Consider the following 144,179-nt stretch of genomic DNA (forward strand, 5'->3'; position numbering starts at 1 on the left):
ACAACACGCCCCTCAGGGAGAATCCCCTCGGGGTCAGTGGAGGCTACTGAAGAACTGAAGAGACGAGATAAAGCATCAGGCTTGGTGTTCTTAGAGCCCGGACGATAAGAAATCACGAACTCGAAACGAGCGAAAAACAGCGCCCAGCGCGCCTGACGCGCATTAAGTCGTTTGGCAGAACGGATGTACTCAAGGTTCCTATGGTCAGTCCAAACGACAAAAGGAACGGTCGCCCCCTCCAACCACTGTCGCCATTCGCCTAGGGCTAAGCGGATGGCGAGCAGTTCGCGGTTTCCCACATCATAGTTACGTTCCGACGGCGACAGGCGATGAGAAAAATACGCGCAAGGGTGGACCTTGTCGTCAGAGAGGGAGCGCTGAGAAAGAATGGCTCCCACGCCCACCTCTGACGCGTCAACCTCGACAACGAACTGTCTAGTGACGTCAGGTGTAACAAGGATAGGTGCGGATGTAAAACGATTCTTGAGGAGATCAAAAGCTCCCTGGGCGGAAACGGACCACTTAAAGCACGTCTTGACAGAAGTAAGGGCTGTGAGAGGAGCTGCCACCTGACCGAAATTACGGATGAAACGACGATAGAAGTTCGCGAAGCCGAGAAAGCGCTGCAGCTCGACGCGTGACTTAGGGACGGGCCAATCAATGACAGCTTGGACCTTAGCGGGATCCATCTTAATGCCTTCAGCGGAAATAACAGAACCGAGAAATGTGACGGAGGAGGCATGAAAAGAGCACTTCTCAGCCTTCACAAAAAGACAATTCTCTAAAAGGCGCTGGAGGACACGTCGAACGTGCTGAACATGAATCTGGAGTGACGGTGAAAAAATCAGGATATCGTCAAGGTAAACGAAAACAAAGATGTTCAGCATGTCTCTCAGGACATCATTGACTAATGCCTGAAAGACAGCTGGAGCGTTAGCGAGGCCGAAAGGAAGAACCCGGTATTCAAAGTGCCCTAACGGAGTGTTAAACGCCGTCTTCCACTCGTCCCCCTCCCTGATGCGCACGAGATGGTAAGCGTTACGAAGGTCCAACTTAGTGAAAAACCTGGCTCCCTGCAGGATCTCGAAGGCTGAAGACATAAGAGGAAGCGGATAACGATTCTTCACTGTTATGTCATTCAGCCCTCGATAATCTATGCAGGGGCGCAGGGACCCGTCCTTCTTCTTAACAAAAAAAAAACCCCGCTCCGGCGGGAGAGGAGGAGGGGACTATGGTACCGGCGGCAAGAGCTACAGACAAATAATCTTCGAGAGCCTTACGTTCGGGAGCCGACAGAGAGTATAGTCTACCCCGGGGGGGAGTGGTTCCCGGAAGGAGATCAATACTACAATCATACGACCGGTGTGGAGGAAGAGAGGTGGCCCTGGACCGACTGAACACCGTGCGCAGATCGTGATATTCCTCCGGCACCCCTGTCAAATCACCAGGCTCCTCCTGTGAAGAAGAGACAGAGGAAACAGGAGGGATAGCAGACATTAAACATTTCACATGACAAGAGACGTTCCAGGAGAGGATAGAATTACTAGACCAATTAATGGAAGGATTATGACAAACTAGCCAGGGATGGCCCAAAACAACAGGTGTAAAAGGTGAACGAAAAATTAAAAAAGAAATGGTTTCGCTATGATTACCAGAAACAGTGAGGGTTAAAGGTAGCGTCTCACGCTGAATCCTGGGGAGAGGACTACCATCCAGGGCGAACAAGGCCGTGGACTCCCTTAACTGTCTGAGAGGAATGTCATGTTCCCGAGCCCAGGTCTCGTCCATAAAACAGCCCTCCGCCCCAGAGTCTATTAAGGCACTGCAGGAGGCTGACGAACCGGTCCAGCGTAGATGGACCGACAAGGTAGTGCAGGATCTTGAAGGAGAGACAGGAGTAGTAGCGCTCACCAGTAGCCCTCCGCTTACTGATGAGCTCTGGCTTTTACTGGACATGAAGTGACAAAATGACCAGCAGAACCGCAATAGAGACAGAGGCGGTTGGTGATTCTCCGTTCCCTCTCCTTAGTCGAGATGCGGATACCTCCCAGCTGCATAGGCTCAGCACCCGAGCCGGCAGAGGAAGATGGTAGTGATGCGGAGAGGGGGGCAACGGAGAACGCGAGCTCCTTTCCACGAGCTCGGTGACGAAGATCAACCCGTCGCTCAATGCGAATAGCGAGTTCAATCAAGGAATCCACGCTGGAAGGAACCTCCCGGGAGAGAATCTCATCCTTTACCTCTGCGCGGAGACCCTCCAGAAAACAAGCGAGCAAAGCCGGCTCGTTCCAGCCACTGGAGGCAGCAAGAGTGCGAAACTCAATAGAGTAGTCTGTTATGGATCGATTACCTTGACATAGGGAAGACAGGACCCTGGAAGCCTCCTCCCCAAAAACAGATCGATCAAAAACCCGTATCATCTCCTCCTTAAAGTCCTGATACTGGTTAGTACACTCAGCCCTTGCCTCCCAGATTGCCGTGCCCCACTCACGAGCCCGTCCAGTAAGGAGAGATATGACGTAGGCGACACGAGCAGTGCTCCTGGAGTAAGTGTTGGGCTGGAGAGAAAACACAATATCACACTGGGTGAGGAACGAGCGGCATTCAGTGGGCTCCCCAGAGTAACACGGCGGGTTATTGATTCTGGGCTCCGGAGATTCGAAAGCCCTGGAAGTGGCCGGTGGATCGAGGCGGAGATGGTGAACCTGTTCTGTGAGGTTGGAGACTTGGGTGGCCAGGGTCTCAACGGCATGTCGAGCAGCAGACAATTCCTGCTTGTGTCTGCCTAGCATCGCTCCCTGGATCTCGACGGCTGAGTGGAGAGGATCCGAAGTCGCTGGGTCCATTCTTGGTCGGATTCTTCTGTTACGGTGCGTGAATGAGGACCCAAAAGCGAATTAACGTAAACAGAGCTTCTTTAATAACAAAACAAACGTAGGCTCAGATGGACCGGCAGATTCCGACAGGACAGGACAAGGTTGCAGCAAACATGACGATAGTCTGGTTCAGGCATGAATAACACAAACAAGAATCCGACAAAGACAGAAACAAAAACAGAGAGAGATATAGAGGACTAATCAGAGGGAAAAAGGGAACAGGTGGGAAAAGGGGTGACGAGGTAGTTAGGAGGAGACAAGGAACAGCTGGGGGAAAGAGGGGGAGAAAAGGTAACCTAATAACGACCAGCAGAGGGAGACAGGGTGAAGGGAAAGGACAGAAACAAGACACAACATGACAATACATGACAAACATAGTCTAATATGCATTGTACCCTACAAGCAAACGTCATTATAACATTCTTCACCATTTTACTGCATTGCTTTAATCACCCTTTAATATCTCCTACTGTATATTTACTAATCACCCTTTAATATCTCCTACTGTATATTTACTAATCACCCTTTAATATCTCCTACTGTATATTTACTAATCACCCTTTAATATCTCCTACTGTATATTTACTAATCACCCTTTAATATCTCCTACTGTATATTTACTAATCACCCTTTAATATCTCCTACTGTATATTTACTAATCACCCTTTACTATCTCCTACTGTATATTTACCCATGTTTTCTAACATTTAACATATTTAACCTTTACATTATTATTTTACTAAATTCTAGTCCCAATTAGTTTCTTTTCTTTTCTTTAATCAATGTCAATTCCCTCTCAATGTTCATTCTTCATTGTGCTCTGTGTGTAAGTGAAAGTTAAACTTCTTTGTGTGTGTGTGTGTGTGTATGTGTGTGTGGTTGTATGCAAGTGGATCCTTCCTACCCATGCCCTCTGTCACTAAAATGCCTACTACTCTTGACAACACGATGTGATTGGCTGATACTTAAAATACCTATCCAGAAAATAGAATGTGTGCATAGCACAGTAATATGGCTATTGCTAATATTTTATATCACCACGGGTTCAGTGGAGGCTCCTCAGAGGGCCATCCTCCTCAGTGAATTTTTTTTTTTTTTAAATAGTGAAACATTAAAGAAGTTATCCTTTTTACATAAAACTATACTGAATATATTCACGTCACTAAATAATTGATTAATACACACTGTTTTGCAATGAAGATCTACAGTAGCCCAAACAGCACTCTGTTGGGTATTACCGGGGTGTAGCCGGAGGACAGCTAGTTTCCGTCCACCTCTGGGTACATTGACTTCAATACAAAACCTAGGAGGCTCATCGTTTTCACCCCCTTCCATAGACTTACACAGTATTATGACAACTTCCGGAGGATGTCCTCCAACCTATCACAGCTCTTACTGCATGAACTGACATGCTGTTCACCCAATCAAAAGATCAGAGAATCTAGTACTGAAAGCATAAGGTACAGCTAGCTAGCACTACAATGCATAAAATGTGGTGAATAGTTGACTCAAAGAGAGAGAAAGATAATAGTTGAACAGTTTTAAACTCATTTATTTATTTTAAAATTAAGTAGAAGCGAGAGGAAGAGAGCTAGCTATATTTAGTTGTATTCTTTTCACTAAGCTAGCGAATGCAGCTAGCTAGTTTAGCCTACTCAAACACCCATCTCAAACAGAGAGGGATGATATGATAGCTAGCTGGCTATGGCTATCCAACAGAGAGGGATGCTATGTTAGCTAGCTGGCTATGGCTATCCAACAGAGAGGGATGCTATGTTAGCTAGCTGGCTATGGCTATCCAACAGAGAGGGATGCTATGTTAGCTAGCTGGCTATGGCTATCCAACAGAGAGGGATGCTATGTTAGCTAGCTGGCTATGGTTATCCAACACCGGAGCCCTTCCAAGTCAAGGTAAGCTTTTGGTTTTATTAATTTATTGCCACCGGGGCCGCCGGTGTAACTGCTAAACGGCTTGCCGACTGTAAACTGTACTGCATGATTGTAAAGCGTTTACTAACGTGTTAGTTCCAGTAGCTATGTTGACTATGATGTTATTAGCTAATATGGTGACAACGATGTAGGCTGTGTGTAGCTGTTAGCGGTTATGATATGAAGGTTTGGCTTAGAACGTTTTTTTCCACCTGGTCACAGACAGCTGATGTTTTGTGCACTGAAGTCCACAAGCGAACTGAAAAGGTGAGAGGAGGACAGCATGTAGATGTGAAAAGGAATTATGCCAAAAACAAAATGTTCATGCTTAACATAGCCTTGCAGTCCACCTTTTTGGTATTTTGTACCAGTTTCCATCACTGTGGTAAAGCGGCCTTTACTGGTTCTAACAGTGTACCTTTCTTGCTGCCAGCTCTTTGCAAACTGTTGGGGGAAAAAATGTATTTGACCAAATACATTGCTATTTCTCTGTAAACAAATTAACAACAGACTTTCAGCATGCTTATAGAGAAGGGCACTCAACATGTACTGCACTGACACAAATGACTGATGATTGGTTGAATGAAATTTATAATAAGATTGTGGGAGATTACAGTTTTTTTTAACCTTTATTTAACTAGGCAAGTCAGTTAAGAACAAATTCTTATTTACAATGACGGCCTAGGAACAGTGGGTTAGCTGCCTTGTTCAGAGGCAGAATGACAGATTTTTACCTTGTCAGCTCGGGGATTCAATCTAGCAACTTTTCGGTTACTGTCCCAATGCTCTAACCACTAGGCTACCTGCCGTAGGCTACCTGCCGCCCCCACCATAACCTGTTGTTGAGAAAACGTATGTGGCGTTTCAACATCTGCCATATCGTGGATTTAGAGCTATGTCTAATATAACTCGGTGGGCTTTCTTTAATGGAAGCTTCACTCAGGTCAAACAGGTAAAGTGTGGTGTACCACAGGGCAGCTCTGTAGGCCTTCTACTCTTTTATATTTTTACCAATGACCTGCCACTGGCATTAAACAAAGCATGTGTCCATGAAGGCTGATAATTCAACCTAATAAGCATTAGCAACTACAGTCTTGCTCTTCATTGTAATCAAAGGGCTAATATAAATTATATGCATGCCAGTCTCTCTTGGCTATGAGTTGTGGAAAGACTGACTATGTCACTTCTTGTTTTTATAAGAAAAATTGTAAATACCAAATTGTTTGCATTGTCAACTTACACACAGCACTGACACACACACTTACCCCACCAGACATGCCACCAGGGGTCTTTTCACAGTCCCCAGGTCCAGAACAAATTCAAGGAAACGTCCAGTATTATACAGAGCCATGAGTGCATGGAACTCCCTTCCATCTTATAGTGCAAGTGAACAGCAAACCTGGTTTCAAAAAACAAATAAAGCAACACATCACGGCACAATGCCTCTCCCCCATGTGACCTACTTGATGTGTGTATGTTATGACATGAACTGTATGTGTAGCTGATAGATGCGTACACACACACATTCATGTTTTTAAATATATGTAAATTGTAAAGTATTTTGTCTGTATTTTTCGTTATGTTTTGGACCCCAGTTAGAATAGCTGTCGCCAATCAAACGATATAAAGGCAGGGTCTTCAAGCTATTGAAGATTATTTTTTTTTACATTGAATTTATTTTGGGTAACAGACATATACAACTAAATGTACAACGTGGACCCAGAGGATATCACTTGAAAGTATTCCTTAAAACGCTTGTTTCCAAAGTGGTCTTCGATGGTAAAAACAATTACACATGCAATGATTAAAAGGCAAGACACAATTGCAAACCACCATAAATACATGAATTTATATTGACATACTAAAAAGTGTCACTCTTCACTGCACTTTTCCTAAACCTTAAAAACCAACCATATTAATTTCACATTAAAACAATCTATTCATTACACATCATTCAAATGAATACACCTGACCAGCAGTAGGGGGCACAAGGGGCAGTGGAGTGGTTTCTCTTACTTAGACAACCTTCTCCAAATGAAAACCTTTTGCCTGCTTTTTAATGCTATTTCTACTTTTTCTTTGCTTGATCTCTAAGGGGAGGCTATTCCATAGACAAATGTCTGTATAGAGAAACGTGCTCCTCGCAGTACTGTTTACTCTTGGGATTTTACAAGACATAACACTAGCTCTGGTATTGTAACTGTGGTGGTTATAGACCATATCAATGTGGTTTTTCATATAACCTGGGGCACGATCATTTACGATGTCAAACATATGATTAAGTTGGCAAAACATTTAATAATTGATTGGATTTAAATGGCACTTTTCTAGACCCCCCAAAGGTCTTTATAGTGTAAGGAAAAACTCACCACCCTTACCCCACTTATATACTATTTAAAAAATATACAATTATTGGCCCATCCACCCCCCTCTTCAGAGGACAAAAGTAACTTTGTTTGAAATGTTTGTTTTTACAGATATTGTTACAAATACATTATTCATACACGGTTCTTGTATAGACAGTATTACATGATAGGAATAGTTTGATCTACACATTAAATTATACTCATCATGACATACGCTTTCAATACGGGCCACGGGATCTTTAGTGATCAGAGTTAGAACACCCGTTTCAAAGTCTCATCTTCAATACGGGCCACGGGGTCTTTATTGATCAGAGTTAGAACACCCGTTTCAAAGTCTCATCTTCAATACGGGCCACGGGGTCTTTAGTGATCAGAGTTAGAACACCCGTTTCAAAGTCTCATCTTCAATACGGGCCACGGGGTCTTTAGTGATCAGAGTTAGAACACCCGTTTCAAAGTCTCATCTTCAATACGGGCCACGGGGTTTTTAGTGACCACAGAGTTAGAACACCCGTTTCAAAGTCTCATCTTCAATACGGGCCACGGGATCTTTAGTGATCAGAGTTAGAACACCCGTTTCAAAGTCTCATCTTTCAATACGGGCCACGGGGTCTTTAGTGATCAGAGTTAGAACACCCGTTTCAAAGTCTCATCTTCAATACGGGCCACGGGGTCTTTAGTGATCAGAGTTAGAACACCCGTATCAAAGTCTCATCTTCAATACGGGCCACGGGGTCTTTAGTGATCAGAGTTAGAACACCCGTTTCAAAGTCTCATCTTCAATACGGGCCACGGGGTCTTTAGTGATCAGAGTTAGAACACCCGTTTCAAAGTCTCATCTTCAATACGGGCCACGGGGTCTTTAGTGATCAGAGTTAGAACACCCGTTTCAAAGTCTCATCTTCAATACGGGCCACGGGGTTTTTAGTGACCACAGAGTTAGAACACCCGTTTCAAAGTCTCATCTTCAATACGGGCCACGGGATCTTTAGTGATCAGAGTTAGAACACCCGTTTCAAAGTCTCATCTTTCAATACGGGCCACGGGGTCTTTAGTGATCAGAGTTAGAACACCCGTTTCAAAGTCTCATCTTCAATACGGGCCACGGGGTCTTTAGTGATCAGAGTTAGAACACCCGTATCAAAGTCTCATCTTCAATACGGGCCACGGGGTCTTTAGTGATCAGAGTTAGAACACCCGTTTCAAAGTCTCATCTTCAATACGGGCCACGGGGTCTTTAGTGATCAGAGTTAGAACACCCGTTTCAAAGTCTCATCTTCAATACGGGCCACGGGGTCTTTAGTGATCAGAGTTAGAACACCCGTTTCAAAGTCTCATCTTCAATACGGGCCACGGGGTCTTTAGTGATCAGAGTTAGAACACCCGTTTCAAAGTCTCATCTTCAATACGGGCCACGGGGTCTTTAGTGATCAGAGTTAGAACACCCGTTTCAAAGTCTCATCTTCAATACGGGCCACGGGGTCTTTAGTGATCAGAGTTAGAACACCCGTTTCTAAGTCTCATCTTCAATACGGGCCACGGGATCTTTAGTGATCAGAGTTAGAACACCCGTTTCAAAGTCTCATCTTCAATAAGGGCCACGGGGTCTTTAGTGATCAGAGTTAGAACACCCGTTTCAAAGTCTCATCTTCAATACGGGCCACGGGGTCTTTAGTGATCAGAGTTAGAACACCCGTTTCAAAGTCTCATCTTCAATACGGGCCACGGGGTCTTTAGTGATCAGAGTTAGAACACCCGTTTCAAAGTCTCATCTTCAATACGGGCCACGGGATCTTTAGTGATCAGAGTTAGAACACCCGTTTCAAAGTCTCATCTTCAATAAGGGCCACGGGGTCTTTAGTGATCACAGAGTTAGAACACCCGTTTCTAAGTCTCATCTTCAATACGGGCCACGGGGTCTTTAGTGATCAGAGTTAGAACACCCGTTTCAAAGTCTCATCTTCAATACGGGCCACGGGGTCTTTAGTGACCACAGAGTTAGAACACCCGTTTCAAAGTCTCATCTTCAATAAGGGCCACGGGGTCTTTAGTGACCACAGAGTTAGAACACCCGTTTCAAAGTCTCATCTTCAATACGGGCCACGGGATCTTTAGTGATCAGAGTTAGAACACCCGTTTCAAAGTCTCATCTTCAATACGGGCCACGGGGTCTTTAGTGATCAGAGTTAGAACACCCGTTTCAAAGTCTCATCTTCAATACGGGCCACGGGGTCTTTAGTGACCACAGAGTTAGAACACCCGTTTCAAAGTCTCATCTTCAATAAGGGCCACGGGATCTTTAGTGATCAGAGTTAGAACACCCGTTTCAAAGTCTCATCTTCAATACGGGCCACGGGGTCTTTAGTGACCACAGAGTTAGAACAACCGTTTCAAAGTCTCATCTTCAATACGGGCCATGGGGTCTTTAGTGATCAGAGTTAGAACACCCGTTTCAAAGTCTCATCTTCAATACGGGCCACGGGGTCTTTAGTGATCAGAGTTAGAACACCCGTTTCAAAGTCTCATCTTCAATACGGGCCACGGGGTCTTTAGTGATCAGAGTTAGAACACCCGTTTCAAAGTCTCATCTTCAATAAGGGTCACGGGTCTTAGTGACCACAGAGTTAGAACACACGTTTCTAAGTCTCATCTTCAATACGGGCCACGGGGTCTTTAGTGATCAGAGTTAGAACACACGTTTCAAAGTCTCATCTTCAATACGGGCCACGGGGTCTTTAGTGATCAGAGAGTTAGAACACCCGTTTCAAAGTCTCATCTTCAATACGGGCCACGGGGTCTTTAGTGACCACAGAGTTAGAACACCCGTTTCAAAGTCTCATCTTCAATACGGGCCACGGGGTCTTTAGTGATCAGAGTTAGAACACCCGTTTCAAAGTCTCATCTTCAATACGGGCCACGGGGTCTTTAGTGATCAGAGTTAGAACACCCGTTTCAAAGTCTCATCTTCAATACGGGCCACGGGGTCTTTAGTGATCAGAGTTAGAACACCCGTTTCAAAGTCTCATCTTCAATACGGGCCACGGGGTCTTTAGTGATCAGAGTTAGAACACCCGTTTCAAAGTCTCATCTTCAATACGGGCCACGGGGTCTTTAGTGATCAGAGTTAGAACACCCGTTTCAAAGTCTCATCTTCAATACGGGCCACGGGGTCTTTAGTGATCAGAGTTAGAACACCCGTTTCAAAGTCTCATCTTCAATACGGGCCACGGGGTCTTTAGTGATCAGAGTTAGAACACCCGTTTCAAAGTCTCATCTTCAATACGGGCCACGGGGTCTTTAGTGATCAGAGTTAGAACACCCGTTTCAAAGTCTCATCTTCAATACGGGCCACGGGGTCTTTAGTGATCAGAGTTAGAACACCCGTTTCAAAGTCTCATCTTCAATACGGGCCACGGGGTCTTTAGTGATCAGAGTTAGAACACCCGTTTCAAAGTCTCATCTTCAATACGGGCCACGGGGTCTTTAGTGATCAGAGTTAGAACACCCGTTTCAAAGTCTCATCTTCAATAAGGGCCACGGGTCTTAGTGACCACAGAGTTAGAACACCCGTTTCAAAGTCTCATCTTCAATACGGGCCACGGGGTCTTTAGTGATCAGAGTTAGAACACCCGTTTCAAAGTCTCATCTTCAATACGGGCCACGGGGTCTTTAGTGATCAGAGTTAGAACACCCGTTTCAAAGTCTCATCTTCAATAAGGGTCACGGGTCTTAGTGACCACAGAGTTAGAACACCCGTTTCAAAGTCTCATCTTCAATAAGGGTCACGGGTCTTAGTGACCACAGAGTTAGAACACCCGTTTCTAGGTCTCATCTTCAATAAGGGTCACGGGTCTTAGTGACCACAGAGTTAGAACACCCGTTTCTAAGTCTCATCTTCAATAAGGGCCACGGGTCTTAGTGACCACAGAGTTAGAACACACGTTTCTAAGTCTCATCTTCAATAAGGGTCACGGGTCTTAGTGACCACAGAGTTAGAACACCCGTTTCTAAGTCTCATCTTCAATAAGGGCCACGGGTCTTAGTGACCACAGAGTTAGAACACACGTTTCAAAGTCTCATCTTCAGTTTTATTGAGGAACATTCCATTGTTAGTGTAGTATTTCAACGTTATTAAAATGAAATGAATGTTGTAAAAGTGTATGGTATAAATTAGTGCTCTTTCTTTGAACTTACTGCCTTGTTCATTTCAGCAACATACCTCTCTTTGGCTTTTGTCTTTCCCCTGGTGACATTCATACATCTTTGTGCAACTTACCTACCCATTTGCCCAAAACTTTTATCCTTTCTCAATGTTATGCATTTTAGTGACATTGCCAATTCGTGTTGCCGAATGTCTTTTAGTCATTTAGTTCAAACTTGAACACAATATATCCCATTTCGAAAACGAGGCGGTTCCCGTGAACCGGAATACGCGTCATCACACTCCCTTATCTGATTGGTCGGGTAAGCGAGTCTTCTGAGCCGGCATACTCGTAATCACACTCCCTCAAATGATTGGTTGTGACTGTGGTAACTAGTGACGACCATAAAAAAACGGGAGGCAACGCGGGTGTCCAGAGAATACAGCCATTGGTCTAGACTAGACTAGAGAAAGAGAGTGTACGTCCGGGCACGTTATTGTTGCATCAGAAATTGCAGACTGTTGACATGTCAAGCTCGGGAGAGTTAGGTAAGTACTGAAATCGATGCATGTTTTTCATGTTTCCAAATATCAGCAGCGTCTCTTCAAGGTAAATGCGTGTTCTCAGAATATAAATTATTGCAGGATATTGGATGTTGGCTACGGTAAGGCTAGCTATGTATATAGTCAATGAAATGAATGCCATTCTACACATCTATAGCGTCATTGTGCAAAATGGTACGCAGCATCATCTGGAGATGTGTGTAACAAAAGTTAAACATTCACCTTCTGCTACCATTTCTGTCAAGCCGTCTACGCATCCAATGTGATGCATACGTGATGCAACAGCCAATCTGCTGGACACTGTCGGTGTGATCAATCGTCACGAATGTATTTAAATCAAAGTGCCGTCCAGCTAGTAGTATTATTAATGGTTATATTGCCGTATTACTGGAAAGGGCTGAATCAAGCTTTCGCTTTCACAGTGAATGTCCAGAACATGAGTCATGAGAGTGACGGTAGATATGGGTATTCTGTGAAAATAGTCCTGACCGGAGGTGTACTGGTGGCTGCGTGATGCTCGGTACACCGGTCACGACTATTTTAGTAGAATAACGTTACTCATAGCGTACTGTCACTGTCTCCAGCGCTTGACGTTGGTCGTGAAGAAAATGTTCTGTATTGTCACGTACACCGAATAGGAAAATTCAATTCAACCTTTTCCAGGAAATCTGTAGAATAACAATCAAATGTACAAGCTAGCTAGATGGCTTGTGAAAATATCTGATGCTACTGCTAGCTAGTGGTCTACAAACAGTCTCTCGACATTGGGATCTCTCCATTGGTAACCCCCCCGCTGTGTTCCGGTCGAATTGGACCGATTTACAAGGTTTTGTTTCTCTGAAAAATGTTGTTAATTTAATCTGATTGTCATTAGGTTCCATAACTTTGTCCACACAGGGCATCTGAACACATCAAATACATTTAGATGATTTTCACAACATTTTGGGTGTTTTGTTTAACTTTTGTACACCTGTGGTGTTCCTGGTCAAAAATGACAGGTCATTAGAAATGAATGGATGAGACTACAATTAGTGTATACAATTTTGTTCAGGCACACGTCCATTCCTCAGATGGACACACTTCCATCTCCCAGACCCCCGCATCCATGTGTATTTGAGCACACATACACCCCACACCCCTGGTTTCCATGGCAGCCCCCACAGGGAACCTTTCCCCAATAGAATCTTTCCCCCAAGGGATCCACACCTGTTGGTATTTTCACAAACAATCGCAATATTGTTTCAATAATATATAGAGCTTTTCTCACAGCTCTGGTATATAAAGCTTTTTTGAGGCCTTGCTCACAATTAATTCTGTGGCAGCACAATGACCAAACGATATACTGTATGTGGGGCTCTTGATCATATATTTGATCATGACACTGGTGAGGAGGAGAGAGTCCTCGTTAAACTTTGACACAAAGTAGTCTGTGATAAATAGCACAATATGTTTCATCTGAGTATTTGTTATAGTCAAAATAATCTATACATTATGCTTTTTTTTTTTAAACTCAAAAACGAGTTGTATGAGCTCAGGTCAATGAGGCCTACAGGCCATAAGTATCAAATAGAAAGAAGTTCAACACTTGTAATGTTCACAATAACTTATGTTGATTAAAAGATCTAACACAATATTAGGTGATAATATATGTATTAATATGGACTCATAATCAGCTATAATGGGGGCGGTCATTTTGGACCGGGAACACAGAATGAATTAACAATGAAAGGAACAACAACAGGAGGGTTAACGGGATACGTTCAGATTTCCTCCAGCGCTGTTATGATCTTAGTACGGCTGTGTCCTAACATAACCAATGATGTGGTCAAAACACCAGAATGGAAGGTTAATGCAGCATTGTTTATATTGTCATTTGAGTATTTGTAAATAAACCATGAATATACTGTGTACATAAGGCACATCTCATTGCATCCTGTAACTCTGAACAGGTTAGACTCCCATCCCCCAGTTCACCAAACAAAGTGGCAGGGTCAGGTTGTTGAAATGATAGCTTGGGCCTTTAAGTTAATACACCAAATCAGATGAAATAGCCAAAGCTCTTAGCCAGTTGTCAACTTTCAGATTGCATTGATCAGCAAGCGGGTTGATTAACATATACAGCAGCACAAGGTTCTTGGGCATCAAATTCTTTGCCTTGTCTAGAGACGAAACCAATACAAAATTAGTTTTGGTTTTTCAATGGTGTCTTGTCTGTGGGTGAATGTGTGCCGTCTTGTTTTCCACAGCCTTTGATTATGGCTTCTTGCTGCACACAAGTGAGGAGGCCACAGCCACCGTGGCTCTGAATGAGTACCTGAGCTCCCGCAGCTACCTGGCTGGGTTCAGCCCCTCTCGGGTGGACCAGGAGGTCTTTGAGCTCCTGCACAGGCCCCCGGCCCCGCAGCACGTGCACGCTCTGCGCTGGTACAGGCACATAGCAGCCCTGCAGCGGGAGACCCCCAGCCCAGATAGCAGCAGTGAGTAGAGTCCAGGGCCCATGGACAGGATAGGGATGCTCCCCTTAGACTAGAGTAGTCCACTGCACAAGGGCAGTCATGCCCCCCCCCCCTCCCCAATAGACTAGACCGATAGTGCATGGTCACTTTGGAATGTCAGTAAGGCTAGCTATTTAAATAGTCAATTAAATTAATGGCATTCTTCTACCTATGATCAGGCATCCCGAATGTATTTAAATCAGGGATGGGCACCTTTGAGGGGGTGGGGGCGGGGGCCACACAAAAACACATCTCATCATGAGGGGCTGGAGTGGTTTGCGGGTAAAGGTTGAATTTCGCTTTCACAATGAATGTCACCTTTCACTGCACCTATCTGGTGTATGTGACAATACAACATTTGTTATTTTTTTTCCCAGAACATGAGTTATGACAAGTCCTGGAGACGGTGACCGTAGCTAAGAGTATTCTGTGAGAGTAGTCCTGACCGCTGTACTGTTGGCTTCGTGATGCTTGGTATACCAGTCACAACTATTTTCACAGAATACTCATAGCTACTGTCTCCAGCACTTGTTTTACATTTTTTTTTTTATTGTCAAATACACCGGATGGGTACAGTGAAAGGGGACATTCATTGTGAAAGCGAAAGCGCAAGTCAACCTTTTCCAGTAATATGGTAGTGTAACCATAAATGGTACTAGCTGGTCACATTAGATTCAGGATTCTGGCAATACTCTTGTGTTCTGCTGACAGACCCTCTAAAATGAGATGCTACATTTAAAGCTGGTGGGCCTATCCTTCATTATTTCAGGAGCAGTACATTGGGCAAGAGCTTCATAGAAGCTTAATAGTGTCAGATATTTCCCAAGCCCCTGTTCAATATGGACTCATATTATCAGATATAGCCCAAGCCCCTGTTCAATATGGACTCGTAGTGTCAGATATTTCCCACGCCCCTGTTCAACATGGACTCATATTATCAGATATAGCCCACGCCCCTTTTCAATATGGATTTATAGTGTCAGATATTTCCCACGCCCCTGTTCAACATGGACTCATATTATCAGATATAGCCCACGCCCCTTTTCAATATGGATTTATAGTGTCAGATATAGCCCAAGCCCCTGTTCAATATGGACTCAGTGTCAGATATTGTCCAAGCCCCTGTTCAATATGGACTCGGTGTCAGATATTGTCCAATCCCCTGTTAAAAATGGATTCATAGTGTCAGATATTGTCCAAGCCCCTGTTCAATATGGACTCATAGTGTCAGATATTGTCCAATCCCCTGTTAAAAATGGATTCATAGTGTCAGATATTGTCCAAGCCCCTGTTCAATATGGACTCATAGTGTCAGATATTGTCCAATCCCCTGTTAAAAATGGATTCATAGTGTCAGATATTGTCCAAGCCCCTGTTCAATATGGACTCATAGTGTCAGATATAGGCCAAGCCCCTGTTCAATATGGACTCATAGTGTCAGATATTGTCCAATCCCCTGTTAAAAATGGATTCATAGTGTCAGATATAGGCCAAGCCCCTGTTCAATATGGACTCATAGTGTCAGATATTGTCCAATCCCCTGTTAAAAATGGATTCATAGTGTCAGATATTGTCCAAGCCCCTGTTCAATATAGACTCATAGTGTCAGATATTGTCCAATCCCCTGTTAAAAATGGATTCATAGTGTCAGATATTGTCCAAGCCCCTGTTCAATATGGACTCATAGTGTCAGATATTGTCCAATCCCCTGTTAAAAATGGATTCATAGTGTCAGATATTGTCCAAGCCCCTGTTCAATATGGACTCATAGTGTCAGATATTGTCCAATCCCCTGTTAAAAATGGCTTCATAGTGTCAGATATTGTCCAAGCCCCTGTTCAATATGGACTCATAGTGTCAGATATTGTCCAATCCCCTGTTAAAAATGGATTCATAGTGTCAGATATAGCCCAAGCCCCTGTTCAATATAGACTCATAGTGTCAGATATTGTCCAATCCCCTGTTAAAAATGGATTCATTGTGTCAGATATTGTCCAAGCCCCTGTTCAATATGGACCCATAATAACATTTGCATGATTAGCATTTTGCAATCATCGAAGTCTAACTTTCTTTTAGTCCTGTATTGATTTGTCAACAGTGTTAACAGCTAGTGGCAGGAGGACCACCGTTTGGTTGTTTCACTGGACTCTTTCCCATCCCTGAATTGTTTCATTGTTTCATCACACTTGTGTTCCTTCCTGTGTGGGTTTTGTGTTTGTTTTTGACACGCACTTTGAGGGCTAGCTAGTGTGTTGCTTTCCACACCTCACCCCACGCAAACTAAGTCTACTGGTAGCAGACCTGTATCTTTGATGAAGGCCCACAGACTGCATGGTGTTGCTGTGCTCTGGAGACCAGGGGTGGTTGTCATCAGACTGCATTGTGTTCCTGTGCTCTGGAGACCAGGGGTGGTTGTCATCAGACTGCATTGTGTTCCTGTCTGGAGACCAGGGGTGGTTGTCATCAGACTGCATTGTGTTCCTGTCTGGAGACCAGGGGTGGTTGTCATCAGACTGCATTGTGTTCCTGTGCTCTGGAGACCAGGGGTGGTTGTCATCAGACTGCATGGTGTTCCTGTCTGGAGACCAGGGGTGGTTGTCATCAGACTGCATGGTGTTCCTGTCTGGAGACCAGGGGTGGTTGTCATCAGACTGCATGGTGTTCCTGTCTGGAGACCAGGGGTGGTTGTCATCAGACTGCATGGTGTTCCTGTCTGGAGACCAGGGGTGGTTGTCATCAGACTGCATGGTGTTCCTGTCTGGAGACCAGGGGTGGTTGTCATCAGACTGCATGGTGTTCCTGTCTGGAGACCAGGGGTGGTTGTCATCAGACTGCATGGTGTTCCTGTCTGGAGACCAGGGGTGGTTGTCATCAGACTGCATTGTGTTCCTGTCTGGAGACCAGGGGTGGTTGTCATCAGACTGCATTGTGTTCCTGTGCTCTGGAGACCAGGGGTGGTTGTCATCAGACTGCATGGTGTTCCTGTCTGGAGACCAGGGGTGGTTGTCATCAGACTGCATTGTGTTCCTGTCTGGAGACCAGGGGTGGTTGTCATCAGACTGCATGGTGTTCCTGTCTGGAGACCAGGGGTGGTTGTCATCAGACTGCATGGTGTTCCTGTCTGGAGACCAGGGGTGGTTGTCATCAGACTGCATTGTGTTCCTGTGCTCTGGAGACCAGGGGTGGTTGTCATCAGACTGCATTGTGTTCCTGTCTGGAGACCAGGGGTGGTTGTCATCAGAATAGAGTGGTGGCTTGCATACCCTCAGACAGTTGCCCACTCAAATCACACAAATTAATCCAGAGATTTGAGGGAATTCAATTCTATAATTTGCCTGACCTTCAATGAGACACCATTTAACAGCATGCCCTCTTCAGAGAGAAGTTTACCTAATGGTCTTATAAAATGTGTCCTCTGTGTTTTTTTTAGTAAAGGGAAAGAGGGTCCAGCACCCCTGGGCTGCCCCAGCCGGGTCCAACCTGCCAAAGCTGCGACTCTACAACAGCCTCACACGCACCAAGGTGACATGTTGACCTTCTTTTGTTTTGCTCGTTTGAGAGCCATTTTGGATGGCTGATTCCTTATGATCAAATAGGAAAGAAGGACACTGGATGTCAATGTACAACATAAAGGTTTACGTTTAGATCCCATCTCTGTAGCTCAGTTGGTAGAGCATGGCACTTGTGACGCCAGGGTAGTGGGTTCGATTCCAAAGACCATACATGGAATGTATGCATGACTGTCGCTTTGGATACAAGTGTCTGCTAAATGTACTATTATTAATATCAGACTGGTATTATTGGATAAAAGTGTCTGCTAAATGTACTGTTATTAATATCAGACTGGTATTATTGGATAAAAGTGTCTGCTAAATGTACTGTTATTAATATCAGACTGGTAGTATTGGATAAAAGTGTCTGCTAAATGTACTGTTATTAATATCAGACTGGTATTATTGGATAAAAGTGTCTGCTAAATGTACTGTTATTAATACCAGACTGGTATTATTGGATAAAAGTGTCTGCTAAATGTACTGTTATTAATATCAGACTGGTATTATTGCAGGAGCTGTTTGTTCCCCAGAATGGAAACAAGGTGTCGTGGTACTGCTGCGGACCCACTGTCTATGATGCCTCTCACATGGGACATGCCAGGTAAAGTTCACTTCAGGAAATAACAGGACGAGCAATTTGTGACAGCCACACCTCGCAGCAAAGAGCTGTTTACTCCAATAGGTTTAGTTCAATAGGTGTAGTCTATAGTCCAATAGGTGTAGTCTATAGTCCAATAGTCTATAGTCCAATAGGTATAGTCCAATAGGTATAGTCCAATAGGTATAGTCTATAGTCCAATAGGTGTAGTCCAATAGGTGTAGTCCAATAGGTATAGTCTATAGTCCAATAGGTTTAGTCTATAGTCCAATAGTCTATAGTCCAATAGGTATAGTCTATAGTCCAATAGGTGTAGTCCAATAGGTATAGTCTATAGTCCAATAGTCTATAGTCCAATAGTCTATAGTCCAATAGGTATAGTCCAATAGGTATAGTCTATAGTCCAATAGGTGTAGTCCAATAGGTATAGTCCAATAGTCTATAGTCCAATAGTCTATAGTCCAATAGGTATAGTCTATAGTCCAATAGGGATAGTCTATAGTCCAATAGGTTTAGTCCAATAGGTATAATCTATAGTCTAATAGGTATAGTCCAATAGGTATAGTCCAATAGGTATAGTCCAATAGGTATAGTCTATAGTCCAATAGGTATAGTCTATAGTCCAATAGGTATAGTCTATAGTCCAATAGGTTTAGTCTATAGTCCAATAGGTATAGTCTATAGTCCAATAGGTATAGTCTATAGTCCAATAGGTATAGTCCAATAGGTATAGTCGATAGTCCAATAGGTATAGTCTATAGTCCAATAGGTTTAGTCTATAGTCCAATAGGTATAGTCCAATAGGTATAGTCTATAGTCCAATAGTCTATAGTCCAAAAGGTATAGTCCAATAGGTATAGTCTATAGTCCAATAGGTTTAGTCTATAGTTCAATAGGTATAGTCTATAGTCCAATAGGTATAGTCCAATAGGTATAGTCTATAGTCCAATAGGTTTAGTCTATAGTTCAATAGGTTTAGTCTATAGTCCAATAGGTATAGTCTATAGTCCAATAGGTATAGTCCAATAGGTATAGTCTATAGTCCAATAGGTATAGTCCAATAGGTATAGTCTATAGTCCAATAGTCTATAGTCCAAAAGGTATAGTCCAATAGGTATAGTCTATAGTCCAATAGGTTTAGTCTATAGTTCAATAGGTATAGTCTATAGTCCAATAGGTATAGTCCAATAGGTATAGTCTATAGTCCAATAAGTATAGTCCAATAGGTTTAGTCTATAGTCCAATAGGTGTAGTCCAATAGGTGTAGTCCAATAGGTATAGTCTATAGTCCAATAGGTATAGTCTATAGTCCAATAGGTTTAGTCTATAGTCCAATAGTCTATAGTCCAATAGTCTATAGTCCAATAGTCTATAGTCCAATAGTCTATAGTCCAATAGTCTATAGTCCAATAGGTATAGTCCAATAGGTATAGTATAATAGGTATAGTCTATAGTCCAATAGGTATAGTCTATAGTCCAATAGGTGTAGTCCAATAGGTATAGTCTATAGTCCAATAGTCTATAGTCCAATAGTCTATAGTCCAATAGGTATAGTCCAATAGGTATAGTCTATAGTCCAATAGGTGTAGTCCAATAGGTATAGTCCAATAGTCTATAGTCCAATAGTCTATAGTCCAATAGGTATAGTCTATAGTCCAATAGGGATAGTCTATAGTCCAATAGGTTTAGTCCAATAGGTATAATCTATAGTCTAATAGGTATAGTCCAATAGGTATAGTCTATAGTCCAATAGGTATAGTCTATAGTCCAATAGGTATAGTCTATAGTCCAATAGGTATAGTCTATAGTCCAATAGGTATAGTCTATAGTCCAATAGGTTTAGTCTATAGTCCAATAGGTATAGTCTATAGTCCAATAGGTATAGTCTATAGTCCAATAGGTATAGTCCAATAGGTATAGTCGATAGTCCAATAGGTATAGTCTATAGTCCAATAGGTTTAGTCTATAGTCCAATAGGTATAGTCCAATAGGTATAGTCTATAGTCCAATAGTCTATAGTCCAAAAGGTATAGTCCAATAGGTATAGTCTATAGTCCAATAGGTTTAGTCTATAGTTCAATAGGTATAGTCTATAGTCCAATAGGTATAGTCCAATAGGTATAGTCTATAGTCCAATAGGTTTAGTCTATAGTTCAATAGGTTTAGTCTATAGTCCAATAGGTATAGTCTATAGTCCAATAGGTGTAGTCCAATAGGTATAGTCTATAGTCCAATAGGTATAGTCCAATAGGTATAGTCTATAGTCCAATAGTCTATAGTCCAAAAGGTATAGTCCAATAGGTATAGTCTATAGTCCAATAGGTTTAGTCTATAGTTCAATAGGTATAGTCTATAGTCCAATAGGTATAGTCCAATAGGTATAGTCTATTGTCCAATAGGTATAGTCTATTGTCCAATAGGTTTAGTCTATATTCCAATAGGTTTAGTCCAATAGGTTTAGTCCAATAGGTATAGTCTATAGTCCAATAGGTTTAGTCCAATAGGTATAGTCCAGTAGGTATAGTCTATTGTCCAATAGGTATAGTCTATTGTCCAATAGGTTTAGTCTATAGTCCAATAGGTATAGTCCAATAGGTTTAGTCCAATAGGTATAGTCCAATAGGTATAGTCTATAGTCCAATAGGTATTGTCCAATAGGTATAGTCTATTGTCCAATAGGTATAGTCTATTGTCCAATAGGTATAGTCTATTGTCCAATAGGTTTAGTCTATAGTCCAATAGGTTTAGTCTATAGTCCAATAGGTATAGTCCAATAGGTTTAGTCTATAGTCCAATAGGTATAGTCCAATAGGTATAGTCTATAGTCCAATAGGTATAGTCTATAGTCCAATAGGTATAGTCTATAGTCCAATAGGTATAGTCCAATAGGTATAGTCTATAGTCCAATAGGTATAGTCTATTGTCCAATAGGTATAGTCTATTGTCCAATAGGTATAGCCTATAGCCCAATAGAAAATATTCCTGACCGTTGCCCTTGGCTTCGTGATGCTCGGTACAACAAGGTAATTACTATTTTCACAGAATACTCCTAGCTACTGTCTCCATCGCTTGTCATGACTCATGTTCTGAAGATTATAGTAATGATAGATGTATTGTCACATACACCGGATGGGTACAGTGAAAGGGGACATTCATTGTGAAAGCGAAAGCGCAAGTCAACCTTTTCCAGGAATACGGTAGTATAACCATAAATGGTACTAGCTGGTCACATTAGATTCAGGATTCTGGCTATAGTCCAATAGGTTTAGTCCAATAGGTATAGTCCAATAGGTTTAGTCTATAGTCCAGTGGGTTTAGTCTATAGTCCAATGGGTATAGTCTATAGTCCAATGGGTATACTCTATAGTCCAATAGGTATAGTCTATAGTCCAATAGGTATAGTCCAATAGGTATAGTCCAATAGGTATATTCTATAGTCCAATAGGTATAGTCCAATAGGTTTTGTCTATAGTCCAATAGGTATAGTCCAATAGGTTTAGTCTATAGTCCAATAGGTATTGTCCAATAGGTTTAGTCTATAGTCCAATAGGTATAGTCCAATAGGTATAGTCCAATAGGTATATTCTATAGTCCAATAGGTATAGTCCAATAGGTTTTGTCTATAGTCCAATAGGTATAGTCCAATAGGTTTTGTCTATAGTCCAATAGGTATAGTCCAATAGGTTTAGTCTATAGTCCAATAGGTATTGTCCAATAGGTTTAGTCTATAGTCCAATAGGTTTAGTCCAGTAGGTTTAGTCTATAGTCCAATAGGTTTAGTCTATAGTCCAATAGGTTTAGTCCAGTAGGTTTAGTCTATAGTCCAATAGGTATAGTCCAATAGGTTTAGTCTATAGTCCAATAGGTATAGTCTATAGTCCAATAGGTTTAGTCTATAGTCCAATAGGTTTAGTCTATAGTCCAATAGGTTTAGTCCAGTAGGTTTAGTCTATAGTCCAATAGGTTTAGTCTATAGTCCAATAGGTATAGTCCAATAGGTTTAGTCTATAGTCCAATAGGTTTAGTCTATAGTCCAATAGGTTTAGTCTATAGTCCAATAGGTATAGTCCAATAGGTTTAGTCTATAGTCCAATAGGTATAGTCTATAGTCCAATAGGTTTAGTATATAGTCCAATAGGTATAGTCCAATAGGTTTAGTCTATAGTCCAATAGGTATAGTCCAATAGGTTTAGTCTATAGTCCAGTAGGTTTAGTCTATAGTATATAGTCCAATAGGTTTAGTCCAGTAGTCCAATAGGTTTAGTCTATAGTCCAATAGGTATAGTCTATAGTCCAATAGGTATAGTCCAATAGGTTTAGTCTATAGTCCAGTAGGTTTAGTCTATAGTATATAGTCCAATAGGTTTAGTCCAGTAGTCCAATAGGTTTAGTCCAGTAGTCCAATAGGTTTAGTCTATAGTCCAATAGGTTTAGTCTATAGTCCAATAGGTTTAGTCTATAGTCCAATAGGTTTAGTCTATAGTCCAATAGGTATAGTCTATAGTCCAATAGGTATAGTCTATAGTCCAATAGGTATAGTCTATAGTCCAATAGGTATAGTCTATAGTCCAATAGGTTTAGTCTATAGTCCAATAGGTTTAGTCTATAGTCCTATAGGTTTAGTCTATCGTCCAATAGGTATAGTCTATAGTCCAATAGGTATAGTCTATAGTCCAATAGGTATAGTCTATAGTCCAATAGGTATAGTCTATAGTCCAATAGGTTTAGTCTATAGTCCAATAGTCACAAATAGAAGAAGAAACCAGAAATATGTCATGAAAATGCAGGTGAGGTGGAAAACCTGATAAGGGCTCACAACTCACCTAACTGGCATTTAAAATGATTTTAAAGGTGCAGTATGTACCTGACCGACCCGACCAAATTCACATAGAACAGATCTACAGCTTCTTAGACCATTGTTCTTTCTATGTGTGGTATTTCTATGCTTCCTGTTCTTAAGTTTTGTTTTTGCATCTTTTACTTTGGGTTTTGTACAGCAGCTTCAAACAGCTGAAAATACAACAGTTTGTGGTCATGGGGAATATATTTCAGTGGTTTAGATGGTACGATGAGTCGCTACACTACACTTGTTTGTTTTGTCACAGAAACTGAAATTAGGCGAGCTATTTTGAATTTTAGCAACCAGTAAATGGGGGGGAGTGATTTCTGCATCGTGCATCTTTTAATGATTACATTTTGATAATGACATTTTAATGGAACAAAGGTCATACTTTCCTGACTCATAACTGGTTCTGGAAAATAATAGTCTAGAACGAAGACTATTTCCTGCTGTAGAACCTTTTAGATCAGTTTCAGTGTTTGAATGTTAAGATGTGTGTCCAAATCAAATGATTTGATTCCTCTTTGTTTTTCAGATCGTACATATCTTTTGATATCCTCCGGAGGATTCTGATGAACTATTTCAAATATGACGTGTTCTACTGCATGAACATTACGGACATAGATGACAAGGTAACCAGCAGTGGTACAAAACAACATCGTCTCGCCCTTCTGTTGTGAAAACTGAACCGTTGGCTGAATGGTTAGCGATCATTTTGTCTGTGTGTCAGATCATCAGGCGGGCCAGACAGAACTACCTTCTGGAACAGTACAGAGAGAAGAAGCCAGCGGCTGCCCAGGTACTGCAGGATGTCCTTAGTGCCAGAGGGGTAAGACATTAAACTTTTTATAGTGTCTAGAAAGTTAATGACATATGAATCCGTCATTATTTACAGGTGTGGCTACGTGATTGGTCATCTGTGGAACAGTAGCAATGTCCTGGGCATACTCTCAGGTTCTAAAGTTCACCCCTGTAATGGGGGGGTGAGAATGAACCGTCCCATATATATAGAGAGAGTGGTGAACTTGGGCGCTGGATGCCACATTACCACCTCTAACATCCCATTCACTCCATATCATTTGCAGCCCTTCCAGGCCAAGCTGGCCGAGGCCACAGACCCAGACAAGAAACAGATGCTGGAGAGGCTGGACTCTGCCGTCGCTGCTGCTCTGGGACCCCTGCAGGGGGCGGTGGAGAGCAAGGCTGGGGAGGCTGACATACAACGCCTGGCTCAGGTAAGATCTCCTCCCTGCTGTACAACATGGCTCTCTACGGTTCCTGACAAGTCTAATACACGTCCAGAGGTTTGGACTGAGATACCTAGTCAAGTCACATTTGATTGTCTCGACACAGTCGAGGGGAGGACGGCTCATAAGGATGGCCCGGAACGGAGCACGTGGAATGGCATCAAACACCTGGAAACCATGGAAACACCTTGAAACCATGTGTTTGATACCATTCCACTGATTCCGCTCCAGTCATTATCACGAGCCTGTCCTCCCTGATTAAGGTGACACCAACCTCCCGTGCGACGCACTTTATGAAAAAGAACACCAGAGACAACCGAAGTCAAATGTGTTCTTTTGGTTCTTTTTGGAGGTGTTACTGGAGAAGGCCAAAGACCTGCTGTCTGATTGGTTGGATGCTCAATTTGGCAGTCAGGTGACCGAGAACTCCATCTTCTCTCTTCTTCCAAAGTTCTGGGAAGGGGAGTACCACAACGACATGGACGCCTTGAATGTAGGTGGAAGCACACACAACCCATATTTTATCATTCATATAACATTTATATTTATAATAAATTGTTAATTGTATTTGACTATGAACTTTTCTAGTGTCAATGCTCATTATCAGATGAGTCATCTTGAATGTAGGTGGAAGCACACAACTATTATGTCACTATATGTCACACAACTATGTCACTATATGTCACTATTATGTCACATGACCTGAATTTTTACCTTTTTATTTTATTTAAGGTGTTTTTATCAAACTGTCCTCTTCTTTTTATGTCAGATTGTTCAGCACCATCCTCAGATAACGTCTAATCATTTCTGGATAAGAGTTAAAACACAGGATCAAATCTAATGTCACACGATTATGCAACAACACAGGGCCCTATCACATAAACCATACAGTATTTTAGCAGGAATATAACATGAATATTTCTAATTGTTAATCCTATTTTACTATTAAAATGACTACATTTCTAGTGCCAATCTGATGATGGTTGTTAAAATGACTGATTCCCCCACCTCTTCTGTGTGCAACCCCCCCCCCCCCCCCCCCAGGTCCTTCCCCCAGACGTACTCACCCGCGTCAGCGAGTACTGCCCAGAAATCGTGGACTTTGTGAAGAAGATCCTAGACAATGGCTTCGGGTAAGGGAGAGCTGGTCTCTGTTATCATTCAGGCCCCCCGTCCTCTAATTAGTTTTAAAACAACTCTCAGTTTATCCTTCTGTCTCTGTCGTGTTCTTTTGATTTTCCCGTGGGCAGGTACGAGTCCAACGGCTCCGTTTATCCCTCTGTCTCTGTCGTGTTCTTTTCATTTTCCCGTGGGCAGGTACGAGTCCAACGGCTCAGTTCATCCCTCTGTCTCTGTCGTGTTCTTTTGATTTTCCCGTGGGCAGGTACGAGTCCAACGGCTCAGTTTATTTTGACACAGCCAAGTTTGCCACCAGCCAGAAACACGCGTACGGCAAGCTGGTACCTGAGGCGGTCGGCGACATGAAAGCTCTGCAGGAGGGAGAGGGTAACAATATCAATCATTTATAAAGAGCTTTTTAAAAAAAAACACCAAGTGCCACAATGTATGTGAGTTATTGGTCGTCCTCTGTGTCCTGCAGGAGATCTGAGTGTCTCAGCAGACCAGCTCAGTGAGAAGAGGTCGCAGAATGACTTTGCCCTGTGGAAGGCCTCTAAGCCGGGGGAGCCGTCCTGGGACTCACCCTGGGGAAAGGGTCGGCCTGGCTGGCATATCGAATGTTCCGCTATGGCTGGTTCCATCTTGGGAGAGTCCATGGACATCCACGGGGGAGGGTTTGACCTCCGATTCCCCCATCACGATAATGAGTTGGCTCAGTCCGAGGTAAGGGTTTCGTCTCGAGTGATCTGTTTCTATGACATGGACAGTGGTCTGTTTGTGCACTCTAAGTGTGCACTTGTTCACTCCCCCTCTAGGATTTGAAAGCATTGGCCTATAGTAGCAGCAAAGTCCACAAGGGCGAGTGAATGAGTGTACACTTCAGGGGAGAAGGGTAGGGAATTGGAATGTAACCGTAGTATTCAAGTTGAACAACAAGCAGAATACCTGTCCACGCAGGCTTACTTTGAGAACGACCACTGGGTTCGCTACTTCCTGCACACTGGTCACCTGACCATCGCAGGCTGCAAGATGTCCAAATCTCTCAAGAACTTCATCACCATCAAGGACGCCCTGGCGAAGAACACAGGTGAAGAAACTTCTCAGTAGCCATTAAAACAATAGCATTATGTTATGTTAATGTGGGTGTCAGGAGTGTGTGTGTGTGTGCAAGCTAACAGCTGTTCTCTGTGTGTTCCCCTCAGCTCGGCAGCTCCGTCTAGCCTTCCTGATGCATTCCTGGAAGGACACCCTGGATTACTCCTCCAACACCATGGAATCGGCTGTCCACTACGAGAAATTCCTGAATGTAAGTGATAATATGGCCCAGAGGTGCTTCTCTATAGTCTTAAACGGGTAGGTCAACATGTTGGTCCTTTTTGTCTCTTGTGTGTAGTTTAAAGGTAGTTTCTGGAGCCCAGGGCCTGCGTTATGGGCAGGTCTTAGGGGGCTTGGCCCACACTACCGGACTACCGAAAATATTTCAATATTAATTATTTATTTGAGCATCTGAGCGAAACAGCGGCCCCCTGTCTCAGTATCTGTGGCCCATGTTATCATTTTTTGGGGCCAGACTGCATCAGATACCTGGGCTACATATAAGAAGGAGCTGCTTTGCCTGCTGGGATGTTTTCTCCGGTGAGATAGTTTCAGACATATAAGCTGCTTTGCCTGCTGGGATGTTTTCTCCGGTGAGATAGTTTCAGACATATAAGCTGCTTTGCCTGCTGGGATGTTTTCTCCGGTGAGATAGTTTGACACTTGTGAATTGAAGGAAAGTTGTGCACTGTTCGAATGCTGTAATTATTATTTTACCTTTATTTTACCAGGCAAGTCAGTTAAGAACAAATTCATATTTTCAATGACGAACAGTGTGTTAACTGCCTGTTCAGGGGGCAGAACGACAGAACGACAGATTTGTACCTTGTCAGCTCAGGGGTTTGAACTTGCAACCTTCCAACTAGCCCAACGCTCTAACCACTAGGCTACCCTGCCACCCCGAATAATTATTTGGGACAAATGTACAAAGGTAACTTACTTTTTTTTAAAGTGATTTGTTTAACAATCGGATGAAAACATCGACTGGTTGTATTCATGCCACATTTACTACTATACTATAAAACCCAGAAAATAAAATTATGACATGCAATACTCTTTCTGGCCAGATAGCATCAGATACATGGGTTAAACATACTGAGACAGAGGGGCGCTGTCTCACTGCTTGTTGGAGCGCGTCTCTGTCAATTGTGGAAGTCAAAGGCCTGTCCAACTGATTCATTCTGGCGCCGGCTCTGATCGGGCCATCGCCAACTCCTCCAAATGCCTGTCCAACTGATTCATTCTGGCGCCGGCTCTCATAGGGCCATCGCCAACTCCTCCAAATGCCTGTCCAACTGATTCATTCTGGCGCCGGCTCTGATGGGGCCATCACCAACTCCTCCATTGTCCCTGTCTGCAGACTGGAAGTGTACAGGAGCAGCTAGCGTGTTAGCGTGTTAGCGTAGGAGTGTTTATTTTCATGAAATTGTTTTCGTTTTTCTTCTACTCTCCGGCTCGGAGGACTCAAAGTGCACCTGTTAAGAGTCCGCTGACCACAAGGGGACTTTCTTTTTCAGTTAGTCTTCTTCCTCTGCTCAACAGGAGTTTTTCCTCAACGTCAAAGACATTCTCCGAGCTCCCTGTGACATCACCGGACAGTTTGAGAAGTGGGAGGCAGCAGAGATGGAGCTCAACGAGAGGTGAGAGGTCACAAGCCTGGTGTTAATAATCGATACGACTTCGTTTTGAAGGTTTGGTAATAATGCCTTCGTTATGGGGTTGTTAAAGTCCCTTGGAGCTTGTGGCCTGGAAGGACCTTTTAAAAAAAATAAAAAATAAAAACTGTCTTATGAGGCATGGCACACAAAAATCGAAACATCTGAAGGCTTCAATAAGGTTTCAGTGTTTGAAGCTTCATAACAGGATTTTGGTCAAGAGTTCTGACATGACCTTAGTAGTCATTAGTCATTCCATGTAATGTCGTGTTTTATGACAAACCTGTGTTGCAGGTGTGAGGGAGTACTCACACAATGTACCACTTAATCATCTGTTCTGAATGACTGCCCCCTGGTGGCAGCTCCATGTGTAGACTAGAGAGGAAACCCCCACTAGCATAGGGCTGGTCTGTCTAGTTTCTATGAGAGTAAACCCCGCCCACTCCTCCACTGTCCCTGTCTGTAGTTTCTATGAGAGTAAACTCCGCCCACTCCTCCATTGTCCCTGTCTGTAGTTTCTATGAGAGTAAACCCCACCCACTCCTCCATTGTCCCTGTCTGTAGTTTCTATGAGAGTAAACCCCACCCACTCCTCCATTGTCCCTGTCTGTAGTTTCTATGAGAGTAAACCCCGCCCACTCCTCCATTGTCCCTGTCTGTAGTTTCTATGAGAGTAAACCCCGCCCACTCCTCCACTGTCCCTGTCTGTAGTTTCTATGAGAGTAAACCCCGCCCACTCCTCCATTGTCCCTGTCTGTAGTTTCTATGAGAGTAAACCCCGCCCACTCCTCCATTGTCCCTGTCTGTAGTTTCTATGAGAGTAAACCCCACCCACTCCTCCATTGTCCCTGTCTGTAGTTTCTATGAGAGTAAACCCCGCCCACTCCTCCATTGTCCCTGTCTGTAGTTTCTATGAGAGTAAACCCCACCCACTCCTCCATTGTCCCTGTCTGTAGTTTCTATGAGAGTAAACCCCGCCCACTCCTCCATTGTCCCTGTCTGTAGTTTCTATGAGAGTAAACCCCGCCCACTCCTCCACTGTCCCTGTCTGTAGTTTCTATGAGAGTAAACCCCGCCCACTCCTCCATTGTCCCTGTCTGTAGTTTCTATGAGAGTAAACCCCGCCCACTCCTCCATTGTCCCTGTCTGTAGTTTCTATGAGAGTAAACCCCGCCCACTCCTCCATTGTCCCTGTCTGTAGTTTCTATGAGAGTAAACCCCGCCCACTCCTCCACTGTCCCTGTCTGTAGTTTCTATGAGAGTAAACCCCGCCCACTCCTCCACTGTCCCTGTCTGTAGTTTCTATGAGAGTAAACCCCGCCCACTCCTCCACTGTCCCTGTCTGTAGTTTCTATGAGAGTAAACCCCGCCCACTCCTCCATTGTCCCTGTCTGTAGTTTCTATGAGAGTAAACCCCACCCACTCCTCCATTGTCCCTGTCTGTAGTTTCTATGAGAGTAAACCCCGCCCACTCCTCCACTGTCCCTGTCTGTAGTTTCTATGAGAGTAAACCCCGCCCACTCCTCCACTGTCCCTGTCTGTAGTTTCTATGAGAGTAAACCCCACCCACTCCTCCATTGTCCCTGTCTGTAGTTTCTATGAGAGTAAACCCCGCCCACTCCTCCACTGTCCCTGTCTGTAGTTTCTATGAGAGTAAACCCCGCCCACTCCTCCATTGTCCCTGTCTGTAGTTTCTATGAGAGTAAACCCCGCCCACTCCTCCATTGTCCCTGTCTGTAGTTTCTATGAGAGTAAACCCCACCCACTCCTCCACTGTCCCTGTCTGTAGTTTCTATGAGAGTAAACTCCGCCCACTCCTCCATTGTCCCTGTCTGTAGTTTCTATGAGAGGAAGGCAGCAGTCCACGTGGCGCTGTGTGACAACGTGGACACGCGCAGCACCATGGAGGAGATGAGGGCGCTGGTAACTCAGAGCAACACCTACATAGCCAGTAGGAAGAGCTCCAAGCTACAGCCCAACCGCATGCTGATGAAGAGCATCGCTCTCTACCTGACTGACATGCTCAAGGTGAGGGAGAGCTTGTGCAGCATACCAGGGGGTGTATTCATTCATTGCACACTGTTGCAAAATGTTGTTGCCACCAAAATGAGTTTCTATTGGACAAATTCAGTTCCTCCCTGTTTTGTTACATTCGGTTCCATTTGGTTCCTAGTGAATACACCCCAGTATTACACTCACAGGACCAGAGCTGAAGTCGGCTGTTCCAGATAAACCCATTTTGAAGGGCACGACTAAACAACGGTGCCATCACATAAATCTCGTGAACACATCCAGTATTAAAAATGAGAAGCGGCGATGTAGAAAGTGAAAACCGGGTCACGTGATATTTACACCACTATAGCCAAGATAGAAACCTATTCAGTCCTTTTACTTATCAGGAGACCACGTCCCTTTTGTTCTGATGAAGTTCTCTCACCCTGTCTGTGCTGTAGACCTTTGGGGCCATTGAAGGGAGCGAGCCTATTGGATTCCCAGTGGGAGGAGATGGTCACCATGTGGATGTAAGTATTGCCCTGGAGATACCAGGCTGCTTCTCTGCAGTCGAGGTGCGTTCAACATGATATACTGTTGGGATTGGCCACCACCATCTCTCCTCAGTTGGTAGTGGTCCTCTGTTGCTCAGTTGGTAGTGGTCCTCTGTTGCTCAGTTGGTAGTGGTCCTCTGTTGCTCAGTTGGTAGTGTATGGTGTTTGCGACACCAGGATAGAGGGTTTGATTCCCGGGATCACCCGTATGCATGTATGTATGACTAAGTCACTTTGGATTTTAAAATGAATCATATTGTTATCATTATATCCGTGTTCTCGTAGACGTTGTGATTCTGTGGACGTTTCTAGTCAAGCTAACTGAGGCTGTTTGCAGATGGAGACCACAGTGATGCCCTATCTGAAGGTGCTGTCAGACTTCAGAGAATCTGTTCGCAAAATTGCCAGAGAACAGAATGGTAAATACTTCCTCCCTCCCAAGTTACTCAACAAAAATACTAATAATTGAACACAGTTGGCTGCTGCTAGAAATGTGAGGCTTGTAGACGTGTTCTCTCTGTCTCTGTCTGTGTTCTCTCTGTCTCTGTCTGTGTTCTCTCTGTCTCTGTGTTCTGACTGTCTGTGTTCTGACTGTCTGTGTTCTCTCTGTCTGTGTTCTCACTGTCTGTGTTCTCAGTGACAGAGGTTCTACAGCTCTGTGACGTGGTCCGTAATGACACCTTACCTGAGCTGGGGGTGCGTCTAGAAGACCATGAAGGTAAATACACTGACCACAATATGTACACACACACACACACACACACACTCCATAGATCAGCGAAAACCTGTAGCAGCCACAGTGATGACTGGCTGTGTTGTCTTGTTATTGTCAGGCCTTCCCACTGTGGTGAAGCTGGTGGATAAAGAGACCCTGCTGAGGGAGAGGAATGAGAAAAAGAAGATGGAGGACGAGAAGAAGAACAAGAAAGAGGAGGCTGCCAAGAAGAAGCAGGAGCAAGAGGTTAGTAGGACCATAGAGATGGATAGAGGAGGACTCCTCTCTGGTGGAAGTCCCTCAATGGGAGAGTCCTTTATCTATGGCAGGACCATAGAGATGGATAGAGGAGGACTCCTCTCTGGTGGAAGTACCTCAATGGGAGAGTCCTTTATCTATGGCAGGACCATAGAGATGGATAGAGGAGGACTCATCTCTGGTGGAAGTCCCTCAATGGGAGAGTCCTTTATCTATGGCAGGACCATAGAGATGGATAGAGGAGGACTCATCTCTGGTGGAAGTCCCTCAATGGGAGAGTCCTTTATCTATGGCAGGACCATAGAGATGGATAGAGGAGGACTCATCTCTGGTGGAAGTCCCTCAATGGGAGAGTCCTTTATCTATGGCAGGACCATAGAGATGGATAGAGGAGGACTCATCTCTGGTGGAAGTCCCTCAATGGGAGAGTCCTTTATCTATGGCAGGACCATAGAGATGGATAGAGGAGGACTCATCTCTGGTGGAAGTACCTCAATGGGAGAGTCCTTTATCTATGGCAGGACCATAGAGATGGATAGAGGAGGACTCATCTCTGGTGGAAGTCCCTCAATGGGAGAGTCCTTTATCTATGGCAGGACCATAGAGATGGATAGAGGAGGACTCATCTCTGGTGGAAGTCCCTCAATGGGAGAGTCCTTTATCTATGGCAGGACCATAGAGATGGATAGAGGAGGACTCATCTCTGGTGGAAGTCCCTCAATGGGAGAGTCCTTTATCTATGGCAGGACCACTGTCTTCTGAGTCCTCCACTAACTGATCTGAGAGCAGTAATACTGATGTTACCAGCCTCATGTCTAGATGCAGGTATATTGATGTGAATCCTCTGCTAACTGATCTGAGAACAGTAACGCTGATGTTACCAGCCTCATGTCTAGATGCAGGTATATTGATGTGTCCCCTCTGCTAACTGATCTGAGAACAGTAATACTGATGTTACCAGCCTCATGTCTAGATGCAGGTATATTGATGTGTCCCCTCTGCTAACTGATCTGAGAGCAGTAATAATGTTACCAGCCTCATGTCTAGATGCAGGTATATTGATGCGTCCCCTCTGCTAACTGATCTGAGAGCAGTAATACTGATGTTACCAGCCTCATGTCTAGATGCAGGTATATTGATGTGTCCCCTCTGCTAACTGATCTGAGAGCAGTAATACTGATGTTACCAGCCTCATGTCCAGATGCAGGTATATTGATGCGTCCCCTCTGCTAACTGATCTGAGAGCAGTAATACTGATGTTACCAGCCTCATGTCTAGATGCAGGTATATTGTTTTGTCTCCTCTGCTAACTGATCTGAGAACAGTAATACTGATGTTACCAGCCTCATGTCTAGATGCAGGTATATTGTTTTGTCTCCTCTGCTAACTGATCTGAGAACAGTAATACTGATGTTACCAGCCTCATGTCTAGATGCAGGTATATTGATGTGTCCCCTCTGCTAACTGATCTGAGAGCAGTAATACTGATGTTACCAGCCTCATGTCTAGATGCAGGTATATTGATGTGTCTCTGTTCATGGTTGGTTTCATCACAGTTGGCCAAACTTGCGAAGATGAAAATCTCCCCGTGCGATATGTTCCGCTCTGAAACCGACAAGTATTCCAGCTTTGATGAGATGGTAAATATCCAACAACTGTAAACCTCCTTGATATCTGGAGTGGCTACAGGGCTTTATTGAACATGGAGTGTTTTAACAGACCTGTACTGCTCCTCCAACAGGGTTTCCCCACGCATGACGTGGAGGGGAAGGATCTCAGTAAAGGACAGACCAAGAAGCTGCGGAAACTCCACGAGGCCCAGGAGAAACTGCACCAAGAGTATCTCCAGACCAATCAAAATGGCTGCTGAGAGTCCTGGGCCACGTTCAGTTGTCAAACGTTCTGGAATGTCGCAGATGGTTACGCCACTATTGTAGTCGACATGATTCCTAAATCTACATGTCAGAGAGAAGCATGTTTGTTCTACGTGGCATATTTCTATCTGAACGTTCCCGAAACGTTGCGTCCTGCTGAACACGCCCCCTGGAGGACGCTGCTCCGCCCCATCCCGCGCTCCGCCCATAGCGATAGTTCTGTCCTCATTTGTCGTTATTCAGTTCCTCCAATCATTTTTTTTTTTTTTTGCTAAATCAACAAATTCCCTGCATATTATGTGAGGGCTTGCAAATTTGACCAATCACCGCACCATCTCCGAATAAAGCAGTCAAATCGTCGCAATATTATCGCATAAAATGTACCCATCACCGCAGTACAAAAGGAGAGCTTGCAATTTCAACCAATCACCTCACATTTACCGCGTAATATAGTTCTTTCAAGCCACACGACAAAACTTTTCCCTCATCAGTGTATTTTCCAGACCAATTGGATAAAATCATCGTATATCGCTATGCAGAATTGCAGCAGCAAAATAAAGCTTCTTTTTTCTCTCAGAAAATTCCACAAAAAAAAATCACTGTGAATTCCTGGAGGGCCTGACTATTGGTGAGGCTGAGGCCAGAGAGACCCTGGGTGTGTTTCAATAGTCTAAAGAATGATCTCCTCGTCTCCTCTTCTCCTGAGTGGACAGGTCAGGACGGCGAAGGGTTCTTTTCTTTCTCCTCTCCACCTCTTTTAGAGCAGGTGAAAGGTGAGGAGATGAAACCACATTCGACTATTGAGGTGCCTCCACTCTCCCAGTGTTTTTAAGACCTTGAGACACAACCTGGGCTCCTTTGCACTGCACTCCATGGGGTCACTTTTAAAGGGTTGGTTCAATCAAAATCTGTGATTGATCAATTTTTTTTGTTTTGTTTTTGTGATTGACTGCAACTACAGTTCGGATTCGGTTACTTTCCTACAGCTAAGATTGGTATTGATAACCTCAGTTTCACTCGTTATAGCTTTAACTAAATTGCGTGCCAAAATGAACTCTGTGTAAAACCACGCCTCGGGGGGGTAGTCGATAGCGACGCTAAAGTGTGTCTGTGGTTGCTTTGGCAACGTAATAATAACCTACTATTTGTAGTTGTAGACACTCCCTGGCCCGACGACAACCTTGCAAGCTGAAGAAAATGATGACATTCAGGTGAACTCTCCCTGTAGACAACAGTCTGTTGAAAGGGAAAATGAGTCCTCTGAAACCCTTTGTTGGCCCAGGCTTCCATGTGCTGTAGATGGACTCGTCACACAGTGATCGTTTTAGCTCTACTACAAACTGCTATTCAGGGCTGTTATTGGTTGGCAGCGTGTCCTACAACCGTCCAGTGAGGTTTCATTTCCCCCTCTCTCCACCATGACTGCATATCATTCCTTTTTTAAATTCTGATATTATGACTGAGAGGACAGTGAAGTTGATACACAGTGAAGTTGAATTAATGGACGATTGCAATGCAGAGATGATCACAGAAACATTTGTTCCAGAGGCTTCCTTGGGGGTTTTGGTCTTTCACATGACAAAATAACATGCTTTGGTGCAGGTGTTAGTTAGGCATGTTGCAACGGTAGCAGAGGGATGAGAAATCTTTTATAGGAATATGGAATTTGTGAGACGTTGAAATAAACATTTAAAATAAAGATTTTTAACCAAACATTATTTTGTTTCTTCAGTTTTTGAAATGGTTGAGCAAATACTACATTGAGATTCTGTATAGCTAACACAACTACAGCAGTGACCATCTACTAGTTACTAATAGATTGGGTTTATTGCCCCCCCCCCCACACACACACACACCACCTTCTGGTCACATCTGCAGAATCAACAAAGGATTTTATATGTAAGTGGCATCTCCAGTAAACAACTGGTCTTCTGAACGTTCCTGATCCCAGAGATCATCCCAGATCGCACAAAGAGCTTATTTCTCAAACGTTGTGCACAGATGTGTTTTACGTCCCTGTTATTGAGCATTTCTCCTTTGCCAAGATAATCCATCCACCTGACAGGTGTGACATATCATGAAGCTGATTAAACAGCATGATCATTACACAGGACAATAAAAGGCCAGTCAAATGTGCAGTTTTTTTTTTTTCCTAAGAAAATACTACAGATGTCTCAAGTTTTGAAGAAGTGTGCAAATGGCATGTGACTGCAGGAATGTCCACCAGAGCTGTTGCCAGAGAATTTAATGTTTATTTCTCTACCATAAGCCGCCTCAATATCGTTTTAGAGAATTTGTCAGTACATCCAACCGCCCTCACAACTGCAGACCACGTGTATGGCGGCGTGTGTGCGAGCGGTTTGCTGACGTGAACAGAGTGCCCCGTGGTGTTATGGTATGGGCAGGCATAAGTTACGGACAATGAACACAATTGCATTTTATCGATGGCAATTTGAATGCACAAAGATCCCTGTAGCGAGATCCTGAGGCACATTGTCGTGCCATTCATTCAGCGTCATCACCTCATGATTCATGCACAGCCCCATGTTGCAAGGATCTGTACACAATTCCTGGAAGCTGAAATTGTCCCAGTTCTTCCATGGCCTGCATACTCACCAGACATGTCACCCACTGAGCATGTTTGGGATGCTCTGGATCGACGTGTACGAAAGCGTGTTCCAGTTCCCAGCCAATATCCAGCAACTTCACACAGCCGTTGAAGAGGAGTGGGACAAAATTCCACAGGCCACAATCAACATGAGGCAAATAGTGGTCACACCAGATACTCAGTGGTTTTCTGATCCACGTCCCTACCTTTTTTTTTAAGGCATCTTTGAACAAGAGATTCATATCTGTATTCCCAGTCATGTGAAATCCATTGATTAGGGCCTAATGAATATATTTCAATCAACTGGTTTCCTCATATGAACTGTAACTCAGTCAAATCTAGGAAATTGTTGTATGTTGCATTTTATATTTTTGTCCATTATAGAAATATAATTACATTCTCTGATAATATAAAATTATATTTAGGTCACTTTTTTAAAATGCCCTATGTATTTAAGTCTGTGGAATGTCATTCTCTGCGCTCGTCTTTGCTGTTGACCATATTTCTAAGCATAAACACAAACACGACCATGTTCACGGCAAACTGGATGAACCCAAAAGAGGCCACTCCGTAGTTGTGATACAAGAAGCCTCCAATAGTGGGGCCGATGGTGCGGAGCAGAGACTGCACAGAGGCACACAGGCCCAGCATCGTGCCTGCAGAAGAGTGAATGGAACCAATCAGAAAAATGTCCAGAGCAAAACAGACAGAAGTTGCACTTCAATGCTCAACTGTTTCTTTCAGAATGTTACGGCACCAAGTGGGATTTTTATTTAACGTTGTTGTTGTTAGGTTAGCCAATGATTTACTGTTTAACTGATGCCCCCCTTTCACATTTCTCAACATATGTGTTTGAAACGCTTAATTGTCTCACCGGTATCGGAGGAAGGCACAGTCTTTGTCAGCATGCTGTCAGTGATGACGTTGAACACGCTGAGAGAGAACATCATGGGGAGGACGATGAAGCAGAACTGGAACACGTTGGCCATGAAGACCTGCCAAGGAGAGAACCAAACGTTAGCCATGAAGACCTGCCAAGGAGAGAACCAAACGTTAGCCATGAAGACCTGCCAAGGAGAGAACAAAACATTAGCCATGAAGACCTGCCAAGGAGGGAACCAAACGTTAGCCATGAAGACCTGCCAAGGAGAGAACGACACGTTAGCCATGAAGACCTGCCAAGGAGTGAACGACACGTTAACCATGAAGACCTGCCAAGGAGAGAACCAAACGTTAGCCATGAAGACCTGCCAAGGAGAGAACCAAACGTCAGCCATGAAGACCTGCCAAGGAGAGAACGAAACGTTAGCCATGAAGACCTGCCAAGGAGGGAACGAAACGTTAGCCATGAAGACCTGCCAAGGAGAGAACCAAACGTTAGCCATGAAGACCTGCCAAGGAGAGAACCAAACGTTAGCCATGAAGACCTGCCAAGGAGAGAACCAAACGTCAGCCATGAAGACCTGCCAAGGAGAGAACGAAACGTTAGCCATGAAGACCTGCCAAGGAGGGAACGAAACGTTAGCCATGAAGACCTGCCAAGGAGAGAACCAAACGTTAGCCATGAAGACCTGCCAAGGAGAGAACCAAACGTTAGCCATGAAGACCTGCCAAGGAGAGAACCAAACGTCAGACATGAAGACCTGCCAAGGAGAGAACGAAACATTAGCCATGAAGACCTGCCAAGGAGGGAACGAAACGTTAGCCATGAAGACCTGCCAAGGAGAGAACCAAACGTCAGCCATGAAGACCTGCCAAGGAGAGAACCAAACGTTAGCCATGAAGACCTGCCAAGGAGAGAACCAAACGTTAGCCATGAAGACCTGCCAAGGAGAGAACCAAACGTTAGCCATGAAGACCTGCCAAGGAGAGAACCAAACGTTAGCCATGAAGACCTGCCAAGGAGAGAACCAAACGTTAGCCATGAAGACCTGCCAAGGAGAGAACCAAACGTTAGCCATGAAGACCTGCCAAGGAGAGAACGAAACGTTAGCCATGAAGACCTGCCAAGGAGGGAACGAAACGTTAGCCATGAAGACCTGCCAAGGAGAGAACCAAACGTTAGCCATGAAGACCTGCCAAGGAGAGAACCAAACGTTAGCCATGAAGACCTGCCAAGGAGAGAACCAAACGTTAGCCATGAAGACCTGCCAAGGAGAGAACCAAACGTTAGCCATGAAGACCTGCCAAGGAGAGAACCAAACGTTAGCCATGAAGACCTGCCAAGGAGAGAACCAAACGTTAGCCATGAAGACCTGCCAAGGAGAGAACCAAACGTTAACCTTTTAAGATCAAAGGTTTTTACAAAAGAGTCATATTCATTAGGAACCAAACGGAAATAAAACGACTGAAATGGGGAGAGACTGTGAAACTCCCCCCCCACCCCCCACCCCCCTTTTGTTGTTGTTGCTACGGTGAATACATACAACCCTGCATTTATCACAAGATGAAATGAATCCTCTGTACCTGAGCCAGGCCCACCAGACTTGACATGCCGATGGAGAGGAGAAGCAGTGAGTTCTCAGAGTACTTTGAGGTCAGCCGGCCAATCACTCCTCCTTGGATTACCTGGAAAAATTGGACCAAAAAAGTTTATTTCTCACCAGAGTTGCTCTATTAAATCCTGTTCCCACAAGGGAGGGGATTTGATATCCTGGAGATTTCAGGAGAATTTAGCCATCTAAACTTTTTATTACTGTAAATACATCGTGTTGTCCTAACCAGGTACGTAGTGGTCGAATAACGTGGTGAACACTGATCTCCAGTCGAGCTGACGCACAAACAACGTCATCGCTAATTTAGCAGCACAGGTGCAAAACACCACAAAATAAAAAGAGGCTAGGGCCACAATGAGAGTGTAAAATAAACTAACACTTTTCCTACTAACACTGACTTAGCTGATTAACTACTTCACTGAGGAAAAATGTACCTACTATGACTGAGCTAGCTATATTAAGATGACGGCACTAACTGTAAGTCAATCTAGATAACAGTGTCTGCTAAATGACTAAATATAATGTGTCTCTGGATAACAGTGTCTGCTAAATGACTAAATATAATGGAAGTGTCTCTGGATAACAGTCTCTGCTAAATGCCTAAATATAATGGAAGTGTCTCTGGATAAGAGTGTCTGCTAAATGACTAAATATAATGTGTCTCTGGATAAGAGTGTCTGCTAAATGACTAAATAGAATGTGTCTCTGGATAAGAGTGTCTGCTAAATGACTAAATGTATAGGTCGTGCGCATCCTTGCTCCATACCATTGACACGATCCCAAAGTAGGCCATAAGGTAGCCATTCTGCTCTGGCGCCAGCTGGAAGAAGTTCATGGCGATAACAGAGAACATGACCTGAAAGATACCTGAGACAGAATCCCTTGAGGTTGTTAAAAAGGACTCCATGCAAACAGACAGACACACTAAAAAGACAATAATGTGTAAATAAAAATATATATACAGTGCCTTGCGAAAGTATTCGGCCCCCTTGAACTTTGCGACCTTTTGCCACATTTCAGGCTTCAAACATAAAGATATAAAACTGTATTTTTTTGTGAAGAATCAACAACAAGTGGGACACAATCATGAAGTGGAATGACATTTATTGGATATTTCAAACTTTTTTAACAAATCAAAAACTGAAAAATTGGGCGTGCAAAATTATTCAGCCCCTTTACTTTCAGTGCAGCAAACTCTCTCCAGAAGTTCAGTGAGGATCTCTGAATGATCCAATGTTGACCTAAATGACTAATGATGATAAATACAATCCACCTGTGTGTAATCAAGTCTCCGTATAAATGCACCTGCACTGTGATAGTCTCAGAGGTCCGTTAAAAGCGCAGAGAGCATCATGAAGAACAAGGAACACACCAGGCAGGTCCGAGATACTGTTGTGAAGAAGTTTAAAGCCGGATTTGGATACAAAAATATTTCCCAAGCTTTAAACATCCCAAGGAGCACTGTGCAAGCGATAATATTGAAATGGAAGGAGTATCAGACCACTGCAAATCTACCAAGACCTGGCCGTCCCTCTAAACTTTCAGCTCATACAAGGAGAAGACTGATCAGAGATGCAGCCAAGAGGCCCATGATCACTCTGGATGAACTGCAGAGATCTACAGCTGAGGTGGGAGACTCTGTCCATAGGACAACAATTAGTCGTATATTGCACAAATCTGGCCTTTATGGAAGAGTGGCAAGAAGAAAGCCATTTCTTAAAGATATCCATAAAAAGTGTCGTTTAAAGTTTGCCACAAGCCACCTGGGAGACACACCAAACATGTGGAAGAAGGTGCTCTGGTCAGATGAAACCAAAATTGAACTTTTTGGCAACAATGCAAAATGTTATGTTTGACGTAAAAGCAACACAGCTGAACACACCATCCCCACTGTCAAACATGGTGGTGGCAGCATCATGGTTTGGGCCTGCTTTTCTTCAGCAGGGACAGGGGAGATGGTTAAAATTGATGGGAAGATGGATGGAGCCAAATACAGGACCATTCTGGAAGAAAACCTGATGGAGTCTGCAAAAGACCTGAGACATAGACGGAGATTTGTCTTCCAACAAGACAATGATCCAAAACATAAAGCAAAATCTACAATGGAATGGTTCAAAAATAAACATATCCAGGTGTTAGAATGGCCAAGTCAAAGTCCAGACCTGAATCCAATCGAGAATCTGTGGAAAGAACTGAAAACTGCTGTTCACAAATGCTCTCCATCCAATCTCACTGAGCTCGAGCTGTTTTGCAAGGAGGAATGGGAAAAAATGTCAGTCTCTCGATGTGCAAAACTGATAGAGACATACCCCAATCGACTTACAGCTGTAATCGCAGCAAAAGGTGGCGCTACAAAGTATTAACTTAAGGGGGCTGAATAATTTTGCACGCCCAATTTTTCAGTTTTTGATTTGTTAAAAAAGTTTGAAATATCCAATAAATGTCGTTCCACTTCATGATTGTGTCCCACTTGTTGTCGATTCTTCACAAAAAAATACAGTTTTATATCTTCATGTTTGAAGCCTGAAATGTGGCAAAAGGTCGCAAAGTTCAAGGGGGCCGAATACTTTCGCAAGGCACTGTATATATAAAGGTCATTAAACACTGAACATTGGTTGAGATGGGGTGTTGTAGTTTTTATTAAGCTTTTTTATTTTATTAAGTTTTTATTAAACGCTGAACATTGGTTTGCGTTAAGTGTGCATAAATGCTATTCTCCAAATAAAATCTGTAGGTGAACTGTGTTTCCTGCTTTTACCCTTTCACTACATCACTGGTTCCAGCTCTACAGCAACACATTCCTGCTAAGTGACTAGTTCTCCCTCTGATGAGTCTAAACTAAGACATCCTCACAGGTGGAGAAAAAAACAACTCTTATAGGTAACAGTGAAGGACACCCACCTGATGGCAGACCTGAGATGATCTTGACCATGAAGGTTTTGGCCACACCAGGGTACTTCATCAGTCTGGTGATCTCACCCAGGTCAAAGACTGACTTGGCATTGCTCTTCCCTGCAGGACCAGGAAAATATGTCACAAGCAACTCGCATATGAAGTCACGTGTCAAATACCACACATTATGGATGTCCCCACGTCACACAGGCCACAATGAGTGTCAGATAAAGCCGAAATTAGATTTTTTTGCACCCCACCCACCCACACACACACACACACACACACACAAACCCTTTAGAGTGAATAGTGTGTTGTGAGGTAGGTGTAGAGTCTTACTGTCTGTGTTGTCCTGTGGAGCTTGTATCTTAGTGTGTTTCGGGATAAACATCCAAACCAACAGGAAGCTGATGAAGCTCCCTCCAGCAGCTACACAAGCAGCAAATGTCTCCCTGGAAAAGCCAGAGCAGGGATGTCACACGGATAAATTACAGCACTCCGATTGGACTAGAATCGGATTCCAGCTCTTGGATTGGACTAGAATCGGTGAGCATTGAGGTGCTTCACTCACCCATAGCGTGTGCTGAGTGTACCGCCCAAGGTGGAGCCGGCAACCATGCCAATGCCAAAACATAGGCCCAGCTTGCCAAGGGCCTCTGCCCGCTTGTCAGGTTCTGTCAGGTCAGTCACTACCATCTGGGCTCCTGGTGAGAGGCAGAGATGGGAGCACAACAAGTCAGACTTATATGGATCTGTTAGAGGGCTGTCTAGTACAGTAGGTCCTATAGGATCTATTAGAGGGCTGTCTAGTACAGTAGATCCTAGTACAGGAGATCCTATAGGATCTGTTAAAGGGCTGTTTAGTACAGTAGATCCTAAAGGATATGTTAGAGGGCTGTCTAGTACAGTAGATCATTTAGGATCTGTTAAAGGGCTGTCTAGTACAGTAGGTTCTATAGGATCTGTTAGAGAGCTGTCTAGTACAGTAGGTCCTAGGCACGGTACATACACTGGGGACTTATCTGGGAGTTTGAGTATGAAGGGAACAACAGTTAGTATATTTGTCTCTAACTGTGATTGTGTAATTGCTGCTGATCATGTCATGCAGGGCTCCCTTCAAAAAGAGACATTGGTCTCAATGGGACTCCCTGTTAAAATAAAGGTTAAATAAACAACAGGCAGTGTAGCACTTACCAGGCAAGCCATGCATCAAGACAGCGGGGAGTTTGTGGATGAAGAGCATGAGAGGACTGTCCGCTATCGCTAGTAACCCATAGTAGACTACAGAGGCAGTGCAGGATAGACACATTGCTGCTCGGGCACCAAAAAGGTCTGCAAACCTACCGACAACAGAAAAAATAAACACTGATCTATATTGACACCTGCCAACATAAGGCCACCAACACATAACAGCTGTGATCTTGTGTCTGGATTCAGGTCTGATAAGCCCTCTCTCTCTGTGTGGTTCGTTGCCCCCAAGTCATTGAACCATAACTCAATTAGATTTAAGTGACAGCACTTTAAAGCTCAATTTGCCAGCAGCAAATGTTGTGCGTCTTTTTGACCAGGGTTGGAGATTAAAGATACAGACTGTGGTTATGTAACAGATGATGTATTTCATTCAACAGAGTTGTGCTCACCTGCCAAATATCGGGCCTCCCAACAATTGGACGACACCAACCATGGTTTGTAAATAGCCAATCCATAGGGTGTCAAATCCCAGCTTCTTCGCCAAATACTGAATGGTGAGAGGTCAAACTTAAATACATATACAATGTTTTATTATAATAATAATTAATCAGTGGTGACCTGTCATTCAGGACTGTTTTGAGCCTCACATCTTTTGCAAAATATAATAATTATTATTTTTTTTATTTTTTGGGGCCTTGCCTGTTTTGCATGTTATTTTGACATTAATACGTGTAACATATCAGTTTGCAAACAATGTAAAAAAATATATATATATTATTGAGTTAATAAAGCCGCATACAAACATGGTCTCTTTTTTTGTTTTCTTGAGTAAGGCAGCTCCAAAATGCAGATGTTTCAGCCTAGCTCAGGGCTTTCTGTGGTGGTGGGGCAGCTAGCTCAGTGCTTTCTGTGGTGGTGGGGCAGCCAGCTCAGTGCTTTCTGTGGTGGTGGGGCAGCTAGCTCAGTGCTTTCTGTGGTGGTGGGGCAGCTAGCTCAGTGCTTTCTGTGGTAGTGGGGCAGCCAGCTCAGTGCTTTCTGTGGTGGTGGGGCAGCTAGCTCAGTGCTTTCTGTGGTGGTGGTGCAGCCAGCTCAGTGCTTTCTGTGGTGGTGGGGCAGCTAGCTCAGTGCTTTCTGTGGTGGTGGGGCAGCCAGCTCAGTGCTTTCTGTGGTGGTGGGGCAGCTAGCTCAGTGCTTTCTGTGGTGGTGGGGCAGCCAGCTCAGTGCTTTCTGTGGTAGTGGGGCAAGCCAGCTCAGTGCTTTCTGTGGTAGTGGGGCAAGCCAGCTCAGTGCTTTCTGTGGTGGTGGGGCAGCCAGCTCAGTGCTTTCTGTGGTGGTGGGGCAGCTAGCTCAGTGCTTTCTGTGGTGGTGGGGCAGCTAGCTCAGTGCTTTCTGTGGTGTTGGGGCAGCTAGCTCAGTGCTTTCTGTGGTGGTGGGGCAGCTAGCTCAGTGCTTTCTGTGGTGGTGGGGCAGCTAGCTCAGTGCTTTCTGTGGTGGTTGGGCAGCTAGCTCAGTGCTTTCTGTGGTGGTGGGGCAGCTAGCTCAGTGCTTTCTGTGGTGGTGGGGCAGCTAGCTCAGTGCTTTCTGTGGTGGTGGGGCAGCCAGCTCAGTGCTTTCTGTGGTGGTGGGGCAGCTAGCTCAGTGCTTTCTGTGGTGGTGGGGCAGCTAGCTCAGTGCTTTCTGTGGTGGTGGGGCAGCTAGCTCAGTGCTTTCTGTGGTGGTGGGGCAGCTAGCTCAGTGCTTTCTGTGGTGGTGGGGCAGCCAGCTCAGTGCTTTCTGTGGTAGTGGGGCAAGTCAGCTCAGTGCTTTCTGTGGTAGTGGGGCAAGCCAGCTCAGTGCTTTCTGTGGTAGTGGGGCAAGCCAGCTCAGTGCTTTCTGTGGTGGTGGGGCGAGCCAGCGGAAAATATGGAGCGTTGAGCCGTGATTGCCGCAAATTCAACAATGACTTGTTTGGAAGCAATCAGTGGCAACTGCAAGCATTGCAAAGCAATCATTAGCCTGCTATTCAGTGGAGTGGCTGTGTGGTCTCAAGTCTAAGATTAAAGGTCTCTTTTCCTAGTTTAAAATGATAAACATTCAACATTGGCCATGCTGTCAATGAAGCATGATTTGTGCTGCGCTCCAAACAACTGTTAAAAATCTGAAAAAAGTTCAAGACAACTGGGAACTGAGGATAAAAAAAGGGTATGATTGAACAGGCAGTTAACCCACTGTTCCTAGGCCATCATTGAAAACAAGAATTTGTTCTTAACTGACTTGACTAGTTAAATAAAGGTAAAATAAATATTAGATATACTGCTTACAATGCGCATAGTCACAATCCTCTATCAAAAACGATGGTGCCCTCAAGAAGGCCCAGGTAAGGCCATTTTTCTATATACAGTATTTTTAGATGTAGGCCTATGTCAAATATGTCAACAATCCCAAGGCCATTTATAACTGTTCAAACCTACTAGCAAAATGGCAAATATCTACAATACATTTGAATAACAGCGAATGAATGCATAGCACACGTAGCCAACGTTTGTAGCCATTCTGATATCGAAAGTATTGAAATAAACTGCATTGTTTTCTTTCTCATCTCTATCCATATAGGCTAATCATACAACAACAAAAACAACCACTTTTGTAACGTGGGTAATAGAATAGACATTAAAACACATACTTACAGGAGTGATGGAAAACTGTAAAAACATCCATGTGATATCCAGGACAGCTATGAGGTAAGTCACGTATATTACTCTCTGCATCTTTGAGCCTGTATGTACATCGGTAACCGCGGTGGGTGACTCTGATTTATTAACTCGTGACATTCTTACTGTAACGTTAAGCCTAAACCCAATTCGGTCCACCCTCTTGCATACAGTAGCCTCCTGGAAAACCTTGAACAAGGATACATAAATGATGAAATAACAATCAACGGCACAAGACAATATAGTGCCGACACTGTGGCTGTCAAGTATTGAGATTAAAAACACTTACCTTAGTTTATCTGAAGACGGAGTTCTTATAGATGCATAATACATCCGTCAAAAGTGTTCCTGCCGTTACTACCGATGCAGATGTTGATTTCACACTATGAGCGCCCCACCGGAAAAGAAAGGTGACGCTCAAACATAATCCTCCATTCAATAAAGCAATTCGTAAGGATTCATTTTAGGAATGATTTCTCACGCATAATATTTCCCTATGTTCTTGTACTTTGATCTTTAGAGGATGTAGTATGTTTGCCGGCAGCACAAAAACGGAACTTCCTGTTTTCAAGCTTCAAAATAAAAGCTCTCATGAACTCATGCTGTTGTGCCCTTGAGCAAGGCACTTAACCTCTTAAATGCTCCAGGGGCGCTGACTCCGTGTTATTCCTCCAAACTCCGTGTGTGTGTGTGTGTGTGTGTGTGTGTAACGGATGTGAAACGGCTAGCTAGTTAGCGGTGGTGCGCGCTAAATAGCTTTTCAATCGGTGACGTCACTTGCTCTGAGACCTTGAAGTAGTAGTTCCCCTTACTCTGCAAGGGGCCCCGGCTTTTGTAGAGCGATGGGTAACGATGCTTTGTTGGTGACTGTTGTTGATGTGTGCATCCCCGGTTCGCGCCCGGGTATGGTTTACAGTGTGAGAGGGGGTCAGGATATAGGATAATATACCTTCCTATTCATGATGAACTCATTGTAGTTGAATTAATTGCCATATTGTTCAAATATATTAAATTCTTAATAAAAAAATCAAATAACACATTTTTTCAGTTGGGGACCTCCCTCTTTATTTTTTATTAATTTGTTAATTTTCCTCTAGGGTCAGTAGTGGACTTTTATTCTGACTTCTCAACCAGAAGTTCATTGGCGAAACACAGCTAACTCCACATGAGAGTCCTCCCACTTTACACAACCACAAGTGGCGTGACTACCAGATTTCAGTTTCCTATTAGGTCGTAGGCCTACATGTGACAAGTGTTGAGTTGGTTAAAGTTCATCATTGTTGAGAATGACTATGTTCATATTCAATGACCACTCGTCATTCAGGACAGGTGGGGAGCCTTACCTGTTTTGAGCCCCACATTTTTAGCAAAAAATATATATTTGTTATTGTTATGTTATTTTGGCATTAATACGTGGCACATATCAGTTTGCAAACAACGTAAAAATAATATTTATATAATTGAGTTAATAAAGACGCATACAAACATAGTCTCTTTTTAGTTTTCTTGAGTAAGGGAGCGCCAAAATGTAGGTGTTTCAGCCTAGCTCAGTGCTTTCTGTGGTGGTGGTGCAAGCCAGCGGAAAATAGCTGGTGTTGCACCGTGATTGGCTCAGTGCTCTGTCACCCATGGGGACAATACGTCACCACCAAGTCTAAGGGTAGAGCTCAGAAATTCAAGCCCCTTGGGTACTGTCATAGAGTTACATTAGAAGTGCCCATCCAAGAAGCCTCAAGGTCATTGGCCACAGATAAAATGTCAAATTACATTATATCAGGGCCTCCCGGGTGGCGCAGTGGTTAAGGGCGCTGTACTGCAGCGCCAGCTGTGCCATCAGAGTCCTGGGTTCGCGCCCAGGCTCTGTCGTAACCGGCCGCGACCGGGAGGTCCGTGGGGCGACGCACAATTGGCCTAGCGTCGCCCAGGTTAGGGAGGGCTTGGTCGGTAGGGGTGTCCTTGTCTCATCGCGCACCAGCGACTCCTGTGGCGGGCTGGGCGCTGTGTTAAAGAAGCAGCGGCTTGGTTGGTTGTGTATCGGAGGACGCATAACTTTCAACCTTCGTCTCTCCCGAGCCCGTACGGGAGTTGTAGCGATGAGACAAGATAGTAGCTACTACAACACGAAATTGGGGAGAAAAAGGGGTAAAATTCAAAAAAATAAATAAATAAAAAAATAAAAAATTACATTATATCTACAGTAGCTTTGATTCAATCTTGGCAATCTTGGCATCTACTGACAATCTACTGGCAAATCCTTTTTAATCCTTGTCATATGAAGAGAAATAATGAAGAGAAATTATAGATAAAACATATCGGTGCTCATTGGCCATTGGACATAAACATTACACGACAAGTTGGATATCGCAAATTCAACAATGAGTTATTTGGAAGGAATCAGTGGCTAACTGCAAGCATTGCAAAGCAATTCAGTGGAGTGGCTGTGTGGTCCCAAGTCTAAGATTAAGAGTCTATTTTCCTAGTTTAAAATTATTAACATTCAACATTGGCCATGCTGTCAATTAAGTATTACTTGTGCCATGCTCAAAACAACTGTTAACTCGGAACTGCAAAATCTGACTTCAGTGAGTTCAAGACACCGGGGACCTCGGGGAAACGAGCTACGGGAAAATACGTTTTGAACTGTCATCCAACTCGGAGTTGTAAATCGGGAACTCGGGACTCTTTCTAGAGCTACGACCAGAAGGTCACTGATCATTTCTTGAGGTTCCAGTTGTTTTGAAAGCACCATAAATCCAGAGAATGCCAGACTTTGCTGACAAAGTTTGAAGACAAAATGTGCCCTCAGAGGACAGCCGTGCCACCTTTCTGTTCAAGTGCCAGGGAGATACAGTTGAAGTCGGAGGTTTACATACACTTAAGTTGGAGTCATTAAAACTTGTTTTTCAACCACCCCACAAATGTCTTGTTCACAAACTATTGTTTTGGCAAGTCGGTTAGGACATCTACTGTGTGCATGACACAAGTCATTTTTCCAACAATTGTTTACAGACAGATTATTTCACTTATCATTCACTGTATCACAATTCCAGTGGGTCAGAAGTTTACATACCGTACACTAAAATGACTGTACCTTTAAACAGCTTGGAAAATTCCAGAAAATGATGTCATGGCTTTAGAAGCTTCTGATAGGCTAATTGACATAATTTGAGTCAATTTGAGGTGTACCTGTTGATGTATTTCAAAGCCTACCTTCAAACTCAGTGCCTCTTTGCTTGACATCATGGGAAAATCAAAAGAAATCAGCCAAGACCTCAGAAAAAAAGATTGTAGACCTCCACAAGTCTGATTCATCCTTGGGAGCTATTTCCAAATGCCTGAAGGTACCATGTTCATCTGTACAAACAATAGTACTCAAGTATAAACACCATGGGAGCACGCAGCCGTCATACTGCTCAGGAACGAGACGCGTTCTGTCTCCTTGTGATGAACGTACTTTGGTGCGAAAAGTGCAAATCAATCCCAGAACAACAGCAAAGGACCTTGTGAAGATGCTGGAGGAAACAGCTACAAAGGTATCTATATCCACAGTAAAATGAGTCCTATATCGACATAACCTGAAGGGCTGCTCAGCAAGGAAGAAGCCACTGCTCCAAAACAACCATAAAAAAGCTAGACTACAGTTTACAACTGCACATGGGGACAAAGATTGTACTTTTTGGAGAAATGTCCTCTGGTCTGATGAAACTAATATAGAACTGTTTGGCCATAATGACCATCGTTATGTTTGGAGAAAAAAGGGGAGGCTTGCAAGCTGAAGAACACCATCCTGACCGTGAAGCACAGGGGTGGCAATATCATGTTGTGGGGGTGCTTTGCTGCAGGAGGGACTGGTGCACTTCACAAAATAGATGGCATCATGAGGTAGGAGAATTATGTGGATATATTGAAGCAACATCTCAAGACATCTGTCAGGATGTTAAAGCTTGGTCGCAAATGGGTCTTCCAAATGGACAATGACCCCAAGCATACTTCCAAAGTTGTGGCAAAATGGCTTAAAGACAACAAAGTCAAGGTATTGGAGTGGCCATCACAAAGCCCTGACCTCAATCCTATACAAAATTTGTGGACAGAACTGAGAGACCGTGTGCGAGCAAGGAGGCCTACAAACCTGATTCAGTTACACCAGCTCTGTCAGGAGGAATGGGCCAAAATTCACCCAACTTATTGTGGGAAGTTTGTGGAAGGCTACCCGAAACATTTGACCCAAGTTAAACAATTTAAAGACAATGCTACCAAATACTAATTGAGTGTATGTAAACTTCTGACCCACTGGGAATGTGATGAAAGAAATAAAAGCTGAAATATATTATTCTGACATTTCACATTCTTAAAATGAAGTGGTGATCCTAACTGACCTAAGACAGGGAATTTTTACTTGGATTAAATGTCAGGAATTGTGAAAAACTGAGATAAAATGTATGTGGCTAAGGTGTATGTAACCTCCGACTTCAAATGCATGTATACTGTAGCTAAGAATGTAATACTAAGTATATTATTACACCTTTATTTCCTTAAGCAACACAGACTGAGACCAAGGTCTCTATTACAGCTGGGCCTTGCTGTCACGCCCTGACCTTAGAAAGCCTTTTTATTTCTATATTTGGTTAGGTCAGGGTGTGATTTGAGTGGGCATTCTAGTTTGTCTATTTCTTTGTTGGCCGGGTATGGTTCCCAATCAGAGGCAGCTGTCTATCGTTGTCTCTGATTGGGGATCATACTTAGGCAGCCTTTTTCCCCACCTTAGTTTGTGGGATCTTGTTTTTGTACAGTTACTGTGTAGCCTGCAGAAAGTTACGTTCATTTATCTTTTGTTGTTTTTTGGTGTTCATCCAAATAAAGAAAGATGTACGCTCACCACGCTGCGCCTTGGTCTCATTCCAACAACGTACGTAACACCTGTGTATACATGTTTACACATACAGTTTAGGTACAATGATTTAAAAAACAGTTACAAGCAATACACAAATAAAAATGCTCCAATAAATATTTAAAATGAGCAACAGGGGGACAAAAGTCTCCAGTTTAAGTTTAGTCTGCAGGCTATTCCATAGGCAAGGAGTGTAAACAGGAAAAGGCAGCCATACCCAACTCTGTGGAAACCGCATGGGCCTCAAGTGTAATCCATGCTTGAGAACTGGTTTTAGGAATTATAATTCTAATATTGATGAGTGATGATAAATGAGAAGGTAGCTTATTCAGAAGTACTTTATAGACAAACACGAGAGCATGTTGTTCTAGTCTCACGGACAGCGAAGTCCAACCCACATTATGATATAAAACACAGTGGTGAGTTCTGGAGCTAGCACCCGTAATAAACCTAAGTGCGCAGTGATAAATAGCATCCAGCGATTTAAGTGTTGATGCCGTAACATGCATGTAAATAATATCCCCATAATCTGTAACAGACATAAAAGTAGCTTGCACAATTTGTCTTCTATTTGTAGAGGACAAGCATGTCCTGTTTCTATAGAGGAAGCCTAGCTTGATTTTTCGCCGTTTACAAAGTTCATCAATGTGCATTTTAAAAGACAGTTCATCATCCAACCATATCCCTAAGTATTTATATGCAGAGACCTGGTTAATTCGAGAACCATCTAAACTCGTAAGTGCAAGTGTATTTTCAACCAACTTTTTGAACCTATTAAAAATCATAAAATGTGTTGTCTTTGCATTTAAAACAAGTTTCAGCTGTATAAAAGACCTTTGTAATATCTTAAAATCTGTCTCCAATAGTGATAATGCTTGGTCAGCTGTTGAAGCGATAGAGTACATGACAGTGTCATCAGCATATAAAGGAATTTGACACTTTCTTATCTCATCACCGATATTGTTTATGTAGAGAGTGAACAGTAATGGACCAAGTATAGAACCTTGTGGGACCCCTTTAACCAACTCCAATGGCTTTGACTGGATGCCGTCGACTCTAACAGCCTGACTTCTATCCTTTAGATAGTCATGAAACCAACGACAGGCATCCAATCCTATTGACGACAGCATACCCAAAAGTATTGCATGGTCTACAGTGTCAAAAGCTTTAGATAAATCTATGAACAAGGCGGCACAGTACTTTCTATTATCTAGGGCATTAGTAATATCATTTACAACACGTACAGTGGCCGTAATAGTACCGTGTTTAGGTCTAAAGCCAGATTGATTTACTAGAAAGAGTATTGGTAACAGTTAAAGAAGATTGTAGTTGCCTATTCACCAGTGACTCTAGAATTTTAGCCAAACAGGAGAGCTTAGAGATGGGCTGGTAATTATCCAACTCACTACCATCACCTCCCTTGAGGAGTGGTAAAACAAAACCTGTTTTCCAAGATTTAGGAATCTTTCCTACGACAAATGTTTGATTAAAGATATGCGTCACTACACCACCAATAATAGGTGCCACACACTTGAGTAAATATGGATCCAGATTGTCAGCGCCTAACGATTTCTTAGAATCTATAGCAGATAGTGCAGATAAGACCTCATCTTCTGTGACTTTTTCGAAATTAAAAACCGACTTAGTGTTCTCCACATCAGCTAAAGGCCGAGGGGCTGAAACAATAGACCGGTCAGGATCATGTTGGCCATTTTTTCTTTCAAAAAGAAAACCAGCAGAAATAAAAATGCTTATTAAAAACACCACAAATTTCAGTTCGGTCCCTGATGATTCCAGATTCAGATGTAATTTGCTTCGGCAGGGAAGTCAAGGAGTTTCCTGGTTTAAGTGAGTTAACAGTTTTCCAGAATTTAGAGGAATCACCAGACTCTGTCAGAGCATCAAGGAAATACCTAGATTTAGCCTTTTTTATTCCTCCGGTCCATTTATTTCTCAATTGCCTAAAAACCAGCCAATCAGCTGTTTCACCAGTTTTCCTCGCCAAGGCCCATGCTTGATTCTTTTGCAGAAAAAGGATTTTCAAATCACAGGAGAACCAAGGATTAGTTTGATTTTTTACCCTAAGTCAGCCATGAAGGTAAAAATTGATGAAAAGAAAGAGATTGCTAAAACTGGGTCCATTATGCAGTTTACGGATAAAAGCTCTGAATATTAAAGGTCATGGATAAAGGCTTGCTCTGAGAAGTGTTTATAATTTCTCTTTAGAAGTATATGTGGGTCAGGGTTTTTTAGCCTAGTATCTCTGATACTTGCAATAGGGCAGTGGTCACTGATGTCATTAGCAAATAACCCACTAGCTATATATTTGTGAGGTGTATTTGTTCAGATTAGGTCTATTAATGTAGATTTTTGGGGATCTTTTGGATTAGGACAGGTAGGTATAGTTATTAGTTGAGTAAGATTTAGTTTGTTACAAATGTCTTTTCATTTAAACAATGCTGGCATCAGCCAGTCCAGATTGAGATCTCCGATAATCAATAATTCAGAGTTTACATAATTACACATTAACTCAAACAATTTGCTTAGTGCAGATACCGGATCTGAGGGTGGGCGATAAACTCCCGCTAGCGTTAATAGTGCATTATGACCAAGGACCACATTTAGAACTAAGCATTCATACTGTTTCGGAACAGAAGTTGAAATGGACACAGTGACATCTAGGTTGCATTTAACATATATGGCAATACCTCCTCCTCTACCCACTGTGTAGACATTATACCCAGCTAACAGAACATCTGAGTCTGGAACAGAGACACACAGCCAGGATTCAGATATAATCATTATGTCAGCATGTGATGTATGTTGTGTAGTAAGCTGTTAGTAGCCTATGTGCCTCACCCTAATAATTTGGTCTATTTTCACCTTTTCATTTCTCCTACTGTTCTGACTTGGTGGTGCACATGTAGCCTATAACCTGTTTTTTAGAACTGTAATCATTGAATATTGTAAGAGCTTTCATTGTCTGCTTATATGCCCCCTTTATTTATCATACGATTCTGACTTGGTGTGCAGGGAGAACACTGTAAGAATGGCCCATGTTCTGAATTCTGTTGCTGTACATTTCAAAAGTACTGAACAAATTGTTATATTGACTACGTCCGTCCTAGCTCGCTCATTACTGTCCTATTCTAAATTACGGATTGCCTCTGATCCGCTTGTCGTTCCTTTATGACATAGTTTGTACATCTCAATTGTCATTAGAAACCACATTTGTTTAAGCAAGTCAGCCATATCAGCTATGTTTTCTTTAAAGGCAGTAAATGAGACTGAATGAACTGTTTCGCTGCCAGACAAGGCTCTGCTGATAGCCAGGTGTAGCAGTGGTAAGGTGTTGAGACAGATTTATGTAGGCCCTAACAGTTGCACCTTTTGCCACCGTTATAGTGCAGTTAATGTATTGTTTGTGTTGTTAATGTATTGTTGTGTTGTGTAGTGGCTTTGGCGGTATGCATCCCACTTTTTTTTTTGCCAAAATTTGACCAAATTGCAACTACATGTGGACTGCATTAACTTTACAAAAATCATGTGATCAATGGTCATGTCGTTTTTATTGATGAAGTCGCTTCTCAACAACTGCACCATGCAGTCACCTGCATTGTGGGAGGCACTATGTGCAAACCAATAATTTTGTGTTTGGTTTGACCCACGCGACGTTGCCAAAGACTTGAAAGAAACAGGAAAAATCTTTATTGCGATTCTAAAGCTACAGGGAATAGAAAATACAGTTATATTTGAGACTTCTCTCTAACCAAACGGTTATAAACAATAGTAGCTATGTTGACACTACCATGTTGATCTGAGCCCCGCTGTTGGAAAACCACTGGTGTCCGACTGTTGGCTGTCGGAGATGCACCTCCCTGACCTCACTCGCCGACTTTAGTCGACAGTCGACTTCGCCTTGCTTACTGCTCGAACACACTCAAAACCTTTGCCTTCGGCGCCCTGTGCAGTCAGTTTTCTCCTTGTCACAAGAAGGGACATACTATTTTCACGCTCCTTCGATAAAGCTACGACCGGAAGTGATTATCGTAGCAGGTTATTAGACTATTTTCGCCAACCCTAACCACAGATATAACAATCTTATTCAGATATGTGCCCTAACCGTTTTCCAAACATTAACCATAGTGTCAATAACCTGCTACGTTTATTCTAACATAATACTAAAAAGTTACTTCCGGTGTTTTTCGTCACAGGAAGCAGACTTCAGTTGAAGTATAATGTATCAGTACATGTTTTGATTTAGTAGTTTAGTGCAATGTCTAAACTGTACACCGAGAAACTGACCCGGCTCTACGAGCGGTATCGGGAGTACGTTACGAAGAACCCTGCAGCGACTGGACAACTGGAGAGCACCGTAAGAACGCTGTCGTACCTCATTTCAGGTGAGTTTAAAAGTGAGAGCCAGAGCGAGTGGCTTGCTGCGTTCAGAAACATCTGGGAACTCGGAAAAATACGAGGTCAAATCATGACGTCAGTGGTATTTTTTGTCGGAAAATCGGAGCTACAGAAAGAGGCCTGATTTCCCCGGTTTGGATGACCGTTCAAAAATGTTTTTCAAGTCGGAAGTAGTTTTTTTTCTTCCCGAGGTCCCATTTGTTTTTGAACGCACTGAAGTCGAAGTGGGATATTTCTGAGTTCCCATCTGTTCTAAGCGCAGCATAAAGTGTTTTCAAGTTGCCAAGCTAATTGCCTACACCTCTTCCCAAAATATTGCCCATGCATCGCCTGATGTGCCTCTCAACACTACCATCTCGTGTTTGATCATGAAAACCAAGGAATGTTATTCTCTAATTCAGCATATGAAAAACAGTCACAGCCAAGCATCTGATGCATGATTCAGAGTGCAAACTTTAAATATAACTATTTGTCATAGTGTTGTCAGTAGTCCTGTGTAGAGTCTGGCATGGCCCATGGGCAGGTGTAACTCTACCTTATGAAATGTAATTATAATCTGAAATATCTAGCCAAGTTCTTTGATTGGTTCTCTGTTGAAACAACATTACAACAGTTTGACATACCATCAGTCCTCAAGTGTTTTTGTGTCTATTTCACAGGGCGTTTCACTGACTCCCATGAAATCTCTGAATTGGGTAGGTTAGCACCTCACCTCACAGTTAATGTTTTATTGACCGCAGTAGAACCATGAACCAGAAGCATTCAGGAACCTCAACTGTTGGATCAGTTTGTTGTTGTGTGTGTTTTTGCAGTGTACTCTGCCTCCAACCTGCTGGTGCTGCTTAATGATGGCATTCTGCGCAAAGGGCTGTGTCGAACCCTTCCCATGGTGAGGTCAATCACATTAGTCTAACCTTACCCATGGTGAGGTCAATCACAATAGTCTAACCTTACCCATGGTGAGGTCAATCACAATAGTCTAACCTTACCCATGGTGAGGTCAATCACAATAGTCTAACCTTACCCATGGTGAGGTCAATCACAATAGTCTAACCTTACCCATGGTGAGGTCAATCACAATAGTCTAACCTTACCCATGGTGAGGTCCACATTAGTCTAACCTTACCCATGGTGAGGTCCACAATAGTCTTACCTACCCATGGTGAGGTCCACCTCCACCTGGTCAATCACATTAGTCTAAATATGTGCTGGGTTGTGTTCATTAGGCACAACATGGAAGAAAACACTCTGAAACAGGGAAGTGCTATCGGAACTGACTGTGCGATCCCTGACCGTGTGTGTGTGCGGTTGTTTGTTCAGTCTCTCTCTCAGCAGAGGCTTCTCACCTGGCTTTCAGTGGTGGAGTACATGGAGGTGTTCCTGGAGATGGGGGCCACCAAGCTGTGGGGGGAGGGAGGTCGCTGGCTGGTCATAGTGCTCATCCAGATCACTAAGTAAGTAAGGAATGAAGGAGCCCCTCGTGGAGCGATATCTAACCAACACTTTAACTTCGTCCCTTTTGATCGATCTACAACATGCTGTATAGTGCACAAAGTAAAACAAATATGCAGGGATGAGTTAAGACACTGAGATATGCAGGGATACATGGATTAGTAAAGACACTGAGATATGCAGGGATACATGGATTAGTAAAGACACTGAGATATGCAGGGATACATGGATTAGTAAAGACACTGAGATATGCAGGGATACATGGATTAGTAAAGACACTGAGATATGCAGGGATACATGGATGAGTTAAGACACTGAGATATGCAGGGATACATGGATGAGTTAAGACACTGAGATATGCAGGGATACATGGATGAGTTAAGACACTGAGATATGCAGGGATACATGGATTAGTTAAGACACTGAGATATGCAGGGATACATGGATGAGTTAAGACACTGAGATATGCAGGGATACATGGATGAGTTAAGACACTGAGATATGCAGGGATACATGGATTAGTAAAGACAATGTCAGCCTGTAGGTCTAATATTATAACCTGTGCTTTTCTTTAGATTGTCTCTGATTGTTGAAAAACGTCATGGTTACTGGGATGTTATGTTGCATGGTGTTACATTCCATTTCTCTCCTTCCACCTCACTCCCCTCTGTTCTTTTTCTCTCTGCCCAACATTTCTCCAGAGCCGTCTTGCGCTTCCTACTGCTCTTCTGGTACAAATCTGGCATGCAGACTTCCCCTCCTATTACCCCACTGGACAGGGAGGCACAGCTCGGCAACGGTAACACAAGTCAAGAGTTTGCACGTCAGACATATTTTATGTTTACCTCATTTTTTTTGGTTTAAAATGCAGGGTGTCTGGCAGATACAGCTATATCCAAACAATATGACTTAAACATGACTCTCTTTGTTCATTTGATTCAAAAACAACTTTGGGACAGTTTTGTGTCCGCTTCTTGTTCTGTTACCTCATTGGCTATAACCAATGTGCCAATGTCCTGGGTCGCACGAGGACCGGACCATATACTTCAGAGTTTACAATCCAGACAACCTGGAACTACTACTTGGACATTTCTGTACCTCCTCCCTCCTTACAGATGAGGAACATGATGACCACCAGGATGACAGCTCCTTTGTAGGCCAGCGGTCAGGGAGGGTGATGAGGCCGTTGGGCAATGGTAAGACTACACACGTTCCAGTACAATGTTTGTATTCAGGACAGTGCCAATACTATTTATCAGGAATGTACTATCTGTCCCTTACCTCTTTCTCTCTGTCTGTCTCTCTCTGTGTGTCTCTGTCTGTTTCTCTCTCTGTGTCTCTCTCCTCTCTGTATCTCTCCTTCTCTGTCTCTCTCTCTCTCTCTCTCTCTTTCTCTCTTTCTGTCTCTCTCTTTGTCTTTCTCTCTGTCTCTCTCTGTTTCTCTCTCCTCTCTCTCTCCTCTCTCTCCTCTCAGCTCCCTCTGTGCAGGCCCGTCTGTGGGCAGCCCCCAGTAGGGAGAAGAGGTGTGCTGTGGAGGAGGATCTGACCTCTAGTCCCACTGCCCTGGGGGTCCAGGAGACCATAGCAGAGTCCATGTACATCGGACGCCCGCTGGTACACTGTATCCTTCCTACTCTGGGACTCTGCCACAGGGACACTAGAGAATTAAACGTGCACAATGTCATCACATGATTACTGCCTCTATAGATTGTGGTCTGGTACGGCAGCTATAAAGTACATTGGCTGAAATGGTTGCATGATTCCATATCATACCTCTCTCTGTATGGCCTAGAAGCATTCTGTTCATCTTAACAGCACATCCCTTACTAGTGGAATACATCACTGCACTGTATATACAGTATACTAGTATTTGACCTGGTAAATGAAACCAAGGATTGTGTGTTTTCCTCAACGCTGCTCCTAAACACAGTGCTCTGCCTGGGAATGTGTGGGAGAGGCTCCTGGAAGCCATGGCTCGTGTCTGGAGCCATGGAAATGACCAGGTAACCATGCTTTCTTCTCTTTACACTGACACGTGCTAAGAGGAATCACAAAATAAATACACACACTGACTGGACACATGATATGTGTTCCACTATTAAAACAAAATAGCAGTAGACATACTCTTCTATACAGGCCATTTAAAAGCAGTGTCATGAAGGAGGCACTGGTCTGTTCTCTTACCCCTGGTTTGTTCTCTCCCCTGGTCTGTTCTCTCCCCTGGTCTGTTCTCTCCCCTGGTCTGTTCTCTCCCCTGGTCTGTTCTCTTACCCCTGGTCTGTTCTCTTACCCCTGGTCTGTTCTCTTACCCCTGGTCTGTTCTCTTACTCCTGGTCTGTTCTCTCTCCCCTGGTCTGTTCTCTCTCCCCTGGTCTGTTCTCTCTCCCCTGGTCTGTTCTCTCTCCCCTGGTCTGTTCTCTCTCCCCTGGTCTGTTCTCTCTCCCCTGGTCTGTTCTCTCTCCCCTGGTCTGTTCTCTCTCCCCTGGTCTGTTCTCTCTCCCCTGGTCTGTTCTCTCTCCCCTGGTCTGTTCTCTCTCCCCTGGTCTGTTCTCTTACCCCTGGTCTGTTCTCTCCCCTGGTCTGTTCCCTCTCCCCTGGTCTGTTCCCTCTCCCCTGGTCTGTTCTCTCTCCCCTGGTCTGTTCTCTCTCCCCTGGTCTGTTCTCTCTCCCCTGGTCTGTTCTCTCTCCCCTGGTCTGTTCTCTCTCCCCTGGTCTGTTCTCTCCCCTGGTCTGTTCTCTCCCCTGGTCTGTTCTCTCTCCCCTGGTCTGTTCTCTCTCCCCTGGTCTGTTCTCTCTCCCCTGGTCTGTTCTCTCTCCCCTGGTCTGTTCTCTCTCCCCTGGTCTGTTCTCTCTCCCCTGGTCTGTTCTCTCTCCCCTGGTCTGTTCTCTCTCCCCTGGTCTGTTCTCTTACCCCTGGTCTGTTCTCTTACCCCTGGTCTGTTCTCTCCCCTGGTCTGTTCCCTCTCCCCTGGTCTGTTCTCTCTCCCCTGGTCTGTTCTCTCTCCCCTGGTCTGTTCTCTCTCCCCTGGTCTGTTCTCTCCCCTGGTCTGTTCTCTCCCCTGGTCTGTTCTCTCCCCTGGTCTGTTCTCTCCCCTGGTCTGTTCTCTCCACAGTTTTGGTTTGATGAGTGACACTAAATCTCTGAACCGGCGGGAGAGGGCGGAGGTGAGGAGGAGAGCCTTTCTGCTTCTGTACTACCTGCTCCGCTCCCCTTTCTACAACAGATTCTCTGAGTGAGTAGAATCAGATCTACAACAGATTCTCTGAGTAGAATCAGATCTACAACAGATTCTCTGAGTGAGTAGAATCAGAACTACAACAGATTCTCTGAGTGAGTAGAATCAGAACTACAACAGATTCTCTGAGTGAGTAGAATCAGATCTACAACAGATTCTCTGAGTGAGTAGAATCAGAACTACAACAGATTCTCTGAGTGAGTAGAATCAGATCTACAACAGATTCTCTGAGTGAGTAGAATCAGAACTACAACAGATTCTCTGAGTGAGTAGAATCAGATCTACAACAGATTCTCTGAGTGAGTAGAATCAGAACTACAACAGATTCTCTGAGTGAGTAGAATCAGAACTACAACAGATTCTCTGAGTGAGTAGAATCAGAACTACAACAGATTCTCTGAGTGAGTAGAATCAGATCTACAACAGATTCTCTGAGTGAGTAGAATCAGAACTACAACAGATTCTCTGAGTGAGTAGAATCAGAACTACAACAGATTCTCTGAGTGAGTAGAATCAGAACTACAACAGATTCTCTGAGTAAGTAGAATCAGAACTACAACAGATTCTCTGAGTGAGTAGAGTCAGATCTACAACAGATTCTCTGAGTGAGTAGAATCAGAACAACAGATTCTCTGAGTGAGTAGAATCAGATCTACAACAGATTCTCTGAGTGAGTAGAATCAGAACTACAACAGATTCTCTGAGTAAGTAGAATCAGATCTACAACAGATTCTCTGAGTGAGTAGAGTCAGATATACAACAGATTCTCTGAGTGAGTAGAGTCAGATATACAACAGATTCTCTGAGTGAGTAGAGTCAGATCTACAACAGATTCTCTGAGTAAGTAGAATCAGATCTACAACAGATTCTCTGAGTGAGTAGAATCAGAACTACAACAGATTCTCTGAGTAAGTAGAATCAGAACTACAACAGATTCTCTGAGTGAGTAGAATCAGAACTACAACAGATTCTCTGAGTGAGTAGAATCAGATCTACAACAGATTCTCTGAGTGAGTAGAATCAGATCTACAACAGATTCTCTGAGTGAGTAGAATCAGAACTACAACAGATTCTCTGAGTAAGTAGAATCAGATCTACAACAGATTCTCTGAGTGAGTAGAATCAGAACTACAACAGATTCTGAGTTAGAAGAATCAGAACTACAACAGATTCTGAGTTAGAAGAATCAGATCTACAACAGATTCTCTGAGTGAGTAGAATCAGAACTACAACAGATTCTGAGTTAGAAGAATCAGAACTACAACAGATTCTGAGTTAGAAGAATCAGAACTACAACAGATTCTGAGTTAGAAGAATCAGAACTACAACAGATTCTGAGTTAGAAGAATCAGATCTACAACAGATTCTCTGAGTTAGAAGAATCAGATCTACAACAGATTCTCTGAGTGAGTAGAATCAGAACTAAAACAGATTCTCTGAGTGAGTAGAATCAGATCTACAACAGATTCTGAGTTTGAAGAATCAGAACTACAACAGATTCTCTGAGTTAGTAGAATCAGAACTACAACAGATTCTGAGTTTGAAGAATCAGAACTACAACAGATTCTCTGAGTTAGTAGAATCAGAACTACAACAGATTCTCTGAGTGAGTAGAATCAGAACTACAACAGATTCTGAGTAAGTAGAATCAGAACTACAACAGATTCTCTGTGTGAGTAGAATCAGAACTACAACAGATTCTCTGAGTAAGTAGAATCAGAACTACAACAGATTCTCTGAGTGAGTAGAATCAGATCTACAACAGATTCTCTGAGTGAGTAGAATCAGAACTACAACAGATTCTCTGAGTGAGTAGAATCAGAACTACAACAGATTCTGAGTTAGAAGAATCAGAACTACAACAGATTCTCTGAGTGAGTAGAATCAGAACTACAACAGATTCTCTGAGTGAGTAGAATCAGAACTACAACAGATTCTCTGAGTGAGTAGAATCAGAACTACAACAGATTATCCGAGAGAGTAGAATCAGAACTACAACAGATTCTCTGAGTGAGTAGAATCAGATCTACAACAGATTCTCTGAGTGAGTAGAATCAGATCTACAACAGATTCTCTGAGTGAGTAGAATCAGATCTACAACAGATTCTCTGAGTGAGTAGAGTCAGATCTACAACAGATTCTCTGAGTGAGTAGAATCAGATCTACAACAGATTCTCTGAGTGAGTAGAATCAGATCTACAACAGATTCTCTGAGTGAGTAGAATCAGATCTACAACAGATTCTCTGAGTGAGTAGAATCAGATCTACAACAGATTCTCTGAGTGAGTAGAATCAGATATACAACAGATTCTCTGAGTGAGTAGAATCAGATCTACAACAGATTCTCTGAGTGAGTAGAATCAGATCTACAACAGATTCTCTGAGTAAGTAGAATCAGATCTACAACAGATTCTCTGAGTAAGTAGAATCAGATCTACAACAGATTCTCTGAGTGAGTAGAATCAGAACCACAACAGATTCTCTGAGAGAGTAGAATCAGAACTACAACAGAAAACTAAATGTATGCTGTTTTATAATTCTCGTAGATATATTTGATGGCTTACACATTGGATGGTTCTTTCATCAAGCATGTTCCCACCTATAAATATCTGGGCTTGTAGCCTACAAAACTCCCTACATCTCAACTGTCTGGCGCCTATAGGGCAGTTTAGGACTTTAGTGTTGAAAAAATGTAATGAATTGTAACTGTTTGGATTTAATGTAAATAATTGTACAGTATTTGTGGTGTTTGAAGCTGTAGTGTTGATTCTGTCATTTTGTATTTGTCGTATTGTTGTCCTCAGGGGCACCATTGTAAACTAGACTCTGGTCTTAATGGGTTCCCCTGAATAAAATACATTCTGAGCAAGTCAAATCAAAACCAACAGATTCTCTGTCTAGAGAAATTCGTTTACCATGATGACCATTGAAACATGGCATATTTTCTATCACGTGTGCTGCTTTTTAAACCTTTCCATTTTGTTTCACGTAGGACAAAGATCCTGTTCCTACTCCGATTTCTGGCAGACAATGTTCCCGGCGTCGGGCTGGTTGCTCGTAAGTGTTTACTTTTTATAGAAACCAAGTCTCTGAAAATGGGATGTATTTGTTCCGTTGTTTACCTTTGTTGGTGGTCCACTCTCTGCTGACATGCACTGTGGCTTCCAAATTCTGCCAGTCTGCATCTTGTCAGTTAATGTGTTCATTGTCCTGATTGGCTTAACCTTATCCTCCACTTGTCCTTCCAGGCCCTCTAATGGATTACCTACCTGTCTGGCAGAAGATCTACTTCTATAACTGGGGCTGAGGGCAAGAGGTGGTTGAAGGTCTCCTGGCCAGCTGGATAGGGATCGACACTAAAGAGGGAGACTCAGTAAACTACAGAGCCAGAGACACACAGGGACTCAAGTCCCCCACAGACTCATTGGAAACCTGTGCTGGTTACGCTGCTGTATTTCAACTGGGGACCCTCAAATCAGATCCAACATGCAGTTCTGTTGCTAGGGCATGCCAGAGTACCTTACGGATCCTTCCGTTCTGTTGCTAGGGCATGCCAGAGTACCTCACGGATCCTTCCGTTCTGTTGCTAGGGCATGCCAGAGTACCTTACGGATCCTTCTGTTCTGTTGCTAGGGCATGCCAGAGTACCTCACGGATCCTTCTGTTCTGTTGCTAGGGCATGCCAGAGTACCTCACGGATCCTTCTGTTCTGTTGCTAGGGCATGCCAGAGTACCTTACGGATCCTTCTGTTCTGTTGCTATGGCATGCCAGAGTACCTTACGGATCCATCTGTTCTGTTGCTAAGGCATGCCAGAGTACCTTATGGATCCTTCTGTTCTGTTGCTAGGGCATGCCAGAGTACCTCACGGATCCTTCTGTTCTGTTGCTAGGTTATGCCAGAGTACCTTACGGATCCTTCTGTTCTGTTGCTAGGGCATGCCAGAGTACCTTACGGATCCTTCTGTTCTGTTGCTAGGGCATGCCAGAGTACCTTACGGATCCTTCTGTTCTGTTGCTAGGGCATGCCAGAGTACCTTACGGATCCTTGCCTTTTGCATTCCCACCTTGTTCTTTATTTTTTATAATTTGAGTGATTTCCGTCATATCTTCCATCAGACTGATCTTGAACCAGTGATTATGGTGAATTGATGCCGATTGTGTGATTTAGTTTTCTCCTTTTGTGAACTATACATTACCCAGCAGTGTTATTGACCCGAGTGGTAGGAGATATCTTTGGCTCCGCTGGGGATGATCACCATCTTGTCAGTCAGTTTTGCTGTCTGTCACTGGGAACAATCCCTCCTAAATGTCTCCAGTTAAACAACCCACTACAGCTAGCCCTGATGGGTTCTGTGCAGTTGGTCCTACAGCATTACAGCGAATGACTTTGAGGCTGGTTGAAGTTCTCTCTATGGGGCTGTCCCAATATCTCCTTTCTCCCAAAGTGTGCCCTTGTTCACTCCTTCGTAGATTGGCATTTGGCATGGGCTCGTGGGAGTTTCCACCATATTTCGTATACTAGTCACTTCCTTTCAACTCGTTAATTGGAGGAAGGAGAGAATTGGGCCCTTCTGTTAGTCAGATTATTCATTTGTTTTTCTACCCACTGTGCCAATGTATGTGACCATGATATGAAATCTAACATTTGTATATTAAATATGCTGTATTCTAAATTATTGATATTAACTACCTAATTGATGTACTTTAAAAAAAAACTGGGCAAGTCAGTTAAGAACAGATTCTTATTTTCAATGACGGCCTAGGAACAGTGGGTTAACTGCCTTGTTCAGGGGCAGAACGACAGATTTTTACCTTGTCAGCTCGGGGATTTGATCCAGCAACCTTTCGGTTACTGGTCCAACGCTCTAACCACTAGACGATCTGCCGTCCCATCTAATTGTTACTTAAATTGGGGTTGAGAATTAAGAATCGATTTTTGTAGTTTAGCCAGAGTACTTGAGAACAACCATCTGGAAATACATTGAAACCAGGTAGTTTTCCCTGTGTGAAATAAATAGTTGATGATTGGGGGAAGTGGAATGTTGTGGCTCTGAGTGCCTTTCAAAAGTTCACTTACCAGAGGAAAAAGGAAAGGTCTAATATACTTATTTGAAATTGTGCGAATGTTTTTTTTAAATTTATGAATCCTACAAATGTGTTCAATAAATCGGCAGAATTAATAATCTGGTACCACCCAGTCAGTGTGTTTATCTTAGGTAGGTTTTCATAACTACCATTCATTTGCTGTTATGTAATGTGCTACTACAGCTGCGTTTACACACACAGTACAAATCTGATTTGTTTTTGACCAATGAGATCAGCTCTGCAAAAGATCTGATGTGATTTGAAAAAAAAAGATAAGAATTGGGCAGCATTTGTAAACACAGCCCATGAACTTAAGTCAGCAACCACAGTGATGGATTTCAATCTTTATTGACACAAATCTAACTCTTTTTGTAGCCTACAATAAATATCTTGTTTTGATGGGTCATTGGGATAGCCATTCTTCATCACTAGTGGGACATCCAGGGAGACAGACCAGGCCACATGAGGGCACACACTCAAACCCATCCCCATGGTGACAGCCATGTGTGAACACACTCAAACCCATCCCCATGGTGACAGCCATGTGTGAACACACTCAAACCCATCCCCATGGTGACAGCCATGTGTGAACACACTCAAACCCATCCCCATGGTGACAGCCATGGGTGAACACACTCAAACCCATCCCCATGTTGACAGCCATGGGTGAACACACTCAAACCCATCCCCATGGTGACAGCCATGGGTGAACACACTCAAACCCATCCCCATGGTGACAGCCATGAGTGAACACACTCAAACCAATCCCCATGGTGACAGCCATGAGTGAACACACTCAAACCCATCCCCATGGTGACAGCCATGGGTGAACACACTCAAACCAATCCCCATGTTGACAGCCATGGGTGAACACACTCAAACCCATCCCCATGGTGACAGCCATGGGTGAACACACTCAAACCCATCCCCATGGTGACAGCCATGGGTGAACACACTCAAACCCATCCCCATGTTGACAGCCATGGGTGAACACACTCAAACCCATCCCCATGGTGACAGCCATGGGTGAACACACTCAAAACCATCCCCATGGTGACAGTCATGGGTGAAAACACTCAAACCCATCCCCATGTTGACAGCCATGGGTGAACACACTCAAACCCATCCCCATGGTGACAGCCATGGGTGAACACACTCAAACCCATCCCCATGGTGACAGTCATGGGTGAACACACTCAAACCCAAACTCAGTCCTGCCCTTGCACTACACAGCTGATTAAAAAAAAAAAACACTCGTCAAGCTTTGAATATTTTTTAAAATCAGCTGTGTAGCGTTAGGGCAAAAACCAAAACGGGGCCCCAGGATCAAGTTTGGGGCTTTCCGTAAAAACACTGACCCCAACTAACACACGGCTGTTAGAGAAGCAGGAGCTGCCTTTTGAGAATCCTTCCCCCGTCAACAGATGGCCATCAGTGGAGGCTGCTGAGAGGAGGACGGCTCATAATGGTCGGAGCGAATGGAATGGCATCAACCACCTGGAAACCATGCGCTTCATGCCGCTCCAGTCATTACCACAAGCCTGTCCTCCCCGATTAAGGTGCCACCAACCTCCTGTGGTGTATATCAACCTAAGGGGACTGTCCACGAGGGTGTAACCTTCTCCAGTCCATTACTGCTGCGATGCAGCCCGGGAATGAGAGCCTCAACTCTGTAACGATCATCTCAGCAAGCACCAATAAAATAGACAGAAACCATGAAATGGAAAGGGACCTCCATACAAAACAGACAATTGTGTTAAATTACTTTGAACCGAGTGCATATCTAGAGCTATGGAAGGTGCTAGATCAACCCCCGCTACTACTGCCAATGGTGACATTCAAGGTCATCTTTTTTTTGTAGTTGCAGAACAATTGTCAATCTATATATATATCAATCTTCTGAGATACACAGCGCAACTGCAAGAGAGACAACCTGGCACACCAACCGTTGTTATAATGCAATTCCACCTTCCAGGCTCTGTGATACCACACACCCTGTCTGTTCGCGATGAGATATCAGATAGAAATGTATTGTGTAGAACACACACCAGTCGGGAACAAGAGGTAATCACGTCACCTCTATGTGTATTATGTAGCATTTCTACCTGTGACATCCATTCATATATTTTCTTTGCCACATAAGACATTCGCGACCGGACCATCTCAAATAGTACTGAGGTGGCCCTGTTCTTGACGTTACACCTCGTTTGACCAACGGTGGTAGGCTCCTCTTACCCGGTCTCTCATTTTCATAGGCAGGTCACCAGAAATAAACATAAAATGACGAGGGACCGAGTGACAGCCAGGCTCTGTCCAGTCACAGGTTTCACAACAATCTGATGAGCACGTCTTCCATTAGTCATTGCTCCTGCCATTCAACAAGACGGTACAGAATGAGGGATCAAACTCCCATTTAGAACAGAATGAGGGATCAAACTCCCATTTAGAACAGAATGAGGGATCAAACTCCCATTTAGAACAGAAACTCAATAGAAAAGAGCATTATGCAGAAACACAGCTGAGTTGCATTCCCTCCCATGTCTAAGTAACTTATCTTAGGGTAGAAACAAAAGACCGTGTGAACTCAGATCCAGGTCTTCATGTATTCTATACAAGTGTGTTTCTCAACATTAGAGGTTACTATGGCTTCCCAAAGTTTGTGTGGTGTGATTCTGTAAACCCAGTGACTGGTCAAGTATGGACTGAAGGAGACCACCATCCACATTCTTACCAGCATCGACCATTCAGTCAAAGCACCCGATCATTCCTAAGAAACACACACACTGATCTCTTTCCATTGACAAAGGCTGAAAGCCAACCTTTCTTCTGACCCGACTGAAAACCTTTCAGACCCTGGTGAAGAACTCATATTGCACTGCAAGATGGGCTAGGTCATTACGTTTCTAAAATATAACACCCCCCCTCCGTTCCCCGTCCATCTCCTGACCTTGGTAGATTGCGTCACTCAGTCTGCGAGTGGAGGTGTTGTGTTTTGATTCATGCTGCGTGGAGTTCAGTTAAAACATTCTTACAATGGAACTTTGTGTGATTAACTCGACTCCATTCAGACCAGAGAATGTCATCCGTTGTCACGGTAACTAAAATGAAGAGAGATAATCAACCGTACTGGACAACAGCTTCCCTTTGATGATGCTAATGCTGAATGGTTAAACGGCTCTGTCTGTTAAAACAGCGAGAGACGGTTGAAAACACACAGTAAAAACAATGTCAAAAAGCATAGTTCAACAGAGGGGATTGGTTATCATATCATTCTTAGAGAATACTTTATATCATTAATATTTGTTTGAAATCAGAGACCAAAACAGTATAGAAAACAAGACTAGTTAGAACAGAAAAAAAAAATACTTTACACCTTCCAGAGCTTTCTTCGCTGAAAATAAAACTTTGTCTCACTCTAAAAGGTGGATGGACAGACACGGTGTAGGGTCTCCCTCCATTCATGCAATCTCTCTTCCCTTCTCTCACTACAGATACCAGTCAGTAGTGATGTGCTCTGCCCCCCCCCTCCCCTCCACTCTCTGTCAGTATGACGTCATGGCTCCCTCTCCCCCTGCAGCTGGGTGTTGGTCGTCCTGGTCTCTTCAGTAGGCGCCATAGCGATCCTAACACAAACACAAGAAGCTGGGTCAGCACATTAAGATCCATCTAGTGATGTTTTCCTACCAATACTAGAGAACCAAACTGAAGAAAACTGACAAACAGGAAGAGACCACCTGGACTTGTTCAATACAAATGATCAATTTCCCTTTTCAGTTGTGAGTCCTACTAGACAGGACAGTAGAGTTTCTCTGTATGTGTAATTGTATTGTGTTGAGGTGTCTCTGGTCCCGTAGAGTTTCTCTGTATGTGTAATTGTATTGTGTTGAGGTGTCTCTGGTCCTGTAGAGTTTCTCTGTATGTGTAATTGTATTGTGTTGAGGTGTCTCTGGACCTGTCACCTGTATGGTGTTCATGACGCCGTTGGCCAGCACGGCCATCTTGCCCGCCACAGTCTTCACCCCCTGTTTGAACTGAGCAATGTCTGGCCCCGTCGGCAGCACACTCTCATAACCTGCTGCCCCTACAGAGACAGAGATCAAACTGTTATGAGAATTTTGTTATCAATGTTCATAAACTTCAATTAATCTACTCAGTCTGCAACCCAGAGTTTGTAAGATTCTGGTTGAATGAAACAGACAAGAGTCCCAACTTACAATAGTCAAAATGTTTATTCACGGGAACGTTCTCCAGTCCATTATACAAAAACATCGATTTTATACTTGCTCCTTACTTACGAACATACATTCACACAAACAGTAGATATCCTACGCACATACATACACACAAACAGTAGGTGAGTTTTATCCTTCTCCGTAGTTCTCACCACTGTGTATCACTACCCAGCCGACAGTTCCATTCCCCCCAGATTAGGGAGACCTTGAGAAGTACTCCCTGTCCTCATACGTTTCTCAGAGTTCTAGCCAGTTCTGTTCAAACACAGTGTAATTGTTCTCTGTATTTTCTTAGGTACACACATATACATACACCCACACTTCTCTCCCTCCCAGTCCAACCTAGTTGGACTTATGTTTAATCATTTAATTATTCCTTATCCATGCTACATAAACTATAATCCCAAATGGTTAATCTAAATTATTTTATCACAAACATAAACATTAACAAATACTCAAACACACTCACATTACTTTCTGCCCCTACAGAGACAGAGAGAGATCACAAACACACACACAACATTAACCCTTACCTGTGTCACGGTCACTCCCGTCCCCAAACAGGTCAGCAGAGCTGATGGACGTGTTGCCAGACAGGCCCTCCAGACGTGTCTTGGCCTCATACTGGGGAATGACAGAACACCATTTCATTAGACAACACCATTGCATTCGCTTGACTAGGCAACACCAACAACACAATCTCACTAGTTTAGGGTTGATCCCATTTAGACTGGTCGATTGTTTGGTCAATATGCTGCTGGTCGACCAATATTTCTTTAGTTGAGCAGTCAGTCGCAATATTATATATATTTTTTAATTGTACACCTGATTGGTGCCTGTCTGATTGGACTGATCCCTTGTGGTGGCCGTGGAACAGTCCATCACTAAGACATGTGCTACTGAAATTCTATACGATTCCATTACATAAGAACAATGGTGCAACACTAAATAAAAATATTATTTTATAACAAATACGCTTGGATAGCGGTCGCTGTCCGCGGTTCTGAAACATCAGTGCGCTGTTGAATTGGTGCCTTTTCCTGGACCATGTTGCTATGTGGATAATAGCAGAGTTAACCAGCGTATTGGTGTTGAGAACAATGCGACGGAGACAGCGGTGGAGTGAGGAGACGAGGAAACAGCCCTTGCCTAAATTGTCTAGTCACAAAATGCCGGATACAGCAATTTCACAAATTAGGCAATAAAACAAATATTAATAATTTGCTATGTTTTAACAAAGGATTTAGAATGTGTTTCATTAGATGAGCCTCTGGTATTACACTGGACAAAAAAAGGCCCCAGAAATGTTTCATACGTAACCTTACTTCTCACACGTGTTTACATCCCTGTTAGTGAGCATTTCTCCTTCGCCAAGATAATCCATCCACCTGACAGGTGTGGCATATCAAGAAGCTGATTAAACAGCATGATTCATTACACAGGTGCACCTTGTGCTAGGGACAATAAAAAGGCCACTCTAAAAATGTGCAGTTTTGTCACTCAACACAATGCCACAGATGTCTCAAGATGAGGGAGCGTGCAATTGGCATACTAGCGGCAGGAAAGTCCACCAGAGCGGTTGCCAGAGAATTGAATGTTCATTTCTCTACCATAAGCCGCCTCCAGCATCGTTTTAGATAATTTGTCAGTACGTCCATCCTGCCTCACAACCGCAGACCACGTGTTTGGCGTCTTGTGGGCGAGCGGTTTACTGATGTTCTCAACGTTGACAAAATGCCCCACACACGTAGTGGGGGGATGGTATGGGCAGGCATAAGCTACGGACAACGAACACAATTGCATTTTATCGATGGCAATTTGACTGCACAGAGACACCGTGATGAGACCCAGCATATTGGTGTTGTGCCATTCATCCACCGCCATCACCTCGGCCTCATGTCGCAAGGATCTGTACATAATTCCTGGAAGCTGAAAATGTCCCACTTATTCCATGTTGCCCATTGAGCATGTTTGGGATGCTATAGATCGACGTGTACGGCAGCGTGTTTCAGTTCCCGCCAATATCCAGCAACAATGACAACCGTTGAAGAGAAGTGGGACAATATTCCACAGGCCACAATCAACAGCCTGATAAACTCTATGTGAAGGTGAGGTGTCATGCTGCATGAGGCAAATGGTGGTCACACCAGATACTGACTGGTTTCCTGATCCACTCCCCTACATTTACAAAAAAGTATATTTTGGTAGAAAGAACAGAATACTCTCGGTCGACCAATATTTTAATTTATTTTACGGGGACAGCCCTACATTAACTAGACTAGTCAACACCAACAACACCATCTCATTAGACTAGTCAACACCATCTCATTAGTCAACACCAACAACACCATCTCATTAGACTAGACAACACCATCTCATTAGACTAGTCAACACCTGTTCAGGAGTCTTATGGCTTGGGGTAAAAACTGTTGAGAAGCCTTTTTGTCCTAGACTTGGCACTCCGGGTACCGCTTGCCATGGGGTAGTAGAGAGAACAGTCTATGACTGGGGTGGCTGGGGTCTTTGACAATTTTCAGGGCCTTCTTCTGACACTGCCTGGTGTAGAGGTCCTGGACGGCAGGCAGCTTTGCCCCAGTGATGTACTGGGCCGTAAGCACTACCCTCTGAAGTGCCTTGCGGTCGGCGGCCAAGCAAATGCTGTACCAGGCAGTGATGCAACCGGTCAGAAGTTGCAGCTGTGGAACCTTTTGAGGATCTCAGGACCCATACCAAATCTTTTTAGTTTCCTGAGGGGGAATAGGCTTTGTCGTGCCCTCTTCACGACTGTCATGGTGTGTTTGGACCATTCTAGTTTGTTGTTGATGTGGACACCAAGGAATTTGAAGCTCTCAACCTGCTCCACTACATCCCCGTCGATGAGAATGGGGAAGTGCTAGGTGCTCCTTTTCCTGTAGTCCACAATCATTTCCTTGGTCTTGGTTACGTTGAGGGATAGGTTGTTATTCTGGCACCATCCGACCAGGTCTCTGACCTCCTCCCTAAAGGCTTTCTCATCGTTGTCGGTGATCAGGCCTACCACTGTTGTGTTGTCAGCAAACTTAATGATGGTGTTGGAGTCGTGCCTGGCCATGCAGTCGTGGATGAACAGGGAGTACAGGAGGGGACTGAGCACGCACCGCTGGGGAGCTCCAGTTTTGAGGATCAGCGTGGCAGATGTGTTGCTACCTACCCTCACCACCTGGGGGCAGCCCGTCAGGAAGTCCAGGATCCAGTTGCAAAGGGAGGTGTTTAGTCCCAGGTTCCTTAGCTTAGTAATGAGCTTTGAGGGTACTATGGTGTTGAACGCTGAGCTGTAGTCAATGAATAGCATTCTCACATAGGTGTTCCTTTTGTCCAGGTGGGAAAGGGCAGTGTGGAGTGCAATGGAGATTGCATCATCTGTGGATCTGTTTGGGCGGTATGCAAATTACTACTTGGCGTCATGAGACAGCCTTTTTCTGCTCTCCCGAATAAAACCCCCACCGTGAGAATTTAACAACAGACCATGTTTCTCTCAATTACGAGAGGACAAAGGTTGCAGACCAGCTTACCTCGATAACGAGAGGGCCAAGGTTTGAGACCAGACTGCTGAATCTTTTAACCATACCACGTTAAACTCTTAGACTATCGATACCGACAGAATAAGAACAAGTCTTTGATATTAATTACTAGTCTGCAGCTAGGAATTCGGTATCATTGAATGCGAATACCGACAACCGCTGAAACACCTTTTCTACAAAGACATGAATGAATGTCACTCTGAACTATCTATTCTAACCACGATAGAGAGAGCGGACAGACTCCAACAGAAACAAACTTTTCAACAGAGATCCCGACGACACACTGAGCGTAAATATATATATTGATTGCAATTGTTCCCGAACGAGTGAGCATTCATGTGCAAAGGATTAGCATTTCAATTGTTATAATTATCAACTTTGTTGTCTTATCTCAGTCAACCCCCCACTTCCATTTAGTCCACCAAGCTGCAATGCTGGTTTACCCCCCTAGGGAAACTCCGTTATCATTTCCTTGTAACTATCTACTGTTTGTTTATGCATTTCTGTGAATTACTTAGTTAGTAAATAAATGATTTTAAGACAATTGATGTATAGATGACTCATAGTGAAGACTGGGTTCGTGCAGATAACCAACAATTTACGACGTTTGGAATGAGACTAACGTGAGGTAAAGAAGAATTCATTAATCAGAAGACTATTGATCAGATATGAAAATATCTGAAAAGTTATATTAGGAAAATTATAACTTTGTAATCTGAATATTTTCCATGGTGACCCGACTTCCTAGTTAATTACAGTTACATGACTAATCAGTTTAATCACGTAATAATAATTAGTTATTTGATAAATAAGGTCTTCAGTTTTAATAATGCCAAAGACAACAACACCATTTCATATTAAAAGTAGAAATAGAACGAAACAAACAGGCATTTGATCAAGTGCACAAGGCTACATGTGTGCAAAACTAACATTCACTGAGTAAAAAAATGTCATAATTCCCCGTCATTCACACACAAGTGTTACTGTCAAGTTCAACACAACTAAGCCATATCTGTGGACTACACATTATTGCATTGTACACTATCTGCCTGTGGATATCTGTTCTACAATGTTCCAGCAGAGCATGAGACCCTTTGTTGGCATAATTGATCTCTTTCAGGCAGAGAGAACACCTGGCCTACCCCTTTATATCAACTGTATTGAAAAAGTGAGAAGGGGGGAAGTGTGTGGTGTTCCTTTCACCTCTATAGTGGCATCCAGCTTAAGCCAGGCCCAGCTCCAGCTACACTTGATCCCCGAATACAAGCAACGCCTCATTTTCACCTAACTCTCTCATTCTGAAAATGAACCACATATTGTAGAGGGAAAACATTAGCAGTTAGTTCGTTAGCTAGTTAACTAAACAACATTTCACGCAGATTGCCAGAGTCCAGTAAGCAACTAAAGTGTTATAACTTGAGGAACGGCACAACTTCCGGTGAAACTGGAGGGCGCGCAATTCAAATAAATAATCATAAAAATGATGGACATTAAACATTTTGGTACATACAAATGTCTTATATCGGTTGAAAGCTTAAATTCTTGTTAATCTAACTGCACTGTTCGATTTACAGTAGGCTTTACAGCGAACGCATGCCATGCGATTGTTTGAGGACGGCACCCCACATCAAAATATTTTTACACCGGCACAGATTTCATAAATTCACAAATAGCGATTAAATATTCACTTACTTTTTGAACATTTTCCTCTGATTTGTCATCCAAAGGGTCCCAGCTATAACATGCGGTGTAGTTTTCTCTTTTCTGTATACATCAATGATATTGCTCTTGCTGCTGGTGATTCTCTGATCCACCTCTATGCAGACGACACCATTCTGTATACTTCTGGCCCCTCCTTGGACACTGTGTTAACTAACCTCCAGACGAGCTTCAATGCCATGCAACTCTCCTTCCGCGGCCTCCATCTGATCTTAAATGCAAGTAAAACTAAATGCATGCTCTTCAACCGATCGCTACCAGCACCTGCCCGCCCGTCCAGCATCACTACTCTGGATGGTTCTGACTTAGAATATGTGGACAACTACAAATACCTGGGTGTCTGGTTAGACTGTAAACTCTCCTTCCAGACTCACATTAAGCATCTCCAATCCAAAATTAAATCTAGAATCGGCTTCCTATATCGCAACAAAGCATTCTTCACTCATGCTGCCAAACATACCCTCGTAAAACTGACCATCCTACCGATCCTTGACTTCGGTGATGTCATCTATAAAATAGCCTCCAACACTCTACTCAACAAACTGGATGCAGTCTATCACAGTGCCATCCATTTTGTCACCAAAGCCCCATACACTACCCACCATTGCGACCTGTACGCTCTCGTTGGTTTGCCCTCACTTCATACTCGTCGCAAAACCCACTGGCTACAGGTTATCTACAAGCCTCTGCTAGGTAAAGCCCCGCCTTATCTCAGCTCACTGGTCACCATAGCAGCACCCACTCGTAGCACGCGCTCCAGCAGGTATATCTCACTGGTCACCCCCAAAGCCAATTCCTCCTTTGGTCGTCTTTCCTTCCAGTTCTCTGCGGCCAATGACTGGAACGAACTGCAAAAATCACTGAAGCTGGAGACTCACATCTCCCTCACTAGCTTTAAGCACCAGCTGTCAGAGCATTTTACAGATCACTGCACCTGTACATAGCCTATCTGTAAACAGCCCATCTATCTACCTACCTCATCCCCATACTGTATTTATTTATTTATTTTGCTCCTTTGCACCCCAGTATCTCTACCTGCACATTCATCTTCTGCCGATCTACCATTCCAGTGTTTAATTGCTATATTGTAATTACTTCACCACCATGGCCTATTTATTTCCTTAACTTACCTCATTTGCACTCACTGTATATAGACTTTTTGTTTTCTTTTGTTCTACTGTATTATTGACTGTATGTTTTGTTTATTCCATGTGTAACTCTGTGTTGTTGTATGTGTCGAATTGCTTTGCTTGATCTTGGCCAGGTCGCAGTTGCAAATGAGAACTTGTTCTCAACTAGCCTACCTGGTTAAATAAAGGTGTTCTCAACTAGCCTACCTGGTTAAATAAAGGTGTTCTCAACTAGCCTACCTGGTTAAATAAAGGTGTTCTCAACTAGCCTACCTGGTTAAATAAAGGTGTTCTCAACTAGCCTACCTGGTTAAATAAAGGTGGAATAAATGTTAAAAAATATCCCAAAAAGTCAGTTTAGTTGGCGCCATCGATTTGAGTAATCCACCCCTAAACTTTGTTTCAACAAGTCAAAATACGTTTCTATTTAATCCTCAGATTCCCTAAAATGTAATTAAACTATAATATTTCATACAGAAAGTAGTATGTTCAATAGGAAAACGATATTTGCAAGTGCGTGTCCTTTTCATCGCGCGCGCATACACGAATTTCCAAGTCTGTGTCCCTGTAGTAAAACTCGTTATTCTTACTCGTTTTGGAAGAAACAAGCCTGAAACATTGAACAAAGACTACTGACACCCAGTGGAAGCCACAGGAATTGCAATATGGGAGCTGAAATTTAGTATGCCCCTATACTTTCCATTGTAACAGCACGGGCTCTCAAAAAAAATCTGGTTGGTTTTTCTTTGGATTTTCTCCTACCATGTCTATTGTGTTATAGTCTCATACATTATTCTAACATTTCTACAAACTTCAAAGTGTTTTCTTTCCAATGGTACCAATTATATGCATATCCTGGCTTCAGGGCCTGAGTAACAGGCAGTTTACTTTGGGCACGTCAGTCAGGCGGGAATTGAGGAAAAAAGGACCCTAGCTTGAAGAAGTACTATAGCGAATTGGTTAGGTTACTCATGTTAGCTCATCTGATGTTGTAATGTCAGCTTGCTAACGTTAGCTGTCTGGCTTTAATAGCCAGCTAATTTAAATGCGGCACGCTTTGCTTTCTAAGTTTCCGTTCAGTTGACAGGTGGCTTGGTATTTGTTGGTAATACAGTGGTGTAACTTTACCTCGGCATAGCTCTCGCGGCCAAAGAACATGTCGGAAGAGATGGCCTTGGCGTTGGCAAACTTCTGCCGGGCCTCGCTCGATTCGGACACGGGCGCCGCCGCCTCCGCCTTCCGCCGACTGGGCCGTTCTCCGATAGGCTGGATGCTGGAGATTGTCACCTCCTCTTTAGGCTCCTCATTCTCCAGGGCCCAGGAGGAGGTGAAGGAGGCCACTCCCCCATCAGAGTCCCACCGCGAGCCGAAGCCGTCGCCCGCCGTAAACGGGTTGTCCTTGTACCTGTCCCAACAAAGCACACACACAGAGGCAGGGATAGATCCAATGTTGTTGGTCAGGTAGGGATACACAAGGACACATTCATAATGGATTAGATCTGAGGAAACAGAGGTAGATGAAGGGATATATTATACAGACCCAAGGCTCTACCCCTAACCCATAGACCCAAGGCTCCACCCCTAACCCATAGACCCAAGGCTCTACCCCTAACCCAAGGCTCTACCCCTAACCCACAGACCCAAGGCTCTACCCCTAACCCACAGACCCAAGGCTCTACCCCTAACCCACAGACCCAAGGCTCCACCCCTAACCCACAGACCCAAGGCTCTACCCCTAACCCATAGACCCAAGGCTCTACCCCTAACCCATAGACCCAAGGCTCTACCCCTAACCCATAGACCCAAGACTCTTAGATAATTATGAAAGGATTGGATAGGTGTCTTAGCAAGATGAAGACAGGTATATCAAGCCTATCTGAAGGCAAGTTGGATCCATTACCATATTGTTAATACCAATCCAATCCTTTCAGCTGTATACAACAACCCCAGTGCCTGGGAGGTAGCTAGCTTGGGGTTGGAAGTCCATTTGGAATTGGACAGAAACCCATTTTTCCAATACTACTCCATAGGAAAAGACATTCCGATCTGTTTGGGGGATGTGACGTACTTAGGGGGTCCGGAGGAGAAGCCCGGTTCATCCAACATGTCCAGTTTGGAGCGAGGCGAGGACTTGGCCCCCAAGGGCGTCTCCTGCTCAATCACCTGCATCTCTGACATCACCGAGTGAGATATGGTGCTGGAATACGCAGAATACACACACACACTTAAGTCATGTCCGCACACAATAATGTACTGCAACACACTCTACACACACACACACAGACACCGTAAACACATAAACACCACTGAAGTTAAAGCCACACTCTGTAACATGGCATCCTATCAAAGAGTGGGACACCAACCAAAAGAGTCAATAATTAAAGGGATACTTCGGGATGTTTGGCAATTAGGACCTTTATCTACTTCCCCAGAGTCAGATCAACTCCTTTATCTACTTCCCCAGAGTCATCAGATCAACTCCTTTATCTACTTCCCCAGAGTCATCAGATCAACTCCTTTATCTACTTCCCCAGAGTCATCAGATCAACTCCTTTATCTACTTCCCCAGAGTCATCAGATCAACTCCTTTATCTACTTCCCCAGAGTCAGATCAACTCCTTTATCTACTTCCCCAGAGTCAGATCAACTCCTTTATCTACTTCCCCAGAGTCAGATCAACTCCTTTATCTACTTCCCCAGAGTCAGATCAACACCTGTATCTACTTCCCCAGAGTCAGATCAACTCCTGTATCTACTTCCCCAGAGTCAGATCAACACCTGTATCTACTTCCCCAGAGTCAGATCAACTCCTGTATCTACTTCCCCAGAGTCAGATCAACACCTGTATCTACTTCCCCAGAGTCAGATCAACACCCGTATCTACTTCCCCAGAGTCAGATCAACTCCTGGATACCATTTTTATGTCTCTGTGTGCAGATACACCCATACACTTCCAGTCATTGCGCTAACGCTAGTTAGCATTGGCTCACAAAACTCTCTCTAACTTCCTTCAAACTTGACACGGACTATAAAAATGGTGTCCACGAGTCCATCTGACTCTGGGGAAGTAGATAAAGGTGTTGATCTGACTCTGGGGAAGTAGATAAAGGAGTCCATCTGACTCTGGGGAAGTAGATAAAGGTGTTGATCTGACTCTGGGGAAGTAGATAAAGGAGTTGATCTGACTCTGGGGAAGTAGATACAGGTGTTGATCTGACTCTGGGGAAGTAGATAAAGGAGTTGATCTGACTCTGGGGAAGTAGATACAGGTGTTGATCTGACTCTGGGGAAGTAGATAAAGGTGTTGATCTGACTCTGGGGAAGTAGATAAAGGTGTTGATCTGACTCTGGGGAAGTAGATACAGGTGTTGATCTGACTCTGGGGAAGTAGATAAAGGAGTCCATCTGACTCTGGGGAAGTAGATAAAAGGTCCTCAATGCCAACATCCCAAAGTATTGTTTAAGCAGGAATGCTATAGCCTACAGTAGCACATGCAAACAGGCAGCACTCATTTGCTATTTGTAGTGCTCAAGGAACGCTTATTCCATGAGAGAAACATTACTGTTCTTTGTAAACATGGTGTGAACACTGATAACTTGATTACCTGCGGTTGCCGAAGCCCATGCCCAGTCTCTCAGCCTGCTCTCTCTTCTTACCCTCCATGTTCTGCATCTTCTTGTTGTCCATCTTCCTGTCAATCTCCAGCTCCTTGTAGGCCAGGCGCATGGAGGCCACACTGCAAAAAGAGACACATTTGCCAATTGTTCTACATTCATTTGCAACAACTTTGGGCATTTTAGGAAATTCTCCTCCCGACCATGTCGTTCTCCTCGTAAAATGATGACCAACATTACCCTCCGTGTGTAAAATGTATTAAGACAATAATTATCATTTTTGTTCCACGGTTATGGTCCATAATTGTCGGTTGCGTGATAATATGATTATTGAGCCAGCGGATGTCACTACTGGCTGTCCTAAAGGATCTCTTCCATTCACTTTCTGTATGCAGAAGTAGGCTGTATTATTCATACAACCTCTGAACAGTCTGGCCATGAGAAGACAGCAAATATTAATTTAGTGTAAACACTAAAACAGCAGGAAGAGCAGAATCTGGTGCGGAGGTGTTTCCATGCTCTCTGACTGTCAAACTGTGTGGTTCACTCACATGGACTCCTCTGCCTGTTTCTTAGCATCAGCTGCTTGCTCCTCTCTCTGCTTCTCGACTACCTGGGCCTGTTTCTCCACCTCCGAGAAGCTCTTACTGCTCACCTTCTGGGCCCCCAGGCCCTTCTTAGCACCCAGCTGGAGGGAGAGAGGAGCACAGAGGAGGTGGTTACACACAGCTGGGGACAGATAGAGGAAATGACTGCCCCCCAGTGGACAAGTGGCAGTATTACATTCATGGTTTGATCAACGCACTCTTGATTCATTAGCCAGGTTTGGTGATTCTGATTTGGGACATTTGTTTTTCTGGTCAACGTGACTTATCGAGGAACAACACCGAGCACTAACTACATGCCAGATCTAGGGCTCCACGTGTTTCCTAATCAGATCACGTGACCAGCCAAAACCCTGCTCCTCACGCAGAGCCCCCTGTCTGAGTGCTGAAGGGGGTGTAACCTACCCCTTTCTTAGTAGTGCTGGGCTTCTTTTTCCCAATGATGGATTGCTTCACATCTGTAACACAAAGCTCATCATTAGAACACTGGTGGACAGCGACAGGCCAGGGACTCCCGAGTTGTAATCGCTCTGCATAACTTTGAAAAAGGAAGTTCTACACACACACACCAATGTTTACCCCTACAAATGCATAGGTGTGCCCCCCATACATGTGAACGCACAAACCGCTGTACGTTTCCCCTCTTGTTAAAAGGTGCAAACATTCAGTGTCCTTAGCAGACGCGACACGAAGAACATGACAACGCAGTCAGACGAGAAATAGCATCCCAACGGTCCTTTTATCCAGTCAGAGCCGTTTCACGACAAGCCACGTGCTACAGTCAGCAGTGTTATATCACTGCAGCTGAAGGACAGCACCATTGTCATACACCTGACAGAAATAGTTTCATTAGTTTACGTTATTCTAAAGTTACGGGAAACACCGTTACTATAATAAGTATTCACCCCATTGGACTTTCACATTTTGATACGAAGTAGAACTGAAATGATAAGCACCAAATCAGTGATCCATACCAAATACTCCATGTCAAACTGAAAATAAAATGATATAAGATGTTCACAAATGAAGAAAAATGAATAACTCAAATATCTTGATTGTATAGATATAGGCAAGCCTAAATGGAGTTGAGCAGGAAACATTTGTGTAGCAAATCACACAATAAGTTGCATGGCCTTATGTGTGTGAAATAATAAGGGGTCAACATGAGTTGAATGACCCTTTCTTGGTACCCCAAACATACAACCTCTGTAAGGTCAGACACATTTCAGTTGTACAACTGACTAGGTGTCCCCCTTTCCCCTCAGTGAAGTAGTGCATTTCAAGATTAAGCTTTGGCTGGTTTATCAAACCACCCAGACCCAACAAAGATACAGACGTCCTTCCTAACTGAGCTGCCGGACGGGAAGGAAACCGGGCAGTGATGTCATCATGAGTCCTACTGTGACTTTAAAACAGCACCAGGGTTTAACGGCGATGATGGGACAAAACTAAGGATGGCTCAACCACATTGTAGTCACTCCACAATACTGATCTAAATGACAGTCAAAAGGAGGAAGTCTGTACAGTATTTTATCCCTCACTTTGACATGAGACTATTTTGTGTAGATCAGCGATGAAAAAAATTACATTTAAATACATTTTAACCCCAATTTGTAACACAATAAAACATGAAGAAGTCCAACAGGAGTGAAAACCTATGATAGACACTAAGTCTGCTAGGTCTGTGACCGAGGCTACGTGTTGAATGAAAGGCACTGTAAGTCTGCTAGGTCTGTGGCCGAGGCTACATGTTGAATGAAAGACACTGTAAGTCTGCTAGGTCTGTGACCGAGGCTACATGTTGAATGAAAGACACTGTAAGTCTGCTAGGTCTGTGACCGAGGCTACATGTTGAATGAAAGGCACTGTAAGTCTGCTAGGTCTGTGGCCGAGGCTACATGTTGAATGATAGACACTAAGTCTGCTAGGTCTGTGACCGAGGCTACATGTTGAATGAAAGGCACTGTAAGTCTGCTAGGTCTGTGGCCGAGGCTACATGTTGAATGAAAGACACTGTAAGTCTGCTAGGTCTGGGACCGAGGCTACATGTTGAATGAAAGGCACTGTAAGTCTGCTAGGTCTGTGACCGAGGCTACGTGTTGAATGAAAGGCACTGTAAGTCTGCTAGGTCTGTGACCGAGGCTACATGTTGAATGAAAGGCACTGTAAGTCTTCTAGGTCTGTGACCGAGGCTACATGTTGAATGAAAGGCACTGTAAGTCTGCTAGGTCTGTGGCCGAGGCTACATGTTGAATGAAAGGCACTGTAAGTCTGCTAGGTCTGTGACCGAGGCTACATGTTGAATGAAAGGCACTGTAAGTCTGCTAGGTCTGTGGCCGAGGCTACATGTTGAATGATAGACACTAAGTCTGCTAGGTCTGTGACCGAGGCTACATGTTGAATGAAAGACACTGTAAGTCTGCTAGGTCTGTGACCGAGGCTACATGTTGAATGAAAGGCACTGTAAGTCTGCTAGGTCTGGGACCGAGGCTACATGTTGAATGAAAGGCACTGTAAGTCTGCTAGGTCTGTGACCGAGGCTACGTGTTGAATGAAAGGCACTGTAAGTCTGCTAGGTCTGTGACCGAGGCTACATGTTGAATGAAAGGCACTGTAAGTCTTCTAGGTCTGTGACCGAGGCTACATGTTGAATGAAAGGCACTGTAAGTCTGCTAGGTCTGTGGCCGAGGCTACATGTTGAATGAAAGGCACTGTAAGTCTGCTAGGTCTGTGACCGAGGCTACATGTTGAATGAAAGGCACTGTAAGTCTGCTAGGTCTGTGGCCGAGGCTACATGTTGAATGAAAGGCACTGTAAGTCTGCTAGGTCTGTGACCGAGGCTACATGTTGAATGAAAGGCACTGTAAGTCTGCTAGGTCTGTGACCGAGGCTACGTGTTGAATGAAAGGCACTGTAAGTCTGCTAGGTCTGTGGCCGAGGCTACACGTTGAATGAAAGGCACTGTAAGTCTGCTAGGTCTGTGACCGAGGCTACATGTTGGATGAAAGGCACTGTAAGTCTGCTAGGTCTGGGACCGAGGCTACATGTTGAATGAAAGGCACTGTAAGTCTGCTAGGTCTGTGACCGAGGCTACATGTTGAATGAAAGGCACTGTAAGTCTGCTAGGTCTGGGACCGAGGCTACATGTTGAATGAAAGGCACTGTAAGTCTGCTAGGTCTGTGACCGAGGCTACATGTTGAATGAAAGGCACTGTAAGTCTGCTAGGTCTGTGACCGAGGCTACATGTTGAATGAAAGGCACTGTAAGTCTGCTAGGTCTGTGGCCGAGGCTACATGTTGAATGAAAGGCACTGTAAGTCTGCTAGGTCTGTGACCGAGGCTACATGTTGAATGAAAGGCACTGAAAGTCTGCTAGGTCTGTGACCGAGGCTACATGTTGAATGAAAGGCACTGTAAGTCTGCTAGGTCTGTGACCGAGGCTACATGTTGAATGAAAGGCACTGTAAGTCTGCTAGGTCTGTGACCGAGGCTACATGTTGAATGAAAGGCACTGTAAGTCTGCTAGGTCTGTGGCCGAGGCTACATGTTGAATAGGGGTTGTCTGACTGTTGTATTAATGTTAGGAGACTGGAAGAATGAAGAAAGCCTTGGCAGTCGCACATTTTAGTTAGAGCTGGGAGGGAGGGGCTTAAGCTTGCGTGTCACAATCAGGTGAGGTGTCAGTCAAGCACAGAACCAACCATGCTTCCTGAAAATCTGGCCAGCCAATGGGCTAACGGCAGCTTTTAAAAAGGCGTTCGAATCACCTTTGGGTAGCTGTGGTTGATCTGACGACAAACGCATGGAGTCCTCTATGGACAAAGCAGACACAGGTGTTACTGAGGGCTCCACGGTCATATGGAAAACCTCCAGTGACTGTATTACAGGGTGGGCTATGTATGGGAGGGGTCGGGACAATTTGGTGCCTGGTCCAAACATCTAAGGGGGGGGTCTCTAATTCTGGGAAGAGCCAACAAGAGCAGCCTTGCCAGAATATCAGGGGGGGTTACTGTGGATGTTGAGGTCTGTAAATGGCTGTAACCATCACCTATTCCTTGTTTTTAAGGTCAGCAAAGATCATTGAGAGGTGAGGGGAGGAGCTGTTGTCATGTGAAAGAAGGCAGAGGAGGAACAGGATGTTGGCTGATGACTTACCCATAGTGACTTTGGGAGATTGCTCAGTGCTCAGTCCCTCAATGCTTGGTCCTTCCTCCAGCTCTGAGAATGTCAAATACAATCACAGATCAACTGTCTAATTCAACCTCAGAAACATATGGGAAAGCTCCAGACGAAAGGATAGGAGAGGGGGGACTGTGTGTGTGTGTGTGTGTGTGAGAGACTCACGAGTGCTGGCGGTGTGGGGGGCTTTGGGTGTGTCCTCCAATAGTTGAGGAGTGAGGGTTCCATTGTGTTCTGTCAGGGAAGGAGCCGTCACATCCCAGCTGTTTGAAGGCTGCAGACACACCAATTCGGTCACATTAAATAACACAACACATACACACAGAACCAACACTACTGCACCCACAGAATGAACACAGAAGCACAAAACACTTGTGTGATTGGTGTGATTTGAACAGTAGCCCTCAGGCCTACCTGAGTATGCTCAGTAAAGAAGTCTGCCTGTCTCTTCTCTGGGGCGGCAGGCTGGCTGCTCACACTGGATTGGTCAATCCACAGCTGAGAGAGAAAGAGGAAGGGTTAGCGGATGCCATTCACACCGACAACTGACATTTACTCCTGAGGTGCTGACCTGCTACACCCCCAGCAACCACTGTGATTATTATTTGACCCTGCTGGTCATCTATGAACGTTTTAACATCTTGAAGAACCATCTGGCCTTAATGGCCATTTACTCTTATAGTCTCCACCCGGCACAGCCAGAAGAGGACTGGCCACCCCTCATAGCCTGGTTCCTCTCTAGGTTTCTTCCTAGGTTCTGGCCTTTCTATGGAGTTTTTCCTAGCCAACGTGCTTCTAGATCTGCATTGCTTGCTGTTTGGGGTTTTAGGCTGGGTTTCTGTATAGCACTTTATGACATCTGATGATGTAAGAAGGGCTTTATAAATACATGTGATTTAGATGGCCCAGAGCCAAATCAACCCCTGGCCTCTATAGATATAGACATCATGAGTCTATACCCACTAGATTTGGGAAAGGAATATGCTGGTCATAGGGATCGTATTGATTTCCCATTTTAAATACAGCTCAGCTCTATCACACCTGCTTAAACAGTTTGGCCCAAACCGAAGAACATAGTTGATGATTCTGAAACTAGCGAGTTAAAATATGAAACACCTCTACACACTCACAGCACATTCAAATCTGATTTGGTATCTGCAAAAGCCTTGTGAGGACCTGGAAGTGCATCTGCATGCAGCTGCACCAATAAGAACAGATATGGTGTTAGTGGGTAATTATGTATCGTGTGGTCTATCCACAAGACATGAATTAATGCTGCTGGTGACATCACACGTGGAGTTTGCCCACTCGCTGGTGACTCAACAGGCCAATGTGTAGCTGATATGGGTGGCTGTGAGAGGGACGAGAGAGGGGGAGTTCGTTGCCTTCTCAGTGGAGGAATAATATCACCGTAGGAATATATAGACCTATATAGATAACCATAAGACATAATATATAGATCTATATAGATAACCATAAGACATAATATATAGATCTATATAGATAACCATAAGACATAATATATAGATAGACCTATATAGATAACCATAAGACATAATAATAATATATAGATCTATATAGATAACCATAAGACATAATATATAGATAACCATAAGACATAATAATATATAGATAACCATAAGACATAATAATATATAGATCTATATAGATAACCATAAGACATAATAATATATAGATCTATATAGATAACCATAAGACATAATAATATATAGATAACCATAAGACATAATAATATATAGATCTATATAGATAACCATAAGACATAATATATAGATCTATATAGATAACCATAAGACATAATAATATATAGATAACCATAAGACATAATAATATATAGATATATATAGATAACCATAAGACATAATAATATATAGATCTATATAGATAACCATAAGACATTAATATATAGATCTATATAGATAACCATAAGACATAATAATATATAGATATATATAGATAACCATAAGACATAATAATATATAGATATATATAGATAACCATAAGACATAATAATATATAGATCTATATAGATAACCATAAGACATTAATATATAGATATATATAGATAACCATAAGACATAATAATAATATATAGATCTATATAGATAACCATAAGACATTAATATATAGATATATATAGATAACCATAAGACATAATAATAATATATAGATATATATAGATAACCATAAGACATAATAATAATATATAGATAACCATAAGACATAATAATAATATATAGATCTATATAGATAACCATAAGACATAATAATATATAGATCTATATAGATAACCATAAGACATAATAATATATAGATAACCATAAGACATAATAATATATAGATATATTTAGATAACCATAAGACATAATAATAATATATAGATCTATATAGATAACCATAAGACATAATAATAATATATAGATAACCATAAGACATAATAATATATAGATCTATATAGATAACCATAAGACATAATAATAATATATAGATCTATATAGATAACCATAAGACATAATAATATATAGATCTATGTAGATAACCATAAGACATAATAATATATAGATCTATATAGATAACCATAAGACATAATAATAATATATAGATCTATATAGATAACCATAAGACATAATAATAATATATAGATCTATATAGATAACCATAAGACATAATAATATATAGATCTATATAGATAACCATAAGACATAATATATAGATAGACCTATATAGATAACCATAAGACATAATAATATATAGATATATATAGATAACCATAAGACATAATAATAATATATAGATATATTTAGATAACCATAAGACATAATAATATATAGATCTATATAGATAACCATAAGACATAATAATAATATATAGATATATTTAGATAACCATAAGACATAATATATAGATAGACCTATATAGATAACCATAAGACATAATAATAATATATAGATATATTTAGATAACCATAAGACATAATATATAGATAGACCTATATAGATAACCATAAGACATAATAATAATATATAGATCTATATAGATAACCATAAGACATAATAATATATAGATCTATATAGATAACCATAAGACATAATAATAATAAATAGACATATATAGATAACCATAAGACATAATAATAATAAATAGACATATATAGATAACCATAAGACATAATAATATCAGCAGGAATTTAAACAAACATGGTGTAATTCCAAAAGCTCAATGTTCAGTGGTATAGTGGTTACAACCACAACTTGGGAGTAGGGATGTATCACTGTGAGCCTGGTTTATAATGCTGGGCTAAGGGCGAGTTGTTACATGCATACATGCTACATATGGTACGTTTGGGTGACCGTTGAAGCTGAGCCCACACTCACGTCAGACCCATTTTTGGACAGCGCCGTGTTGGCTTGCTGTCGGATCTTCTCTCGGTACATCTGTGCCGCGCGGCTGTTGTACTTGGCGGTAGTGTCGTTGGTGGAGCAGCCATGCTGGCGGAAGAAGGCCGTCTTCACCAGGAGGACACAGACAAGAAGGGAGATCAGTCAGATTCAGAGAAGGTCCCGTTTAAAGTTGTGTGTTGTTCAACGTCTATATATAATGGAATGTTATCGTACCGCGTTGGCGTTGCCTCCGACCTGCATACATCTCAGCTGAAACCAGTTCCAGTTGGAGTCGAGCTCAGTGGATCTGAGATGAAGAACAAAACAACATGGGGATTGTATCAAATAATTATCCTTGACAGTGTATGACAGTAAAACGTGTGATTGTCGAGCCATGATGTGTGTGTGTGTGTGTGTGTGTGCGTGTGTGTGTGAGAGAGCGAGAGAGACAGACAGCCAGGCTACCTGATAAAGCTGAGGTGCACTCCTAGAGAGCGATGAATGCCAGAGCAGTTGATGCACAGAAACACTCCATATGGTATACTGGCCCAGCTGGGGTTCTTGGCAGCACAGTCAAAGCATGCCTTGCACAGAAACAAACACACAATACACTGCCTAGTTAGCTAGCTACATACCTACAGCAGACATGTCTGGATGTGGACTTAAACAGGGAAGAGAACAAGCTGTGTAGTTACAGACATGGGACACACTTGTACATTAACCATAAAGCCCTGTTCATTGTCAATGACTAAACTCAAGAGTTATTACACAAGATCTCAGGTCCTACATATTATCGCCTCCTCAAGGACTGGATGTCCAATAGCTTTCCTGCTATTTAAATAAAAAATGGCTGTGAGTTCATCTCAATAAGTTGTTCTTTCTACTGCTGAGGAAGACCGACTGATAGTGCTCCATCCTATTTAAATCAGCTGTTTTAATTAAGGAAGATTACACAGAAAATTAACATATTTTAGACTATTGAGATGCAACCCATCAGAGGAAGAGGCGACGCGAGAGGAAAAGTAACATATTTTAGACTATTGAGATGCAACCCATCAGAGGAAGAGGCGACGCGAGAGGAAAAGTAACATATTTTAGACTATTGAGATGCAACCCATCAGAGGAAGAGGCGATGCGAGAGGGGAAACTGCTAGAAAAAAAATCTGTCTCCTCCATCAGGTGGCAATTTTCAACAAAAAACTTGCCCATCAAGCGAGGCGTTGAGTGTCGAAGGTCAATGAGTGTTGAATTTGGTCAACGAAAGACGTTTTGACGTTTTGTTGCTACGAGTGTACTGATATAAGTAGGACGTGTCACCCGGCAACTTCGAGAAAAAAAAAACTCTATATCAGAGTTGTGCCTAGTTTAGTGCTATCCGGTACCCTTGAGACGTCCCTAGCCTAAACCCTAACCTTAACCTTTTTTAATGTCAACTTCAATGGAGTAAAGTCAGAGTTGGAACATCCCAATGATCCCAGATAGCAAGGACCATTGTGCATGTTGTTCACACGCAAATCTGCCCTCTCTCATTGGCTAGAATGGTCCCACCTGATCGCACCTCCTCACGACTGTATTTCCAATGACAGAGCGACCACTCGATCATCTGGTCAACATAATACAGCGTTTCCCAAACTAGGGGTTGCTTGATTTGAAAAATGGGGTCACGAGAGAAACGACAACAAAATTGCGCTTCACTCATAGAACCAGGGTAATGTCTGTAACCTCTGGTAGCCGCTATATGGGAGTTGTAATAGTCAATAATGGCAAGTTGAATGCCTGCTTCCTGGGCTTAAAGGAGATTTGCCATATCAACATCTTCTGTAAGGCCCAATTCTGATCCAGTCAACCCCTAGCCCAAGAATGTACTCTTAAGGAGTGTAGACAAGCCTACCGTTAGTTCTTAAGGTCCAATGAATGACCTTATATACTGAACAAAAATATAAACACAATTTCAAAGATTTTACTGAGTTAGAGTTCATTTAAGGAAATCAGTCAATTTAAATAAATTCATTAGGCCCTAATCAATGTATTTCACGACTGGGCAGGGGTGCTGCCATGGGTGGGCCTGGGAGGGCATAGGTCCACCCACTTGGCAGCCCGGCCCAACCAATCAGAATGAGTTTTTCCAACCCAAAAGGGCTTTATTACAGACAGAAATACCTCTTAGCACCCAACCCCTCCCTCCACAGGCGAAGAAGCCAGATGTGGAGGTCCTGGGCTGGCATGGTTACAGGTGGTCTGCAATTGAGGCCGGTTGGACATACTGACAAATTCTAAAAAACGACATTGGAGGCGGCTTATGGTGGAGAAATTAACATTCAATTCTCTGGCAAAAGTTCTGGTGTTCATTCCTGCAGTCAGTATGGCAATTGCACACTCCCTCAAAACGTGAGACATATGTGGCATTGTGTTGTGTGACAAAACTGCTCCTTTAAAGTGGCCTTTTATTGTCCTAAGCACAAGATGCACCTGTGCAGTAGTCATGCTGTTTAATCAGCTTCTTGATATGCCACACCTGTCAGGTTGGTGGATTATCTTGGCAAAGGAGAAATGCTCCCCAATAGAGATGAAAACAAATGTGTGCCAACAAAGAGAAAGGCTTTGTGTACATAGAAAATGTCTGCGATTGTTTTATTTCCACTTATGAATCATGGGACCAACACTTTGCATGTTGCGTTTATATTTTTGTTCAGTGTAGGTTATTTTCAGAGGTAAACTGGCTCTGGCAGTCAGAACAGCAAAATACTCCAACTAAACAGGAATTGATTCTCAATTGCGATACGGTTCTAGAAACATAAATCCCTTAAGGTCATAACACATCTCCAAAATATACACATACACCGTTTTAACCGGCTTCACAGTTGCTGCCGAGAGTATTTTTCGGTTACAACACGTTTCTGGTGGCCTTCCTCCATTACACACGAAGCACAGGTGGTCGCCTCAGTCTTCCGTCAACCAACGCTGTAACATGGAGATATGGCCGTGTGGGGAGACGAATATAAAAAGGTGTATTGTACTTTACCTTTTTGAAAATTATTTCTCGCTGATATGAAAGATTATTTCCCAAAACCGTAGCGCAAGTGATGCGTGTTCAAGTTCATACGGAGCGTCCGGGCTCTTAAAGTTCCCCTGGGAAGAAGATAGCATCAGTCGCAAAAGGTAGTTATCGACTATGGATGAGGCAACGTTAGTCGACCCCGGGAATTTAGCCTGGTACGTTTAAGCTAGGCAACTTTGCATTTTGGTAATAGCTTATTAGCTGGACATCTGGATTGAAAGGAAAATAACCTAATGGCTAGCTAGCTAACGTTTGTTAGGAATCCAATTACGTTGGCTTTGGTGCTAACGTTAGACAATCTCTTTCAGACATTGGCCCCGTCCCTACTCGTTCTGGCTCAAATAAACAAGTCACCAGACTGGTTAACTAGGTTAGAAAAGCAGGGTGCGTTGACGATACATAGCATAGTATACGTGGACGATTTAGATAAGCGAAGTTAGCTCACTGGGCTAGCAGAGCAGCTAACGTCAGCTTCTTGCTGGCCGTCGTAAGGCCCAGGCAGAGACCAGCTTGCTACCGTAGACGGATGGACGTGATCATTTTTCTGGTCTACGTTCCACCTCCAATAACGGATCAATAAACGAGTGAATAGACACTAAGCACTTATTCGTGTTACCTTGTTAGTTGGAATAGACCGTAGTCTTTTAAAAATGGTCAGAATTTCTGTCTTGTTCGGCTCCGCAGCCATCTTGCTACCTTTCTAGAGGTACGGGTGCCAGTGGGGATAAAAAATGCTGGGTTGTTCGCGAAGTTCGATCAGAGGGGATGTTGCGTTCATATGCCCCTCGTAAAGTCGGAAACAAACAGCTTTGTAAGAGCGCTGATTGTTTAAACTTTTTTGTATGCCTATTTGTCTGGCCGCAGTTCTACACACTGGCGACGCATTTTGGCCTGTTTGGTGTACTCTAAAAACAAAAGTTTCCTGGACTATCCTTAGGGGTTCTTCAAATTGAAACTGTGGGGGAACACCTATAAGTTCTTTGAAGAACCCCTTTAATGGATTTAAAAATATATGTTTTTATTTAATTAGGCAAGTCAGTTGAGAACAATTCTTATTTACAATGACGGCCTATCCCAGCCAAACCCTAACCCAGACGCCGCTGGGCCACTTGTGCGCCACCCTATGGGACTCCCATTCATGGCCAGTTGTGATACAGCCTAGAATCGAACAGTGCCTTAGACGCAGTGCCTTAGACCGCTGCGCCACTCGGGAGCCCCTCAAAGAACCTTTTTGGGATTAATTTCTAACTACACCCCCCCTCCCCTGTTATTATTGATAATCAAATGAATAACAATAACAATATTTTAGTTGTCAGTGTTTCTTATGATTTTAGTGGCAAAGCAGAATATATATATATTTTTAAATGAGGTAAACTCCCAGCAGAGTCAAGTCCAAGTCCAATGGTGTGTTGATGTACATGTGTTGGTGTTCTTTGCATCCATAGCCAGAATGATTTTGCAGTAAATGGTGATTGAACAGGTTTCCTGTTATATTCCAAAAAGAGTAATTGTACAGATTTTTTTTTAAACATCCACACGACACTATTCATGCCTTGGTTTTTGTGGTGAATATTGTTTTACATTTTATGTAACTAGGCAAGTCATTTAAGAACAAATACCCAGACTTGACGCTGGGAGTTTACCTCATTTAAAAATATATATATATATTCTGCTTTGCCACTAAAATCATAATAAGCACTGACAACTAAAATGTTGTTGTTATTGTTATGCATTTTATTATTAAAATGGAGTGTAGTTAAAAAATGGACCCCAAAATGTTCTTTGACTGCTTTATTCAGGGGCAGAACAACCGATTTTTAAAAACTTGTCAGCTCATGTAACAGATGTGAAATGGCTAGCTAGTTAGCGGTGGTGCGCGCTAATAGCGTTTCAATCGGCGATGGCCTGTCACTTCACCGGCCAAAAGCGGTGAGGAAGGTAAGCCCAGTTCAAATCGAGCATCACCGGGCCATAGTGTCAACAAAACAGCATGATAAATCATTCAGAAACATATGTAACACATGTTACAATTTTCAAAGTAGTTTTCCTTGGGATAGGTCTATATACGTTTTTATTAGAGCAAAAACTTTTAAATGTGAAAACACTGAGTACTCCGCTCTTCGATTTAAAGCCGCTTTCACATGCTAGGAAACCCGGAAATGTCCGACTTGTTAACTGGTTGATCGCGGCAAGTGTATAACTACAACCAGTTAGCAAATCGGAAAGGTCCGAGTTTCCTAGTTCCGACTAGTACTTAAATGCGACAGAAGGCCCAATCATGACACCGAGCAACAGCGCCGTATTGAACGACGAGCCAACTCAGAGGATGTTGCAATTTAGCTCGCCCGGTTCACCCTGTGAGAGGAGTTTAGTCTGGATTAAACTTGATTGCATTCGTTTTGAAAACGGCTGGGGTGAGAGAGTGCGTTTGTGCAGTACGTTTTTTTTTTTTAAGAATTGGACCATATTTATAATTCTTCAAATCAAATATATGTACAAGCCGAAATAATAATTGTCACAAGAATAGGCATATGTACAGGCTATATACCAATAGCCGAATCATATATCCACAGCCATTATTCATCATAATTACAATTTAAAAAACAAGTCTTTAGCGTTTAAAAACATGCATGGTGATACTTTTCAAATGTGTAGGTATGGTCTAAACAAGTGAAGCTCATAGGTCACTGCAACAACAACTACCAAATCACCAATAAGAGTACAGTCTCATTGGCATCCTTTCATTGCAAAGGAAAATATATATATATATAATGATTATAGCAATCTAATTATGAAGTGAGGCAACACAGGATCAAACAATGCGATTTTTTTCTCCAAATACTTTGAAGTGCATCACAAACCCGGTTATTCCAGTCATTGAATTACTCCACGCCTCCACCATATAAAGGAATAGGAACGAGGAACTTGAAGGAGATGATTAGACAGACAGACAGACAGATAGGCTAAGAGAAAGACATAATGGACCTTGGTATGCTGCTCCTGCTGGTACTCAGCAGTGCCGTCTGCCACAGCGCGGATTCAACGTATTATGGTGGGACTGTGCGCTGTACAGTACCGGGATACATGCCCCCAGACTCGAAATGGACAGGGGAGGTAGGTTCCTATGAGTGCGTAACTTGATTTGCAATAAATAGTCAATACATAGTCTACAAAGTACATGCCAAACCTGCCAGTGCCTTTAATACTATAATACTCATAACCAGTGGTGGAAAAAGTACCCAATTGTCGTACTTAAGTAAAAGTAAACATAGAAAACGACTCAAGTGAAGTAATCAAGTAAAATACTACTTGAGTAAAAGTCCTAAAAGTATTTGGTTTTAAATATACTGAAGTATCAAAGGTACAAGTAAATGCTATGTATCATTTCAAATTCATTTTTAAACCAGACAGCACAATTTTTTTTTTTACTTATGAATAGCCAGAGGCACACTCCAACAGTCAGACATCATTTACAAACGAAGCATTTGCGTCTAGGGAGTCCGTCTGATCAGAGGCAGTAGTGATGACCGCTTGTTCCCGATCCGACCATTTTCCTGTCCTGCTAAAGCATTCGAAATTAGTGCTTTTGGGTGTCAAGGAAAATGTAAGCGAGTAAAAAGTACATATTTTTTTTACAGGGGAAATGGGAAAAAATGTATTGTGTCATTTTGGAGTCACTTTTATTGAAATAAGAATATAACATGTTTCTAAACACATTATTGTGGATGCTACTATGATTACGGATAATCCTGAATGAATCACGATATTTTTGTATTTTGTGGGGTATCTGTACTTTACTTTACTATTTATATTTTTGGCAACTTTTACTTTTACTTCACTACATTCCGAAATAACATTTTGACAGGAGAATTGTCCAATTCACACACTTGTCAAAAGAACATCTCTGGTCATCCCTTTTCCCTCTGATCTGGCGGACTCACTAAACACAACTGCTTCATTTGTTAATGATGTCTGAGTGTTGTAGTGTGCCCCTGGCTATACATACATTTAAAAACGAAAAGAGAATTGTGTCATCTGGTTTGATTAATAAAAGGAATTTGAAATTATTTATACTTTTAATTTTGATACTTAAGTACATTTTAGCAATTCCATTTACTTAAGTATTTTTAAAACCAAATACTTGTAGATTTTTACTCAAGTATTATTTTACTGGGTGACTTTTATTTTTCTATTAAGGTATCTTTACCTTTACTCAAGTATGACAATTTAGTACTTTTTCCACCGCTGTATCTCAGTACAGTTACTTAAAGTGATATTGTCACTGTGACAATAGATTTGAGTTGTATCAACTTGAACATTTAGAGTAATGCCCCCACTAAGCCACGCCTCCAATATAATTTACCAGCCTTTCAGAGTTAAGTGTAGAGTTACCACCCATGACTGTACTTGTTAGTGACAGAGACATGGTTGTTGAATTCGTTCATTTTCAGTCCTGTGGCCTTCACCAAGTGAGTTCCTAGGTGAATGTTATCATTATAATAAAACTCATTATGACAATACATTACATATCTCATAAATCCTTATTATGAATCCTGGCTTTACTTTAATACATTGGCTTGAAACTCATGGTTTACAGGCCACATAAGGCCTGCAAGTAGATTTGCAAAATTCCGGTAACTTTCCCCAAATTCCCAGATGTATTATTTTAAAAAAGGGAGTTGATGTGACTTATCATTTAGTTTTGAGTCAGTACTACATAAACATTTAAAGCACTAATTACTTTTCATTGAGTTCAACTTACTAGTAGTATTTGAGTTAAAATGCCTTGGGTTTTACGGTGTAGTTTGTGGTCAATTCCAAGTAATTTCCTGTTAGTAGATTTGCAAATGGAAAATCTTAAGTGCAATTTATAAAAAATGAAAACAACACTCCGAATCAATTCCACATCCAATGAAAGTAAGAAATTGATTTAGCAGCTTTTCTACATACACTAGGTGATGGAGGAAATTGCATTAGCAGTTTCTTTACGTAAACTCTGTGGAAGGATCTTCAAGTTGAGAAATAGCTTGAGTCATGGGACAATATTACAGTACATTTACCATCTAATGCACTCTTGATAACTATTCAACAATATTAACTAATATATTATATCAAACATGTATTACTTATTTGTTCTATCTTGGTGCAACCGTTTTTCGTTCTGTCTTGATGTAACCCTTCTTTCTATCTTGATGCAACCCTTCTTTCTATCTTGATGCAACCATTCTTTCTATCTTGATATAACCCTTCTTTCTATCTTGATGTAACCATTATTCATTCTGTCTTGATGTAACCATTCTTTCTATCTTGATGGAACCATTATTCATTCTGTCTTGATGTAACCATTCTTTCTATCTTGATGTAACCATTCTTTCTATCTTGATGCAACCCTTCTTTCTATCTTGATGCAACCATTCTTTCTATCTTGATGCAACCATTATTCATTCTGTCTTGATGCAACCATTCTTTCTATCTTGATGCAACCATTCTTTCTATCTTGATGTAACCATTATTCATTCTGTCTTGATGCAACCCTTCTTTCTATCTTGATGCAACCATTCTTTCTATCTTGATGTAACCATTATTCATTCTGTCTTGATGCAACCATTCTTTCTATCTTGATGTAACCATTATTCCTTCTGTCTTGATGCAACCATTCTTTCTATCTTGATGTAACCATTATTCATTCTGTCTTGATGCAACCATTATTTATATCTTGATGCAACCATTTCTAAACATTCTTAATGCAACCCGACCTATCTCCCCTAGCAGTGCCCTATATTCAAAAAGCTTCTCAGAGTGGTAGAGCTGATCTAGGATCAGGGTCCCTGTCCGTATACTCTTATTCATTATGATCTAAAAGGCAAAACTGATCCTGTATCAGCACTCCTACTCTGAGGCTGTCTGTGAGTATGGGTCCTAACCTGTGTGCTGGCAGGTACAATTCCACTACCGTGAGAATGGCCGGGACAGGTGTGAACAGCAGTTCTCCTGGGAGTGCACCAGCGGCTACTGTAATGGCAGTGCCAACCGCCAAGGACCTGTCGTGCAGACCACCGACAAGGACCAGTCCGGCCAAAACCTCTGGTGCCAGTCGGAGGGACACTTCACTAGAAACTTCACTAGGGACCAGAAAACCCAATCCTACACCCTGAGGTAAACTTGGATTTTCTGGGTGTGGTGGAGGAAGGGGCGGGGGGTTGACGTCAGCCTCTGGGTGTTAGAGACAGGAAGTCATCTGTTGAATGCTGTTTTGACGAGTAATAAGCACATCATCCAGGCATCTTGACCCCCCTCCCCCGACACACACAAACCCTGTATAGTTACTGTTGCTGTGTCTGTTGTGCTCCGATCCCATCAAACAACATTTTGCTCGATTTTAATGTTGGAAAGACATAACATTGCAATCTGAGCACTGTGGAAATAACAGTTATATTGATGATGTGGATGGAATCACTAGAAAATACTGGTATCTGTCAGAATGATGTCATGCTGATCTACCACTTCAATGCACTGATTCAACCTCTCATTGTAGTGACTCAGGTTGCTGTTGGGGCTCCAATGTCAATGGAAAGACCAACTGGACAATACACACCGAGGTGGATTTGGGGTTACGGGTCAGCCCGGGGCCTCCAACCCAAAACACACCTCCTGTCACGGCAACTGTCCCAACCCTGCGGTACGACCACGAGGGAAGCAAACTGAATGTACCAAAAAAGAGTTTCTGCCAAATAACCACACACTAAACTTAGTGGCATATTTCAACCTGAGCCTTTTAGAACCCATAGAGGTCGTCTCAGTCATCTACAGCAGCATTCTAGAATTCTATTGTGGTCTAAAGGGTTAAACAATACATTCTGTATCTACATAACACTACAGTCAGCTGTTATCTGGGATTATTATCTACTAATGAAAGTGTTTTTTTGGTTTCTCTCTGTGATGTCATGAGTAGAGTTCCTCAGAACTGCTTTTCCACTCTTCCTCTCTTGGCCTATGACCCGGATGGAGATGACGTGAGGTGCCACTTCCCTGTGAACGTCGCACACCCCAACATTACACTTGACAGGGTAATAAAATTAACAATTTTATGCAGATTGATGTAGATGAAATCAGGCCCGTTTATTAACGGTTTAGTGCGTGGGTTATTATTAAGATAGCTAAAGTCCGATTGGTTGAAGAATTGTTCCGACTTCGAAGGCACGTGAACAATCCCTGCGGAGGTACTGCAGAGGGTTCCCCCTCTCAATGTTTTTATGAATATCGCTAGCAACAACAGAATAAACACATTTATTATTACATACCCACAGTAGACAAGAGGAGAATATCTTATTTATAACGATGTCAACTTTATTTCTCAACTCTGAACATTGAGCAAATTACCCTCATGGTATCCAATGACACTCACTGGAGTATCTGATTTAGGATTTTAAAAAGCACATGCGAATAGGGGTGGCTTCATGTGCTCGTGGGAAATGGGAAACTGGGAAGTGGGAAGTCGTAAGTCCGACATGAATGTGTTCACATGCCTTTGAAATTAGATCGATTCTTTAACAAATACGATTTTAGCTAGCTTGATAAGCTAACGTTGCTAATTATAAAATTAGCTTGCTTAACATTGACGATATGGTCAAACTAGCGACATTATCCTCATTGATAATGTTGTAATTGTCAAAAAGGGATTTGTTGTCATTTTTTGGTTGAAAAGCTGAAATGTCAGTGGTGAAACGTCGCTACATGGAAACAACAAGCTTCCCACTTGTAACTCCGACTTAGAAGGTCGTTCCCACTTGTAACTCCGACTTAGAAGGTCGTTCCCACTTGTAACTCCGACTTAGAAGGCCGTTCCCACTTGTAACTCCGACTTAGAAGGCCGTTCCCACTTGTAACTCCGACTTAGAAGGTCGTTCCCACTTGTAACTCCGACTTAGAAGGTCGTTCCCACTTGTAACTCCGACTTAGAAGGTCGTTCCCACTTGTAACTCCGACTTAGAAGGCCGTTCCCACTTGTAACTCCGACTTAGAAGGCCGTTCCCACTTGTAACTCCGACTTAGAAGGTCGTTCCCACTTGTAACTCCGACTTAGTAGGTCGTTCCCACTGGTAACTCCGACTTAGAAGGTCGTTCCCACTTGTAACTTCGACTTAGAAGGTCGTTCCCACTTGTACTCCGACTTAGAAGGTCGTTCCCACTACTGATAACTCTGATAGCATGTGAATGCGGCATAGGCTACCAGTGCCGCTGGCTGCTGGTAAGCTTTCTTGACTTGGACATAATGCTTTGCCAACACATGGCTGACCTTTGTTAAACCAGATAAACAGTTGCTCTTAGCAAAAATGTGTTTGTAATTACCTTTCTAGCTAATAGGATATGTTTAGGCTTACACTTCCTCTTCCAATTATAATGTGGGGAGATCAAAATAATGAAAATGATCTACGAAATACGTTCAATTTAAAATGTTGATTACTTCTCCTTTCCATTATCATTTACCTGATTGTGAAGGAAAAAAACGTTTTTGCTAACTGTATGATGTTGGTCGCCGGTTTGCCTGGGACGGGTCCCTGGGTCGCCGGTTTGCCTGGGACGGGTCCCTGGGTCGCCGGTTTGCCTGGGACGGGTCCCTGGGTTGCCGGTTTGCCTGGGTTACCGGTTTGCCTGGGACGGGTCCCTGGGTTGCCGGTTTGCCTGGGTTGTAGGTTTGCCTGGGATGGGGTCCCTGGGTTGCTGGTTTGCCTAGGATGGGGTCCCTGGGTTGCAGGTTTGCCTGGGACGGGTCCCTGGGTTGCCGGTTTGCCTGGGACGGGTCCCTGGGTTGCCGGTTTGCCTGGGATGGGGTCCCTGGGACGGGGTCCTCTGGGTCGCCGGTTTGCCTGGGATGGGGTCCCTGGGACGGGTCCCTGGGTTGCCGGTTTGCCTGGGACAGGTCCCTGGGTTGCTGGTTTGCCTGGGACGGGTCCCTGGGTTGCTGGTTTGCCTGAGACAGGGTCCCTGGGTCGCCGGTTTGCCTGGGACGGGTCCCTGGGTTGCCGGTTTGCCTGGTACGGGTCCCTGCGTCGCCGGTTTGCCTGGGACGGGTGCCTGCGTCGCCGGTTTGCCTGGGACGGGTCCCTGGGTAAGATAATGTTGAAGGTCCCTGGTCTAGTGTGAAAAACCCTTGTTTATTATTATTTATTATAAACATTCAATCCAATTGAGCACAATTAACATCCAACAGTAGGCGCACTGTTCTGGGATCAGCTTTTCCTTTTCAGATCATAATGAATAGGATTCCGTGGACAGGGAGACACTGTTCCTAGATCAGCAGTTACTTCACTATTATCTCATCCCTCCAGGTCCAGTGCACTCTGCAGGCCACGGGCCGGTTGGCTGTAGGGTTGCATGTATTTGAGGTGCTGCTGCAGGACCACCCCACTGTAGACGTCAACATGACGGGATATAAATCTAATTATACCAGAAAGGCCCTGAACGAGTCCTATGCCAGTAACCCGACTCCGACCCCGTTCAGCCGCGTGCCTTTGCAGTTTGCCGTGGAGAGTAAGTAGCATGTCTCACAGTTGAATGCTTCCTTTTGGCATAGTGGAACCAACCAATCAATTTAATTAAATGTGTTTTGTCTAGTCGTATAATATGTATCAGATCAGTGACTCATAGTCATTTGTCAAAAAATAAAACAGAATTTGAGTTGCATTTTGGTAAAAGTGGTGTAGGTTTCAAAATTGAACTCGTAGTTTGTTTATGCAAATGATGTTATGTTCACCTGGTGGAATGACAGTAAAGATGATGGTGCGTTCCAAAATGGCAACCTGCATGGTTTTAATCTCCCTAATTACATTACTAATTACCTTTATTTACTGAGAGCAGCACAAAATGGCAACCTGCATGGTTTTAATCTCCCTAATTACATTACTAATTACCTTTATTTACTGAGAGCAGCACAAAATGCTATCAATCTAGCTAAAAACAAACACCCTACTGCGCCTGATAAAATAATCAGACAACAATTTAGTCCGAAGCATTGTCAGTCATTGTTTACAGACATGTATGTCACTGTGGATCCTCTAAAGGGGTAATCTGGGATTCCAACAATGGCAAAGCAGACACCGTGCCACTTTTTTTGGTAAACAGCTGAGGGATGGGTCTGGAGAAATGCAACCACTCTCAAATCTATCCATAGCCCTGTCTATACAAGGACTGACTATCCATGAGATTAAAATGATAGCTATGGATACAAGGACTGACTATCCATGAGATCAAAATGATAGCTATGGATACAAGGACTGACTATCCATGAGATCAAAATGATAGCTATGGATACAAGGACTGACTATCCATGAGATCAAAATGATAGCTATGGATACAAGGACTGACTATCCATGAGATCAAAATGATAGCTATGGATACAAGGACTGACTATCCATGAGATCAAAATGATAGCTATGGATACAAGGACTGACCATCCATGAGATCAAAATGATAGCTATGGATACAAGGACTGACCATCCATGAGATCAAAATGATAGCTATGGATACAAGGACTGACTATCCATCAGATCAAAATGATAGCTATGGATACAAGGACTGACCATCCATGAGATCAAAATGATAGCTATGGATACAAGGACTGACTATCCATCAGATCAAAATGATAGCTATGGATACAAGGACTGACTATCCATGAGATCAAAATGATAGCTATGGATACAAGGACTGACTATCCATGAGATCAAAATGATAGCTATGGATACAAGGACTGACCATCCATGAGATCAAAATGATAGCTATGGATACAAGGACTGACCATCCATGAGATCAAAATGATAGCTATGGATACAAGGACTGACTATCCATCAGATCAAAATGATAGCTATGGATACAAGGACTGACCATCCATGAGATCAAAATGATAGCTATGGATACAAGGACTGACTATCCATCAGATCAAAATGATAGCTATGGATACAAGGACTGACTATCCATCAGATCAAAATGATAGCTTTAGCCATGCTATAAAACTATACAAACATTAGATTAAATAAAACAAGCTTGTATTTTAGCTAGTGATTTATTAAGACAGTTGAACTAAGCTCCTGAGGCATTTCTATAAGTTATAGTCTTGAAGAATCAATGTCTATATATCATTAATTTAATAGGATAATAATGGATGTAGCAATCCCAGAATGCCCCTTTATTAACACACCCACTAGATGTCTGAAACCTGTCCTTTCTGTGGTTTTAGTCCAGCCAACTCTGCCCAACTGTTTCACTGACTACATAGAGAATGCCAAGAGTGTGCAAAGCTGTCATCAAGGCAAAGGGTGGCTACTTTGAAGAATCTCAAATATAAAATAGATTTAGATTTGTCTAACACTTTTTTGGTTACTACATGATTCCATATGTGTTATTTCACAGTTTTGATGTCTTCACTATTATTCTACAATTTAGAAAATAGTAAAAAATAAATAAATAACCCTTGAATGAGTAGGTGTGTCTAAATGTTTGACTGGCACTGTATCTAAAACCTGTCCTTTCTGTGGTTTTAGTCCAGCCAGCTCTATCCAACTGTCTCCCTGGCTACATACGACCACAGTTCTTGACTCCAACACCTTCACATGGGGATGTCCATCATGCCGCTGTGGGTCACCTGTACCAACTCGAAGCCCGAGTAAAAACCGCCCATGCCAAGTAAGAGTACCTCTCTCACCTACATCACCTTATTGTCCAAAACTCCATCGACTTCCCCCGTTGTTTTACCTCTGGACTGACTGACTGCAGAGACCACAACACTTAGCAATGCTAGTTTTTTTTAACCAGCTTGAAAACAGCACATGAAAACTGAAAATGAATGAGATGAATAGAGTTTGATATAACCAAAATACTCCTTGGTATCCTCGCACTTGTCCAGGGGTTGTAACTTCTCTGTCTTTCTGCTTCCTCAAAGGACATTTGACTTCCAGGTCAGCGGACCTTCCAACATGACCAAGAAGATCAGGGATGAGGGCTTTGGTGTCACGAGGCTCTTCCTGGGCTGGATCCCGCAGGAAAGACACCTGAGACAAAACATTCCCATCTGTTTCACTGCCGAGACAAACGAGAGGTACATTGAAGGAACATTTACAGTAATTGTTGTTGTTGTCGTTCTGTGGTCATTGTTGTTCTCATTTGTTCTTCATTTCAGCCAGTCAGAGATGAGATGTGTGGTTGTGGTGGTGGCCAAAGCCCTCGCACTTACAGGTTAGTTGATTTTCACCCCCTTCAATCATTGCACTGTTGCTAGATAGACTTCCATGTATGTTATAGGGTAAGATCCAATCCTAACGTGATGACACACACATAACACGTCATTTCCTCTGTGTACAGGTGAGGCGAATGTTTCGTGCACAGAGAATAGGATCAGCATTGCTGTGAGCAAGGCCTATCTGCCTGGGGTGGACATGAAGTGGCTGCGGCTAGCCGACTCATCCTGCTCCCTAACCTCCAACCAAACACACATCATGGGCACCATGTCACTCAAAACCTGTGGCACAAAGATGGAGGTAATGAGAAATATGAGAAATATTCGAACACACACACACACACACATACTTGGAGGTGTGCCATCTCTTTCTCCTTTCTTGTGTTTTGTTTCTTATCTTCCTAAATCTGGTTTCTCTCTCCGCTTCTATCTAGGATGCAGGTGACTTCATGGTGTTGAAAAACGAAATAAACTCCTTCGACGCGGTCAACGCGACCATCACGCGACGTAACCGGATCCACATTGGCTTCTCCTGCCGGTATCCCAAGACCGTCAGCATTTCCAACTATTACCAGATCCACAGCTCCAACTACATGTTCACAGAGTCCAACTTTGGTAGCTTCGGCTACACCTTTGAGGTCTTCAAGGACAGTAAGTTCACCCAGAAGGTGGATCCCAGTGCTTACCCAGTGAAGGTGAAGCTAATGGACAGGCTGTACATGGGCATCCAGGCCCAGTCCGATCTGCCCAAGGTACAACTGTTGGTGGAGTCTTGCAAAGCCACTCCGGATGACAGCGCCAGCAGCAGTCTCTTCTACGACCTCATCAAAGACGGGTGAGGAAAGGGTCCCACAGAAGGGCTGTGGGCTTGAAGCTGTGAAAGTGGAATTGCAGGAATCTGCCGTCGGGCTGTATTTCTGACATGTTGAACCTTTATTTAGGCAGGGTGGAGTCCCGGTGAGACCAAGGTCTCCTTTACAAGGGAGCCCTGCATGACCAACAATTACACACTCAAGGCAGCATAGGAAATACACAACATTTTTCCTTGTTTACCACCCCTGTTGCATTATGTGGCCTGAAATGCAAATCTTATTTTGTTTACCTGCAAGAGTAAAGAATGTGTGACAACAGGTAACAGTCAACATAATGTTGTATTCCTAAATGGTAAACAAGTAACAGTCAACATAATGTTGTGATCCTAAATGGTAAACAACAGGTAACAGTCAACATAATGTCACCTTCCTAAATGGTAAACAACAGGTAACAGTCAACATAATGTTGTATTCCTAAATGGTAAACAACAGGTAACAGTCAACATAATGTTGTATTCCTAAATGGTAAACAACAGGTAACAGTCAACATAATGTTGTATTCCTAAATGGTAAACAACAGGTAACAGTCAACATAATGTTGTATTCCTAAATGGTAAACAACAGGTAACAGTCAACATAATGTTGTATTCCTAAATGGTAAACAACAGGTAACAGTCAACATAATGTTGTATTCCTAAATGGTAAACAACAGTCAACATAATGTTGTATTCCTAAATGGTAAACAACAGTCAACATAATGTTGTATTCCTAAATGGTAAACAGGTAACAGTCAACATAATGTTGTATTCCTAAATGGTAAACAACAGGTAACAGTCAACATAATGTTGTATTCCTAAATGGTAAACAACAGGTAACAGTCAACATAATGTTGTATTCCTAAATGGTAAACAACAGGTAACAGTCAACATAATGTTGTATTCCTAAATGGTAAACAACAGGTAACAGTCAACATAATGTTGTATTCCTAAATGGTAAACAACAGGTAACAGTCAACATAATGTCACCTTCCTAAATGGTAAATAGGTAACAGTCAACATAATGTTGTATTCCTAAATGGTAAACAACAGGTAACAGTCAACATAATGTTGTATTCCTAAATGGTAAACAACAGGTAACAGTCAACATAATGTTGTATTCCTAAATGGTAAACAGGTAACAGTCAACATAATGTTGTATTCCTAAATGGTAAACAGGTAACAGTCAACATAATGTTGTATTCCTAAATGGTAAACAACAGGTAACAGTCAACATAATGTTGTATTCCTAAATGGTAAACAACAGTCAACATAATGTTGTATTCCTAAATGGTAAACAACAGGTAACAGTCAACATAATGTTGTATTCCTAAATGGTAAACAACAGGTAACAGTCAACATAATGTTGTATTCCTAAATGGTAAACAACAGGTAACAGTCAACATAATGTCACCTTCCTAAATGGTAAATAGGTAACAGTCAACATAATGTTGTATTCCTAAATGGTAAACAACAGGTAACAGTCAACATAATGTTGTATTCCTAAATGGTAAACAACAGGTAACAGTCAACATAATGTTGTATTCCTAAATGGTAAACAGGTAACAGTCAACATAATGTTGTATTCCTAAATGGTAAACAGGTAACAGTCAACATAATGTTGTATTCCTAAATGGTAAACAACAGGTAACAGTCAACATAATGTCACATTCCAAAATGGTAAACAATGTTGTTTTCCCTAATTATTTTTTTTGTTTTCCACAGTTGCTATTTCTCTACCAGTCTTTATTGACTAAGAGAAGCACATAATGCTATTGGAAAGCTTCAAATGGGACTGAGAGATTACACAAACGTAATCATGAATGAATTTGTCTCCGTCCTGTCTCAGTAAAAATGTACTTTCTTTCTTTCTTTCACAATGAAGGTGTCTAAAGGACGAGACGGTCAAGGTTTATCCCGGGAACCGAACCCAATTCTACTTTGAGGTCCAGGCCTTCAAATTCACTGGGAGCTACGACCAGGTAAAACCCAACATCAAAATGACTTCACATTCTTTCTTTCTTTGTTCTATTTACTGACTTTATTAGAGCATCATCATGTTGCATCAATGTGGAATTTACCTGACGACATCAAGACGCACAGGTTTGGTCTTATTCAGACACAGATTTCAACCCAAATGTTTATTTCACAAATATCAATCCAACTGGTTGATTGTGGATGTTGATCCAGTATTAGGAACATCTTCTTGGATGATCACCTCCCCTTTCACATCCCGTGACCCTCCTCCAGGTGTTCCTCACCTGTACCGTCATCCTGTGTGAGGTAGGAAACCCCAACTCTAGGTGTGACCAGGGCTGCCTGAACAAAGCCTCGCGGAGGCGCAGACGAGATCTCCCCAACGGAGAGACAGACAGGCACTACATTACCCAGGGTCCTTTCCGTGTGGTCAGAGAGACCCAGCCCAGTGCAGACCAGAAGACAGGTGCAGGTGAAAAGACCGGTGCAGGTAATTACCCCACTCTTAGGGATGGATCGAAATTTACAGAATTGGTACCTGGAGGAAAAGGGGGAGGGTTATGCTTTTTCTATTTCAGTCAAGGGGAAGGTTTTTGAGGTCTAGTCCAGGGGAGGGTCATGTAATTGATGACATGTAAATATTTCTCAGTGTTTTTGAATTAGTTTCTTATTAGGCTATATATCAATGTGTGCCCGATGCCACCCCTCATCTCTGATTCTCCACTGGACACGCAATATCAAGTGAGCCTATAGGCTGTTTAGAGTGGTCTCAATCAAATGATCCATAGCCCATAGGCTGTTTAGAGTGGTCTCAATCAAATGATCCATAGCCCATAGGCTGTTTAGAGTGGTCTCAATCAAATGATCCATAGCCCATAGGCTGTTTAGAGTGGTCTCAATCAAATGATCCATAGCCCATAGGCTGTTTAGAGTGGTCTCAATCAAATGATCCATAGCATATAGGCTGTTTAGAGTGGTCTCAATCAAATGATCCATAGCCTATAGGCTGTTTAGAGTGGTCTCAATCAAATGATCCATAGCATATAGGCTGTTTAGAGTGGTCTCAATCAAATGATCCATAGCATATAGGCTGTTTAGAGTGGTCTCAATCAAATGATCCATAGCATATAGGCTGTTTAGAGTGGTCTCAATCAAATGATCCATAGCATATAGGCTGTTTAGAGTGGTCTCAATCAAATGATCCATAGCCTATAGGCTGTTTAGAGTGGTCTCAATCAAATGATCCATAGCATATAGGCTGTTTAGAGTGGTCTCAATCAAATGATCCATAGCATATAGGCTGTTTAGAGTGGTCTCAATCAAATGATCCATAGCATATAGGCTGTTTAGAGTGGTCTCAATCAAATGATCCATAGCATATAGGCTGTTTAGAGTGGTCTCAATCAAATGATCCATAGCATATAGGCTGTTTAGAGTGGTCTCAATCAAATGATCCATAGCATATAGGCTGTTTAGAGTGGTCTCAATCAAATGATCAATAGCATATAGGCTGTTTAGAGTGGTCTCAATCAAATGATCCATAGCATATAGGCTGTTTAGAGTGGTCTCAATCAAATGATCCATAGCATATAGGCTGTTTAGAGTGGTCTCAATCAAATGATCCATAGCATATAGGCTGTTTAGAGTGGTCTCAATCAAATGATCCATAGCATATAGGCTGTTTAGAGTGGTCTCAATCAAATGATCCATAGCATATAGGCTGTTTAGAGTGGTCTCAATCAAATGATCCATAGCATATAGGCTGTTTAGAGTGGTCTCAATCAAATGATCCATAGCATATAGGCTGTTTAGAGTGGTCTCAATCAAATGATCCATAGCATATAGGCTGTTTAGAGTGGTCTCAATCAAATGATCCATAGCATATAGGCTGTTTAGAGTGGTCTCAATCAAATGATCCATAGCATATAGGCTGTTTAGAGTGGTCTCAATCAAATGATCCATAGCATATAGGCTGTTTAGAGTGGTCTCAATCAAATGATCCATAGCATATAGGCTGTTTAGAGTGGTCTCAATCAAATGATCCATAGCATATAGGCTGTTTAGAGTGGTCTCAATCAAATGATCCATAGCATATAGGCTGTTTTGCAACGCTCACAACCGAGATCCAAACTGCCTCTGGAAGCAACGTCAGCATAAGAACTGTTTTTTGGGAGCTTCATGAAATGGGTTTCCATGGCCGAGCAGCCACACACAAGCCTAAGATCACCATGTGCAATGCCAAGCGTCAGCTGGAGTGATGTAAAGCTCGCCGCCATTGGAACTGTGGAAACGCGTTCTCTGGAGTGATGAATTACGCTTCACCATCTGGCAGTCCGACGGTTGAATCTGAGTTTGGCGAATGCCAGAAGAGCGCTACCTGCCTGAATGCGTGGGGCCAACTGTAAAGTTTGGTGTAGGATAAATAATGGTCTGGGGCTGTTTTTCATGGTTTGGCCCCTTAGTTCCAGTGAAGGGAAATCTTAACGCTACAGCATACAATGACATTCTAGACGATTCTGTGCTTCCAACTTTGTGGCAACAGTTTGGGGGAGGCTCTTTCCTGTTTCATCACGACAATGATGCACAAAGTGAGGTCCATACAGAAATTATTTGTCAAGATTGGTGTTGAAAAACTTGACTGGCCTGCACAGAGCCCTGACCTCAACCTCATCGAACACCTTTGGGATGAATTGGAATGCCGACTGCGAGCCAGGCCTAATCGCCCAACATCAGTGCCCGACCTCACTAATGCTCTTGTGGCTGAATGAAAGCAAGTCCCCGCAGCAATGTTCCAGCATCTCGTGGAAATCCTTCCCAGAAGAGTGGAGGCAGTTATAGCTGCAAATGGGGGACCAACTCCATGTTAATGCCCATGATTTTGGAATGAGATGTTCGACGAGCAGGTGTCCACATACTTTTGCCCTCGTAGTGTATCTTTTGCTGAAGGGAGGGCCATCCATTTTCATTTCAGAGTGGTCTGATTTTCTCCATGTAACCGCTATTATAAATAACGTTCACCCTCTTAGTAAAGGATTCATTCTGATCAGGATTAGACCAGAAAAACCAGTATGTCCCAGACAATTATGTTGAAGCATTTAGGATTAGGTTATAGGGTTAACCAGACCTAAAACATAACCCTGAACCCTGAACATGCTGACTGGATGGACTGTGTCCCAATACTTTTTCATGTCTGCTTTTCCTTGCCTGCTTTTTCCTAAATGAACAAATATAAACTCCCTTTACTCTGATGACATTATTTGGTTGTTTTTGCTGTTCCTGTTGTAGATGTGGAAGCTACATATTTTCTCAGATCGGACATGGGAACCATAGTCTTCGCCGGGCTGTTCATCATGACCGTGATTCTGCTGACAGTGGTCGTGGTCTATTTTTTGAAGAAGAGCAGAGCTGAAGAACACGAGGCTCTCATTGCATATGATTAAAGAAATGTAACTGGGTTTGTGCCTGACCAGGGTCACTTCTGGTTTACCAAAAGTAAAGCACACCTTTCTTTTAGTTTTACTTTCAATAACAAATTAACACTAGTTTACATACTGAATACGGTAACATTACTACACAAATTAACACTAGTTTACATACTGAATACGGTAACATTAACTACACAAATTAACACTAGTTTACATACTGAATACAATAACATTAACTACACAAATTAACACTAGTTTACATACTGAATACGGTAACATTACTACACAAATTAACACTAGTTTACATACTGAATACGGTAACATTAACTACACATATTAACACTAGTTTACATACTGAATACGGTAACATTACTACACAAATTAACACTAGTTTACATACTGAATACGGTAACATTACTACACAAATTAACACTAGTTTACATACTGAATACGGTAACATTACTACACATATTAACACTAGTTTACATACTGAATACGGTAACATTACTACACAAATTAACACTAGTTTACATACTGAATACAATAACATTAACTACACATATTAACACTAGTTTACATACTGAATACGGTAACATTACTACACATATTAACACTAGTTTACATACTGAATACGGTAACATTACTACACATATTAACACTAGTTTACATACTGAATACAATAACATTAACTACACAAATTAACACTAGTTTACATACTGAATACGGTAACATTACTACACAAATTAACACTAGTTTACATACTGAATACAGTAACATTACTACACATATTAACACTAGTTTACATACTGAATACGGTAACATTAACTACACAAATTAACACTAGTTTACATACTGAATACAATAACATTAACTACACAAATTAACACTAGTTTACATACTGAATACGGTAACATTACTACACATATTAACACTAGTTTACATACTGAATACGGTAACATTACTACACAAATGAACACTAGTTTACATACTGAATACGGTAACATTACTACACAAATGAACACTAGTTTACATACTGAATACAATAACATTACTACACATATTAACACTAGTTTACATACTGAATACGGTAACATTACTACACAAATGAACACTAGTTTACATACTGAATACAATAACATTACTACACATATTAACACTAGTTTACATACTGAATACGGTAACATTAACTACACAAATGTAGTTGGTTCATTCTTATTCACGTTTCTGTGATATAGACATTTGGATCAACTGTTTGATACTCCTGACTCAAGAAAGTGGAAGAAATTGGTTGTTGTTGAGAATCCTGTTATGCAAATAAGTCTGTATTGATTAAATACATTTTAGGCAAAAGTACTCTTTTATACTGTTCTCTGCCTCACCACTCATTCAAACATGATTTATTGCTTTAAAGGGGCAGTCATTTTATGACTAATAAATGTAGGATATTTATTGATTCTTGAATATTTATAAATTCCTCATGAGTTTAGTTCAAGTGTTGTACCCCCATCAGAACCCAAAATATATATGCTTGTTTTACTTCAATGTTTGTTAAGCGTCAATCTGTATTTTTGTCCAAATTGAGTTATTGACATTTAGCCTTGTTCTGTTCAATGTTCTCAACCTATATATATTACTCTAAATACCCCAATTCATGTTAAGTTCAAAATAATACAAGATTAAAATAGCTGACACCATTCAAATCAACGAGGAAAATGTAAAGCCAATTATCTCAGAATCATCTTTATGCAGACAGAACCTTTTGGTCCCAAACTCTAAATGTGTTTGTTTATGTCATGACCTCCTACTACCTGCCACTCTCTCCATTGGTTTGTTTATGTCATGACCTCCTACTACCTGCCACTCTCTCTATTGGTTTGTTTCTGAGTCTGCTAAAGTGGTGTGAAGTAAAAAATACTTGAAAGTACAACTTAAGTAGTTTTTTTTTTTTGGGGGGGGGGGGGGGGGGGGGTCTGTACTTGACTTCACTATTCATATTTTTAACAACGTATACTTTTACTTCACTACATTCCTAAAGAAAATAATGTACTTTTTACTCCATAATTTTCCCCCTGACACCCAGAAGACGTGTTACATTTTGAATGCTTAGCAGGACAGGAAAATGGTTATCAGTAAAATAAATAAAACATAGACAATTGTGCTGTGTGGTTTCCTTAATGTAAGGAATTTGAAATTATTTTTTTAAAACTTTTGATACTTAATGTATATTTGAGCAATTACATTTACGTTTTTGATACTTAAGTTTATTTAAAACCAAATACTTTTAGACTTTTACTCAAATAGTATTTTACTGGGTGACTTTCACTTTCACTTGAGTTGTTTTCTCAAGGTTTCTTTACTTTTACTCCAGTAAAATATTACTTCTGTGTCCTTTTCCCACCACTAGTCTGCTAATACTGTACATATTCTAACTCAAATGACTATGTTACAAGTGCCACTGGAATAAACACTAATTCACCAAAACTGTCAAAAAATAGATAAATGAATACACCTGCAGTAATGAGTGGGGAGTTTTGATGCTAGAATAGATCTGAAGAGGAATTTTACCCTTCACTCTAGAGGATGGACCATCGTAGGAGGACAACATGCAGTCAGATAAGAAAAGGACAGCATACTTTAAATGCTTCCACTTCACTGTTGAAAGTATCCGTGCCTTCAGCTAGTATTCATACTGTCGTGGCAATTCTACACAGGGACACTCAAAGTCATGATTTAAACGCATCGTCCTTTATTATCAGTACGATCGAGAGGTTCCAACCAACTCAATGTACCAAGTACACATGTCCATAAGCAGTTGTCTTTTATACTTACACAGAAGTAATATTTGCATAATTTATCTTATTCGTTATTCGGAATTATATGATCGACCAATACCTCAACGAGGCTCCTTCTCTCCATGCTAAGATCTTGAAACTGAGATATTGTTCTCAAAACAAGGGTCTGGGGATTCTGCCAAATTGCAGATATCACAGTGTGGATTTCTCTCAGGCACGTTTAATCAGTCACTTGCATGAACACATAAATTGGTTATTAGAAAAGCACACGCATAAATATTTTCATCACAATACCTCTTGACTTATTCCACATGTTGTTGTGTTACAGCCTGAATTCAAAATGGATTCAATAGATTTCTCACTCTCACCCATTTACACACAATACCCCATAATGACAAAGTGACATGTTTTTAGAAAAGTTTTGCAAAAGTATAGAAAATGAAATACAGAAATATCTCATTTACATAAGTATTCACACCACTGAGTCAATACATGTTGGAATTACCTTTGGCAGCAATTACAGCTGCAAGTATTTCTGGGTAAATCTCTAAGAGCTTTGCACACTAGGATTGTTCAATATTTGCACATTATTCAATAAAAAAATCTTCAAGCTAGGTCAAGTTGGTTATTAATCATTGCTAGACAGACATTTTCAAGTCATGCCATAGATTTTCAAGCCACTTTAAACTGTCCCTAGGCCACTCAGGAACATTCAAGATCGTTTTGGTAAGCAACACCAGTGTATATTTGACCTTGTGTTTTAGGTTATTTCGAGAGAGAGACAGAGAGAGTGAGGGACAGCGAGAGAGTGAGGGACAGAGAGAGAGTGAGGGACAGCGAGAGAGTGAGGGACAGAGAGAGAGTGAGGGACAGAGAGAGAGTGAGGGACAGAGAGAGAGTGAGGGACAGAGAGAGAGAGAGAGATGGACAGAGAGAGGGAGACGGACAGAGAGAGAGAGAGACGGACAGAGAGAGAGAGAGAGAGAGACGGACAGAGAGAGAGAGAGACGGACAGAGAGAGAGAGAGAGAGACGGACAGAGAGAGAGAGACGGACAGAGAGAGAGAGAGAGAGAGAGAGACGGACAGAGAGAGATAGAGATGGACAGAGAGAGAGAGAGAGACGGACAGAGAGAGAGAGAGAGACGGACAGAGAGAGAGAGGTACAGAGAGAGAGACGGACAGATGTGGTGTGTCCTAACGAACTAGACACAGGTAGGCCTACAAATTCCAGACATATGAGTGATTCTTTCACTGAAAGGTCCTTTTCCGATTCGATCGGCTCATAGCCAACATGACACGCTTGACCGCAATAATTCACAATTCACAACCTATTCACAACCTATTCACAACCTTTTCTCTTCATGGATGCACAAGGAAGTTCCTGTTGCAGTGAGGTGTCAAAATCCATTTTCAGGTAAGCGTTGTCAATCATGTCAATCTACATCATTTACGGGAAACGGTATTTCGACACCATTTACTGGAACAGGTATTGTTGACTCAATTAAATGCTTTACAATCAGTTGCTTGACAACATAACATGCAACAATTCACACTGAAACAGAACATTTCAGCCTGGAAAGTCCAGTCTTTGCCACTCCTTGCCATACCATACATGTTTGTCATGACAAGTAATCCCTCCAGGATTTCGTCTCATTCTTTGTGATTTTTGCTGCTGCTATTCTTACATATTGCATGACAATTTTCAATCATTTTTATCCAATTTGTTCTGAAAAATGCACTGGCGGGGAAATAGACAGTATAAATAAATATTAGCACTAATCATAGTCATTCACATTAAACACCTGGCATTTCTATAAGACACAAAGGGCATATTTTACTTGCTGTTGCAAGAAGAAATAGATTTCGAACAAAGTTACAGAACATAAGTATTAACAGGAGTAATAATGATGTCCTTTACGATTCCTACCCCATCCTGTATTAGCAGGAAACTCACCCAAAATATTATTATTATCTACAAGACAATAATATTCAATCGTCCTATTGGTAAGGTACTCATTCACCAAGTCCTATAAAAGTGACCAGCTCTTCCACACTGGTATCAGTCCCACATGGAAATGATGATCTGACAGTCTGCTGGTAGTGAGGAAATCCTCTTCCGTTCCGCTGGTTGACAAGGACGTCTCTAATGAACACTTCACAGGTGATGCTATTCAACCGATCGCTGCCTGCACCTGCCCGCCCGTCCAGCATCACTACTCTGGACGGTTCTGACTTAGAATATGTGGACAACTACAAATACCTAGGTGTCTGGTTAGACTGTAAACTCTCCTTCCAGATTCACATCAAACATCTCCAATCCAAAATTAAATCTAGAATCGGCTTCCTATTTCGCAACAAAGCATCCTTCACTCATGCTGCCAAACAAACCCTCGTAAAACTGACTATCCTTCCGATCCTCGACTTTGGCGATATCATTTACAAAATAGCCTCCAATACCCTACTCAATTAATTGGATGCAGTCTATCACAGTGCCATCCGTTTTGACACCAAAGCCCCATACACTACCCACCACTGCGACCTGTACGCTCTCGTTGGCTGGCCCTCGCTTCATACTCGTCGCCAAACCCACTGGCTCCAGGTCATCTACAAGACCCTGCTAGTTAAAGTCCCCCCTTATCTCAGCTCGCTGGTCACCATAGCATCACCCACCTGTAGCACGCGCTCCAGCAGGTATATCTCCCTGGTCACCCCCAAAGCCAATTCTTCCTTCGGTCGCCTTTCCTTCCAGTTCTCTGCTGCCAATGACTGGAACGAACTACAAAAATCTCTGAAACTGGAAACACTTATCTCCCTCACTAGCTTTATGCACCAGCTGTCAGAGCAGCTCACAGATTACTGCACCTGTACATAGCCCATCTATAATTTAGCCCAAACAACTACCTCTTCCCCTACTGTATTTATTTATTGTGCTCCTGTAACAGTATAACTTTAGACCGTCCCCTCGCCCATACCCAGGCGCGAACCAGGGACCCTCTGCACACATCAACAACAGTCACCCACGAAGCATCGTTACCCATCGCTCCACAAAAGCCTCGGCTCTTGCAGAGCAAGGGGAACTACTACTTCAAGGTCTCAGAGCAAGTGACGTCACCGATTGAAACACTATTTATTGCGAACACCGCTAACTAAGCTAGCCGTTTCACATCCGTTACATCAGCACCACCGCTAACTAAGCTAGCCGTTTCACATCCGTTACATCAGCACCACCGCTAACTAAGCTAGCCGTTTCACATCCGTTACATCAGCACCACCGCTAACTAAGCTAGCCGTTTCACATCCGTTACATCAGCACCACCGCTAACTAAGCTAGCCGTTTCACATCCGTTACATCAGCACCACCGCTAACTAAGCTAGCCGTTTCACATCCGTTACATCAGCACCACCGCTAACTAAGCTAGCCGTTTCACATCCGTTACATCAGCACCACCGCTAACTAAGCTAGCCGTTTCACATCCGTTACATCAGCACCACCGCTAACTAAGCTAGCCGTTTCACATCCGTTACATCAGCACCACCGCTAACTAAGCTAGCCGTTTCACATCCGTTACATCAGCACCACCGCTAACTAAGCTAGCCGTTTCACATCCGTTACATCAGCACCACCGCTAACTAAGCTAGCCGTTTCACATCCGTTACATCAGCACCACCGCTAACTAAGCTAGCCGTTTCACATCCGTCACATCAGCACCACCGCTAACTAAGTTAGCCGTTTCACATCCGTCACATCAGCACCACCGCTAACTAAGCTAGCCGTTTCACATCCGTTACATCAGCACCACCGCTAACTAAGCTAGCCGTTTCACATCCGTTACATCAGCACCACCGCTAACTAAGCTAGCCGTTTCACATCCGTTACATCAGCACCACCGCTAACTAAGCTAGCCGTTTCACATCCGTTACATCAGCACCACCGCTAACTAAGCTAGCCGTTTCACATCCGTCACATCAGCACCACCGCTAACTAAGTTAGCCGTTTCACATCCGTCACATCAGCACCACCGCTAACTAAGCTAGCCGTTTCACATCCGTTACATCAGCACCACCGCTAACTAAGCTAGCCGTTTCACATCCGTTACATCAGCACCACCGCTAACTAAGCTAGCCGTTTCACATCCGTTACATCAGCACCACCGCTAACTAAGCTAGCCGTTTCACATCCGTTACATCAGCACCACCGCTAACTAAGCTAGCCGTTTCACATCCGTTACATCAGCACCACCGCTAACTAAGCTAGCCGTTTCACATCCGTCACATCAGCACCACCGCTAACTAAGTTAGCCGTTTCACATCCGTCACATCAGCACCACCGCTAACTAAGCTAGCCGTTTCACATCCGTTACATCAGCACCACCGCTAACTAAGCTAGCCGTTTCACATCCGTCACATCAGCACCACCGCTAACTAAGCTAGCCGTTTCACATCCGTTACACCCCTTAACACCCCATTATTATATCTATTTCTACTTTGCACATTCTTCCATTGCAAATTCCATTCCACTGTTTTACTTGTTGTTGCTATATTATATTTACTTTGCCACCATGGTCTTTGTTTTGCCTTTACCCCTTATTTGCTCACATTGTATATAGACTTATTTTTCTACTGTATTATTGACTGTATGTTTGTTTTACTCCACGTGTAACTCTGTGTTGTTGTATGTGTCGAACTGCTTTTGCTTTATCTTGGCCAGGTCGCAATTGTAAATGAGAACTTGTTCTCAACTTGCCTACCTGGTTAAATAAAGGTGAAATAAAAATAAATTAAATGAAATCGTTTCAGGTATTGTTTCACCTTCAGATGATAGATTCTCATAACCTGTAACAAAGGAAACAAAAAAGTAAAAGTAACATGTCCTTGTTTCAAGAGAAATTGATATTTCACATGATTTCTCTAAGTCAGCATGTCCCGATTTTTAGGAAAGAGTTTGACATTTCTCCAAGATGACGACTGCGGTGTACCACACAGAAGCTGTCCAGGTTCTGATTATCTTACTATGCTTCAACAGAGATTGGCCCCCGATTGCTAATCAATCAGTTCCTAATTCTCCAGGCTCTGCTTTGTCATTGACATGGACAACCTTGCAATGAGTGACATGTATCCATCGTGATTTTCCCTGGACTTTTACTGCCGACCTCGTTATGAGCAAAACTTGATAAGGACCTTCCTGTTTTGGCCCTAATGTGTCTGTTACATATTGTTTTACCATCAGCCACTGTCCTGGTACTACGTCATGTCTCCCCACAGGAGTTATTCCCCACGCCTGTTTTACATGTCTGTCTGCCAGCACAGTGCGGGCTATTCCACCTCGCTGCACTGGCAGGGCGACCGGGAGCATTCAACCAGGTAAGGTTGGGCAGGCTCAGTGCTCAAGAGCTCCAGTGCGCCTGCACGGTCCGGTCTTTCCAGTGCCACCTCCACGCACCAGCCCTCCGGTGGCAGCCCCCCGCACCAGGCTGTCTCTCCGCCTTCTGCCTATAGGTGTTCCCGCCTGTCCAGCGCTGCCAGAGCCTTCCTCCTCTCCAGCGCTGACAGAGCCTTCCTATGTCTAGTTTGTCTGTTTCTCTGTTGTTTTGTGGATGTGATATTTTCTGTATTTCTCCGGACTGTTTGTGTCCTGTTTTTGGGCCGGTCATTGTATGCGCCTGGTGTTTTGGCGTGACCTACTTTTCTCCGGAATAAATACAGTTGTCCTTTGCCCTCTGCTCTTTGCGCCTGACTCCGCACCCACTACCCCTAGAAGTCGTAACAATATCCAAAGTTCCACACCAATTTTTCTTCGTATTCCAAATAGCAAGGTTCTGAACTGTAAATCCCTGCAGTTGTCTAATTTGCCACGTAACCTTTCCTTCAGAAATGTTCAATGTTGCATAATAACATCAAGGCCTAAAATAGGTTGTTCAAATGAGCCTATCCACACCCCTGCATCAATCTTCCAGATGAGATGGGACGTAAGAGGGGGTCTATTAGTGCCCTCCACAGCATCCAGCAAACTCTGCTGCTGAGCCGGAGAGAGCTTCTTAAATTTCTGTATCAGCATTGTGTCGTTGGGGCTATTTTCTTAGGGTAGCCTAGTGGTTAGAGTGTTGGACTAGTAACCGAAAGGTTGCAAGTTCAAATCCCCGAGCTGACAAGGTAAAAATCTGTCGTTCTGCCCCTGAACAGGCAGTTAACCCACTGTTCCTAGGCCATCATTGAAAATAAGAATTTGTTCTTAACTGACTTGCCTAGTTAAATAAAGGTAAAATAAAAATAAATAAAATACAGTTATGAGACATATCTGTTTTCATTCCATGGAGTCTCAAAGGAGTGTAACAAAATTTGTACAAAAATGTGTAATTAGATTCTTTCATTTTTACATTAGTAGAGGTGCAGTATACCCTGTTGCAAACCTCCGCCCATAGCTCATCACTGATAGTCAGACCAAGGTCCTTTTCCCAGATTATTTTCAAAGGCGTAAAGGAGGAGCCTCCTTTCTCAGAAGTCTATAGATATAAGATATTTTGCCTTTAATGGATTGTGCTGTGACAAGAAGGGTTTCAACTTCATTCAACTTAGTTCTAAACCTCCTCTTGGAAGTAAATGAGGAAATTACATGTCTAATTTGAAGATGTTAAAAAAAAGGGATCTTGGCACATCGAATTCACTGCAGAGCTCTTGAAAGGATTTCAGTGTAGTGGTTTTCTGAGGAAATAGGTCTGAAAAGGTCCTGATTCCTAGAGTATACCAAAGATTAAAGTTAGCATCCCTCAGGGCTTTTGGCAAGTCTGGGTTGCCTACTATAGGCGAGTGAGAACATATTTGGGAGGAAATTCCCAGGTATTTCTGACAGTCCCTCCACGCTAGTAGGGTGCTGTAAATCACAAAGGTTTTGGCTATGTTGCCCACTTCACTAAAGTTGTTAATGAATATAATTGAGCTTAAAGGCAATGAACCACAGGATTGGGCTTCTATCTGAATCCACTTTGACTCTTGTCTGTGTGTGATCCATGTTAGCATGTTGCGGATTTGGGCAGACCAGTAGTACAATTGAAGGGAGGGAAGGACAAGACCACATTTAGATTCAGGTTTCGATAGAGTGGAAAACTTGATCCTAGGTTTTTTATTGCCCCATATAAATTTGGTGATGCTTTGGTTAGTTGTTTTGAAAAGGAAACTGGGAGATGGCATGGGAGCATCTGAAATAAATAGTTCAGTCTAGGGAGGATTTTCATACGCATGACATTAATTCTTCCGACTAAGCTAATTGTGAGGGAGATCCAGGTTTGGAGATTGTTCTTGATTCGATCCAGGAGTGGAAGATAATTTTCCTTGAAAAGGCTATTCAGATCTGGTGTTATGAAGATCCCAAGGTATTGAAACCCCTGTGTTTTCCATTGGAAAGGACATAGTGTCTTCATAGAGCTGGTGAGTGTAATATTGAGAGGGCAGACAGTGGATTTGTTAAAATTGATCTTATAACCTGAAAACTTGCCATACTGAGCAATTGTGTCTAAAATGATGGTGGGATTTCTCAGGGTTGGATGTGTAGAGCAAGACATCATCCGCGTAAAGCGAAATCTTGTGCTGCAGGCCACCTGCAGAAACACCCATAATACTTGGATTGCTCCTTATCAGCTCTGCCAGAGGCTCCGCCCCCAACAAGTAGAGCAGTGGGGACAGCGAGCACCCTTGTCTTGTGCCCCGTTCCAGAGGGAATCTGTCAGAGTTCAGTCCATTAGTAGTCACCATGGCATTTGGATGAGAGTATAGTGATTTGATCCATTTAATAAAATTTGGGTCCATATTGAACTTTTCTAAGACTGAAAACAGAAAGCTCCACTCCATCCTGTCAAACGCCTTCTCAGCATCCAGTGAAGCCAGCAGGACAGGGGTCTTTTGTGCGTTTACTTGATCAATAATATCAAAAAGACGGCGAATGTTATCAGAAGAGTATCTGTCTCTAATAAATCCAGTTTGGTCCGTTTGCTCCAGCTTTGGCATGAAGATCGGGCTGAGCTGGGGCCAAAAAGCTTTGTAGAACTCTCTGGGGAATCCATCTGGGCCTGGGGACTTATTGGGTGGCATGGAGGTAATTGCCTCCAGGATCTCCTCAGGAGTGAAGAGGGAGTTGAGATCTTCTTGGTCGGTCTCTGATAGTTTAGGTAGCGAGATTCCCCCTAGGAAAGAGTGGAGTTCAGCCTCTGTGTGTTTTCTCTCAGAGGTATATAGTTTGCAGTAAAAATCATGAAAAGTTAAATTGATCTTTTTTGGGTCATATGTGACCTCGTCCTTTGCTGTTCGGATAGCCATGATTGTACGCTCTGACTGCTCCTTTTTTAATTGGTAAGCGAGCAATCTACTGGGCCTATTGCTATACTCATGGTATTTCTGTTTAGTAAAGACATTTTTTTTTTATCTCCCGAGTATAGTCCAAATTTAGTTTGGCTTTGGCTGCTTTAAGTTGATGCCAGCAGGCGCTGTCTGGGGATTGTTTATGTATTTTTTCACAGCATTCCAGCTCCCTCTCAAGATCTAGCCTGTGTGCTTCCATTGTTTTTTTCTTAGAGGAAGCATATGCGATTAGATTACCTCTTAGTGTGGCTTTAGCAGCGTCCCACATTGTGGCTGGCGAAACAGGAGAATCTTTGTTGTCTTGTGTGTAGTGGTCTATCCATGTAGTTACCAATGTATGGAACGCTTCGTTTCATAGCATGGAGGTGTTGAATTTCCAGCTCTTTGACCTCGGGATGTTTTTGCAGAGGTCAAAGCAGAGGTGGACAAAGGCGTGATCTGAAAGTGCTATGGGTTCGATTGTACATGTGGCTGAATTTATGAAACTCTTTGGGATGAAAATGTAATCTATACGGGAGTAGGTTTTATGGACATTAGAGTAGTATGTATAGTCCATAGATGAGCTATAAGTTTCTCTCCAGATATCTATCAGTCCCATCTCTTTAGTAAGAGAGTTCAACATCTTTGCAGATCTAGGATTTGTGGTGGGGACTTGAGATGATTTGTCTAGGGTTGGGTTAAGGGAACAATTCAAATCTCCGGCCACCACGCCAAAGGAAACACAATGCTCATTGAACAGGGTTATCATTTTTGACATGAAAGCAGGAGTATCTGTTTTAGGGGCATATATGTTTAAGATAGTAATTTGTTGACCATATGTGTACCATATACCCAGTGTTAGGAATTTTCTGAATAAATGACTAAACAATATCCCCATTATAAATAGAACTGTAAATAAGTAAACTTATACTGTTTTATTATATCTGATTAACAATATGAATTCATAAGTGAGGGATTGTGGAGCCTGAAACTGGGGGTAATTAAATAAAATAAATACGATTCCAGCCAGGTTGGAGAAGGGTTTTTAAGTAAGCAGAAAAGGTCATTAACCTATGGTTGAACCGACGCAACTTAGCTCTGGGATATTTAGATAAGGCAGTGAGGGCTTTCCCAAGTTTTCAGTTAACTGGAACTGTCAGCTAAGTGGTGCTGGATAATGGCGAGGGATCAAGAGTTAATTCAGTTATATTGTGTGTCATGTGTGTGCGCTAGTAGGTCGGAATGAACTTTTAAACCTGCTTTGTCTTGGTCGAGAGGAGGAGATTCATTCTAGAACCAATGACGTCATATTTTGTACATAAACTGTTGTTCGTGGTTACATGGCAGCGCGCTCCGAGAATAAATACTATTATCTAATTTTGATAAGACTGGTCTCTGTCTATTTTATGCAAATAAGAATCTTTGTTGACGCGGGTCTGTTCTCCACTCCCTTTACCTTCCCCCCCTTGGGAGAACAAGATACACATACGCACCAGGTCAAAAGTTTTAGAACACCTAGTCATTCATGGGTTTTGGAAAATAATAGTGAAGACATCAAAATTATGAAATGACACATGTAGTAACCAAAAAAGTGTTAAACAAATCCAAACATATTTTATATTTGAGATTCTTAAAATAGCCACCCTTTGCCTTGATGACAGCTTTGCACAATACATGATTCCATATGTGTTATTTCATAGAATTTGATGTCTTCACTATTATTCTACAATGTAGAAAATAGTAAAAAATAAATAAAAAAACCCTGGAATGAGTCGGTGTTCTAAAACATTTGACTGGTAGTGGATGGACAGGATATTTCACATTTTCATTAGAAACACAGACTCCATACCAACTCCCTGTGTTGTAGCCCAGTCTCAATGCATAAAAAAAGCTTGAATACAATATCATTTACAGCGTTTCTGGTGTTCAAGTCTCTAATCCTTCCTTCTAGTAAATCTGATCGGTCCCTATTGTCTGCAGATGAATGCCTTGAGTGACTGTGTGGGATTGAGATGCTAACAATATGTTACAAAACACTTCCTCAATCATGAGCTTCACCTAGTCTACGGTAAGGCAGAACGGACCCTGGGTAGCAACAGACCAACACTGGGATGACCAACACACACTGTATGGCACAAACGAATGATTGATTGATTGAATGAACCTTAACTTGACGGATAGTCACCAGTTTACAGGCACAGATTTTTGTTCCGAGAAACACCCTTGTTATTTCAACTGAAGTCCACATGACAATCCGTGTTTGGGTGATTGGTGATGAGCCGTGTGTTAATGTGCATGAGTGTGAAAAGCTACTGGATTCACTCAGATATATAAGGAGACAGGTGTATTTACCTCCATTTACAATCTGTAGTATGAATTCATTAGTTCACTTCAATATCTATAAAAACACATACTGTCTGGTTGAGTTGGTGTCTCTATCGTGCAGATCAACCTTTGTTATTGTAAGTATTTAGCATGAGTATTGTAAGGTCAAGTGGTTATGTAGGGATTTATTTTGAGGTGCTATTGTCCAACTCACATTAAGCATCTCCTCTGGAAGCCATTTGATTATATGCTATAGGTTTCATCTCAAACAAGTTCACTGACTTGTCAGCAACATCCTTGAGTCCTGTGGAACATTCCTGAAGCATGAGACATTTACAGAAAACAACGTGGCGTGAAAAAACTGATCTTCGACCTATTGTGTTCCCAACATGTCATTTCATTCAAGAAGCATTTTTTTCACCTCACCTGATGTTCGACAAGAGAGATGAGATAATAAATCACCTGTCCTCATGGCCTAATCTTGTTGAACATCTTCATGCTGTCCGTCAGATGGATTCCAACCCACCCATGCCAGGTCAACGATGTCAAACAGAAAAACATCTGATAGGGACAGAGCAGAAGTATAAAAACATCGTTTTGACTCACACGTTGATTTAAAGGTGATTGTCATGAATTACCATGAAAAGCATCCTTTTTGTGTTTGTGTAATCCTCACCATGGTAACAGGCGTGGAAAGAGAATTAGAACACCTAGAACACCTAACCTTAATCTTGATTATTTAGTCTCATCATTCATTTGTATTTCATTTAAATACCTTTCATGTGTCGTAACTGCATAGTACTGGTGCAAATGCTCACTAGCCGACCAGGTGAACAATCTGTCGATGTGCCCTTGAGCAAGGCACTTAACCCTCATTGCTCCTGTAAGTCGCTCTGGATCAGAGCGTCTGCTAAATGACTAACATGTAAATAGAAAATGTAAATCAGGCCAATGTAAGAGATTAGCAGAGAAAAGTTCAAGATATGCAGAATTACTGTAACTCACAACTTTATTTCCCCTTTCGTTTCAGGTTATTATGAAAAGGTATTTTAGCCTTTGTTTCCCAGTTCATTAAAACCAGTTACGCCTGTCATAAAGAGAACATGCCCAGGGTGAGTTACAAAGGAAACAACGTTGGCATCTGCTCTGACATTCCTCCTGAATGGATGGTTGGTCTGAGAAGGTATAAAGGTCTGGAGGTTGGATGCTGGAGGCAGATAGGTAGAGAGGAATCCTCCAGAGAGATCCAGGCATCATGTCCTCCTCCACACCGGTGTTGCTGCATTTGCTGCTACTGGTCTCCCTGGCTTCAGCGGGACACTTCTATGGAGGCTCCATGTCTGTCACCCCCAAAGGGAGGAACGCTGACGGAACATTCAAGGTGAGAGATATTCAGGGGATCATTGGCTGCTCCCAATTCTGATATTTTGCCCACACACACACACACGCACACACACACACACACACACACACACACACACACACACCTTCACATATGCTGCTATTATCTGTTAATTATCAATGCATAGTCACTTTATCCCTAATACCCACATGTGCATATTACCTCAATTACCTCGACTACCCCGTACCGCTGCACATTGACTCAGTACCGGTACTCCTTCAATATAGCCTCGTTATTGTTCTTTTATTGGGTTACTATTTTTCCTTTAGTTAATTAAGCAAATTGTTCTTACTTGTTTAAAACTCTGCGTTGTTGGTCAAGGGCTCGTCACTCAGCATTTCACGGTAAGGACTACTACACCTGTTGCATTCAGCGCAGGTGACACATAATTACAAATGTTTTGATTTGATTTGATTCTGAAGGGTATTCGCATTTGGTTGGACTCTTCAGAAATGTTGAATCACATCACGTCTGTTCCAATACAATTCATTGTAATACGATGTACTAATAAGAGTGATTGCAATAATTGTGACTTTAGATCAATTATATTCAATCACCATGTATTGTTTTATTTAGCATATGAGTATTTATGTTTTAATTAATGGTGTGCAAAGTCTTGTTCTTATCAAATAAATGAGAAATATGAGGCTATAGAATAAATACATTAGAGATGTATTCAGCTTTTGCATCAATGCAAAATGAGCACCTGGTATTTTCAGAAGGGAATAAATAACACAAGTTAATATTTCTAAATGTGTTTGTTTTTCCATTTGTTATGTTTTATTCAGTCTGAAAATAACAGGTGAACATGTTTCACTGGTCTAAACTCTTAGCAGATATGGTGCATGTGTGTAGGACAGAGAAAGGAACCGTTGTGCACCAGTTCTGTCATTGCAGTAAGTTAGTGTATTTCTGGCGCTCTATCCATACAGCCACTTAGAACAATCTCCAAGCCGTTACCTCCTTAATTACATGACAAATGCCACGCTTGACTCCGACAAACTAAGGTTGTTTTTGATAACATTGCAGATACATTTATTCTTGTATTTTAGAGAAAAAAAATGCCGTTAGACAATTATTATTTTTTAAAAATGTTACCCCTTTTTCTCCCCAATTTCGTGGTATCCAATTGTTGTAGTAGCTACTATCTTGTCTCATTGCTACAACTCGGGAGAGACGAAGGTTGAATGTCATGCGTCCTCCGATACACAACCCAACCAGCCGTACTGCTTCTTAACACAGCGCGCATCCAACCCCGAAGCCAGCCGCACCAATGTCGGACACCTGGCAACCTTGGCTAGCGCGCACTGCACCCGGTCCGTCACAGGCCCGGCCCGACAAATCCCTCCCTAACCCGGACGACGCTATTAGTAACTGATAAGCTGTTTCAAAACAACAGCGTTAATTAAACTTCATCAGTCTAATGATGTTTTATTGCCCCATTACAATGTGACTTTCTGTTCTCCAGGTGGATTTACGCTACAAGAATACCCATGACTGGTGTGATTACTCTCGCTGGTATTGTTCCTCAGGGAACTGCGGCTCTTCAATCAAAGATGTCAGAGGCACAATTGACAGCAGCAGCAGAGGACGGAGTGGTTACAACAACCAGTGGTGTGAAACTGAAACAGTCGAGACCAGAAATATCCCCAGTGATAAACCTTTTCAATTGATGCAAGTTTGTTATGAAATACATGTAATCAATTTATTGAACATGCATTGTGCACAATGACTCATGGTTTTAGCTATACCGTTAAAACCTACTTCTACAAGGTAGACTCCCCTCTGAGTTTTTTTTTCAAAGACTGTGACGAAAACACTCGGTAAATGATATTGCTATGGTGGGTTTGATAACATTCCATCCCAAGTGACCACTTATCTAAAGATGGTTTGTTGTTGTAACAGACAAAACAGCTGCTGTTGGATCCCAACAGTAAACCGACTTGGATCTTGGAGCCTGGAAACACAAGTGGATCTGGGAACAAGATCTGATACTGGTGAACCCAACAGATCTCCAGTCACAGCCATTCTTCCTTTCATACGGTAACAACTTTCTGACTCCCAAAACATTACCTCTTTGAACCGATCAGTTGTATTTATATATACAATATAGGTTATTGAAATCCTAATTAGACATATTCCTACATTTTTGGCTGGCGGTAAAGAGGCGCAAGTGTCCAACTCAAGTTAATTAGCAATTTTGTTATGTAAAAAAAAAATAGCGCGATCGCATTTTCCAACCCTGACGTCAGCAATTGACCGGTTTACCTTCAGCTCATTTGTGTTAAAGTGGGCGGGTGGCCATGTTTGAGGTGTGTCCAGGGGACCGCCCCCACACCGGTCCGTTCTTTTTTTTCTCCAGGCCCCGATCATTAGCCAGATATGATCATGTTGTGCAACAAAAACAAAACCCTCTGGGCTATTTATTATGGTGGCTGTAACTTTATTCAGACATTTAGCCTATTTAAACAAGTTTTTTTTATTTTTTTATTAGAATTGGATTAGAATTATACACTGTCTTTTCAGGCCTTATCGATAGCCTAGTGAAATTGATCTTGCTAATTGACTACGTTTGGCATTTCCATGTCCAGACTGCAATTTACAGTAGGCCTTGCCCCTATATCAGTGCACATGCTATAGCCTAGGTTCATTTCCATACTGAAGCAATACAATTAGAACAATGTGGACTGTAAACATGTTCAACATACTGTTTTCTATTTAACTAACTAGGCTGTAACGGACTAACGTTCTAACCGGAGTTGATGACATCACAATAACTATATAAAATACCGTAAATACACAACTTGAAGCAACCACACGTTTAGCCATGGAACACGTTCTGATTGGCCGGTGAGGGGTCAAAAGCCTCGATACACCCACAACTGGTTCATTCATCGACTTGCCTAGTTAAATAAAGGTTCAATAAAATACATAAATACAAATCAAGGCTCAGCCCCTTTTGCACCACTGCCAGCAACTGCACATATAATTGTGGTGGTGAAAATAGCAAAAAATATTTCTGACGCGCCTCCGAACCTGTAGCTCTACTGCCAGCTCTTAGACTGACCGTTGTGTTAGGTTTGTTCAAATAGAGCCCGTAGAGTTTACTCATTTCATATGTTGTATTTCTGACTCCTGTCATTGTAGTGTTCCCCAGAACTGTCAGAGGTCCTACAACCTCATGGCCTTTGACCCTGACGGTGATCGTGTCAGATGCAGATACGGATTGGTCAGACCTGAGTGCGATAGCTGTGATCAGCCTTCAGGTTTCTACCTGGATCAGGTTGGTGTGGGCAGTTATTTTCAACACCTTGAATCTCATGTGATTGTTGATATATTGTCTTTGGTCTTAACCAGCTATTCCATTTGTGTTCTAACCTCTTCACTGTTAGGGCTCTTGCTCCTTACAATACGGCTACACTTCAACGAGTGGTGTCTATGGGTTTGAGCTAGTTGTAGAGGACTTTCCTAACCAACACATCACCCTGTCCTACACCGATGGCTCTAGTTCCTCCAGGGCACCGCTTCATGCAGGGAGACGCCGACGCTCCAGCTACCAAACAACCGTCTCCTATCCCTGGTGGTGGAGCCAAACCACCACAACTCCTTCTCCTTGGTGGTGGAGCCAAACCACCACAACTCCTTCTCCTTGGTGGTGGAGCCAAACCACCACAACTCCTTCTCCTTGGTGGTGGAGCCAAACCACCACAACTCCTTCTCCTTGGTGGTGGAGCCAAACCACCACCGCCGCCCCCTGGCCCACTACAACCACCCCCTGGCCCACTACAACCACCCCCTGGCCCACTACCACCACCACCACCCCGCCCACTACCACCGCCCCCTGGCCCACTACAACCACCCCCTGGCCCACTACAACCACCCCCTGGCCCACTACCACCACCCCCTGGCCCACTACAACCACCCCCTGGCCCACTACCACCACCACCACCCCCACCGCCGCCCCCTGGCCCACTACCACCGCCGCCCCCTGGCCCACTACAACCACCCCCTGGCCCACTACCACCACCACCACCCCGCTCACTACCACCACCACCCCGCCCACTACCACCCCCTGGCCCACTACCACCACCACCACCCCGCCCACTACCACCACCACCCCGCCCACTACCACCCCCTGGCCCACTACCACTACTACCCCCTGGCCCACTACCACCCCCTGGCCCACTACCACCACCACCCCGCCCACTACCACCCCCTGGCCCACTACCACTACTACCCCCTGGCCCACTACCACCCCCTGGCCCACTACAACCACCACCCCCTGGCCCACTACCACCCCCTGGCCCACTACCACCACCACCACCCCGCCCACTACAACCACCCCCTTGCCTACTACTACCACCACCCCCTGGCCCACTACAACCACCCCCTTGCCTACTACTACCACCACCCCTTGGCCCACTACCACCAACACCCCCTGGCCCACTACCACCACCCCCTGGCCCACTACAACCACCCCCTGGCCCACTACAACCACCCCCTTGCCTACTACCACCACCACCACCACTACCACCACCACCCCAGGAAGCCTGTATCCCTCCACTGCTCCCCTCAGCAAACTCCCTCTACATTTCTCTCTTCTGGGTGAGACTCCTCTTCTGATGGTTAACAATGCATTGGATTTTTTAAATGTATTGAACCTTTGCCTATTTAACTAGGCAAATCAGTTAAGAACAAATTATTCTTTAAAAAGACAGCCTACTGGGGAACACTGGGTTAACTATCTTGTTCAGGGGCAGAACAACAGATTTTTACCTTGTCAGCTCGGGGATTAAACAGGGCAACTTTTTGGTTACTGGCCCAACGCTCTAACCACTAGGCTACCTGCCACCCCTCTAACCACTAGGCTACCTGCCCCCCCTCTAACCACTAGGCTACCTGCCCCCCCTCTAACCACTAGGCTACCTGCCCCCCCTCTAACCACTAGGCTACCTGCCGCCCCCTCTAACCTCTAGGCTACCTGCCTCCTACCTGCCCCCCCTCTAACCACTAGGCTACCTGCCCCCCCTCTAACCACTAGGCTACCTGCCCCCCCTCTAACCACTAGGCTACCTGCCGCCCCCTGGATGGAGGATTGGACATATGTATTCTTTAAACAACGTCAAACATGGCATTTATTTGTAAAGTATTGGCCTTTACTTGTGTACGTTTGTGTCTTTTCCACTTCAGTGGACTCTAGTGTTCCGTCCTGCGATGAGGGTATGTACCTGCCCAGGTTCGTGCAGCCGACACCACACAACGGAGAACATCTCCACGCCGAGGTCAACAAAGAGCTGGAGTTCAGGGTCAAGGCCGAGGCTACACACTCAACGTAAGAGACATGATACTCTATAATACAGTATTATACCCAGGATTATATTTATAGTGCTTGAACTCCTGGTTGTAACAACACATCCTGGCTGTAACAGTCCGTCCTGGCTGTAACAACACATCCTGGCTGTAACAGTCCGTCCTGGCTGTAACAGGTCATCCTGGCTGTAACAGTGCGTCATGGCTGTAACAGGTCATCCTGGCTGTAACAGGTCATCATGGCTGTAACAGTGCGTCCTGGCTGTAACAGGTCATCCTGGCTGTAACAATGCATCCTGGCTGGATGAGTCCGTCCTGGCTGTAACAGTCCGTCCTGGCTGTAACAATGCATCCTGGCTGTAACAGTCTGTCCTGGCTGTAACAATGTATCCTGGCTATAACAGTCTGTCCTGGCTGTTACAGTCCGTCCTGGCTGTAACAGGTCATCCTGGCTGTAACAGTCCGTCCTGGCTGTAACAGGTCATCCTGGCTGTAACAATGTATCCTGGTTGTAACAGGTCATCCTGGCTGTAACAGTCCATCCTGGCTGTAACAATGCATCCTGGCTGTAACAGTCTGTCCTGGCTGTAACAATGCATCCTGGCTGTAACAGTCCGTCCTGGCTGTAACAATGCATCCTGGCTGTAACAGGTAATCCTGGCTGTAACAGTCCATCCTGGCTGTAACAATGCATCCTGGCTGTAACAGGTCATCATGGCTGTAACAGTGCGTCCTGGCTTTAACAGGTCATCCTGGCTGTAACAGTCCGTCCTGGCTGTAACAATGCATCCTGGCTATAACAGTGCATCCTGGCTATAACTATGCATCTTGACTATAACAGTGCAGTCCAGGCTGTAACAATGCATCCTGGCTGTAACAATGCATCCTGGCTATAACAATGCATCCTGGCTATAACAGTGCAGTCCTGGCTGTAACAATGCATCCTGGCTGTAACAATGCATCCTGGCTATAACAGTGCAGTCCTGGCTGTAACAATGCATCCTGGCTGTAACAATGCATCCTGGCTATAACAGTGCAGTCCTGGCTGTAACAGTGCATCCTGGCTATAACAATGCATCCTGGCTGTAACAATGCATCCTGGCTGTAACAATGCATCCTGGCTATAACAGTGCATCCTGGCTATAACAGTGCATACTGGCTATAACAGTGCATCCTGGCTATAACAGTGCATCCTGGCTGTAACAGTGCGTCTTGGCTGTAACAGTGCATCCTGGCACTAACAATGCATCCTGGCTATAACAGTGCATCCTGGCTATAACAGTGCATCCTGGCTGTAACAGTGCGTCTTGGCTGTAACAGTGCATCCTGGCACTAACAATGCATCCTGGCTATAACAGTGCATCCTGGCTATAACAGTGCGTCCTGGCTATAACAGTGCGGTCCTGGCTGTAACAGTGCAGTCCTGGCTATAACAGTGCATCCTGGCTATAACAGGTCATCCTGGCTATAACAGGTCATCCTGGCTGTAACAGTGCAGTCCTGGCTATAACAGTGCATCCTGGCTATAACAGGTCATCCTGGCTGTAACAGTTTAGTCCTGATTTTAACAACACATCCTGGCTGTATCTAAAAATGTTATCACCTGTGGTACTTTTTCAGTGATTACAAATATTTTCTTCTGCAATCAATTATTTAGCTTAATGCAGCCTACTGTATACGTTCACCAAAAGGTCTAAGAACACCAAGAGTTTTCCAATTAAGAGTAAATGTCTTTTCTGTGATTGATCTGGATTGGTGTGGCTGTCGCTTCGCTAAGTGAGATGCTTGTGACGTCCAACTCTGATGTCACCCCACATAAATTGCCATTTAAAAAACGGTTAAGGTAAGAGTTAAGGTTAGGTAAAGTTTTTTTAAATAAAAATATATATATATATTTCACCTTTTATTTAATAACCAGGTAGGCGAGTTGAGAACAAGTTCTCAATTACAACTGCGACCTGGCCAAGATGAAGCAAAGCAGTGCATCACAAACAACAACACAGAGTTACACATGGAATAAACAAAACATGCAGTCAAAAACACAATAGAAAAAAAGTCTATATACAGTGTGTGCAAATGAGGTAAGATAAGGGAGGTAAGGCAATAAATAGGCCATATTGGTGAAATATAATAATTACAATTTAGCAATTAAACACTGGAGTGATAGAGACTGGATTAATAGATGTGCAGAAGATGAATGTGCAAGTAGAGATACTGGGGTGCAAAGGAGCAAAAAATAAAAACAGTATGGGGATGGGGTAGTTGGATGGGCTATTTACAGATAGGCTATGTAAAGGTGCAGTGATCTGTGAGCTGCTCTGACAGCTGGTGCTTAAAGTTAGTGAGGGAGATATGGGTCTCCAGCTTCAGTGATTTTTGCAATTCGTTCCAGTCATTGGCAGCAGAGAACTGGAAGGAAAGGTGGCCAAAGGAGGAATTGGCTATGGGAATGACCAGTGAAATATACCTGCTGGAGCGCGTGCTACGAGTGGATGCTGCTATGGTGACCAGTAAGCTGAGATAAGGCGGGGCTTTACCTAGCAGAGACTTATATAGATGACCTGGAGCCAGTGGGTTTGGCGACGAATATGAAACGAGGGCCAGCCAATGAGGGCATACAGGTTGCCATGGTGGGTAGTAAATGGGGCTTTGGTGACAAAAAAATGATGGCACTGTGATAGACTGCATCCAATTTGCTGAGTAGAGTGTTGGAGGCTATTTTGTAAATGACATCGCCGAAGTCAAGGATCGGTAGGATAGTCAGTTTTACGAGGGTATGTTTGGCGGCATGAGTGAAGGATGCTTTGTTGCGAAATAGGAAGCCGATTCTAGATTTCATTTTGGATTGGAGATGCTCAATGTGAGTCTGGAAGGAGAGTTTACAGTCTAACCAGACACCTAGGTATTTGAAGATGTCCACATATTCTAAGTCAAAACCGTGCAGAGTAGTGATGCTGGACGGGCGGGCAGGTGCTGGTAGCGATCGGTTGAAGAGCATGCATTTAGTTTTACTTGCATTTAAGAGCAGTTGGAGGCCACGGAAGGAGAGTTGTATGGCATTGAAGCTCATCTGGAGGTTAGTTAACACAGAGTCCAAAGAAGGGCCAGAAGTATACAGAATGGCATCGTCTGGGTAGACGTGGATCAGAGAATAATCAGCAGCAAGAGCGACATCATTGATGTGTACAGTGGTTTAAGTTAGGGGAGAGGTTAAGGTTAGGGTTCGGATTCAGGGTTGGGTCATCCAAGGATCCCACTTATCATTTACCTTTTCCATTTGATCTCCTTTCTAGGATTAATGATGTCATCGTCAGTGGACCTCTGAACATCACCAATCACATGACTACCCAGGGGGAGTTTGTCATCCGGTGGACACCCATCCGGGACAATCTGGGGGAGTATTTCCCCATTTGCTTCATCACTGAGGGGATTTCTGGGTAGGTCTTATGTTTTATAATGCTAGAAACATCACCAGAACTGCTGTTCTACTTCCTGTATGTTCTGCTACTTCCTGTGTGTTCTGCTACTTCCTGTATGTTCTGCTACTTCCTGTGTGTTCTGCTACTTCCTGTATGTTCTGCTACTTTCTGTACGTTCTGCTACTTCCTGTACGTTCTGCTACTTCCTGTATGTTCTGCTGCTTCCTGTACGTTCTGCTACTTCCTGTGTGTTCTGCTACTTCCTGTGTGTTCTGCTACTTCCTGTATGTTGTGCTACTTCCCTCTGGAGTTTCCTCTTTTTATGATATTTAATTTCACATGAGAGAGAGAGACTAATAATACATGTAATGATAATATTGTGCTGTTGTTCACCCTGATCTTCTCTAACACTTTCAGATCTAGTGTCTATCAGTCTGAGATGAGATGTGTTGTGGTGGAGGTCGGACGCAGAAAGGGTTTGTACATTATTCCACCATAAATATGTTGTGGTGTGTGATTGGACAATATGGTGTGGTGTGTGATTGGACAATATGGTGTGGTGTGTGATTGGACAATATGCTGTGGTGTGTGATTGGACTATGTGGTGTGTGATTGGACAATATGGTGTGGTGTGTGTGATTGGACAATATGGTGAGGCGTGTGATTGTATAATTGTGCACTTTAATAACAGAAGCTCTGAATACTGTATGATACATACTATACCTAGACAACACATCTGAAATCACCAAACATGAAGGAAAGATAAAAAATGAAACTCGAAATGACCCCAACCAACTCACATCATGGGTCACAGTCAGATTGTTTTGATTAAGACATTTATGCAAAAGATGGGAAGAAATACAACAATAAGAAAACATCTCCCGTGACAGTCAAAGCCAAGGTGGTGTGTGACGAGACCAAGATGACGGTAGAAGTGGAGAAGTCCTCTGTTACTGAAATTCACGAGGACCACCTCCGCCTCAACGATCCCAGTAACTCTGCCTGCGACCTGCAACGCCTCTCTAACAGCACCCACATCATTGGAGTCATCCCCCTCAATGCCTGTGGCACTCAGATAGAGGTGAGGCCTCCGAGATGTCAAATATTACAGTGGGATGACACATGTACAGTATTCCACTTTGTGTGAGACCCATTCACTCCTGTGTGTCTGTCTGCGTTCTCTATATTGAACCTGGTTCGAGGGGATATTCACCCCAAGGCACCAGCTAGGCTGACAGATCTTGAATTGGTTTTGGTGAAGGGTGGATTTATGCTGCCTGTGGGAAGATTTGCCCTCAGAACAGTTTTGCATCAAAAGAGACACCAACATGCTCACTCATAACCCCAAGAGGTTCACAGCAATATCAGAACTGAAGCAATTGATCTTGGTGACGTGTGTAAAGTTCAGTGCCCACAAATGTAACTGTCTAGATGATTTCCCTCTCCATCTCTCTCAATCCAGGAGGACGACGACAACCTCATCTTCAAGAACCAAATCACCACCTTCGACAACCCCAACGACATCATCACCAGGCACCACCAGGTGGAGTTCCAGTTCTACTGCCAGTACGCCAAACGTGGCAACGTGTCCCTGGGCTTCACTGCACACAGGGACAGCATCACGGTGGTGGAGAAAGGCTTCGGCACGTTCACCTACCAGTTTGAGTTCTACCAGACCAGCCAGTTCGCCAACATGGTGGATCCCCGTGACTACCCGTTAGACGTGGCGGTGAAGCAGATGATCTACATGGACATCGAGGCCGTGTCCACTGTGAACAACACTGAGCTCTTCGTGGAGTCCTGCAGAGCGGCGCCGTACGACAACCCCGACTACCATCCCACCTACCCCATCATAGAAAACGGGTGAGACTGAGCACACAGATTCAGATCAGCTTTATTAGCACGAGTGGCAAGGCTGCTGTTGGTAAAGCAAAGTGAGATAAGGACATCAACAATAACATTCAAAAAATAATAATAATAATAATGGTGATTAGAGAAAGGAAACACACACATATATATTAAAATATAAACACTGAGGCATTCATCAACCTCAGGGTGGACACTTGTCAGTAATGTGAGATGATAATAGATGCTGGGGAATATTCTAGACTAAAAGATTGTTTTACTGCACTTACTGTATGTACTTTACATATTTACTGTACTCTAGGTTTTAACTGTGTGTGTTTTTTTTTTTACCAGGTGCATTGTGGACGAGACGGTTCAAATCTTCTCACCGCGTCACCAGAGACATTTCCAGTTCGGAATGGAGGCTTTCAAATTCATCGGAATGCATGACCAGGTAGATGGGGACAGATTGCTGCATCATTCAAGGATCGTATCAAGGGTTATATCCTCTCAGTTCAGTGACCTTTAAACCCTCTGGCTATAGGTGTACATCAGCTGTTCAGTGACCTTTGAACCCTCTGGCTATAGGTGTACATCAGCTGTTCAGTGACCTTTGAACCCCTCTGGCTATAGGTGTACATCAGCTGTTCAGTGACCTTTGAACCCCTCTGGCTATAGGTGTACATCAGCTGTTCAGTGATCCTGTGTGAGGCTGGGAACCCCAACACCCGGTGTGCCCAGGGCTGCGTCAACTCCACCTCCCCCCAGCCTGCTGGTCACCACCACCACCGCAAGAGAGAGGCCGCCATGCAAACGGCCAAACACCACATCTCCCAGGGTCCTTTGCGCCTGAGAAAGAGTTCAGAGAGCTCAGGTAAGCTAACCCTGAGGGGAAACGGCTGTAGCTTTAGATGAGCTACAAATCAAATGTTGTACTTTGTGTTATTGACGATACAGTATATTATCAATGGTCCTCTGTAGCTCAGCTGGTAAAGTGTGACACTTGCAATGCCAGGGTTGTGGGTTCATATCCCAGAAGAAAAGACATGAGGAAGAACCACTAGTTGCTCTGGTTAAGAGAGTGTCTGCTAAATGACTACACATTTAGGAAGGACCTCCTCTACAGTGGAATTTTTCAACAGGAAATAACATCTCTGCATAAACAGGTGGTTTTTGTTTCACAAAGAGTTTCTGTGTTATAAAAGGTGTTTGTGTGTTTTTCTTGTCTTCCCAGTGACCAACGTGAACATGGGGTTGATGGTTGGGTGTATCGTAGCAGCCGTTGCCGTGCTGTGCGGAGTGATGCTCTACAAGTCCAAAACATCAGGCGTTAAATACCAGCCCCTGACAACATTTGAGACTTAGTCCCATGGCAACCATCTTTTCACATAGAGTCTGCATTATAGAAAGAAGGATGGTGGGAAATATTGAACATTTGAAAAGTGGTCTCTTTGACTTTAACGATGAAATGTCTCTTGAGATCAATACAAGAATATGCATTAATCCGTAAACGTACTTAGCGGTGACTCCGATTATAACAATGTGTCTTGGCTGACCAGGTTAAAAGTTCTGAATAGCCACTCGAGCACCAGTAGGATTGCAGGTGTTCATACATCACAGGAAGCTGCTGAGGGGAGCACAGCTTATAATGTCCGGAATGGAGAGAATTGAGTGAATGGTATTTGATTCCACTCTACTCGTTTCACTCCAGCCATTACCATGGTCCCGTGATCCCCAATTAAGGTGCCACCAACCTCCTGTGATGTATATATATATTTACTGTAGCCTGTCCTATACGCATTTGACCCATATAGTGCCCTCTAGTGTACAAACAAAATGTAATTTACAAAGACAGAACAGCTAAAAACAACACAACAACCGTAGAGGGTTTGGCCCAAATGTCTCCTACAACTTGTTTGACCAGTTTAACTCCTGCTTCTTCTTACTGTCTGTATTGTGATGTGGGGAAAGTCATGTGATACTGGGATGTGCTCTGAAATATTTGACCGTTGTCACGTTCTGGAAAGCTTTCTATATTGGCCAGGGTCTGTTGAACCAGGGATCAATTACATTTATTTGTTGTGATTGTGTTACATCAAAATGGAACCCTGGTTAAAATAAATGTTTAGTCTATATGATGTAATGAATTACTGTAAAATTGTCCTTTCAAATAAATGAATGTATTGGTATTAATTGTAGCCATTATGTCTTGCACATGAATCATTAAAATACAATGTACATAGCATCTTTGTGTATCTAAAATAGTGTGTATGATTCTTCCTGGATCCACTAAAAATGAATGCCGCTTGTGCCTCCCCACATGATCCATCATGGCTGCCCTGTTACATGTGGCCATCAGTGGAGCAGAAGTGCTTTGATTAACATCCTGCATGATCCAACATGGCTGCCCTGTTACATGTGGCCATCAGTGGAGCAGAAGTGCTTTGATTAACATCCTGCATGATCCAACATGGCTGCCCTGTTACATGTGGCCATCAGTGGAGCAGAAGTGCTTTGATTAACGTCCTGCATGATCCAACATGGCTGCCCTGTTACATGTGGTCATCAGTGGAGCAGAAGTGCTTTGATTAACGTCCTGCATGATCCAACATGGCTGCCCTGTTACATGTGGTCATCAGTGGAGCAGGAGTTCTTTGATTAACATTCTGCATGAATGTAATACAAAACAAGAAACACGAACAACGCATAGACATGACGTGATAGTGACAGGCACTCCCTTTGGTTTCAGAAACAATGACGCCTGGGGAAGGAACCAAAGGGAGTGGCATATATAGGGCAGGAACCAAAGGGAGTGGCATATATAGGGCAGGAACCAAAGGGAGTGGCATATAAAGGCAGGAACCAAAGGGAGTGACATATATAGGGCAGGAACCAAAGGGAGTGACATATATAGGGCAGGAACCAAAGGGAGTGGCATATATAGGGCAGGAACCAAAGGGAGTGACATATATAGGGCAGGAACCAAAGGGAGTGACATATATAGGGCAGGAACCAAAGGGAGTGGCATATATAGGGCAGGAACCAAAGGGAGTGACATATATAGGGCAGGAACCAAAGGGAGTGACATATATAGGGCAGGAACCAAAGGGAGTGACATATATAGGGCAGGAACCAAAGGGAGTGACATATATAGGGCAGGAACCAAAGGGAGTGACATATATAGGGCAGGAACCAAAGGGAGTGACATATATAGGGAAGGAACCAAAGGGAGTGACATATATAGGGCAGGAACCAAAGGGAGTGACATATATAGGGAAGGAACCAAAGGAAGTGACATATATAGGGAAGGAACCAAAGGGAGTGACATATAGGGCAGGTAATCAAGGAGATGATGGAGTCCAGGTGAGTGTCATTATGCACTGATGCACGTAATGATGGTGACAGGTGTGCGCCATAACGAGCAGCCTGGTGACCTAGAGGCCTGAGAGGGAGCACACGTGACAGTGCCTGTCACTATTACGTTGTCCGTTGTAGCAACTGCCGAGCCTGCCTTCCTCACACCCCCCTCCACAATGCTTGAACCGTCTGTGTAGAAAATAAACTCAGGGTTTTTCCAACAGATGACTCTTAATAAACCCATCAGAGAGCTGATCCAAAACCAACTCACAACGGTGGTGTTCAAGTCATGTGGTATCTGCAGGAAGCACCAGAGTAGCTGGATTACATGGTGTGCCACATTGTATGATGATGTTAGGAGCCTCCACTACTTTAGTAGCATTTATAGCGTCCTTGATGATGGGATATTGTTTTGGGCACGGTGGGGCAACACCTGTCAAGCACACTGGTTCCATATCCAAAGTTCCACACCAATTTTTCTTCGTATTCCAAATAGCAAGGTTCTGAACTGTAAATCCCTGCAGTTGTCTAATTTGCCACCTAACCTTCCCTTCAGAAATTTTCAATGTAGAGTCAAGTTGCATAATAACATCAAGGCCTAAAATAGGTTGTTCAAATGAGCCTATCCACACCCCTGCATCAATCTTCATCAATCATCATGTATGGGTTGAATCAGCTGATGTGTGATTGCCCCATTTTTGGAGGAATATTCTTACAATGAGAGCTTTGCACACTCTTGGCATTCTCTCAACCAGGTTCACCTGGAATGCTTTTCCAACAGTCTTGAAGGAGTTCCCACATATGCTGAGCACTTGTTGGCTTTTAATCCTTTGCTTTGCGTTCCAACTCATCCCAAACCATCTTGGGTTGAGGTCGGGTGTTTGTGGGGGCCAGGTCATCTGATGCAGCACTCCATCACTCTCCTTCTTTGTCAAATAGTCCTTACACAGCCTGGGGGTGTGTTTTGTTCATTGTCCTGTTGAAAAACAAATTATAGTCCCACTAACGCAAACCAGATGGGATGGCGTCTCGCTGCAGAATGCTGTGGTAGCCATGCTGGTTAAGTGTGCCTTAAATTCTAAATAAATCACAGACAGTGTCACCAACAAAGCACCCCCACACCATCACACCTCCTCATCCATGCTTCACAGTGGGAACCACGCATACAGAGATCATCCGTTCACCTACAGTACTCTGCGTCTCACAAAGACACGGCGGTTGGAACCAAAAATCGTATATTTGGACAGATTTCAGGACAGACCAAATGACAGATTACCACCGGTCTAACGTCCTTTGCTCGTGTTTCTTGGCCCAAGAAAGTCTCTACTTCTTATTGGTGTCCTTTAGTAGTGGTTTAGTTGCAGCAATTCAACCATGAAGACCTGATTCATGCAGTCTCCTCTGAACATTTGATGTTGAGATGTGTCTGTTACTTGAACTCTGTGAAGCATTTATTTGGGCTGCAATTTCTGAGGCTGGTAACTCTAATGAACTTATCCTCTGCAGCAGAGGTAAGTCTGGGGCTTCCTTTCCTATGGCGGTGCTCATGAGAGCCAGTTTCCTCAGAGCTGGTTTTTGCGAGTGCACTTGAAGAAACTTTCAGAGTTCTTGACTGACCTTCATATGTCTTAAAGTAATGATGGACTGTTGTTTCTCTTTGCTTATTTGAACTGTTCTTGTTCTTGGACTTGGTATTTTACCAAATAGGGCTAACTTCTGTATACCACCCCTACCTTGTCACAACACAACTGATTGGCTCAAATGCATTAAGAAGGAAAGGAATTCAACAAATGAACTTTGAACAAGGCACACCTGTTAATTGAAATGCATTCCAGGTGACTACCTAATGAAGCTGGTTGAGATAATGTCAAGAGTGGTCAAAGCTGTCACCAAGGCAAAGGGTGGCTGATTTCATATGTGTTATTTCATAGTTTTGATGTCTTCACTAATACTCGACACCATAGAAAATAGTCAAACTAAAGAAAAACCCTGGAATGGGTAGGTGTGTCCAAACTTTGGACTGGTACTGTATGTAGGGTGCAGAGATGAGGTAGTCATTCCAAAATCCTGTTAAACACCATTATTGCACACAGAGTGAGTCCATGCAACTTATTATGTGACTTGTTAAGCACATTTTTACTCATTAACGTCTTTAGGATTACCATAAGAAAGGGGTTTAATACTTACTGACTCAACACATTTCAGCTTTTCATTATTTCTTAATTAGTAAACATTTCTAACGACGTAATTCCACTTTGACATTATGGTGTGTAGGCCAGTGACACAAAATCTAAATGTTATGCATTTTTCATTTAGGATGTAACACAACAACATATGGAATAATCAAGGGGTATCAATACTTTCTAATGGCACTGTATATAGACTTAACAGATGCTTTTATTTAGAAACGACACAAATCTAAACTCACCACACAACACTGATATCTTCCCTGGTCCCCCAACATACATTAGTCTTTGTCCTGGCCTTAAAATGCTTTCAGTGGAGATGTTCCATTAAGAATAAAGACTCATGGACTGGGCTCAATCAATGACTAGGATTAATCAATGACTAGGCTCAATCAATGACTAGGCTCAATCAATGACTAGGCTCAATCAATGACTAGGCTCAATCAATGACTAGGCTCAATCAATGACTAGGCTCAATCAATGACTAGGCTCAATCAAGGACTAAGCTCAATCAAGGACTAGGCTCAATCAAGGACTAGGCTTAATCAATGACTAGAATGAATCAATGACTAGGCTTAATCAATGACTAGGCTTAATCAAGGACTAGGCTTAATCAATGACCACTGTCAATCTCCACTGTCATCCTGTCAGTCACATACTTACCCGTCAGTCACACCATTTTCTATGAGTCAACCCAAAAGCAAAACTAAGTGCCTTCGTGCCAAGCGTGTCACGAGTCAGGAAGGCAGTCAAATTCCATGTGACTGTTTAGTCACGGTAATTAGGCTTCTCCTAGCTCTGATGCTGCTGATGGTCATTAGTAGCCTACCAAACTTGCCTGGTACTCAGCACTCTATTGTCCCTATAATCAGTCTGACATCAATGCAAATGTATTTGAAAATCTAATCAAACACTTCATGAGCTGATGTTGTGCAACATTTCTATTTGCTATGGAATGCGCGAGAAAACAGAGTGATGGCCTCTATTAAAAAGAGGAGGGTCCCAACAGCTTTCAATGGACTAGGCCTACTATATTTATTTCTCAACTTTCCTAATATTAAGCACATTGTTTATCTTTACAACAGGAGTATAACCTTCCTAGCTGGCATGAAAATGAACCACAGGAAAAGCGTCCTCCTTTCACTATTTAAGTGTATAAATGACATGTATATTTTTCCCGCTGCCTCTGTTTCTAGACAGGTGCATGATAATGGTCCATTCTAAATCCAAACAAATTTCACACATATAGTATGTAAAGACAAGATTAAATCAAGAATAATCTGATGGGTGACAATATTAGCCTATCACTTGTGAATGATATGTTATCACTTGTGAATTTTTGTATTTAACCTTTATGTAGGCAATTCAGTTTCCAGTTTGGGGAAGATAATTTTCAAAATAAAAATGCACCTTTATAATAAAAACATGACATGATAATGGTGTTTTCCTGCTAATGGAACATTCACACACTTATAGACTACTGCCGTGTGGGCATTGCTGCACTCATAATGTGAAAAAATAGACTAGTACTTATCAACATTTTAAGCTAAACGTTCTGATCTGTTGAGTCACTGCTTGGAGACAGAACACTGTGGAGTGGAGGCTAGAACTCTAGAACTCCACTCTGGACCTCCAAACCAGCTCCACTGTATGTTTTCATTGTTCCCCTCTAATCAGGGACTGATGTAGACCTGGGACACCAGATGGGTGCAATTCATTGTTAGGTAGAACAGAAAACCAGTAGGCTCTGGACCTCGTAGGGTAAGATTTGAGAACCCCTGCTCTGTAATATAGATATACAGTATAATATAATATACACTTTACTCTGCATTCTTCAGGTGGTCATGTCGACAAGACGTTCTGTATGCTATATATGTCGAGAATAAGCTTCGATTTAGGTCTTGACATGCTGCATACAGGCAGCCTATATTCTGACAAAAGTAATGATTATGTGTGTTGTATTTATCTAGGATGTGTGAATTTCAAAGTGGAATTATTTCCCTTCCAATGTGATGCCAAGACCGTGCATTATGAGTCACAAACCTAAAACTTGATCATCAGCCAAACTCAAGAGGGACAGTCTGTCATGGGATTGAAACTCAAAGGCATTGCCAAGTGGAATCCAACCCATGTCACCATACAGCCATTAGATACTGACGTACACTGTAGAGATTGACAGCATTGACAGGAAAGCATGCGGGCGGCACTGTTGTTGTTTCAGTACTGTGATTTGAGTGTCCGCCCTGAGATTGGAAGGTTGGGAGTTCGATCCCAGCAGAGTTATTTCAGACTGTAAAAATGGGATCTGATGTGTCTCTGCTGGGCACTCAGCATTAGGAGATAGATTAGCCACTTCTTGACACGTCCCTCCAGGATTTTGACATTCTGCATAAAACTGTCTGATCATGTCAACACGTTTTTATTCCTGTTAGCAAATTTTCGTAACAAATTGAACCGTTGTTTTTGCCAATTGTCATGCAAAACGTCAGAATAAAACAAAGAATGATGCGAAATCCTGGAGGGACTACTTGTCATGCCGAGTGGAATGTTAGCACAAACAGACTGGACTTTCCAGGCTAGAAATGTTACGTTTCAATGTGAGTTGTTAAAGGGCATGTTATGTCGGCAAGCAACTGATTGTATGGAATTTATTTGAGTCAGCAATACCTGACTCACTGGAACAGGTTCTTCTATGAATATAAAAGGTTGTAAATAGGTTGTGAATAGGTTGTGAATAGGTTGTGAATTGTGAATTGTTGTGTGTCATGTTGGTTATGAGCCAATTTAATCGGCACAGGCCTTTTTCATGAGAGAATCACTCATATGTCTGGAATTTGGAGGCCTACCTGGGTCGAGTTCGTTAGGGCAAAGCATTATAACGAAAATATAGGACCACAATGAATGCAGGTCTTTTTATATAATTGTACTCACCATGATATTAAGAAAGTGACCTTTAGTGATGAAGCTCTCCACCATTTCATTTAGCTTTTGGAGGTCCAGCTCCTGAACAACCTCCTCTCAGGGCAATTCATATGATTTGGGAGGGCTTTCTGTATCCCCCATTTAGTGTGATATGTAACGAGTAGTTACGTTTTCATGCAGGCACGATCCACTCTCTTTTAATTGGTCATCTATGAATTTCTGGAAAATGGGTCAAAATTCTCTTTCAGGGTCAGTGTTAAAATTCTATGTCCATATGCATATTTTCCCTCAAGCAATTTCTACATCTTGGTGAAAATGAAAAACAACCTCAAAAGCGCTGACAAAAACCTTGAGGCAAATACAAAAAGCTTAATAAAGAGCAGTAACATTAGAGAGTAGTGATACTAGAGAGTAGTGATACTAGAGAGTAGTGATACTAGAGAGTAGTGATACTAGAGAGTAGTAATACTAGAGAGTAGTGATACTAGAGAGTAGTGATACTAGAGAGTAGTGATAAAAGAGAGTAGTGATACTAGAGAGTAGTGATACTAGAGAGTAGTGATACTAGAGAGTAGTAATACTAGAGAGTAGTGATACTAGAGAGTAGTGATACTAGAGAGTAGTGATACTAGAGAGTAGTAATACTAGAGAGTAGTGATACTAGAGAGTAGTGATACTAGAGAGTAGTGATAAAAGAGAGTAGTGATACTAGAGAGTAGTGATACTAGAGAGTAGTGATACTAGAGAGTAGTAATACTAGAGAGTAGTGATACTAGAGAGTAGTGATACTAGAGAGTAGTGATACTAGAGAGTAGTGATACTAGAGAGTAGTGATACTAGAGAGTAGTGATAAAAGAGAGTAGTGATACTAGAGAGTAGTGATACTAGAGAGTAGTGATAAAAGAGAGTAGTGATACTAGAGAGTAGTGATACTAGAGAGTAGTGATACTAGAGAGTAGTGATACTAGAGAGCAGTGATACTAGAGAGTAGTGATACTAGAGAGTAGTGATACTAGAGAGTAGTGATACTAGAGAGTAGTGATACTAGAGAGTAGTGATACTAGAGAGTAGTGATACTAGAGAGTAGTGATACTAGAGAGTAGTAATACTAGAGAGTAGTGATACTAGAGAGTAGTGATAGTGATACTAGAGAGTAGTGATAAAAGAGAGTAGTAATACTAGAGAGTAGTGATAAAAGAGAGTAGTGATACTAGAGAGTAGTGATACTAGAGAGTAGTGATACTAGAGAGTAGTAATACTAGAGAGTAGTGATACTAGAGAGTAGTGATACTAGAGAGTAGTGATACTAGAGAGTAGTGATACTAGAGAGTAGTAATACTAGAGAGTAGTAATACTAGAGAGTAGTGATACTAGAGAGTAGTGATACTAGAGAGTAGTGATACTAGAGAGTAGTAATACTAGAGAGTAGTGATACTAGAGAGTAGTGATAGTGATACTAGAGAGTAGTGATAAAAGAGAGTAGTAATAC

General features: G+C 42.9%; 6 protein-coding genes across 11 annotated transcripts; 4 read left to right on the plus strand and 2 right to left on the minus strand.

Moving 5' to 3' along the window:
* Positions 1-11,599: 11,599 nt before the first annotated feature.
* Positions 11,600-35,585, plus strand: cars1 (cysteinyl-tRNA synthetase 1). Of its 4 annotated transcripts, none has more exons than XM_090223096.1 (21): positions 11,633-11,861; positions 14,123-14,353; positions 17,802-17,893; positions 18,438-18,526; positions 23,899-23,995; positions 24,094-24,192; positions 24,449-24,598; positions 24,963-25,103; positions 25,655-25,743; positions 25,995-26,116; positions 26,211-26,452; positions 26,687-26,816; positions 26,932-27,035; positions 28,367-28,464; positions 30,318-30,507; positions 30,933-31,001; positions 31,363-31,444; positions 31,663-31,743; positions 31,859-31,986; positions 33,555-33,638; positions 33,740-35,585. In XM_090223096.1, the coding sequence occupies exons 1-21, from the start codon at positions 11,840-11,842 to the stop codon at positions 33,866-33,868; spliced, it is 2,469 nt and encodes an 822-aa protein (XP_090079222.1). In that variant the 5' UTR covers positions 11,633-11,839; the 3' UTR covers positions 33,869-35,585. The 4 variants fall into 4 exon arrangements, with proteins under 4 accessions (XP_090079223.1, XP_090079222.1, XP_090079224.1 ...); XM_090223098.1 differs by having other exon boundaries at positions 11,815-11,861; positions 25,928-26,116; XM_090223097.1 differs by lacking the exon at positions 14,123-14,353 and having other exon boundaries at positions 11,600-11,861.
* Positions 35,586-36,826: 1,241 nt separating this feature from the next.
* Positions 36,827-46,556, minus strand: slc67a1 (solute carrier family 67 member 1). The gene is made up of 11 exons (XM_090223100.1): positions 46,038-46,556; positions 45,725-45,937; positions 43,508-43,605; positions 43,062-43,207; positions 42,439-42,571; positions 42,207-42,319; positions 41,877-41,987; positions 39,742-39,842; positions 38,947-39,048; positions 37,355-37,475; positions 36,827-37,136 (listed from the first exon to the last, which is right to left on the minus strand). The coding sequence occupies exons 2-11, from the start codon at positions 45,866-45,868 to the stop codon at positions 36,949-36,951; spliced, it is 1,257 nt and encodes a 418-aa protein (XP_090079226.1). The 5' UTR covers positions 45,869-45,937; positions 46,038-46,556; the 3' UTR covers positions 36,827-36,948.
* Positions 46,557-54,249: 7,693 nt separating this feature from the next.
* pex16 (peroxisomal biogenesis factor 16) lies at positions 54,250-64,931 on the plus strand. The gene is made up of 11 exons (XM_090223101.1): positions 54,250-55,039; positions 55,712-55,747; positions 55,865-55,941; positions 56,373-56,506; positions 57,206-57,303; positions 57,620-57,700; positions 57,979-58,125; positions 58,435-58,507; positions 59,618-59,737; positions 62,733-62,797; positions 62,989-64,931. The coding sequence occupies exons 1-11, from the start codon at positions 54,913-54,915 to the stop codon at positions 63,045-63,047; spliced, it is 1,017 nt and encodes a 338-aa protein (XP_090079227.1). The 5' UTR covers positions 54,250-54,912; the 3' UTR covers positions 63,048-64,931.
* Positions 64,932-65,158: 227 nt separating this feature from the next.
* Positions 65,159-91,254, minus strand: arfgap2 (ARF GTPase activating protein 2). Of its 2 annotated transcripts, XM_036964505.2 has the most exons (16): positions 90,942-91,096; positions 87,733-87,851; positions 87,502-87,574; positions 87,262-87,393; positions 84,281-84,364; positions 84,032-84,140; positions 83,843-83,905; positions 83,455-83,499; positions 80,093-80,145; positions 79,634-79,770; positions 79,073-79,204; positions 77,536-77,664; positions 76,596-76,872; positions 69,592-69,682; positions 68,786-68,907; positions 65,159-68,449 (listed from the first exon to the last, which is right to left on the minus strand). In XM_036964505.2, the coding sequence occupies exons 1-16, from the start codon at positions 91,011-91,013 to the stop codon at positions 68,429-68,431; spliced, it is 1,659 nt and encodes a 552-aa protein (XP_036820400.2). In that variant the 5' UTR covers positions 91,014-91,096; the 3' UTR covers positions 65,159-68,428. The 2 variants fall into 2 exon arrangements, with proteins under 2 accessions (XP_036820400.2, XP_036820401.2); XM_036964506.2 differs by lacking the exon at positions 83,455-83,499 and having other exon boundaries at positions 90,942-91,254.
* A 1,858-nt stretch (positions 91,255-93,112) lies between these two features.
* On the plus strand, positions 93,113-110,153 carry LOC118936604 (uncharacterized). The gene is made up of 13 exons (XM_036964328.2): positions 93,113-93,439; positions 96,264-96,481; positions 96,861-97,004; positions 97,278-97,392; positions 99,655-99,856; positions 101,863-102,004; positions 102,261-102,416; positions 102,498-102,553; positions 102,680-102,855; positions 102,989-103,389; positions 105,287-105,383; positions 105,652-105,868; positions 108,664-110,153. The coding sequence occupies exons 1-13, from the start codon at positions 93,305-93,307 to the stop codon at positions 108,816-108,818; spliced, it is 2,214 nt and encodes a 737-aa protein (XP_036820223.2). The 5' UTR covers positions 93,113-93,304; the 3' UTR covers positions 108,819-110,153.
* A 13,175-nt stretch (positions 110,154-123,328) lies between these two features.
* On the plus strand, positions 123,329-136,414 carry LOC110506998 (uncharacterized). Of its 2 annotated transcripts, XM_090223102.1 has the most exons (13): positions 123,329-123,630; positions 125,120-125,325; positions 125,557-125,694; positions 126,799-126,934; positions 127,044-128,256; positions 128,842-128,983; positions 132,255-132,398; positions 132,798-132,856; positions 133,271-133,461; positions 133,843-134,243; positions 134,580-134,679; positions 134,904-135,099; positions 135,460-136,414. In XM_090223102.1, exons 1-13 carry the CDS (start codon positions 123,505-123,507, stop codon positions 135,588-135,590), a joined length of 3,183 nt encoding a protein of 1,060 aa, XP_090079228.1. In that variant the 5' UTR covers positions 123,329-123,504; the 3' UTR covers positions 135,591-136,414. The 2 variants fall into 2 exon arrangements, with proteins under 2 accessions (XP_090079228.1, XP_090079229.1); XM_090223103.1 differs by lacking the exons at positions 134,904-135,099; positions 135,460-136,414 and adding an exon at positions 134,770-134,850.
* The last annotated feature ends 7,765 nt before the right edge of the window (positions 136,415-144,179 follow it).

The sequence above is a fragment of the Oncorhynchus mykiss genome, chromosome 26 (genome assembly GCF_057628025.1).
Source record: "Oncorhynchus mykiss isolate SJ-2025 chromosome 26, ASM5762802v1, whole genome shotgun sequence".
Classification (NCBI taxonomy): domain Eukaryota; kingdom Metazoa; phylum Chordata; class Actinopteri; order Salmoniformes; family Salmonidae; genus Oncorhynchus; species Oncorhynchus mykiss.

Coding starts and splice junctions, on each gene's coding strand:
- cars1 (XM_090223096.1), top strand. CDS start 11,840: ATGTCAAGCTCGGGAGAGTTAG. Junction 26,117..26,210: donor AGCTCTGCAGGAGGGAGAGG/GTAACAATATCA, acceptor TGTGTCCTGCAG/GAGATCTGAGTGTCTCAGCA. Junction 31,445..31,662: donor AATTGCCAGAGAACAGAATG/GTAAATACTTCC, acceptor CTGTGTTCTCAG/TGACAGAGGTTCTACAGCTC.
- slc67a1 (XM_090223100.1), bottom strand. CDS start 45,868: ATGTCACGAGTTAATAAATCAGAGTCACCCACCGCGGTTACCGATGTA. Junction 43,606..45,724: donor TACAGTTTTCCATCACTCCT/GTAAGTATGTGT, acceptor CTCACCATTCAG/TATTTGGCGAAGAAGCTGGG. Junction 39,843..41,876: donor CATCTCAGGTCTGCCATCAG/GTGGGTGTCCTT, acceptor ATTCTGTCTCAG/GTATCTTTCAGGTCATGTTC.
- pex16 (XM_090223101.1), top strand. CDS start 54,913: ATGTCTAAACTGTACACCGAGAAACTGACCCGGCTCTACGAGCGGTAT. Junction 57,304..57,619: donor GGAGGCACAGCTCGGCAACG/GTAACACAAGTC, acceptor CCCTCCTTACAG/ATGAGGAACATGATGACCAC. Junction 62,798..62,988: donor CGGCGTCGGGCTGGTTGCTC/GTAAGTGTTTAC, acceptor TTGTCCTTCCAG/GCCCTCTAATGGATTACCTA.
- arfgap2 (XM_036964505.2), bottom strand. CDS start 91,013: ATGGCTGCGGAGCCGAACAAGACAGAAATTCTGACCATTTTTAAAAGA. Junction 83,906..84,031: donor CCCCCACACCGCCAGCACTC/GTGAGTCTCTCA, acceptor TGACATTCTCAG/AGCTGGAGGAAGGACCAAGC. Junction 76,873..77,535: donor TTCTCCTCCGGACCCCCTAA/GTACGTCACATC, acceptor TTGTTGGGACAG/GTACAAGGACAACCCGTTTA.
- LOC118936604 (XM_036964328.2), top strand. CDS start 93,305: ATGGACCTTGGTATGCTGCTCCTGCTGGTACTCAGCAGTGCCGTCTGC. Junction 93,440..96,263: donor ACTCGAAATGGACAGGGGAG/GTAGGTTCCTAT, acceptor GTGTGCTGGCAG/GTACAATTCCACTACCGTGA. Junction 102,856..102,988: donor CCTGTGGCACAAAGATGGAG/GTAATGAGAAAT, acceptor GCTTCTATCTAG/GATGCAGGTGACTTCATGGT.
- LOC110506998 (XM_090223102.1), top strand. CDS start 123,505: ATGTCCTCCTCCACACCGGTGTTGCTGCATTTGCTGCTACTGGTCTCC. Junction 128,984..132,254: donor GCCGAGGCTACACACTCAAC/GTAAGAGACATG, acceptor TCTCCTTTCTAG/GATTAATGATGTCATCGTCA. Junction 135,100..135,459: donor AAAGAGTTCAGAGAGCTCAG/GTAAGCTAACCC, acceptor TTGTCTTCCCAG/TGACCAACGTGAACATGGGG.